At 42.0% G+C, this 126,312-nt stretch overlaps 2 protein-coding genes across 4 annotated transcripts; one reads left to right on the plus strand and one right to left on the minus strand.

The window, feature by feature from the left end:
• Positions 1-20,422: 20,422 nt before the first annotated feature.
• gabrb3 (gamma-aminobutyric acid type A receptor subunit beta3) lies at positions 20,423-67,423 on the minus strand. Its single transcript, XM_079574952.1, has 9 exons — positions 67,316-67,423; positions 67,122-67,213; positions 66,958-67,025; positions 50,229-50,449; positions 49,338-49,420; positions 46,061-46,198; positions 34,992-35,144; positions 24,150-24,394; positions 20,423-21,152 (listed from the first exon to the last, which is right to left on the minus strand). The coding sequence occupies exons 1-9, from the start codon at positions 67,405-67,407 to the stop codon at positions 20,802-20,804; spliced, it is 1,443 nt and encodes a 480-aa protein (XP_079431078.1). The 5' UTR covers positions 67,408-67,423; the 3' UTR covers positions 20,423-20,801.
• On the plus strand, positions 67,385-117,154 carry gabra5 (gamma-aminobutyric acid type A receptor subunit alpha5). 3 transcript variants are annotated; one of them, XM_079574948.1, is made up of 10 exons: positions 67,385-67,511; positions 75,018-75,099; positions 77,122-77,246; positions 84,438-84,505; positions 86,099-86,319; positions 95,978-96,060; positions 107,930-108,073; positions 114,419-114,571; positions 114,760-114,971; positions 115,522-116,053. In XM_079574948.1, exons 1-10 carry the CDS (start codon positions 67,406-67,408, stop codon positions 115,810-115,812), a joined length of 1,485 nt encoding a protein of 494 aa, XP_079431074.1. In that variant the 5' UTR covers positions 67,385-67,405; the 3' UTR covers positions 115,813-116,053. The 3 variants fall into 3 exon arrangements, with proteins under 3 accessions (XP_079431074.1, XP_079431075.1, XP_079431076.1); XM_079574949.1 differs by lacking the exon at positions 67,385-67,511 and adding an exon at positions 73,549-73,902 and having other exon boundaries at positions 115,522-117,154; XM_079574950.1 differs by lacking the exon at positions 67,385-67,511 and adding an exon at positions 74,019-74,090 and having other exon boundaries at positions 115,522-117,154.
• The last annotated feature ends 9,158 nt before the right edge of the window (positions 117,155-126,312 follow it).

Raw genomic sequence — 126,312 nt, forward strand, 5'->3', positions numbered from 1 at the left:
GTCCCCACTCGGAAACCGAGCACTTAGCGGCAACAGCGGCTCATGTTCAGAGTGCTTAAATGTGTCCCACTATCTCACCACGGGGCTGCAAATGTAATACACTTGAATGTTACACCTATTATTCATTCTCACAAGTATGAAAAATTGAAACGCAATATCCAGCGGTTTTTTACAGGTGCTTGACATTGTGGTTGGGAACAGGCTTTGTACAGACGAGGTGAAGAGGAGCGGAGCGATGGCGCAGTGAGGACGGATGATGTTGTTTTGTTCTGGGGATAAATGTGACAACAAGACGAGCACTGGACATGGAGCCAGGTTTCAGAAATGGCACACGACATGGGCAAGACACTTCTATCTGCTGATAACCGATATTTAGGCTACCGATACCACTTTCTTAAATGTGTCTTTCTCTGAGTGAAATTTTTTATTGACTCTCCATTTTAAAGGGACTCTATGGAGTTTAAAAATGTTAAAGAGGGGGTATTATGCTTTTTTCAATCACATAGCACCAGTCTATATCACACTACAATGATGACCAAACCTTCTTTTGGTCTGTAAATGCAGTAAATTAGAATAACTGCCTTGTATAAAATTGCTCTCTCAAAATGGCTGTAGTGAATGTCTTGAAATAGGCCTCTGTCTCTTTAAGAACCTCTGACTCTTTCTGACACGCCCCCTCCACACGCTGTCTGTGGCATCAGTGGGGAGGGGGTTCTGCTGAGGAGCAGTGGTTGGTTACTCGGCTGGTGACGAAAGCTCGGAGGCGTCTCCAGGAGGTGGGGGCGTTCCTAGGAGGACTCAGGCAAACCTATCCCTAAAATGGCCGCCGTCAGTTTTTACAGATTACTCAAAAATACGTGAATGTGCCAAGGCAACACTTCAGGCATGTTTTTAATGAGGGAATGACATGATAACATGACGTAAAGCTTGAAAAAGACGATTTTGCATAATACCCCCCCTTTAAAATGATGCATTTTCCTCCCCCTACATGTTCCAGCCATGTCCTAAGCCTAAGGTGTAGAATGAGTCTAGATTTATTCACCACTGCCTCTAAAATCCTACTTTGTTACTCAAAAAGTTGTTACTTCACGTCCGAATCATTACACGTATGACCTGAGGTGGCAGTAGTGAGTATAAAATGGCCAACGTGCATCTAGCCCCTTTAAGATCAATAAAGTCAAGATAGATCAATTATATGTATTGATAAACTCTTGGATAAACATTTATCAAGGACCACTGATCTTTTCTACACTAAATATCCTTGGGTATATGACAGGCTTTAGAATGCATTAATATAAACAACTCATATGAAGTGATCTGATTATAAATATGTTAGAAACTAAAATACAGACACTTGGCTTCAACAGTGGTCGATTTTATTTTATTAGGCCACTTTAGGTATTTCTATGTTAGCCTTGATTGTTTTCGTTAGCATGCTAGCTTTAGCATACTGACGCTAACCGTGGCAATCAAAATGCATTTGCGGAGGATGAAACTAACTTGGCGATTGCATTCCCCTGGTTCTTTACAATGATACACAGCATGCCCTTATTAATTTACATTTAAGTTGTTTTTTTTAAGGCGGTGAGAGACAAAACTGGTGTTGGTTCAGTATTGGATTTTTGTTGCCAATACCTGTTTTTGTTTTTTTGTTCCAGTATTGGCTCCGATATCCGATACCAGCATCGGATCAGTGCATTCCAACACTTTACCTCCAGTGTCTGCGCACATTACTGTATAAAAGAGAGTGAGAATGGGTGAGAGGTTCCTTGCTGTAAATCGCTTTGAATGTCAGCACTGCTTGTGGAAAAAGCGCTTATGTGCAGTGTTAGGCAAGTTACATTAAAATTGTCATACATTCTATATTTACAGCTTTAAAAAAAAAATATATGTTTGAAATTCAAATTAGATACATATTTCCAACATATCTGCCTTGAAATGACAAAAAACAAGACCTCATTTGCATACAACGTCAACATAAATAGCAACAGAGCAAAATAACTCGAGCATATGTTGATTAAGACACGCTGGAAAGGGGTGGGATGAAGTGTAGCCTTTTTCTATTTCCCAGCTCTTTCACTAATTATCGCTTACTATAACACAACAGCTTCCTGTATAGTCTCTACAACAAATAACATACAGTATCCAAGTGAATTGAATTTCCGCATCACAGAACCAAAATAGCACACTTTTCAAAGAACATGCATTCTTTAAGTAACTTCTTTCTTTTGTTGTAAAGCATATTAAAGTAATGAATGCCTCTATATTCCTTGAGATCTCTTTTCAGGTTATTCCATAGTTTAACTCCACATACCGATGCCGATAAAAATTGAGTTCGTAGCCTCATTCTCTATTATGGAACGTTTTTTTTTATTTTTTTTACATTAACTGGAAGTAAAAGTGTATTTGCTTTATATATAATTTGGGCAGTTTGAAGATAAAATGTAAGTATATTACATTGTAAGAATAAGACATTTGTATGTTCCCTGTTTCCTAACCTATGGATAATTCTAGCAGCTCTTTATTGAAGAATGAATACTGGATTTAATGCAGTTTTGCGATTGTTACCCCAAGTTTCAATACTATACAGTAATGTTTGTATTAGGTTTCAATAATGTAGCTGAGTTACACTTACTTTGAGTTACTTCTGACAAATAGGAATAACACCACCGAGCAAAAAGTGCAGTCAAAGATTTCCTTTTCCTTCACTTTCCCCATTCCTTTGTGTTTTGTTTTGACATTAACTAAACGCTACTGCAGATCTTATACACCAGTGTGCAGCTTCATTTGGTTCATTTAAATGCACTCGCAGCTTGAGTCAGTTAAATTGTCATGACTAATATATTCCCGTATTTTGTTGAAGTAATAGATACGAGATAACCTTTTCATAACAGTGAATAACCTGAAATGGTAATTGTCAAAGCAAACCTCGATCCCCTCTCTGTTACAACAGACTGTGTCGTTCTTCCCATTCATTCCGGCGCCTCAGCGTGTGGCTCCGATCCCTCTCCGGAGCGGGGAGAGGTGTAAATGAAGTCTCGGATCTAAAGGGGCAGAGAACGCTGTTTCGTTGGATCAGGTGAGCGCAGCATATGTACTTATCTCATTAATTTAAAAGGCTTTCCGGGCGCCGGGCCAAAAACTCCGGCGCATCCTGCCAAGTTCTCCACTGAAGCATCATCGGCCTAATATTATTTAAAGGCACGGCAATGATGTACAGTATGCCTCATTACATGGGGGGTTAAGGGAGGCGGCGGGACAGGGACAGCGCAGACAGAGTGGTTGGCTGACTTTAGCAAACAGAAAGGAGAGTCCAACATGGTGTAGTGCAGTGGAATCAAGTTCATAGACCATGGGAGACTCGTTGGCGGGGGTGTAAGCGGGAAATCTGTCTCTTAAAATATCTCGGTTGCCCTATGAACCGCAAATTATGCTTCTCTGAACCCAGTGGTTTAACTACTCCTGTATGACATCTGCATTGTGGAACATAGGAAGAAAATAATGAGCGTTTCCCCTTCCCCCTTTGCCTTTCTCTCAGCGTGTCCTTAATGGTGCGGCTTTAAAGCAGTACTAAGTAACTCTTCCCCCTAGAGGCCATAAGCGCAACTGCAGGTGTAGTAGCAAGTTACGATTTTTTAACTTTTTAATTGTCTTGGAGAGTAAATACTACGCTGACAGGAAAGGCGAAGGGAGAGAGGGTTACTGTGCATCCAATTATACAATGGAAATATTTTTGTTCACTCAAACTTGGCTGTAAATACTATTCAAAGTGACGTTTGCCCGCAGTTAGCTTTGCCCGTTAGCCTGTTAGCTTCTTCTTCGTGATTCCATTAGTGTAAGTTGCAAACATGGTTTTCTGGCCAGAGACACCAGGGGGAGATGAAAGACCGTCCGATCATCCCATAAACACTTGTATTACCCCCACAGGGACTACGGAAAGGATTTATTTAGGTAAACACGTTACTTAGTACTGCTTTAACCCTAAAAGTCAACTCATTGAAAACCAGCGCAGTGGAGTGATGCATCGTAGCAAGGCTGTCTATTTTTAAAGCGCTTTACCGGCCTTCCCCGCTCTATCCAAATGTGAATGAAGTTCATGTTTCAGTGAGTTTATGTAATTATTACCACTACAGTGACTGGGCTGAGGCGCTGACCTTGAACTAACGCTGGGAATTCTGGTGTGAGGGAACTGCTTCATCAGCTCTTTTCAGCATCACATCGCACACATACACGGACTCCACGCTGCGATTGCTTTTAATTTATGCAATGCCTTTTAGTGAATTTGGGATTGTGTACGCTTCGAATAATGGCACTGTAGCAAAGACTTCTTAACGTGTATGAGCAGGGTAGTCCTCGGCCAAGAACAGTGGGGATAGATAGGGGTTCAAATACTAAACTAAACTAGGCAAGTGTGCTTTTTTGGAGGGATGATTCATCACCAGGGGCTGAACCTTTCAACTGTTGCCCAAAGAAAGGCACCACTTTTCAAAGATTACAGTCATGGCTCTGATGTTGTGTTCTTAAACACAGACTATCGCATAACCTTTTTCCGCCTGGGAGGGGGCGCAATGTGAGATCTTGCTGTTCAACCGGAATCGGCGCATTATTCAGCAGGACAGTCTCCCGTGGCCACTGGCGATGTTATGTAGAAAAACCCTTTTTCCTTCAACCAGACTCGCAGGACCGACGAGGGGTTGTTGGGGAGTAGGGGTGAACATGTGCTTTTGTTTTTTTTTTGGTTGTATTTCACCATAATTATCGAGCCGCACTACAGCGGGACCGGCTCGGGACACGAACAAACACGGTGAGATACTTAAAGTTTTTAGTTTGACTGACAAAGCTTATAAAATCCTGTAATGCTGATTTTCTTTTGATGTGGAATCCGTTTCTGAAGTACCTGGACAATGTGTGAATATGGAGTAGGTAGCTCGATGAAATTTTTTTTTTTCCCCTTTTTTTCTTTGAATATATTTTTTGTATGATGTTCAAACCGTTAATAAATAATGTAATGCTGCAATGCTATAGGAAGAATTCGAGGCAGTGCAATATAAACAAAGCAAAGAATGTGAGGCTGCCATAGGAGAGCAGTGCACAGTGCATCCCAATGTACATCCTTTTTTTATAAGCGACTGGCGCCGTCCCTCCAGTGGTGCAAGCACATAGAATCAGAATCAGAATAGTTTTTTATTGCCATTGTTTGTAAACAGGTTCACAAACTAGGAATTTTTCTTGCTGAGACGTGCAAAATTAAACATAAAAACATATAACACAGATAACACAGAGTTTAGATAAAAATAAGCTATAAACCTGAAACTATAAGGCTCTGGGGCATGCATTAGAATATTCAAATAAATAAATAAGATCAAAATAGCGCAATAGCTGCACCACATGATGCATGTCTAACGTCCTCTTTGTAGCAACGTTGTTCTTGCGTCAGGCGGAGGATCTGGCCCCATATATGACAACATGACACATAATGGGATCAATAATAAATTCTCAAAACAATCTTAGGGACCAGAGGTTCTATGTTGGTAGCCTGGCATCCAGACTAATCTCCGATGTTTATTAATTAATAAACAGGAGACTAGTCTGGCGACCCTGTCGTAGAAAAGCTACTGCTTGAGGCGGGACTAATGTGGGACAACCGAAGCGCATAGCAGCCAATGAGAACATAGCAGATGTGACGACAGAAACAGCGACAAGAAAGTTGTCGTCATTCGGACATTAACAATGGCGCTCCTGCCACACGGAGTTCAGTAAATGACTTCTGTCGTTTATGTGAGAAAAACTTAAGAATACAAGCATACCGGAGCATTACGTGAAGTGGTTGCTTGTGTTGAAAAACTACAAAACAAAGGCGCAACAACGTGACGTTCAGGGAGCTGCTCTGATTGGTCGGTAGGCTCCATATCGCTGCGTCACTTCCTTTGAAAGCGAACAATGGAGTGTTGCCAGACCCTCTTCTGTAAAGAAGCGGAGTCTGGTTGGCGAGACTATTATGTTGGAGGATCGGATTATGCCCCTGGGAACAGATCAAGCTTAAATGGTTAATGGTCTCAATTTAAAAAAAAGGGGTTTACAGCAAGGAACCACTCACCCATTCCCACTCAATGCACGCAGACACTGGAGGCAAGGTGGGTGAAGTGTCTTGCCCAAGGACACAACGACAGTGTGCACCTGCCGGGATTTGAACCCCTGACCTTCAGATCAGTGGAGCTTAACCCAATGCGCCTCTGCGATTTGGATTTGGAGTCTCGCTGGCACTCCATATATGCAGACTACGGTGTCCTCACAGGGTCATAAAAACACACACAATCAGGAGGTGCATCAATAATCAAAGATATCAAGGTTTTAAAAATTGACTTTGGGATTTGTCCTGTCCGTGTGGGAGCCGCGGCCGCAACAAAAACAACAAATCACATTGAAAGATCTGAATTTTCCGGATAATTAGACGATAATGAACATGAATCTGTAATGAGGAAACACTCTGGTTCGCAGTCGGCTAAATGCGTGATATTAAAAATCGAAGGCGGACAAAGTGGAGGAGGAACAGAGACGAGCCAGGACTAATGTGATCCTGGCTCCATCACACTCTCTCCTCATCAGCAGCACAGCCAGAACTGGGTTTACCAAAGGACCAGCACAGAGGAGGGCAGGGAGAGAGTGTTCCCCTCAAAAGGACCACGTTAATCTTTCATGATGCCAAATTTTCTGTGGAGCTCTGCTTGAAATGGGAAACAACAAAGAAAAGATGTTACTTTTTTAAAGGACTGTTGAAAACTTGGCACACATCACTCGCCAAAAATATGAAAACGTAAAGTGTGAGTGACGTCACAGCATAGCAAAGCCTAGTGAGTGGCAACTGTGCATTGTCTTCATCAGATTTGACAAAACTTTGAGGGCTATATGAAAGTGGTGGTTCTGCGCATGTCCAGAAATAACAGTTCTAATCTAAGCGCTTAAAGTGATAGTCTGTAAGTTTGCAAAGTGAGGAGAGAAAAGCTCGTCTCATTGGTCAACGCGAGAGGATACAAGACTGAGTACTTGCTGAGATCCGGGAAGGAAGGACTTTACTGAACATAATATAGATTTATTATTAGTTAACAGCAAAATGCAAGACCAGGTGGTAGATTTTGCACTTTTTTATAAAATTTGTAATACATTTAGATCTCCAGAATATCCCTTTAAACTCACTTTACTCCATCATCGATTCACTCTTGCATGGCGAGCTTCAGCTGTAGCCAGAGCTGCCTGAAAGAGTTGCTATTTTGCCCCAATCGCCGCTCCAAACAGTAACAGACACTGATCTTGGGAACTACTTCCACCTCAATATCGGGGTATAGCTGGACTATAAGCTGGACTGTCCCGCTAGGGGCAAAGCTGAGCCTATTTTTTTAGGAGGCTGCGGTCATTGAACATCAACCCACCCTTGCTTCAGACTGTTTACCACACAGCAGTGGCCAGCGCTCTTTTCTTAGTTTGCTGCAGAGCTTTTGTGCTGCAAGAACAGGGTGAACACACTCATTAAAGGCTGGTTCTGTGGTTGGATCAGAACTCCCATCAGTCCAACAAGTGGCAGAGGGAAGAATGCTCTCAACACTGAAGGCCATCATGAGCACCTCCTCTCCCCCTCGCCCTGGAGGTGATGAACAGCAGTGGCATTAGTGATAGACTGATGGCCTCAAAGTGCAAGTCTGAGCGTTTCAGGAAATCCTTCATTGCAGCAGCTTTTAGACTGTCAAACTTTATTACTTTCATAATGTGTGTAAATGATAGATTAATGAATGTGCTGTTCTATGGAGTTGCTGCAACAGTGCAGTTTCCGTAAAGGATCAACAAAGTAGTCCTGGCTCAAGATATTGAGAAGAGTCCCCGGGTGCTGCTCTGTGATCATCCTCTTGAGAGGTTAAGTTCATTTATACTTTATTAATCCCCGTAGGGACTTTCGTTCTCTGCATTAGACTCATCCTTGATGCCGCTGGGGCGACCTGTAGGAGCAGTCGGGTCCCACCTCCAGATGTGGAGCCAAGCGAATGGTCAGAAACACCTGGCTGGAAGATCAACCTATTGTACATGCTTTTTGTGCAGGAAACCGGAGTGCCTACTGACATAGGGAGAACATGGAAACTCCACACAGAAAGGCACAAGTGCTAAGTGCTAACCGCTGTGCCATCGTGGTCGGCACAGTTCAGGAGTAAATGCTCTGCACAAAAAGAAAAGAAAAAGCAAGTGTATTGTTGTTGGAGCAGGAAGCAGTAGCCTCCAGCTTTGTGCAAATGAAACCCAGGACCTGCTTCACTGTACAATAATATCCACATTTGATTCAATCATTATCAGTCATTACAGCCTCCGAGTGCTGCAGCTCCGTCATTAATCTCCTCTGTCTCCAGCACAAAGCCTTTAATCAGGCTATTCAGGATCAAATCCATTACTTATTATGGACAATTCTAGTCAAAATCCTGCAAACAAGACGTACGTTTGAATGATAGGTGGAACTGGGAGGAAATGGTCTAATCAGCACTCAAAAAACTATTGTTACTCCAGTCGACTATTTAAGGTTAAGGTGCACTCCATTGTCTTCATAAAAATATTTAACTTCAGGGAAAAGCAGTTCACAAAATTGCTTGAATGAAAGAAATTCAACATCCTATTAGGGGTGTTCACTGTACATGGGGGTGGCCACTGGGAGCACAGGTCACCTTTACACAGAAGAGCTGAGGCAGCACCCATGGGGTCAAAAACATGCTCAAATCAATTGTACTGATATACACCGACTGACCAGAAAAGTCACCACCTGGATTTAAGGTCTAGTGCTGCCTTCATGTGGTCTCGTAGTAATGGTAAATATCACAAAAACGCCTTGTAATTTCCATTGGTAAATTGTGATATGATTTTGACATGAGGAGTGTCTGAGATGCAGAAAGCAGCGATAGTAAGTTTTCATGAACTGACTTGTTTGCAGTGTATTCTTGTGTGATTTTTTATGTCTATGATCTTTCCAAGAGCTCACAAAGGCCACATATCATCTGCCTGAACATCCTGAATTACCAGGTTATTCCATCAATTAATTTGTTCTTCCCTGATGAAGAACATTTCTAGGAATCATCGGGCTCACATTGTGAAAGAGGAGGAGCAGGAGACATCATTTTCACACATGGATTGGCCAGACCTTAACCTCATTGAGGATCTTTGGGATGTGCTGGAGAAGGCTTTGTGCAGTGGTCACACTCTCCCATCATCAATACAAAGACAATACAAGATCTTGGTGAAAAATGAATGCAACACTGGATTTTTTGACATTGCAGAAGCACATTCCAACAATGCCACAGAGAATGTGTGCTGTATTCAAAGTTAAAGGTGCTCCAATGAAATATATCACTCCCACGGGCAACAAAGGTTGTATCGAGACCAAACCCAATCTTTCCTTTATGATTTCCAGACATAGTTTTTTATGATTATGGCCAAAAGATGCAAATATCCTTCCCATTTCTCAGTTTTAAAGCAATTTTATTTTTCTCCAGTAAAAAAAAGAAAGCACGTTAAATGGAGTTGCTTTGCAATACGTTGCTTACTTGGTAATATTTCGGTGAAAATGCCCATCAGCAACAAAGAAAAAACAAACATATTATGACTAACATTTATCAAAATATAATTTGGCCCAGAATTGACCCAGGGCAATAACACTGGTGTGCTTCTGACTAATGAATGATTAACAAACATTTCTACAGGGAATACAACCTTCTAAACCAAGCTTCATCTCTACTTTAGTTGTTCTTGCTGACAGTGTGCCGGAGAGAAATGGCCTTTTCTTGTTTTACGAATGTGCTATAGGCCTATATCTATGCGATTATGATCTATGTGGCACATAATTTAAGCTCTTGTCTTATGGGGAATTTGTGGGAAAGCATGAATAAGCAGAAATTTGGAGCGAGCGTATAGGAAGTTAAATGGCAAAGCAGGTTCAAGTGGGGTTTGAAGCTGGAAATGTCATTATAGCTTCAATGTTTTATTCTGAATTGGACAGAGGGTGGAGAGAAATTTAATTTACAGCGCAAGAAAGGATATACACACCTAATATATACATAACTGATCGCAGCCATGGAGTGAAGCAACTATCTCTTTCTTTTTTTTTCTAAAGTCGTTGAAATGAAAAGGCCCTATATCAGATTTTTTCCCCTCCTGTTTTCCATTTCAAAAACTCACCCCTCCCCCGTTTTAGACACATCCTAACGCGATAACGAGCCTCTCTTCTTTGATGCACCTTCAGTCCGTGTGTTTCTGGAATGAAAACAGCCTGAGCACTACCTAAACTTTACCTCTAACATTGTCAACATTTTGTTTTTTTTTCTTCTTCCCTGATGGTGTGAGCATTTTCCAAGATGACAATGCTATTCCTCACATTGTGAAAGAGTGGTTCAGGTAGAATAAGACCGTGTTTTCACACACGGATTGGCCACAACATAGTCCAGATCTTAATCCTATTGAGAATCTTTAAGATATGCTGGAGAAGGCCATGCGCAGTGGTCGCACTCTCCCATCATCAAAACAAGATCTTGGAGAAAATTGATTGCGACACTGAATTTTTAGACATTGCAGAAGCTTTTTGAAATGACACAGCGAATGTGAGCTGCAAAGCTAAATGCAGTCCGAAGCAGAATGAAGTAACGCATGCCCCTAGAGGCCATAAGCGCAACTGCAGGTGTTGTAGCGCGTTACGGTTTGTTACTCATTAATTGTCCGTGAGAGTAAATACTACGCCGATAGAAAAGACGAAGGAACAGAGGGATATTGTACATCCAATTACACAGATCATTTTTTCAAACAAACTTGGCTGTAAATACTGTTTAAGTGGCGCTAGCCCGCAGTTAGCTTTGCCCATTTGCCTGTTAGCTTCTTCTTCATGATTCTTCTGTGTATTGGGCCTCCTCGTAGGCCGTGAAGTTGCAATTGTGATTTTCTAGCCAAAGACGGGAGAGGAGATGAAAGACCCCCCAATCATCCCATTAACACTTGTACCACCCAAGGGAGTACGAAAAGGATATAAGGTAAACAAGTTACTTAGTACTGCTTTAAAGAGGGGGTATTATGCTTTTTTCAATCACATAGCACCAGTCAACATCACACTACAATGATGACGAAACCTTCTGTTGGTCTGTAAATGCAGTAAATTAGAATAACTGCCTTGTATAAAATTGCTCTCTCAAAATGTCTGTAGTGAATGTCTTGAAATAGGCCTCTGTCTCTTTAAGAACCTCTGACCCTTTCCGACACGCCCCCTCCACACGCTGTCTGTGGCATCAGTGGGGAGGGGGTTCTGCTGAGGAGCAGTGATTGGTTACTTGGCTGGTGTCGAAAGCTCGGAGGCGTCTCCAGGAGGTGGGGGCGTTCCTAGGAGGACTCAGGCAAAGCTATCCCTAAAATGGCCGCCATCAGAGTTTTTACAGATTACTCAAAAATAAGTGAATGTGCCAAGGCAACACTTCAGGCATGTTTTTAATGAGGGAATGACATAATAACATGATATAAAGCTTGAAAAAGTCGAATACCCCCCTTTAAGATGAAGCACAAAATATACTAACTGAATTTTGAATAACTTTTTGAATAATTTTTTTTTCATAATCATGAATCGTCATGTTATTGTAAAAACAGACTGAGCTTTTTGTGCTGTGTATCTAACCACATATTTACTATGAAGTACAATCTCAGTATATCTGATTACTTCCCACTTTTTTCTCACCTATTCAGTTTTCGGTGCAGATGTCAGGGGGCCATGGACTTGTTGGAAGCCGAGATCTGCTTCTGTGTTAGTTTAGCGATTTATGCGTCGTGGGATTTTGGTCCTTGTCAAAGCGGTGGCACGTCTGACAGGTGGCGTCCCTCCTACGCGCTGCAAGTACCCGTGCGAGAGGAAGACACAGATGGTCCACAGCAACGGCTCTCCAGGATCAGACTTGTTTTTTTGACATATCACTCCATACACGGCCCCCCAAGAAGTCCCACTTCTACCGTGAAGCAGGGCTGAACAACTTTAGACACGTGTCTCATAAATTGCAATTGGTTTCGCGATTTATGTTTTAAAACATGTCAAAGATTCACTTCACTTTGTACATTAAAAAGTGCATTTACATCTGTGTGGCTTCATGTCGCTATTGTGGTTCATGTTTTAGTATTTTAAGTCAGTGGCTGCAGTAGGAGTGTTTTTTGTAGTCCAACACTATATGGGTGATGTCGTTTTTTATGAAACAGCTGTTGGTGATGTCACTTTCCCTGTTGTCTCCGACGCTGGGTGAGGACAGTCGGATTGGGCAAACAGCTCTGAAGCACCAGTTCCTAACTGCATAGGGATAAAACAATCACAAGGGTTAGGAGCTAGGTTCAGGACATAGGAGCTACGCATTTGAGGAATTCAGATGCAACCCAGGTTCTTCTTCTTCTTTGGTTGTTCAACGGCGGATGCAAACTCAATAGTGCACTATGGCCACCCAGCAGATGTCTTTTTTTTTTATCACCCTAATCGATTGTACAATTAAAATCATGAGAAACTCAAAAAGTGATCCCCAACAGTGCATTACATGTAATCCATGTAATGTAATACATGTAATTGACTATCTTTCTTCCCTCTGTTGAAGCAACACCTAACTCCTCTCCAGACACATGATCATCATCAGCCAAAAACTCATTTGCTGAACACCATATCCAATACAATACAATCTTTCCTGCTTTCTTCTGGGTGATCCTTTGACATCTCACTCACTTGTCCCACAGCCTCGACATTCGTAATCCCATCCACACTTCTTAAAACAGCCACACGCTTTCCTAAGATTCTCCGTGGACTCTGAGCAGAACCTACGAGATAATTTCCCATACAATGCAGACATATCAGCCCTTGACAGTTATTATCACACACCCTGCTACCACACTCAGCGCATCTGCTCTCCCTTCTGCAAACAGAAGCAACATGCCCATACTCTCGACAGGCAAAACAGCGCACAGGGGACCTCTCATAATTTCTTACATGATATACCGCATAATCCTGTATCACTTTTTCTGGAAGCTCTTCAAAAAAGTGGTGGATTTCCTTCACGAAACCGTTGAAATTTTTTAACTTCACAAACTCCGGGCACATCTAAAAAACACTTCTCATCCATATAAGGGAACACCACCTGTAACGCCCAGCTTCTTTGGTTTCCCATCGAGGGGAAAATACTTCACCCCATACTTTTCTCAGAATTTTGTGATACACAATGTTCTGTCCATCTGGAGTTTGGACTCAATGTAATCACAACCATTCGAGTGATCTTAACTCCTTTGTCCCAAATCCCAACTCTTGGTGGACAAATCGCTCCACCACATGAGGATCCTTGGAAATTCCATGAGAAACTGTACTTTGATCGATTGAGATCATACCGACATCAAAATCTTCCTCACACATAGAGTCACTAAAGCCACGGCAACATTTATCTTTCCATTTATCTTCTTATCTCGCATGTTTAAAGCCCAGGTCCTTGATCGCACCACTCGACTTGCCAAGAACAAAAATCCTCATTTCAGTGAACTGTCTCGTCCTGTGTTTGTCACTTACAATAGAAGTCTTTACTCCAATGTGATCCTGTGTTGTGCAAAGTTTTCCCCAGAACCACCTTTATTTTCATTCAGAAATGCTCCAAACCTTCAGAGACAAACTCATGCATTCATATCTTCCATCAGAGAATAAGCGCATGTGGTTTAAATGTATGAACTGCTCTCATTGTCATAACATCAACCAGACGAAGACCTTTTTGGGATGTTCATATTAAAGCGATTGTCCAACAAACTGGTTTCATTAATTGTAACACTACTTTTGTAATACACCACCTCTCTTGCCCCTATCCAGAAGGTTTTCTCTATGTTGGCCGTACAAAAAGGCGCCTGCGGGATCGCCTGGCAGAACACAAATATGCGATTGCAGTTAATTATAAGGACTACCCAATGGCTTGCTGAGTATTGAAGGTATTGAACATGTCAAACCACTGGAAAGGGGTGGTGATTGGTTATTAAAACTCAATCAAAGAGAGGCTTTTTGGATTCACAAATTGAAACCATGCAAACATCCGGGTTTGAATAATTGTTTTGTTTCTTGTAATAAGTTTTGCATTTGTATTTCCTTGCTATGGTGGTTTTGTCTTTTTGTAGTTCTGTTTTTGTAGTTTTATTTAGTTGTTTAATGAGTTATATTGTGTAAATCCTTCCCAGAGGTCTGCTGCACCCTTTTCCGAACATCTCTTGGGTAACTTCAATAAAGGTTCTTGCGTCATCTGCTGTACTCTATAGTTGAAGTCTTGAATGTTTCGCCACTCATCCAAAAGGCTTCGTCAGCGAACTAAGGTTCAGCTCAGGCTGCAGCCCAGATGAAGACCACAAGGAGGAGTTGAGCTTGGCCCGACCTCAACTACAGAGTACAGAAGACGACACAAGAACGTTCATTGAAGATGGACAACTCCTGTACGACTGAAAGCCTACACAGACATCTCTTTTCATTGTCCATTGTCTTTTCAAATGTATACAGAAATTACCAATATAAACAAGGCTTCAAACTTGATTTCTTTTTGCTTGTCTGAATTGTAGACCAGTGGTTCTCAACCTTTTGGAGCCGTGACCTCCATTATAACAATCTATGGGGTTTGTGACCCCGTCTGTTTGTATGTATCTTACTCATTCCCACTGTTGGGTCTCACTGTGGGAAATAAGACATTAGCCTACATAATTCTTTTTAAAAAAGGAAAAAAACAAAAAACAAATGGATAAATCAAATTTAGAACAAATAATGATCTGGCAACCCCCTGAATTTTTCCCACGACCTGCTTGAGGGTCCCGACCTCCAGGTTGAGAACCACTGGTGTAGACAACCTTCGATTGTGATTATTGGTACAGCCCTACCGTGAAGTAGATTGGTACGTACATTGTGGGAGGATGAAAGAAAATGTCTCCACAAATTGCAAGATATGAGGTTTTGTTTTTTAATATTTACAACACAAATAAGAAACGCGAAAACTAACAAACAAAATGGCGAGGCCTGAACCACTGAGCAAAAACAACAACACATCCGTGTAAGTAAAAGAGTATGTACAACCACTTTTCAGAAATGACAATGAGACGCCGGGGTGATGAACTTGAAAACAGAAAAGAAGTGCATTGATCAAGCCTAACATTACGACCACTTTCCTGTATGCAGTCATTGTAGCAAAGGTTTAAAAAGTGATCATCTGGACTGGGTTGGGAGTCAAATCATCTTCTTGTCTGGACATTCGATTTATGTATTGTGACGGCTTACCCGAGAGAGATGAAAAAGTACTAATAAAGCTGACACAGAAGACTGAAAAACAGCACCATCTTCTGACAAATCAACAGACAAAGAAAGCACTAAGTGAGAAGTTATAAAGTTCACTCTGAATGACACAAGATTTCAGAGAGTCTTCAGCTTTTGGTTGATTTATAAACATTATTTGCTGAGAACAGGGACGCAGAGACTCGTGCTTTGGAACAAAAACTAGCATCGGCTGTCTGTCCAGGCTAGTTACTGGAGACTGCGGATTGCTTGCACACCACAAAAGCTGCATTTTGAGATGCTCTGACCCATAGGAATAAAAAGAAGAAGCCGCGTTAGCATGTAGGCGAGTCTGCTAGCCTGCTCAATGCATTTTCCCCATAGCCGTTTGCATTGCTAACATCGCAAATCCAGATGTTTTTGAGCTGTTGTAGGTCTAGGTCTAGGTCAAAGCCCAGTTATAAATCATTAATGATAATCAGAGTTAGTGTCTCTGAGCTAAATGCTAACTCAAATCGGCTAACAACATGTGCGCATTTGTAGGAACAGGCTCAGACAGCTCAAGGCATTTCTGTGATTTCTATGCTCTGACCCATTCTGAATTGGCTTGTTGCACAATGTGGCACGCTAGTTCCTCTGAGCTGAAGTTGTGGCCGCTAGTACTTCCTGTTCGTATTAATTTCCATTAAGATGTTAGAATCATCGTATTTCCTAAAGATTCTGGTGATTCTGGTGAACAGTGAGTTCCTGGCAGATGATCACTTCCTGTAGGCTAACAAGTTGCTGTACAGTGTAAATATTTCCGTAGAGGAGACGTCTATGTTTATAAGGATCAGTGAGTTTGTCTTGAAGCTAAAGGCTAACATTAATTTCATACATTATACAATTTTAAATAGTGCCTTTTATTCAATTTTTTAAATATAGCATGTTAGCCTTTAGCTTCAAGACAAACTATCAATCCTTTATGATCACAGGTGTCTCCGATCTGAACTCGTTGCATCAAGATTTGAACACACAGTAAATGATCATCTACCGAGAACTCACTTCCCACAACATAATCTTTAGAAAATATGATTATTATTCCAGGAAAAGAATACAGACAGGAAGTACTGGCGCTCACAACTTCAGGTCAGAGGAACTAGCATAGCCATACCGTGCAACAAGCCAATACCCTCTTCCTTAATGTGTAAGAAAGCAGTAAACTAAAATGTCTGGTTGGTAAACAATGAAGATGGAAATACTGTTGTCTCATAATACTGCTAAAAATCAATGGGTATGGAGTTACCTCTTGTTCGGAAACACTGGTCTAAGTCTAACCATAACAATTTCGCCCACATTTGTCCTCCCCCGACACAGAAACTTCACAGATGAAATGTGGACTCGCTGCCTGAAACAAACCCAATCTGTCTCACTCAGTGGTCGTAATGTCACGGGTGATCAGTGTTAGCGATAGTCTCTGAAATACAGTGACAAAGTGTAAACTGAGCATAAACACAACTGTACATGTGTGAACCGGAGCCGTGGACGGACGGGCAAAAAATAGCGACACCAGAAATGTTAGCTTAGCGTAGCAGTAAGTCACTACAAACATCCAAGTGAAGCAGGTCTTGTGCCAGAGGTAATGCTAAGCGAGGCTGAACAAATCTTGCGTCAATCTTTTGTTCTTAGAGGGATAGATCAGTAGTTTCGTTGTTTTCTTTCATCTGTTCTAGGCCACAGCCAAATTCATGAACTCACTTGGATAATATTTCATAGTTGGCCGTGCGTTGCCCAGTTTAGAGACGTACACAGGAGAGGAGTTTTATGTGTGGTGGCACAGTGGTTAGGGCTCTAGTCTCGTAGCACAAATGTTCAGGGGGAGATTCCTGGACTGTGGCGTTTAAAGGGATATTTCAGGATTTTTGACATAGGGTCTCATTTCCTAGTGTTGTTGATTTCTGAAGATATATACATATTTTTTATTCATGCTGTCCTCATATTTGAAGAGTTTCGTGGCGCTAGGCTAGGCTAGTGCTAGGCTAGTGCAAGGCTAGCGCATTAGCCTGCATTAAAAACAACACACTCTACAGAGCACCTGAGGCAAATCACTTATAACGCCAGACTAGCGATATAAATGTCTGTGTCAATAGAGTAATTTTAACTATTTTGCCATTTAAAATAACTTATATTTTAGCAGCATCAGCTTCGTGGTTGTATAAGCTACGCAGCGGCGGAGCGATCTGCCAGAAAATAGTCCCTCAATTCATGTGTCAGTGATATTTCAAAAATTATTCTATCGACACAGACATTTATATCGTTGGTCTGGTGTTATAAGTGATTTGCCTCAGGTGCACTGTGGAGCGGGTCAGACTGTTTTAATGCAGGCTAATGCGCTAGCCTAGCACTAGCCTAGCGCCACTAAACTCTTCAAATATAAGGACTGCATGAATTAAAAAAACATATATATCTCCAGAATCAACAACACTCTGGATGACTAGGAAATGAGGCCCTATGTCAAAAATCCGGAAATATCCCCTTAAAGATTAAATGTTTCACTGGCCGCATTATTAGCCATGAAAACAAGAGGTGGGAGTAGACAAAATATTTATCTGACATTACTTTGAATTAAATTTACTAAAGTACTAAATTCCGGACTATTTAGCGCACCTGAATATAAACTGCACCAACAAAATTATCCAAGAGAACGGTGGCCTACAGGTCCATCATTAAAGCGCGTTAAGAACTTTGATCACATTATTCTTTAATCGCGTGTGTGTTCAGTGAAGCCAAAGCACTGCCCGCTCGGCGACTCCTCCTCGGGAGTGTGGCCGTGTTCAGAGCCGCCGCCCTCCTCAGGATGTTTGCGCACACAGCCTCGGGAGTTCCCTGGTGTTCAAAGCTGCTCTGCGCTGGGTCCGGGGTGACCGCTCGAGGCTGGCTTTTGATTCCCCGCGCAGTGAGAGAATTTATTTGTTTTGCACCCGAAGCCACATCCTCCAGCCCCCGCTCTGGTGTGCAGAAATCACCGCGGGCAGAGGTGGAGGACGACAGCGATAGGGCAACACATGACGCAATATTCAGTATGACCATAAAAATCTATAAATTAGCCGTTGTAAAAGCCGCAAGATTCAAGGCGTGGGAAAAAAAGTCTTATAGTCCGGGAATTACGGTAAATCAATTGATAAGCAAGATTCAAGGTCAGAATTAGGATTTAAAGCAGTACTAAGTAACTCTTCCCCCTAGAGGCCATAAGCGCAAATGCAGGTGTAGTAGCAAGTTACGATTTTTTAACGTATTAATTGTCTTGGAGAGTAAATACTACGCTGACAGGAAAGGCGAAGAGAGAGAGGGTTACTGTGCATCCAATTATAAAATGGAAATCATTTTTTTCACTCAAACTTTGCTGTAAATACTGTTTAAAGTGATGTTAGCCCGCAGTTAGCTTTGCCCGTTAGCATGTTAGCTCCTTCTTCGTGATTCCATTAGTGTGTATTGCTTTCTCCGGACCGGTGGCAGTCAAGTTGCAAACATGGTTTTCTGTCCAGCGACACCAGGGGGAGATGAAAGACCCTCCAATCATCCCATAAACACTTGTATCACCCCCACAGGGACAACGAAAAGGATTTATTAAGGTAAACACGTTACTTAGTACTGCTTTAAGTATATGTACTGGTGTAATGGATTATCCCCTGTTAAGTCCCGCTCCTGTGTGCCTCTCCAAATCATGCTAAAACTTTTATGAAAAGTCATACCTTCACTATCGGATCTAAGAAATGACACTGGACTATCCCTTTAAACTCTTGGCTTCAAATCCAAACAATCGGATAACTAACATTGATGGATTCTCGAGAATGACTGGACGTATCTTATAAAATGCTGGTTTAGACTCATTACAATAATAAAAACTGCCCTTGAACAAGCATCAGTAGCGACGTCCTGACACAGAGTAATTATCAAAGCGGGTCACACGGACTCAACAGTCTCTTTGCTCACTTCAAAACAAGTGAACTGCAGCGGCGTCAAGGCAAAATTACATGTTTAAAGTTTGGTCCATGCAAGTAAAAAGACGTGTGCACTACGGTGGCCCTGAAGGACAAATCACAGTAATTATTACATATTGAAGAAAGAAAAAGAGAGTTTGTGAACTGGAAAGACAAATTTGTAGCTGTATTTGGTGCATTCTAGTTTTTCGGACACCTACTTGCAAATTCAGGGATAATTAGAGCCAAAATTGAATAGTGACATATTAAAACAAGTATTATTGTATGGGTTTATTTAGCTGGAACTCTCTGACCTGGGGATTATATCCAAATGGGAAATAACAGACTTCCCAATTACCTTGAATTTAGCATTACTGATTTATTTGTTGGTTATAAACATTTCCGGTATAGTCCCTTTAAAAATAAAAATATCTTCTTTTAGCCTGAAGAAATAGTGGCATATGTCATTCTAGGCAGGTAGTTTGGCCTTTTATCTGTTGTTATTTCAGCAGGAGTTTCAGATAAAGTTGTCAGTGGAAATCTCAACAGTTTGGACCTAGAAGTAGTTAATTATTGTTTGTGATGTCACACTTAACAAACGTATATGTCTGTTAAAAGTATGACATCACACACTTTAATAAGCTTCTTCCTGGTTCCATCAAAAAACACAGCAAAAAACGTAACTTTATCGAATCTCCTCCTGAAATAACAACAGATGAAAAGCCAAAAACCTTTTAACACCTAATTAGAATAATATATGTCACTATTTCTTCAGGCAAAACTGAGATATTTCTTATATTTCAAATTATTTTCTAATAAATGCCAGAAAAGCATTACTAAAGAAACTCCAAAGAAAATGTAATATTTCGGTGTGATTTAAAAGCAGGTTAAAATGAAATTGGGCTAAAGTAAAGACCCGGAAGTGGAATAATGACATCATCACTTAACAAACGTATATTGCAATTTGTTCGACGTGAAATACTCTTAAAATAATAGCTTTTATGCTGTTAAATACTTGCTCATACTGTAGTTGGCGAAAATTAATCATCTTCAAACAAATGTGAGTAAATTCCGGGCTGACGTGAGTTTTCTTACAAATCGGAAAGCCTTCCAGATCAAACACAGGGACAAGGGGGGTTTGCCCTGAAACTGTAAGCTTGGTGGTGAATGACAGCCATGGTTCAGTCAGTTCACTACAGGACTTAAGAGACACATGGCTTATTCTGTATATTACATTCATGCTTCTGTTATTGTTGTCGTAGCTTGTCTGTCAGGGCCACCGTAGTCTGCTCACACACATACATTTGCCCGTGTGCATTGCCTGACCATATCACAAAAAAAAGCCCATTTTAAACAATATCAATAATGTCCCACCTCGGATCCCGTTCAGAGGCTTTAGCTCAACTCAAGAAATGCTTTCAAGCGAGTCCCAACAGTCACAAGTCACTTACACCAACGTCTTTGCAAAACACATGACATCCCCAACACAGTCTCCTCCACTGAAGTAAAAAAAAAGTCTTTAAAAGTTCAAGCTGTTTTTAGTTGACGTAGTACAGCCAGTAGATGAGGTTGAAGAACGAGAAGGTGAAGGGGAAGATTATCCGCGACCACCTGTCTATGGCGTTCACGTCGGTCAGGTCGGGGATTTTGATCTTGAGCTGGGACGAGCGTCTCCGCAGTCTCGTCCGCTTTAGGTGCGCGTTCCTGTCCAGACTGTGCCGCCCCGACTCCCGCGACGAGCTGGGCTTCCTGTACTGCACCCCGCCCGCGTTGTCGAAGACCATGGAAGAGTTGTGCGAGTCGCTGAGGGTGGTGGTCGTGATCTCGTTCGTGCCCACTTCGTTGTGAATCTCCAAAGTGGTGAGGAGGATGTTTCCCTGGGAGTCAACCTGCGGATTAAAGGCACAGGGAAGGTTAAACTTCACGGTTTGTCACACTAAAGGGATATTTCAGGATTTTTGACATAAGGCCTCATTTCCTAGTTATCCAGAGTGTTGCCGAGATATTTTTTTGGTAATTCAAGCAGTTCATATATTTGAAGAGTTTTGCGGCGCTAGGCTAGTGGAAGGCTAGCACATTTCTACGATATCAGCTAGCCTGCATTAAAAACAGTCTGACCCGCTCCACAGTGCACCTGAGGCAAATCACTTATAACACCAGTATAACGATATAAATGTCTGTGTCGATAGAGTAATTGCGAGACACTGCAGGTGAATAGGGAAAAAATGTATATTTACATATATCAATTTGAAGCTTTTGCTGTAGATCACTGGCATAAATGTGAGAAAAAAATACATTGCAAGTTTTCTGTCATTTTATCTTTTCATATAAGAACAAGGTGTTTTATGCCTAAAAATGCCCCAAATTTTCCATCTTTTCAGCGACGAAATCTGAATAATGGATAGAGCTACATTCAAATGTGTTGTTTCATTTTATTGATGAATGAGTTACCAAGACTTTCTCAGAGGGGATTTTGGATTTCTTGTTTAGTTTTAAAATAAGTTGTTTTTAGTGGAAACATTTGTAAAAAATGTAATTTTCGCCTTATTTTTTGACATTCAAAACTCAATAAATGGGGCTAGGGATTAGATAATAAAAAATCCCTCTGAAAAAATCTTCCAAATATTGTTCAGTCCAAGGCTGGAAAATTTGAAGTCTTCACGTCCTACTGACGTGGACATAGTGTCGCCACAATGACAGAAAAATGTGTTTTGAGAAAAAGGCCCTTGAAATTGCATTGTCCCATATAAGTCTATGGGGGAACATTGAATCAGCGCAATATTTAAACATATTATTGTGAAGATTAGGCATATTTTTGGTTTCCAGGTGAAAGTTTATATGTTCAGAGACCAATTTGGCCCAAAGTTTTGCCTGTAGTGTCTCCCCTTAAAAGGACTTATATTTGAGCAGCATCAACTTTGTGGATGTATAAGCTACGCAGCGGCGGAGTGATCTGCTAGAAAATAGTCCCTCAAAATGCGATCATTCATGTTATGCAAGGTCAGTTACATTCCAAAAAATATTCTATTCTATTTAAATTGACATGTTTAATTTTCTATAACTATACTTGGATCGTGTAAAGGCTCACGTAACTATACTTAAATAGGGAAAATGTGGAACAACTTGGTCCCTTCTAACTTCACCCCGGTTTGGAGCTATACCTTTGCTGGGGGAGGCTAATGCTAACAACATTTGTGTGACTGAGCGCACACACAAAGACCAGACAGTTACGCATCAACTCTTCTAAGCTCAGGTAAGAACATATCTTTAAGGCATCGAAGTGATCATCATTTTGAGCAAAGAGATTTCCAACACTGATAAACGGCATTTTTAAGTTTCTTCATTTTGGCGTCACAAGAAAGTCACACCCACACACATCTTCCAGACAATCGACAATAACAGGTTCAAGATGTTGTAAATGCTGTTCGCTGGTGTTAATTGGAGAAGCACACACAAAGTGACGCTGCAGGTGAAGAACACGAGGAGAGGAGGTGTTAGCTTTAACAGGAAGCAGGGCTCGGCTCAGGGAGAGATTACGCAGGTTTCATGGAGCTTTGCAGCAGAGAGCAAAGTTTTAGCAGAGGTTGACACATCTGGACTCACCCCTCGAGAGTGACGCCGGCCCTCGAACTGATTGGACTGTTTCCTGCAGTTACCTGAATCCACAGACGACTGGCCAGAGGAGAAGACATGCAATGAAGCTTTTGGTATTGATTTTTACAATAATATTCTAAAACATTATTATTACATTGTTTTACATTCATTTCCTATGAAACAGTTTTCTGGCACACTGTGAAATAATGGCTTTAACACTGACTGGTGATGCTTCATTAGTTAACCCCTAAAAGTAGATCTATATTCCATGTTTGTGTGAGCTCTCATTGTACAGGCATCCACAGACAAAGGCTCTCAATATGTCATCTGTACTGGGTTGTTTTAGTGTTCTGCTTCTTCATCAGCAACTAACAGTCTTTTACCAGAAGGCTGTATATAGAGATTTAGTAGGGAAAGGAAGCATCAATAAGTGTGATGTCTGTGAATAGGTAGGAAACATTAACCTCTTAACCCCCACCTTAACAGAGTACATTTTTTCCAGTTGAGCTTTACCCAAATCTAAAAGCTTATTGAAATAATCAAAATAGTGGCGAAAATGAGACGTAAACAAGGATAAAAAAGCTTGATGAGATAGCAACAAAATGTGCCAAAAAAAAGTTAAAAAGTTACCAAAACATAACAAAAAACAGGCAACAAAAACATGGCAAAACAGGGGACAAAAAAGTGATGAAAAACTTTTCAAGAATTTGACAAAAAAGCGTCAACAATACAACAGAATAGTGACAAAAGCATGGTAACAGGAAGGAAAAATCTTAGCTCAGTTTTGTGGGTCTTAGCTTTCAAATGAGCCGTGACTCTGGCCTATAGGCTGTAAGCTCCAGTCGTGAAGCTTTTAGGTTTGGGTTAAACCAAACCGGAGAAAGTGTGTTCGGCTAAAGTGGGGGTTAAGAAGAAGTGACAGCACTCAATCATTTTACAGAAACAATGTGTAAACGATTCTGCTGTCTTATAACCATTATTGTTTTGTTTTTTCTATGTGTTTCCCTGCGTTTTTTTCCTCCACAAATCAAAAGCCTTTCATCTAATTGTGTGGGTATTGACACTATTATGGCGCTGCTTATTACATTGTCATCCCTGCTGTTTGCTTCATATAGAATAACAACTTTACAGTCAGTTGAATAGGGACCACCTCCTCCTCAACCTGTCATTAGTAAATGATGATTTTCCGCTCTCTTTCCCCTAAACCATGTAGGCACATCTCCGGGACTTTACTACCCCATATATTGCCTGTCACGGCGCCTCCCTGCGTTTGTATTAAATATGAGTCTCACCTTGGGTCTGTCGAATTTATTGCGGTCATTATTGGCCTTTTGCGCCTTCTCAGCCAGTTTCTTCTGCATCTGGGGGCCGCGGCCGAAGAAGATGTAGTTGACAAATGCATATTCGAGCAGCGCCAGGAAGACGAACACGAAGCAGCCCATCAGGTACATGTCTATGGCTTTGACGTACGGGATCTTGGGCAGAGTTTCCCTCAAGTGTGTGTTGATGGTGGTCATGGTCAGCACGGTGGTGATCCCTGCGAAGGAAGAGAAAAAAAAAAACTTCAATGGTGTGAATGTCGTGCACTGTTTTGCTCGTGTGGCTGTATCTTTAAACTGCCCAACCACAAGGACAGATCGTCTTCTATGGAGCAAAGCCCAGAGATATTGATAAATGTGAGAATGAATGGTGTCTTAGACAACATAAACAAGACACACACATACTGTATCTGGCTATTGACTGTGGCAGCGGATCCCACAGTGGGATCGCAGGCCACCATACATAATTATGGTCTTATAGACAGTAGGACAACACAGGGAGTAAAGTGACAGAGACATGCAGCAAATTGTCAGAGTTGGCACTTGAACTCAAGAACAGTGTTGCGTGTACATGTGCAGCAGCCTGACCCAGTAGACTATCAGGGTGTGGAGCCATGAGTCTTGTCAACACATCAAACACACAACAGGAATTCACACAATATTTTTCTGTATTTTATGAATATAGTAAAACATAAAATCAATATAACACTGTGAATCCTTTTTTTAGTTAGGGCCAGGCACAAGTCATAACCATGTTTTTTGTCTTTAAAGTTGCACCATGTAACTTTTTATGTGGAAAAAAAAACAGACTTGATATTTGCCTGTATTTGACCTTTCAGTGACTCTGTGTGTTTATGGGTGCAGCGTGGCACCTTTGCTTTCCCTCACAGTGGCCTTTATGACACTTTCTGGCCCGTTTCTGGTACAAACCCTTAAAAACAATTGATCCTGGAGCGTCATAGAGGCCACTGTGAGCGAAAGCAAAGGTGCCATGCTGCACCCATAACGCCACCCTTTTTCATCTAAAAAGTTGCATAGTGCACCTTTAATGTCAAGATACATAAATGATTAACCCAATTCCATAAAGTGAGCAAATCTTTTCACTGCTTTTCACTGAGATAGCTGCAGGATAAGTAGCCTACAAAAAATGACCATGATGTAGAGCGAATGCAGATAATAATAATTATTTGCTGTAATGTGTTAAACCACTTCTCTTTGGTCCTCATGGTGGAATGCTGACATTTCTCTAATACCACCCTAGTGGCAAGGGGCGACTCCAGAAGGAGGCCCAAAGCGCTTTACAGAAGGGAACCCATTCACCCTCTCATTCATACACCGATGTACGCAGACACTGGAGGCAAGGTGGTTGTCTTGCCCAAAGACACAACAACAGTGTGCACCTTCTGGAGCTGGGAGCAATGGCCGCTGGCTGCTCTGCTTTGTGACGACGACACTAGGGGCCACCATTGCTCCGCCATTGCTGTGGTACCGCCATATAGCTGCTAGTCTCCCATTGGAACGCATTGCACTTTAGACACGTTAAAAACAACTACAACTATAGTGAAGATCCCACCCTTAAGCCCTTTTTAGGAACAGGCTTCGTCAGTCCTGGGGAGGGGGAGTCTGTAAATCTGCCATGATTTCCCCCTTGAACGTGGTCATTGTGGTAAACTTGGAGGAATGAGGAATGACGGTCTATAAATAACATGTCTATGGCTGGGAGTTGAACCCCTGACCTTCTGATCATGAGACGACCCGCTCTACCAACTGCACCACTGTCAGCACTCCAACATCTCTCAAAAATAACTTAAAAGCCTCAGTCTAAAGAGCTTTATTTTTTCTATATTTCCTCCTGTGTCAGCTCTGAGGGGAGAATCATATTTTTAACCACGTTGATTTTTTTTCTTATCTAGATGTTTTTTAAGTTTGAGGTTTTGACTGACAGGCCCTGGAGAACTGTGAAGGTTCGCGCTGCCTGCCCTGCGACAAAAGAGCTTCCCGCCATTTTGCCCTTTTTGGGAACATGCTTTGTAGGAAGAGCAAGGTGCGGCGTCTTAATCACACCACCATCCACCACATGGGCCCACTGACATGAATGGGGGAGGGCGGCCAGTGTTTATTTCCTGTAAGATAAATCACTAGCTGTGACACACGGAGCGTTTTGTTTGAAATGAAACCCTCTTTAAGTTTTGAGTTGAGACAAGAAGGCAAGCGGTCCCTCCCTGTGTGAAGAGCAAAGTGTTGAAAAATAAACCTATAAACTCCACGCCACGGGGTCGCTCGGGCCAATAATAGCAATGGTCATTTTTCTTCCTGAGCACAGTCTGGTTCTATATGAAGCCTGACATGAAGAAACACATGGAGGTTTAGTGCAGTCTGTGTCAACACGAATCCAAGGTCGCGGCGGTGATATGTGGAAGTGTCAGCTATGAGCGGACCCCAGTCGCTCTGATATAAACCCCTGTTATTTACTGACCAGCGACACGGCCGTTTCAAGGTCTGCGTGTGCTGCATGGAGAGAGTAAAGGAGCAAAGGAAAGGAATTCATCACATTCATCATTTAACGAAAAGGGCAAAACGGTACACTCTGCCATGACAAATTCTATAAAATGCCAAAGAATAAAAAGCAATGGTAAACTATCAAAAAGGTTGACCGACGTGCCCCTCCCTTGCAATATCCATAACAGAGGAAGTCACTAAATATCAGAATAACAAATCTGTTGGGAACTCAGCCTATGAGAGAATACATGCACTGCAAAAAGTGAATATCAAGCATTGGCTTAAATGACTTGAATTGAGGAAATGTATCTTGTTTTGAGCGGTTTTCACTCATTTAGACACTTTTCCTGATCGGACCAAGTTTACTTTGCTTGTTTGAGGGCATTTCAGACCAGTTCTAGGGTAAATCTCGCTTGAAATAAGAAAGTAAAATTGCCAATGAGATAAGACCAATTTTCTTACCCCATTGGCAAAGAAAATGACCTGAAATAAGGACGAAATGTATCGAAACGAGTCAGAAACATCTCAGAACAAGTGAAATAATCTAGGACAAATGCCCAAGAACTTCTTAACTAGTCAAAACAGCTAAAATTTGAATTATTATGCTCAAATTGAGATGTTTGTACTGATCTAGTTAATTACTTTTTGCAGTGTGTTATTGTCATTAACCAAAATACAAATAATCGGTTTGTAAACTTCAACAGACACCACATTTTATGCTCATTTGCACTTCGATTACACTGTATTCTCTCTTAACATGCAGCATATTAATTGTTCACATCAATGAAGCCCAAGATGACTGATAACGGATTAATCATGAACAACCCTATACGTTTAATTATACTTTTCCTCTCAGGGTCACTTGGACATGTACTTTTCTTTACTTTGTCGCACATACAGTATTTTGATTTACTGTATGATGAACTACTGCAGTGCCGCGCCCCCCCCTTATCAATCCAAATACCTTGCGGGGACAAAGAGAATTCATTCAATATACGCCATGTTTTACTCATACATTTAAATTGCAAATGGAAGTAACTGCAGGGTGAAATACTGATTGAATGTAGTCAATTTAAATAAATGCAATTAAAGATTCACTGTAAATAGATCGTTTAACTTCAGATAAAGCACAGGTTAGTTGGTAAGTCTGTCACAATAACAAACATTGAAGTTCAATGTATTGAGGCAGGAAAAGATCCCGATAAACGATAATATTCTAGGCTGGTTCCCAACCTTTTTTGTCTGACATACCCCTCAGACCCTTTAGTGGCCCTCTGTGCACCCCCTCCCTCACCAGTTGTTTCAGCTTATTTAGAAAGCAGTCACTTAACCCTTAACCCCACTTTAACCGAGCACATTTTCTCCAGTTTGGCATTACCCAAATCTAAAAGCTGATTGACAACAGTCCGGTGTAATGGGTCATTTTAAAGCTTCTTCTTGCGTTTTTGTCACGTTTTCATTGCTTTTGTAGCATTTTGGCCACATTTCTTTTTTTGTGTGTGTGTAATGTAACTGATCAAGCCACAAAAGTATAACCAAAACATGTCAAAAAAGCAACAAAAATGGGATAAAATAACAACCAAACAGGACGAAAACATGACAATCATAACAGGGACGAAGCTTAGATCAGTTTTGCATCACAACCTGTATATAATGATCTATGTTTTTTATCCATTACAATTAATGTATGGATAATCTCCTTATTGGAGTTGGATGTTTTCACTTTCTCCTGTAAATATGAATGGTCTCTGTAAATACTTTCAGTAAATATTTTGCAATGTCACGTGATCCCAATCATGTGAGCACCCTCACTTCAAATGGGATCTCTCACCTGTGTCATCCACTTACCCTGAAGAAGACTCTGACGCGGCAATAAATGGCAATTTGCTTAATCCAGAGTGCCGCAGCTCCCTCTCTTCCTCCTCTAAAGCTTGGATCAGTTTTGTAGGTCTTAGCTTTCAAATGAGGCGTTACACTGGCATGTAGGCTGTGAACTCCAGTCAAGAAGCTTTTAGAAAAATAATGTTCCGTTTAAGTTTCTTTTTAAATGTGAAATAATCCCAAGCACCCCCTACTATGTCCTGGAATACCCCCTGTTTGAGAACCACTGCTGTAGACCACTTGGTGCCACTGAAACCAACTTAAAAAATACTGTAGTACAAAAATAGACTATTCATTGTAGGATGTGTCGATAAAGTAATTATTGTGACCTAAGTTCAGTCTTGATTGGATCTTAAATCTAGACCTGAGGTGGTCCTTGGAAGGAACTTGAACTTGAAAACCACTGTATTAGAAAACGATTGATCCCTTTGAAATGCCTCTGAGGCCCCCAGGCGGCCCCAGACCCCACTTTGCGAACCCCATTGGAAAAGAAAAATACAGCTCATCACATATTTCTGCAATCACATTCAAAATGAGCAATTATGTTTAATGAAAGTATAAAAAATGTCCAATTCAACACTTGATGGATGGTCAGATGAATATTTTCGATTGGCATTTTGCAGACTATTACAATCCATTTTGATTTAGGATTTTCCTCCGTCCCGACTTCTCTCGAATCGGCTTTAGATTTCCGAATGCGTCGCCGTTTGAGAATAATAATTCAGGGGGATGGCGGCGCCCTGAATGAGTTGTATTTTTCAATCACGAGTAAACAAGTCAAATCCTTCAGAAATAGATGGATCTCTCACAGCGGTGGCATTCTCAAATTTACTCCGCTTTGCTAAGCAGAAAACGGGGCCGTGGTTTACAGCTCCTCTTGTAGCGCGGGGCGAGACGAGGCGAACGCACTCAGCATATATCGCAAATAAATAAACGAGACTGAAGTAATTCCCTCAGTAATATGCGACATCGACAATAACGGCGGTCTGCTGGTGGTGCGCTTTATACCCGATCCGCATCTGGTTTACAGTATATCTGTCGGCACAGGCTTACATAATTAATGCAAAACGTGTACAGCAGAAAGAGATGGGAGGGGGGGTTAAAGGGGGGACAGAGAGGGGGCTAAAACGAGAGAGACAGGGAGGAGATAGCAGGAGAAATGGGGCAAGAAAAGAGAGAGGGGGAAGATATACGCCTACACAAAAAATAGTCGCCACCTGGTTTTAACTATCTGTTATGATGTGGGGTTGCTGCAGTCGGTTAGGTCTTGGTTCAGTTGCACAATGTGCCCAAAGAGTGAGATCAGCTGAACATCCTGAATGACCTGGTTATTCCATCAATAGATTTCTTCTTTCCTGATGACGAGGTTATATTCCAAGATGATAATGCCAGGATTCATTGACTCACATTGTGAAAGAGTGGTTCAAGGAGCAGGAGATGGATTAGCCGAGTCCAGATCTGAACCCCATGGAGAATCTTTGGGATGTGCTGGAGAAGGCTTTGCGCAGTGGCCACACTCTCCCATCATCAATACAAGATCTTGGTGAAAATGTAATGCAACAGAAGCTTATTAAAGGGATATTTCAGGATTTTTGCCATAGGGCCTCATTTCCTAGTTGTCCAGAGTGTTGCTGATACCTGGAGATATGTTTTTTGTAATTCATGCAGAGTTTTGTGGCGCTAGGCTAATTCAAGGCTAGCGCATTTCTACGATATCAGCTAGCCTGCATTAAAAACAGTCTGACCCGCTCCACAGAGCACCTGAGGCAAATCATTTAGAACACCAGACTAACCATATAAATGTCTGTGTCCATAGAATATTTTTTGGAATATAACTGACCTTGCATCACATGAATGATCGCATTTTGAGGGACTATTTTATAGCAGATCACTCCGCCGCTGCACCTTATTCCGGAGGTTCGCGTGGGCGCCGCCATTAATTGTGCCCGCCCCTTTTCTCCTATCAGTTAACATGGGGCTGGAGAAGTCCACATAAAATCAGTCACTACACGAAAACAAAGCTGTTTTTCGGCCGCGCAGAGAAAAGTGCAGTGTTGACATGTTGGTGCAAATGAACATTGAACATTTTACACAAATCAATCGACTAAACATCAGATTTGAGCAGATAATATTTTCCCTCGTTCTCCGTTTAAATGAACAGGCTTCGCGCTCGACCGGAAGTGTCTGGACAACGGAAGTGCCGAGACAACGCAAAAAGTGGCAAAAGTGGGCGGGGCGGAATAAGGTGAATACAAGCACGAAGCTGATGCTGCTCAAATATAAGGTATTTTAAATGCAAAATGATTCAAATTATTCTATCGACACAGACATTTTTATCGTTCTGGTGTTATAAGTGATTTGCCTCAGGTGCGCTGTGGAGTGCGTAAGACTGTTTTTAATGCAGGCTAGCTGATATTGTAGAAATGCGCTAGCCTTGCATTAGCCTAGCGCCACGAAACTCTTCAAACGTAAGAACTGCATGAATTACAAAAAAAATATCTCCAGGTATTAGCAACTCTCTGGATAACTAGGAAATGAGGCCCTATGTCAAAAATCCTGAAATATCCCTTTAAAACACTGCCACAGCAAATGTGTGCTGTAATCAAAGCTAACGCTAACAAAATATTAGCATGTGACCATTTTGGTCAGGCAAAGAGAGACCTGTCGCTTCTTTTCATTTTCATTTTGTTTTCATTAGTCAACAAATGTGGAGATTTTAGTCATATGGTTTTAGTCTCATGAACTACTTTTAATTTGGTCTTGGTCTAATTCAGCGGTGCTCAAATTGCTAGTTCCCACAGTGCTACATACGCAAGCAAACAGGAAGCGGAGTCAACCAATCAGTGAAGGGCTGGCGTCTGCTGTTGATGCAGTGTTATTAGCGGTTTTGCGTTAAAGCAGTACTAAGTAACTTGTTTACCTTAATAAATCCTGTCCCTCTGGGGGTAACGCAAGTGTTAATGGGATGATTGGAGGGTCTTTTATCTCCCCCTGGTGTCTCTGGCCAGAAAGCCACAATTGCAACATTGACTGCCACCGGACCAGAGCCACCAATACACACTAATGGAATCACGAAGAAGAAGCTAGCAGGCAAAGCTAACTGCGGGCTAGCGCCACTTTAAACAAATATAAAACAATAATCTGATTGCACTGAATCGGTTCGATCATGCCGCCAACAGGGGCAGGGGTTCCAGACTGATCCTCCTCGGTATAAAACAATATAGGGGGGAATCATTCCGGTCTCACCAGGTTTGCTAAATCCGGCCTTCAAACCCACTTTTGGTGGCCCTCAGGCTCCTTGCTGAATTGGCACACATTGTGACAGATGGTACTTTTTATGTCAAGTTTCATAATTCTCCACACTTGTACCTAAAAAGCTTACATAGAGCTGGTTTGAAGGTTCCTAGCCTCAATAAAGGTGTGGGGCACGGGTTAAAACTCTGCTGAAACACACTCAGTTGAAATGTTCACTGCATTGATCTGTGGCCCTCTCAATACACACTACAATGTGGCTCTCATTGAAAAAAGTTTGGACACCCTTGGTCAGCCAAAAATATTACTTTCATTAGAATTATGAGTTTTTTTGTTGAAGGAATTAACGCCGCAGTAGAGACGCAGGGAAATGGGGTTGCAGACAAAAAGAGAAACAGGAGCGAGAGTTTAAAAGAGAAGAGAGACAGAGAGGAGAAAGAGGGAGAGAAAATGAGGGGGAGTCAGAAGAGCTGTGGTAACATGGCATCGATTTCTACAGAGCAAAGGCATGTGCAAGTGCTTCTCAAAATAGTTGCAGTAAAGTGCAACTGACAGAGGTAGTGCACATGTTGTGTGAACAGATTTAAGGCAGACAAATAAGATCAGATTTGTTGGATGAATATCTATGTATCTTTTCCTATAAGATATTTCTCATAGAAAAAGGAAAACAGGTACATAGGGTCCTGCTTGTGTTCTCAAATCCAACCCACTGCATCCATACTGTATTACGTCTACTCTTCTCCCACAAATTTCCTCCAGGACTCCTGTTTCCCGGCAGCTCCAACCTCCGCATGTTCCCATACCTACGTACTCACCGTCCCTCCTCTGTACAGCTTGACTTTATCCCAAAACATCTAACGTACAATGTCCCTCTGCTATCAGAATTCGTCACGCATTCATTTATTATTGTGCATGTTTTAGTGGCAGAGGAAAACGGAGTACCCGGAGGAAACCTGCACACCTTGGTCACCTATGCCTGAGCTCTGCCTCCCATGTTATCCTTGCTGTCTCTGAAGTCCAAACCAAGTCATCCCATCAATCTACGTGCATACTTTTCCTTAATATATAATGTAATTCTCCATAAGGCCAGATCTGTGCAAATGCAGTTAGGATCCTCTTTTACCTCTTTTGCCCAAGGAAACCAACAGTGATTTATCAAAGCGGCGGTTATTGACAGTGCATTTAAAGACCGTGAATGCTTTTAAATTAAATTGAGTCTCTGAGATTCACTTTTCTCACCTTTGTCTAAGTTACATAAATGAGATTTGGCTGATGCACTGTCTTTAAAATAGTCAAGGTTCATTCACAGAGTATATACGATAGACAGAATGCGCTGTAGCTATTTCACTCTGTAGTTAAGTTAGAAAGCATGTCTGTGATAAAGTAGAGGTCAGGTCAAGGGTTTAATAAACAAGACGATCACAAAGAATATTCATCTTATGTGGTATATTGATTGATTCAAATCCGCATAAAAGCGTACAGGGTTTTAAAGCATAGCCTGGAGCAGGCGGAGAGGCAAAAGATTAGCAGAGGGTCCTTGTCCTTGATTTATTTCAGATAAAAAATAAACGTTTTTTTGTAAGAAAAGTTGATTTTAATGATATTTTGGTTTAAAGGGTTTACATTTATGACTGTTTTAGCTTTAATCTGAAGACAACACACAACCAAATACTAATAAATTTGAGTTTAGCTTAGTTGTTTTCTTTGTAAGGGGTACTTTGAGAGGAAATGAAAGACTCAAGGGGTATACGCGAGACAAAAAATGTTGGGAACCGCTAGTTTTAAGCACTGGCAGCGCTTGTGCTTCACAGCAAGAAGGTCCCGGGTTCGAGTCCCACCTGGACGGGGCCTTTTTGTGTGGAGTTTGCATGTTCTCCCCGTGTCTGAGTAGATTTCCTCTGGATACTCCGGTTTCCCCTACCACTAAAAACATGTGCAATAGGTGAATCTTTCAGCCAGGTGATTCTGACCATCAGCCTGGCTCCATCTAGAGATGAGTCCCTGGCCGTCACCCGCAGCTCCTTACGATGGGTTAAATTCAGAGAACAAATTTCCCTACGGGGACAATAAAGTTCAACCTCAATCTGAATCTGAATCTGAATCCACGGGCCAGTTCCAGTCGACTGAAGAACAGTTTCATTCAAAAGGCTATCCGAAATCTGACCGACCTCCCTCCCTTCCCTGCCCTCCCTGTGCTTCCACACCTTACTCCCCACCCCCTGCTCCACAACAAGGACGAGAGAATGAACTATTTCGATTCATTATGAAATTAACTGACAAATAAAATCTTTGAATCTTGAATAAAAAACAGCATCTCCTCACAGTTGACTGTTTATCATGAAGTGGACTATCGATAAATTGTAAATAGCTGCAGAAAAATTTGCTACGATATTTTTGCTAAATCTCTCAGCTCTACAATATATATCGGGCATTTAGAAAACAATGCACTGATCTTCATAAATATAACACATTGTCTTTCTTTATTTCCTCTTCCACACTATATGAAAACTATAAGGCATCCATTCCAGCACTGCTAATAGACTGATCAGATTCATTCTGGTCCATATCCCGGTGTTAATCCGCTCCCAAAGGCCAGCATGAAATGACATTATCGAGAACTCACCTCGTAACTAACACCTCTGCCTCACTAAACAGACAGCAGGTCCTCGCCCTCTGCCAAAATAATCCAATATCTATCCACTCACATGTTATTGGATTGTGTACAGGAATTCCCCTAATGCCCCGCCCCCAGCTGGCTATTTTTAGCCTGTAATTGGTGCTCACGAGCAGATTGATTGAAGGAAGATATTACGAACATCTTCACTGACCCACAAGACGATGCACTCTGGGTTGTGTTTGCTCGTAGTGCGCCTTTATGAATTTGGTGAAAACCTGAGCATATCCTCTGAAACAAGAACAAAAAGGCCAGATTTGGTGTTCTTGCCTTCAGTTTTTGTCCAGGAGAAACAGCTCGATCTTCCAATGCTCTTAGTCTTTGATATCGTTTCTGGTGATAAGAAAGGTGAGACTTGATGTCTATTGTCTAATATAATAGCTAGGTTTTAGTCCGCAGTCCTATTTCGGAACCAAAAGAAATGTCAACGCAGCGCCGTCAGTTGTTTCTTTGTGCACAGGGTGTGTATTTAGGGAGTAATGTTGCAGCATTGTCAATAAGTATCATACCTAATGCAACTCTGGCGGCCGAGGCGTCATAGTTGATCCAGAAGGAAACCCAGGACAGGATGGTGATGAGGATGGAGGGCATGTATGTCTGAAGGATGAAGTATCCGATGTTTCGTTTCAGTTTGAAGCTCAGAGACAGACGAGGGTAGGCACCTGCAACACAGAGGAGAAGTGTAAGATATCCCAAACCAGGATCCGTTCAATGCCTCATCCTTGTACAGTTTAATAGAGGCTTGAAACCATAATGCCAGCTCTGTTTCACAATCAGTCGAGGTTTTAACCTTGTAGAATTATTAAACTTGCAGTAAAAATGATCATCTCTGGCGATCTTAACAAGGAGCCAAAGGGCCACTAAAAACTGGTCTGAGGGCTGCATTTGGTGCCCGGGCCAGACTTTGGGCACCTCTGATTTAGATCATGGATGCAAAAAGTGGGGCTCGCCGGAAAAAGTGGGCCATTCATGGGGTTTGATTCTGCCTGCAAGTGGGTGAGTAAGAGGTGTCTTCTTAGATTCATGTGCTGACAGGGTTTGTACAGGCAGGAGCAAATGTAATGCCCTTTGATGTCATTTTTAAAGCCCAAATACAAAATTGTAATGCTACAAACTCAGGAAAACATAAGTGCATATTTTATTTCTTAAGACTTGCAAACATTTCATCAAACGGAGCAAAGAGAATTTATACAGAACTTTTAATTTTTCCCCCAATTTCAGCCACTTGTGAGAGGGCATCTCAAGAGGAGGTGACCGCTCTCATGGGAGCACCATTGACATTCATTTCCTTTTTTACATCGGGCTGCCTTGTGTTCTTCCTTAAGCATTAGGCTCTCGCAGGTCAAACTAAAAACAATGTTCATGTCTCGAGAGAAAAAGAGCTACTATGGCCCGGATTGGCTTGGCCGCAAATGCGAAACAAAACAAATGCACATGTTCACCCCCCACTCCCCCACAACCCCTCTCCCGGCCGTGGAGCCGATCTGGTTGGACGAAAAAGTGTGTCTCCAACCCCACGTACTACCCACTTAAAAGAGTGGCAGGATCACAAAGTGCGCTTCTACTAAGTGCAAGGTGCTAGTCTATCAATAATATGGGTATTTTCGATTAACTTAAACAGTAAAACTTATTTTAGTAACATTTAACCCCAACCTGAACTCAGTACATTTTCTCCAGTTTGGCTTTACCCAAATCTAAAAGCTTCTTGAACAAAAGTCCCAAAATCGAGGATGAAAATAAAACAAATAAAGACCCAAAAGGGCAACAAAATAACGTCAAAAACACACTAAACGAGCAACAAAAACGTGTCGGAAAAGCAGCAATGACACAATTAATAAGCGACAAAAACACGATAGAAACGCGGCAACGCAAAAAAAATGTCATGATCAGTTTTGTAGGTCTTGGCTTTCAAATGAGGCGTCACACTGGCCTATAGGGTGTGAGCCCCTGTCAAGAAGTGTTGGATGCGCCAAAGTTTAGACACGCCTCAAACAGTCGACTTCTTAACCTTGTTTTCGGACTGATTACTGTCACTGGGAACAAAACAAATGAACAAAAACCCTTTACCTTTCAGTTAAAGCTGATTCCATCTTGGACACAATCAATTTTGAGACCAAATAATGAAAAATAATTTCAAACAGTGCTTCTGACTTTGTGGCTGCATGAATACATTTTGAAAAACACATTAAAATAAGCCTTTTGTTGTTGAATGGCGCAGAGGGGAACTGAGTGTGCATTTAGTCTTTTTTTTTTTGTCCCAAAAGAAACAGCCTGCACTGATTCGGTCTCCATGGAAACAAGCCGGCGTGGGTCAGATCGAAACCGTCTGGTGAAGTCTGTCCTTGAGCTCGTCGGCCGTTTACCAGAGCACTACAGAGTCAAAGCACCGCTCAAACCGCATTAGAAAAGCCGGCATGTAAATTCGTCGCTCTGCCTCTGGAGTCGGCGGCGTCTGACAATGTTTGGTCACATGAATAAAACATGTTAATGTGCTGATGTAACTGTGTCTTCAACCACTGTCTGTTTGGGTATCTGTTTACAAAATGATGAACTTTAGTTATTAATTTAGCTTAAAGGAACAGGCCACTGTTTTTCCATACTGAGATATGTTCTTACCTGAGCTTAGACGAGTTGATGTGTACCTGTTTGGTCTTTGTGCATGTGCTCAGTCACGCAAAAGGTTGTCAAGTTAAGATATTACTGCGCAGACGTCGAAGTGCTCCTAAGGTGTTATTACGCCTTACAATATAGTACCACTTTATATACGCTTTTGTGTTACCATACTTGTATCGTGTAAAAACTCCCATAACCGTATTTAAACAGGGAAAACATGGAAGAGCTTGGTCGCTTCTAACTTCACCCCCGTTTGGCCCCATAGCGGAGAGGAGGAGAGGCTAAATGCTAACAACGTCTTTGGTCTATTTGTGTGCACGCGTAAAGACCAGACAGTTAAGCATCAACTCGTCTAAGCTCAGGTAAGAACATATCTCAGTATGTAAAAACAGTGGCTTGTTGTTAGCATTTAGCATCTCCTCCTCTCCACTATGGGGCCAAACGGGGGTGAAGTTAGAAGCGACCAAGCTCTTCCACGTTTTTCCTGTTTAAATACGGTTCTGTGAGCAGTTACACGATACAAGTATAGTTACACAAAATGAAACATGTCAATTTTGTAAGCGGATATAATATATTGTAAGGCGTAAAAACATCTTAGGAGCACTTCGACGTCCGCGCAGTAATATCTGGAGTAATATCTCCGCGATGAGAACAAATGTGGACATACTGCCTTCTGGTGGGACTTATGGAATCATTCAGAGGAGCCAAGCTGTATTAAAACAGAAAAGAACCCGCTAAATACAACTATGAAGGCAAGCTACATGCAAATGCTACGCTAAAGCTGCGCAAACATCGGCTAAATGCTAATATTGGCAAAATCCCCTTTTAGTACAGGCGTATGATGTTGTGAAATACTAAATCCTATGACTTGTGTGTCAATAGTGAGGGCTGTTTATTCTCTCGTTGCCAATCAGAGGCCAGCAGTCTGTTCACGTCACATCAGACACGGGCCAGCGTGCTTTGGCCACAGCCCGAGGTCGCTCCCAAAACCTATACCTGGTCACCCCAGTTTGGCCCTGGCCTTTGTTATGGAAAAGCCTGACAAAGCGGGTGAAAGAGCCATTCGGCCGACACACGCCGGTATATGGAAAAGGAGCTTATGGGGCCAAACGTGGAAGTTAGAAGCGACCAAGCTCTTCCACGTTTTTAGTTACACAAAATTCAACATGTCGATTTTCTAAACGGATATAAAGGGGTACTATATTGTAAGGGGTAATAACACCTTAGTAGCACTTCGACGTCTGTCTTTGGTCTTTTTACACATCAACTCATCTAAGCTCAGGTAAGAACATATCTCAGTATGGAAAAACGGTGGCCTGTTCCTTTAACTCAATGCAACTTTCCAAACCGTATAAGTCCTTATTAGAATGCATGGTGCTTAAGCTCCCAAAGGCGCCACAGTATTCCATACGCACAAATTAGTTTATCTGAAATGCAGTGCTTTGTGGCTTCCAATGCCAGCTGTATAATTATCATTTGAACGATTTAAGCTCCAATCTGCACAGATTTGCACTTAATTAACAATAGAGGGGATTGCCAAAGGGCGCCTTTTCACGCCGTTTGCTATAAGATACAGTATGAAGACACCCACACAAGAAATAGTTCTGTAACATTCTTGGAGATTGAAACGCAAGATAACGCTTGCCTAGAAGGCTAACAGGGTAACGGTCCTGCACTGCCTGAAGCACTGTTTGCTCAAGTTAACAAAAGTGTGGGCTTTGTTTTAGAAATTCTCATTAGCAAAGACTGACTCGGAAATACAAGAAGTGAACTAATGTGTTGATTTGAATAAGTGATCAAAGCTAGTGTTGACTCGTTGTTGTTGGGACATGCAATGTAATCGCATTTTTTATGAAAAACAAAAGAACAAACACGCAGAGAATGGTATAAAACACAATTCACACAAACATTTTGCTTAAATGGAGTTGTCAAGCATCTAAAATCATTGGCTCTCAAACCTTTGACACAACCTCATACACTGTATAAAGCAATGACAATGAAATTACTGGAATTAAGAATATTTTACCCTAATTTGAGTAAATTTGACTTGCAAAGTAGACAAACTTGCCAATGGAATTAGTAGTTTTGCACTCAACTCAAGGGCAAATATACTTATTTCAAGCAAAATGTACCTATTTTTAGATGACGTTTGTAGTGTAAGATACACAAGTACCACCAAGTTAAGATTAAAAAAAAAGGGGAGTCCAAAAGCAATGCATTTACTGAAACATACATTTTGTGATTAAAATGAAAGAAGTCACCAGTGGTACACGGACCTCGGTGTGAGAACTACAGTGCTAAAAGTAGGAGAAGGATCTGGCTGCAGCTCTAAAGCTCACAGGAAATCACGTCCACTGTCTTTATTCATTTTATTTAAGGTGTTTGAAAAACTCATATAGTTTGGGGCGACAGTGGCACAGTTGGTAGAGCAGGTCGTTTCATGATCGGAAGGTCAGGGGTTCGAATTCCGCCTCCCGAAGATGCCCACTGTTGTTCTGTCCTTGGGCAAGACACTTCACCCACCTTGCGTACATTGATGTGTGAATGTGAGTGTGAATGGGTAACTGGTTCCTTTCCTGTAAAGCGCTTTGAGGGCCTAATGTTGGTGGAAAAGCGCTATATATGTTGATACCATTCACCATGATAAACTTTCCGACCTCTCCCTGCTCCTAATCTAAACCCAGTTCTTAACCTTTGCTCCAAAATTTACCCATTACCATGTTTAATTGTTTAAAGCAGTACTAAGTAATTTGTTTACTTTATCCTTTCTGTAGTCCCTCTGGGAGTAATACAAATGTTTCATCACCCCCTCTGGCCAGAAAACCACACTTGCAGCTTTCCCGGAGGCCCCAATACACACTAATGGAATCACAAAGAAGAAGCTTATGTTTATGGGATGATTGGAGGGTCTTTCATCTCCCCCTGGTGTCTCTGACCAGAAAACCATGTTTGCAACTTGACTGCCACCGGTCCGGAGAAAGCAATACACACTAATGAAATCACGAAGAAGAAGCTAACAGGCTAACGGGCAAAGCTAACTGCAGGCTAGCGCCACTTAAACAGTATTTACAGCCAAGTTTGACTGAAAAATCTCCATTGTGTAATTGGATGTACAATATCCCTCTCTCCCTTTGTCTTTTCTTTGTATTTACTCTCACGGACATTTAAAGCAGTACTAAGTAACTCTTCCCCCTAGAGGCCATAAGCGCAACTGCAGGTGTCGTAGCAAGTTAGGTTTTTTTAACTTATTAATTGTCTTGGAGAGTAAATACTACCCGCCCGAAGGGACGACGTGGGCCCGCCCTCCTGTGGACCCACCACCCGCAGAGGGATCCGTAGGGGTCGGGTGCGGAGAGGACTGGGTGGCAGTCAGAGGCAGGTGCCTCGACGACCTGGTCCGCATGCACAGCTTCTGGCGTTCGGGACATGGAACGTCACCTCGCTGGGGGGGAAGGAGCCTGAGCTTGTGCGGGAGGTTGAGAGATACCGACTAGATATAGTCGGGCTCACCTCCACGCACAGCTTGGGTTCCGGATCCCAACTCCTGGAGAGAGGCTGGACTCTCCATTTTTCTGGAGTTGCCCGCGGGGAGAGGCGGCGGGCTGGGGTGGGTTTGCTCATATCCCCCCAGCTCAGCCGCCACGTGTTGGAGTTCACCCCGGTGGACGAGAGGGTCGCGTCCCTACGCCTTCGGGTCGGGGACAGGTCTCTCACCGTTGTTTCGGCCTACGGGCCCAACATCGGTGCAGAGTACCCGGCCTTCTTGGAGTCCCTGGGAGGGGTACTAGATAGTGCTCCGACTGGGGACTCCATTGTTCTGCTGGGGGACTTCAACGCCCACGTGGGTAACGACAGTGAGACCTGGGAGGGAGTGATTGGGAAGAACGGCCTCCCCGATCTGAACCCGAGTGGTGTTCTGTTATTGGACTTCTGTGCTAGTCACAGTTTGTCCATAACGAACACCATGTTCGAGCACAAGGGTGTCCATAAGTGCACGTGGCACCAGGACACTCTAGGCAGGAGGTCGATGATCGACTTTGTAGTTGTGTCATCTGACCTCCGGCCGCGTGTCTCGGACACTCGGGTGAAGAGAGGGGCTGAGCTGTCAACTGATCACCACCTGGTGGTGAGCTGGATCCGCTGGCAGGGGAGGAAGCCGGTCAGACCTGGCAGGCCCAAGCGTGTTGTGAGGGTCTGCTGGGAACGTCTGGCGGATCCCTCTGTCAGTGGGGTCTTCAACTCCCACCTCCGGAAGAGCTTCTCCCAGATTCCGGGGGAGGCGGGGGACATGGAGTCAGAGTGGACTCTGTTCTCCTCCTCTATTGTCGATGCGGCTGCTCGTAGTTGTGGCCGTAAGGTCTCTGGTGCCTGTCGCGGCGGCAATCCCCGAACCCGGTGGTGGCGCCCGGAAGTAAGGGATGCCGTCAAGCTGAAGAAGGAGTCCTACCTGGCCTTGTTGGCTTGTGGGACTCCTGAGGCAGCTGAGAGGTACCGGCAGGCCAAGCGTGCTGCAGCTCGTGCGGTCGCGGAGGCTAAAACTCGGGTCTGGGAGGAGTTCGGGGAGGCCATGGAGGAAGACTATCGGTCGGCCTCGAAGAGATTCTGGCAAACCATCCGGCGCCTCAGGAGGGGGAAGCAGTGGTTCACCAACACTGTTTACAGTGCGGGTGGGGAGCTGCTGACCTCGACTGGGGATGTCGTCGGGCGGTGGAAGGAGTACTTCGAGGACCTCCTCAACCCCGTCGTCACGTCTTCCAATGAGGAAGCAGAGGCTGGGGACTCGGAGGTGGGCTCGCCCATCACCGGGGCTGAAGTCACCAAGGTGGTGAGAAAGCTCCTTGGTGGCAAGGCTCCGGGGGTGGATGAGATTCGCCCTGAGTACCTTAAGTCTCTGGATGTTGTAGGACTGTCTTGGCTGACACGTCTCTGCAACATCGCGTGGCGGTCGGGGACAGTGCCCCTGGATTGGCAGACCGGGGTGGTGGTCCCTCTCTTTAAAAAGGGGGATCGGAGGGTGTGTTCCAATTACAGAGGAATCACCCTCCTTAGCCTCCCCGGTAAGGTCTACTCCTGGGTGCTGGAGAGGAGGATCCGGCCGATGGTTGAACCTCGGATCCAGGAGGAACAATGCGGTTTTCGTCCTGGTCGTGGCACACTGGACCAACTCTATACCCTTCATCGGGTACTCGAGGGTTCGTGGGAGTTCGCCCAACCAGTCCACATGTGTTTTGTGGATCTGGAGAAAGCGTTCGACCGCGTCCCTCGTGGTGCCCTGTGGGAGGTGCTCCGGGAGTATGGGGTCCGGGGCCCTCTGCTAAGGGCTGTCCGTTCCCTGTATGACCGCAGCAGGAGCTTGGTTCGCATTGCCGGCAGTAAGTCAGACCTGTTCCCGGTGCGTGTTGGTCTCCGCCAGGGCTGCCCTTTGTCACCGGTTCTGTTCATTACTTTTATGGACAGAATTTCTAGGCGCAGCCAGGGGCCGGAGGGTGTCCGGTTTGGGAGCCTCAGAGTCTCATCTCTGCTGTTTGCGGACGATGTTGTTCTGATGGCTTCAACGAACCAGGACCTTCAGCACGCACTGGGGCGGTTTGCAGCCGAGTGTGTAGCGGCCGGGATGAGGATCAGCACCTCCAAATCCGAGGCCATGGTTCTCCACCGGAAAAAGGTGGTTTCCCCTCTTCAGGTCGGTGGGGAGTCCTTGCCTCAAGTGGAGGAGTTCAAGTATCTCGGGGTCTTGTTCACGAGTGAGGGACGGATGGAGCGTGAGATCGATAGACGGATCGGTGCGGCGTCAGCAGTGATGCGGTCGCTGTATCGGTCTGTCGTGGTGAAGAGGGAGCTGAGTCGGAGGGCAAAGCTCTCGATTTACCGATCGATCTACGTTCCCACCCTCACCTATGGTCATGAGATTTGGGTAATGACCGAAAGGACAAGATCGCGAATACAAGCGGCCGAAATGAGTTTCCTTCGCAGGGTGGCTGGGCGCACCCTCCGAGATCGGGTGAGGAGCTCAGTTACCCGGGAGGAGCTCGGAGTAGAGTCGCTGCTCCTTCACGTCGAAAGGAGCCAGCTGAGGTGGCTCGGGCATCTGTTTCGGATGCCTCCTGGTCGCCTCCCGCGGGAGGTGTTCCAGGCATGTCCTAGTGGGACAAGGCCTCGTGGAAGGCCCAGGACACGGTGGTGGGACTATGTCTCCGAGCTGGCCTGGTGTCGCCTCGGGGTCCCCCCAGAACAGCTGGAGGAGGTGTGTGAGGATCGGGAAGTTTGGGCATCTCTGCTGAGACTGCTGCCCCCGCGACCCGGCCCCGGATAAAGCGGAAGAAAATGGATGGATGGATGGAGTAAATACTACGCTGACAGAAAAGGCGAAGGGAGAGAGGGTTACTGTGCATCCAATTATACAATGGAAATATTATTTTTTCACTCAAACTTGGCTGTAAATACTGTTTAAAGTGACGTTAGCCCGCAGTTAGCTTTGCCCGTTAGCATGTTAGCTTCTTCTTCGTGATTTCATTAGTGTGTATTGCTTTCTCCGGACCGGTGGCAGTCAAGTTGCAAACATGGTTTTCTGGTCAGAGACACCAGGGGGAGATGAAAGACCCTCCAATCATCCCATAAACACTTGTATTACCCCCACAGGGACAACGGAAAGGATTTATTAAGGTAAACACGTTACTTAGTACTGCTTTAATGAGTAAAAAAACGTAACATGCTACGACACCTGCAGTGGCGCGTATGGCCTCTAGGGGCACGAGCTACTTAGTACTGCTTTAATCCCTTTGTTTTAATTTTGTGACTCTCCATCGGGACAGAAGGATCCTCTTGAAAAGTCACGTGGCTGCGATGTTTACAGTGTATCACCATGGTTACTGCCAACGGATGAAAACTGCCTATTCTCACTTCCCAACTTTACTTTGCCGCTGCTTCATCGTATTATTCAGCCCTTTTCTGCTGCTCTCTCTGGCAGAGCTCCAGCTGCGGCCTCCTCTGACTGCATTTGAATCAACATTTGACCCTGACAGTAATGAGCAGTAAGCGCCTCTCCGTGGACCCCTGTCTATCGGACATTAATTCAGCAGTGGGAATATCAACCATTGTTTTCAGCCCAGTGTAATGTATGCGGCTTTATGTTGATGCCCCAGGAACGGCACGGACGACCCCGCTCTTTTATTTATGCTCAGAAAAACACAGGGTAATTGTGGCTTTGTTATGTTCCTGACATCGCAGAGCAGCGGAGCGCAGAGGGAGGAGTGTGATGCAAAATCCTGTAATTATAAAAGACTAATGTGAGCATGGAGACTGTGGGGAAAACAGCCGCAGTAACTGGAGAGCGGAGCTTCTTTGTTGATGCTTTACTGAGCTCGCGTTGGCTCAGGGAAACTTCGACAAACAAATCTGCTACAATTCATTAAACAACTGTACTATAATTATGTTGACAAGAAAGCTGGAGTCAGGAGAGTCATTTGGCTTCGAAACAAAGGCAAAAGACGATGTGATTTTGGCGGTGGTCAAAGAGGCCATTGTGTTAAAGGCACGTCTTTATCAATCTCAGCAAGAGCATAATTTTTGCTGACTGGGCCTAATACATAAACATAATGGTACTTAAAATTAGGGCGGGGTATCGTTAAAATATGTTAAAAATCAAGTAAAAATGTTAAAATCAAGTATTTTCCTAATGTCCTAATGTGTAGAATGAGCCCAGACTTATTCACCACAACTGCATCTAAAATCCAGCACTGTCACTCACAAAGGTGTTAATTCGGGTCAAGTTGGTCATTTTTATACTCACTACTGCCACCTCAGGTCTTAGGCGCAACTGCAGGTTCTATATTAAGCTCGTGCATGACAGCACTTCGGACCCGAAAGAGCAAAGTTAGGGCTTTAAAACGAGTCCTCCCACAACTCCCTAGGTCTCAGGGGAGGTGAGAAATATCGCAATGAAAATTGGTTAGCTTCAAGTTTGTTTAACACAAGTTTCAGTAAACCTCCGCCAATATGGACATGCTGCGTGTCATTTTGAAGTGCAGAATCTGGAGAATTCAATCGCTGAGTTCGTTTTAAGCTCCACCATTGTATTTTTGATCACTGTGCAAAATGCCGTGGCTAGTAACAATATGCTAATGCTAACGACAACGAATCAAAGCTGGGACAGAAACTATGATCACTTGAAGTAATAAAATAAAATCGGCCAGTGCTGGAGCGGCCAAGCAAAAATATTTGTCAAAGATATCAAGCGAGCATATCGGCCAATTAACATCCCAAAATATCGGCCTCTACTTAAAATGCCTGAAAGTTCAGTTTTACGCATGTCTTTCCGGATTTAGTTCAACTTCAACCCTGTTTTGACCCTGATGGTGCTTTCAGATGGTTCTCGGGAACTCGAGCGAACGACTTTCCCAGTTGGGGGGCGCAAGTGAACGCTCGCTCAGCTGGGGAAAACGACTGGGGAACTCGGGTCAAAACGAGCTTCCCGACCTCCGCAACTGACAGCGGAAAAATCAGCTGCTTTGTTCATTTATCGTCTAATGTGAGCTTTTTAGTCAAACACTGCTTTCTTTAGTTTATTGTTTTAGCTGTCGTCATCCTCATAGTAACAAAATTGCGAGTGAAATGACTGACATCAAATTTAAATGATGAGCTCAGCTAAGCACTAATCAGTGATAAAAAAACTTTTTTATTTGATCACATCTAAATCTCCACTTTCCCACATAAAAACCACATGAACACAAACCAGCTGGGGACAATGACGTCACATCTCAGGAAAACGAGCGCCCCAGTCCACATGAATGCATAAGTATTGCTTTGGCATAATTTTATGAAAAAACAAATGTTGCAAAATAACATTACTGTTAAATATCATTGCTGCGCAGCCTTATTCTCCGTTTTGAAAAGGAGTGAGACTGCAATAAAGCAACATAAAATGCCGGAGCTTGTTCAGATGATAAAAAAAGCTGTGGTGAGTTACCTGTAGAGAACACCACGTTCCTGGACACCAGTTTGTAGTCGACGATGGAAAACTGCGGCAGCTCGATCCTGGTCACTCCGGTCACTGCGCTCTCTCCCCCTTTCCAGTAAAACTCAATGTCATCTGTGGTGTATCCATCTGCAAACACACAACTCAGTGAGGACCCGAGAAACTCTGAGAGTCAAAACAGCTGAGATGCACTTTAAACCTCTTAAAACCCACCAACTGAGCACATTTTCTCCAGCCATTACCCAAATCTAAAAGCTTCTTGAAATAAGCGGCAAAATAGCAACAGAATGAGATGAAAACGAGGATGAAAACGGACAAAAAGTGTCAAAAAAGTGACCAAAAGAGCGATGGAAAAGTGGCAAAAATGTGATGAAAACAGTGACGAAAATGTAATGAGAAAGTAGCAGAAATGTGACAGAAAAAATGGCAAAAATGTGATGAAAACAGTGACGAAAATGTAATGAGAAAGTAGCAGAAATGTGACAGAAAAAATGGCAAAATTTGATGAAAATCTGATTGAAAAGTGACAAAGATGTGATTAAAAAGTGGCAAAAATGTGATGAAAAAGTGGCAAAAATGTGATTGAAAAGTGGCAAAAATGTGATGAAAAAGTGGCAAAAATGTGACATAAAAAGTGGCAAAAAATTTATGAAAAAGTGGCAAGAATGTGCTTGAAAAGTGACAAAGATGTAATTAAAAAGTGGCAAAAATGTGATTAAAAAGTGGCAAAAATATGATGTAAAAGTGGCAAAAAAGTGATAAAAAGTTGCAAAAATGTGATTAAAAAGTGGCAAAAATGATGTCACTGATGATTCCATTATCTGTGTGAGCTTTTTGATTTGAAGTCGACTTTTCTGTGAGCTGTCAATATCCTTAGAGTGACATGATTGAAAAAGAAATCCCAGAGAAACACTGACGTTGATTCATTAACTCAGACTGCTGTAATGCTAAGAATTCATTAATGCGATAATTCATGACACCGAGACCATAAATGTTCGAGAAGGCGAACACCTCATCTTAGTTTTATTAAATGCTAATCAGTAATAAAAAGCACTGACATCTTATTTCAGAAGATAAGACAGAATCAGCACCAAAAAGCCTCAGTCAAGACTTTACTGTATGAAGAACTTAACATGATTATTTTGATTATCATGACGTACATATGCGTATGACAAACAGAATTGTATTTGCCTGAGAGAAATCTCCGCTCCGTTAACAGCCACACGTAACTGATTTACAGTACGCCCCGTGAATCATTGTTAAGTGCTGATTGCGTGGGGCGTAAATTGTGCGAGTCGGGTGCCGCTGTATCCAGTGAGACCGGGACCACGTGGATCCATAAGCGCTGATGGTTTTATGGAGGGGCCTGAGCCGCGGAGCCAAGAGACTGATGAAGGAGCACTGATCGTTACTGCTGCTGAGGGAGACACTGTCTACTCCCAACAGGGCAGAGACACTGGCTGCTAACGGCAAGCAATCTCATCCGGCCCGACAGCTTAATAAATCGCCGTGCAGTAGGAGCGCTTTCCGTCCCGGAGACGTGAGGGGAGTGAGAACTTTTTTTTTTATGACGATCACGTTTCTTGTTTAACTGATGAAAGAGAGAGATGAGAGCAGTATGTTTTAATAAAGCTCAAGACAGGGTGCAATGTGGTCATGGGGATTAAGATGTACTGTCCGTGCCTTGGAAGATTTAAGTGGGAAATAGGCAACTATTTACAAAAAAGTTGCAGTCAATTGCAAAATGCATGTTTTTTATTGACAAATCCTAGATCCTTTGCTGAACTTTGAGGTGTTGGACTGTTTTATTGTCCAGTAGAGCTCAACAGTCCCACCCACTCCCGGTCACGTGTCGGGGTCCAACATAAAAAAATCCCATACATTAATAGCATTGACTTTTCGAAAAAGTCAACTATTAAGAGTTTAACATCACGGTGCCGGCTAATCAGCTATGTGCTAACTCACGAACATGAAACATACAAGGTCAAATTGAAGATTTGTCTAAAACGTTCTAAACTGCAAAATTATAAAAGGAATTTTGTTGTATTTTCAAGTATTGTTTGTTTTTTTCTTGTAAAAGTGTCGGTAGTTAGCGCATAGCTGATTAGCCGGCGTCGTGCCATTAAACTCTTAGTAATTGACTTTTTTGAAAAGTCAATACTAAAAATACCTGGGATTTTTTGTGAGACGTGACTGGGAGTGGGCGGGACTGTGGAGCTCTATGTCTAATTGAAGAGTTCATTTGCAAAAACAGTTAAGTGGCATTGAAAAAAGTAGTTGTGTCCTTGCAAGGACACAATTAATAATAAGTCACTAGTTCTTAATCAAATTTGCTGGAGTTATCTGTAGAGTGCAGTAACAAATATTCAAAACGATTCAAAATGAAGATATCTGCTTTTGCATATGAACTCTTCAATTGTCCATATGTTTCTGAATGACTAAGTTAGTTGTTGATGTTGTTCATGTCCTCAGAGATGTTTACCCCTAGGTGGTTATAATAGGGAACTCTCTCTACTGTGGCCCCGTGGATGTTTAGAGGAGCGTGATTGTGCGGCCTCTCCTCATATCCACCACCATCTCCTTAATTTTGGAGATGTTGATGACCAGGTTGTTTTCCTTACACCAGTTTGCCAGCAGAGCCACCTCCTCGTGGTCGGCTGCTTCGTTGTTGTTAGAAATAAGTCCTACCACCACCACTGTGTCATCTGTGCATTTCACAATGGTATTTGAGGTGTGCTTGGCTGGGCAGTCCTGTGTGTAAAGGCTGTAGAGGAGGGGGCTCAGGACGCATCCTTGGGGGGATCCAATGTTTAGAGTCCTGCTACTGGAGGTATGCTCCCCCATTCGCACCACTTGGGGCCTATTTTTCAAAAAGTCCTGGACCCAGGAGCACAGGGCAGGGTTCTCAGTTAGCTTCTGTGGGACAATTGTGATTATAATATTGAAGTCCTAAATCTTTGGTTGAAATGTCTATTTCTGTGTAATCTTGCAACACACAAGATTTGTTTTGCTTATAATCGAAGTCAATAATTCGATAATACACGACCATGAGCTTTTGTAATTGTTATAACTCCAAAAAGATCAGATAAAACAACCTCAGTAGGACTTTCTGTCTGTTGTGCTTTGTGTGTGAGTAAAACCACTGATAGTTTTCTATCTGCATAAGCAAAATGCACTGTATAAAACTGCATGCAATCCCACAACAGCAGAGAAGCTCTAATAACAAAAGTACTTTGTAGAAACTCAGTAATGAAAGGGTTCAACTTACAGCTTTCAATTTCCAGAGTGCAGTTCTGTTCGTCCAGGGGGTATCTCCGCAGGTCCATCATGCAGGCTGCAGTCGTCGTGATCCTAAAGTAACATAAAAGTTATACTGTTTTACTCCTGCTACACAGAAGAAAACAAATACAAAGAAAAGAGAAATATCTAAAACACAATCACATTATTATAAGCCCTGAAAGCATTCTCTCTGTTCTCAGTAATAGCTCTCAGAATGTGGAGAGGCTGCTTTTATTGAAAAGAGAGTCCAAAATAAACATTAGAGAAACTGAAATGAGATGCACTGTTCCAGCTTTCAGACAACAGACTTTTTTTTATTTTTTTTTATGAATATTTACCATAAATACTTCAAAACTGGCTCTGACACCGTGCAGATAACAGACTGCCAATTGCTGGAACTTGTTGGAAATGTCAATGACCTTGATTTGTCCTGTTTAGGTTTAGAATGGCTTCAGCCTGTACCCAGTGTTTGGTGCACTTTCTCATTCCCATTGTGAAATTAAGGCTCTATATTTGCCCCATCCTTCAATGGAGCTGGTGTTTAACCTGTCAATGAATGGAGAGTGCAAACCTTTGCCCCTGAAGCAGATTAACAAGGATTTGGCACCTAAACCTCAAAGATAATAACCCACCGGAATCACTAAATAATCATTATTGCAACATGTGAAATGATACCCGTATTTTCCAGAAGGCACAGCATGTTGCAAAATCCCAGAGAACTTCAATCTGTCTGAGATTTAGGGGAAAAACCTCCCCTTAAAAATGTGTTAAAGTAAATGTATTCATGCTGTGTTCCACATTAGTCTTGTCTTTCGTTATAATACTGTTATCTATTCAAGTCAGTTATCGGAAATCGCGCTTCCTCAGAGTCGGCCCTTACCTGAGCCCGTACAGGACGGTCCCATCGGGGTGCAGGCGGATCATGCGGTTCTTCACAGTGACTCCGTGGACAAAGGACTTCTTATCGTTGAGGAAATACGTGTCTGGAACCCAAAGCTGATCGGCCACTCTGTTGTCCAGGGTCAGGTTCAGAGGGATCCCGGCGTAAGCCAGCCTCTTATCTCTCCAGTACTGCTGGAAGTACATGGTCAGGGTGTAGTCCTGGGGGAGACAGCACATGACAGGCAGATATATGAGACTCAAGCAGGAAGTAAAGACCATGGGAAAATACAAGGGGGGGTTCAGTGTTCAGATATAGAAGCAATAACATAAAATAGCAATAAATAAATGAGTAAAAAGAGGACCGTGCTAAGAGCCAAAGAAAAAAAGTGGCAAAAACTTATAACACTGTGTGGGCTGTTTGGACATGGAGGGGAAGTGCGTTCCAGAGTTTGGGGCTGGCAACCACAGAGAAGGCCCTGTCCCGCCTGGTTTTAAAGGAACAGGCCACCGTTTTTACATACTGAGATATGTTCTTACCTGAGCTTAGACGAGTTGATGCGTAACTGTCTGGTCTTTACGCGTGAGCTCAGTCTTGCACAAAGACCAAAGACGTTGTTAGCATTTAGCCTCTCCCAGCATATTCCTATAGCTCCAAACTGGGGTGAAGAAAAGATACACGATCCATGTACTTACACAAAAGTAAACAATTTTCTAAGCCGATAAAAAGGGGTACTATATTGCAAGGCGTAATGACACCTTAGGAGCACTTCGACTTTACTGTGCAGACGTCGAAGTGCTCCTATGGTGTTATTACGCCTTACAGTATAGTACGTCATTCTATCGGCTTATACTTGGATCGTGTAAACGCTCACAGAACCGTATTTAAATAGGGAAAACATGGAAGAGCTTGATCGCTTCTAACTTCACCCCAGTTTGGAGCTATAGGAATATGCTGGGAGAGGCTGACAACATCTTTGGTCTATTTGCATGACTCAGCGGACGCACAAAACCAGACAGGTACGCATCAACTCGTCTAAGCTCAGGTAAGAACATATCTCAGTATGTAAAAACGGTGGCCTGTTTAGAGCATTCAAAACAAACAATAAAATATTCAACTCTATGATAAAATTTGAGTAAAGTCAAACTGGAGAAAATGTGCTTGGTTCAGGTGGGGGTTGAGGTTAATGCAATTTTCAATGCAGAAATACTATATTGTATATGTATATATATATATATATATATATATATATATATATATATATATATAATGCCAGATACATTCACACATTCATTCAAGACATGCAAACATTTCATCTAACAGAGGAAAGAGAATCATCCTCGTCTCACGCTTTCAGAAAAGGTTATTGTCACAAAAAGAGAGAATGACAAGAAGAGAGAATGTCAAAAAAAATATGATAAACTATTTTAAAAGAAAGTTACCATTTTGTCCTATTAATTATAAACCTAATTACTGCTGTTAAATGGCTGGTAAGGTTTGAAAAACACTTTCCTTAGTGGGCAGTGGGCAACAAAAAGGTTAATGTCGAGCCTGACCTAAAAAACACTGAACACTTTTCACTCCAAAAATCCCTTGAAGCCAAAGCTGCTCTATTCCGGAGGTCACCCGGCTCTGTCTGCAGCCCGCAGCAGAGTAGATATATTTTAAAGTTGATATTTATAGAATTGTCAAACATCAGTGATCTCCATCAGTCTGCCAGAGCCGCTGTATTTCAGGAGCTTCTGCCGACAAGACTGGCACTGGCATCAAGGATATAGATTTCCTTTACAGCCGGCACAGCTTCGAAACCATGCATCACTTTGGGCGTAAATCACTACGAGAAAAATAAAGGAGTCTTGTTCATTTGATTTGGCAACAAGTAAAACACTGCTTCTAATAGACTTTCTTTCTTTTCTTTTTTTTACTTTTACACGACTGTTTCATTACCCTGTGTTAAAAAGAGCACAGTACGTTTTATCAACTACTGAAACTAATTCAAGAAACTGTTTCACTTCTGTCAAAGCTTGTTTGCAAAAGAGTCGCAAGCGTATTTATTCACCCTTGCCAGTTTATTCAGCGCAGTAATTATTATAGGCTGTAAGAGGGCATATAAACAGCAAAAAGGATAGAAGTTACTCTCATCAGGTGAAGCAAGAAAGGGAAAAATACCTTTTCCAGCATATTTGTTTTCAGTGTAAATTTATAATGAATAATTTAACAGCAATTATCTCTCAATCGTTATAGGAAGGCATTTTTTTTTGTATCACAATAACAGTCGCCACAGTCGGGCTTAAACATTCATTCATTCATAGATTTCAGACCCACAACTTGTTCCTGGTCTGGGCATCATTCCAAGGACTTTATACCATTCAAAATGTGGAATAACTTAAAAGTTGCCACAGAGTCCAGATCTTAACCCCATTGAGAATCTTTGGGATGAGCTGAAGGAGGCTTTAAACTGCGGTCACACTCTCCCATCATCAATACAAGATCCTTTCAAATAATGCAAGACTGGAGCTTTTGACCCCGCAGAAGCTTAGTGAGACAAAACCAAAGCGAATGCTGTCATCAAAGCTAACACTAAAAGTGGTGCAACAAAATATTAACCTTTTTTTTGTGTGGCAAGGTTCAGCAGGTCGGGGGAGAGTCCTTGCCTCAAGTGGAGGAGTTCAAGTATCTCAGGGTCTTGTTCAAGAGTGAGGGATGGATGGAGCGTGAGGTCGATAGATGGATCATTGCAGCGTATCGAAGGGAGCTGAGTCGGGGGGCAACGCTCTCGATTTACCGATCGATCTACGTTCCTGTCCTCACCGATGGTCATGAGATCTGAGTAATGACCGAAAGGACAAGATCGCAGATACAGGTGGCCGAAGTGAGTTTCCTGATTAAACTCGTATAGAACAAAATGGCTAATGCTATAACAGTTAGCTCTGTAAAAACATGCGTCATAACGTTATGTTGAAAACTGTGACGTCACTGATGCAGTTCACAGTTCCATCATTAGCGGCGCTCCTCCACTGGGGGCCGCCATTACTGTCTTCATCTTGCATTCGAACTTCTAGCTCTCTGGATTTCACAGAGTTTACAAGTTGTAATTACCACTTCGAGCGGCGTTCTGAGGCATTTTTACAATGGGATGCACCATCAGTCACCCGGGAGGAGCTCGGAGCAGAGCCGCTGCTCCTTGATGTCAAAAGGAGCCAGCGGAGGTGGCTCGGGCATCTGTTCCAGGCATGTCCTATTGAGAGGAGGCCTCGCGTATAAGACCCAGGACATGCTGGAGGGACTATGTCTGGCCAGTCGCCTCGGGGTCCCCCCAGAACAGCTGGAGGAGGTGTGCGTGGATAAAGCGGAAGAGAATAGATGGACTGATGGATTATTGCTATTATTTGTAGTTGAATAATTTTGCATTGGCCCATGACCTCCTTCTCTGACTCTTTGAACCCAACATGAACCCAGCTTTCTTTCTACTCGCTTAAAGTCAACATCCATACTCTTGCCTCCAAAGTTTGTTAAACACATCCCTTGTTAAGCGTCTATTGACACACAGCACCCTCCTATCATGGTCTTGTCAATAATTCATTCATAGTGACTTTGAGTGGCCCCAGTCCATCACGGGAACACAAAAGCTTTTCCTCTCTATAATGGCTTTTACAGGCTCGTCGTTCTGCTGACTAATGCTCTCTTAAATAAATAAACAGGAAATAAACACAAACTTGGCCTGTGCTGAAAATGCCTACATTCGAGTCCTCCGGTGGCGCGATCGCATATTCATTATAAAGCGCTCAAAAAAGAAGGGCCGAGGGATTAGACGCAAAATCAATACGTACTGTTTCGAACACCAAACTAATTGTCACCACGGATCCCCCTGGGCCCTTCCTGTACAAACTGCTGACTTGATCAAGAGTAGAAAGTGGTTTTATTTTATCGCACCTGACACCTCGCATGTTGGTGGTATTGTGGCGAACGAGAGAAAGAGCTTGTTTTTGCGTTTTAATGCATGATAGCAATTGATATGTATAAATAATTCAGGCCAAATGCAGACTTCCCATTGTGCTAAAACTGCCTTCTGTAAAATGCACTGTACTCTTTAGTAACAGACTGTAGCATAAAAGGCCCAAATCTTCCATATATTTCAGGTCATAATGGATGCAACATATTGATTAAATTATGGTAAGAACATTTTTTAAGTCAATGTCCATGTCAGTAAGACTATTGCATAAATACAACTGAGAAAGACGACTCTAGTGCCTCTAGATGTTGGTAAAAAGCCCAACACTTAAAAAAAACAAAACTAAAACATGTTTTATATTTATTCTGTATCTATTTATACTTTCATAAAATCTTTAGCCTGAATTCTCTTCAAAGGGAATGAAGCCCAGAGCAGCAGCACCAGTGTGGGCTGCGTGAATCAGCCTCTCCACTTCAGAGATCCATCGCAGTCCTTGTCTGGTCTGCTTAGACCTGGATGCTTCAGACCTTCAGATCCTATTTCAGAAATAGTCTTGAGTCACGTCAAACCATCCACAGCTTTAGAACATGTTTACTGTATTATTGATCATCTCACTGTACGTGCGGTATTGCAGAATTTAGAGGTTTTTTGAGACTTTCTGTGGCTGGAAAAAAGTGTCTGTAGGCTTTGTGATGTTTATAGACAGACAGACAGACAGACAGACAGACAGACAGACAGACAGACAGACAGACAGACAGACAGACAGACAGACAGACAGACAGACAGAGTTTACATACCCTGGCAGAACTTTTGATTTTTTGACTATTTTTCTAAGAATATGAAAGTTGTGTGAAGCCATGTATGATGAAACAACTGACTTTGCTATGTTTAAATCATAATGAAAAACAGAAAGTACTAAAATTACTCTGATCAAAACTCATGTGTCCAGCAGAGGCCTCTGACATAGATGGATAGTTTTATATAAAAACAAATGTAAATATTTAATTATATCAAAAATCCCTATATCAAATGAATGACAAATCCTCAAAACAAAACCATCAGAGATGTTCTCTGTGCGAGAGAAGCGATCATGTCCAGGTCATCCAATAAAGCTATATAATTTATAGATAAATCGATAAAATACATTGGAAAATATAGCTGCAGGTTGTCGGCAGGTTTTGAACTGGTTTTTGGGAGATTTGGCTGCTTATACCTGGCAACCCCACTGTACGTCCCAGGCCCAGTGAATCTCGAGTAGCATTTATGCCATGACAGGACCCAGATAAATGTTGGATTCACACTCCGTATATCAGAGCTTTGGACAAAGCTGTGGCTGAATTTAGCAACAATCTTTTCTCCAAGTTGAAACCACATGGTGCAATACCGCCAGGAAATAAAGCATATTTTCTCTAAATATGTTGTGTAAATGTTCCACTATGGCAAGTTTCAGTATGAAATGGATCACATGCGGCAGACCACACACTAGCAACGTAAAAAAAGAAAGTCCAGAAATGTCCAAATGAGTGATTCAGGGGCGATTGCTCATGAAGTTCGTGATGGGCCTCAGCTGGTGACTTAACGTCCTGTCAGTCTCAATTTAGACTCACTCGTTTGTGACATTGACAGACAATAGTCACGAAGGTTCTGGGGGTTTGCACTGAATTTCTGAGCAGAAAACCACCATTTCAGACTTTATGTATTGGCATCAATACAATCTTTTTAAAGTTAAACAATGGCAACTTATTTATTTATTTATTTATATAATATATTTGAAAATAAAACCTTGTAGTTTAGACCTCCACATGTTTTAAAGTGCATGCAATTTAATAATGATTTAATTTAATATTGACTTAAACCATGTTGGCGGTACACGGCCCAAAACACACTTTTATCTTCCTCTTTTGTCCCGTCAAAATAAAGGCTATGGTCCTGTTTAAAATGGAGAAATGTTAATGTATTCATGTTAGGTTATTCTCTTCTGAATCCACTGAAGCCAGTCCAAAATCTTGCCAAATAAACTCTCTGCCTCTCGCCGTCCCAGGTGGAGGCGCTGGGTGCTGTTGTTGTCGCCTGGTCCCACGCGCTTCACTTGGGACAGAGGCAGTGTAAAGCAAATGAGCCCCAGTGGGACCCCTGTCATCTTCAGTGTCTCCCGCTCTGAGACGTGTTTTAACTGTGTGCCACTCACAAACTGCCAACGTCAACACAAAGCTCCCACCTCAGCGGGGAATACCAGAATAGCACTTTGAGAGGCCGCTCCGTGGAACAAAACGCCTTTTCATCGCTGCATCAGACAGATAAGTGTTCCCCCGGGATTTCAAAAGCCGACTTTTTACAAACCAAGCATTTAATAACTTCAGTCGAGGGATCCGCCCACATAACCTTTGACAGGTTTCACTTTTTCTCACAATGGAGCTGTCAATGACATTATCAAAGAAGGTACACGGGAAAGTATTAAATCAAATTGATGTATAGCAGACCTGTTACTAATTAGCCGTAATGTAAGTGTTTCGGGTTATTTCATCAACACTGAGGTAAACTGGAACAGATACAGCTACGTTAAAGTGGAAATATCATGCAAGACTTTCTTGAGGTTTAAACAATGTTTTAACGTTGTCCCCTCGAAGAAGATATACCTGGAGTAGTATTTCACAACATTCACACAGTTTTGAGTAGTTCTCGGACAAAGCTGTCAAATGTAGCTGTTTCTTCTTCTATGGCGTCAGTGCCTCGTTTTGTACTTTCCTGGTTACATCTACCTAATTGCTAAAACCCCAAAACTGTCCTGCACATTTTTAATGCTCATAATCCAACATGATAGATTTTGAGCAGCTCTGTGTGTGTCTATCAAGCACTGCTGGAGGTGCTCACCCGGTATCCAACCTGGAAGATACTTTTTAAGAATATTATTCCTATACCTGCCAGCAGGAGGAGCCCCAGTCAAGATTTTCACCAGCTCTTGCCTGCATTTCATTGTTACCATTTAATTCTTACAGAGACATACTTTCAAAAAAACAAAAAAAAACAAACGTAAAATATCAAAGCTGAGACACCAAAAAATGTTTGTAAGTCTGAACTCCATATGCATGGCATGTCCACTTTAAGTAAGATACTCCAATGTCATGTTTTATCTTGGCTTTTACAACTAGACACTGCAACCCTGATACGTTTAGTGTAACTTAATGTATGTTTAAAAAAAATTAAAAAATAGCCTGAGTCCTACAAATGTAGAATATGTAGTTATACAAAAAGCCAGCAGATGGTGCACTGTTTCCCTTTATGCTCCATTTGACAGGACTTCTACAATTGAATTGATTGAGATTAAGCACACAGTTAATGTATTTGATGACGAATGATGATTCAGTGAGATCACTGATTAAAATCCCTTTCCAGACGTAGCACATGTGGCACCATGGATTACCTATACCTTTACAATTGATGCCTGATCATTACAGCCCCCAAAGAACCCCTTCTTATTTCCACTAAACCTGTTATTGCAGCGATTGTTGAATTACCCAGCACTCTTTTTCTAGAGTGAAGTGGCCACTGCAGCTAAATGCACTATTTTTCCATCCCAGTGTGAAACCTATACTGCTGCGTATAGAGAATTGCAGTAATATCCTGGTTAAGTTCTCCTTACCTTGTAAATAGAGGGGGCCTGAGGTGACTGGGTTTATAAAATGGCTGACGTTTTAGCTGCTCCTCGGTGTAAACCCGGGAGAACATCTGTAGTAAGAGGTTTTTTAGGTCCTCAGTGGCTCCGGGCTGGAGCAGGGTAGTGTTAAAATGTCAAAACCAATGGGTCTTTTAGCACAAGACGGATATGTCTTCAAGCGGAGTCCGACTGCGAGAAGTGAATAAATGTCAAGACCGATTTTTAAGGGAAGATTCTGAACCTCTCCATAAATCTATGCAGGTCATGTTACACTGAAAAAAGTGTGTCTTATTTCACTTTTTCCACCTAGTTCTTTAATATTAACTGCAGTCACGATAGCGAATTTGGCCTGGAGCGCCCTCTGCAGGAAATACAGCAACACAATGTAGTTTCATATTCAAGACCAACTCAGTGTGCCTTAAACACAAATACATACAACGTTCAAAGCAGAACTAAGTAACTTTTGCTCCTAGAGGCCACAAGCGCCACTGCAGCTGTCGTGGCATGGTGTGTATTTTATTGTATTTTTTTAACAAATTTTCCATCCGTGAGAGTAAATACTACGCTGAGAAAAGACAAAGGGAGAGAGGGATATTGTACATTGTGCCACAACCCAATTACACAATGGAGATATTTCTTCGCCGCTAAAACTTGGCTGTAAATACTGCTAAAGTGGCGCTGGCCCACAGTTAGCTTAGCCTGTTAGCTTCCTCTGATCGTGAAGAACAAATAACGTTTCGCAAAATGTTCATCAACAAACCGAAAGCTGCAGACAGAATACAGTCAGGACTTACCAGTACCATGTCACAAACCTCAGAAATGCAAGCCAAAAGTGATTCTGTAGACAACTGGGCGGCAGGGTCGGAGGCAGGGGAAGTTGCAAGTGTGGTTTTCTGGCCAGAGACACCAGGGGGAGATGAAAGACCCCTCAATCATCCCATTCACACTTGCATTACCCCCAGAGGGACTACGGAAAGGATTTATTAAGGTAAAAAAGTTACTTAGTTTTGCTTTAACACTGGTGCGGATCACATTTAATAAAACACTGAATTTCTTTCATTTTCAGCTAACGAGCACATTATGAGCTTTTGAGCGTAGAACTGCCCAGGACGAGTGATGGATTATGAGCTTTGAAAATGGGTAGAACAGCGTTTCATCTATATCACAGTAAAATCCACGAAATACAGATCCTTTTTTTGGGAGTAGAAGAAGAAATTACCAAACTGAACAGGATTTCTCAAAACCGCAAAAACGAGGCAAAATACTACGCCGTGTATGTTTTGTTGATTTTGCATGGTACCTCCTTTACATGGCTTTAACTCTTTTTGCAGAATTTGTCAACCTGCCCACAGATCAGCACTCATATTGAGAAAACCTTGCAAATTCAACGACTCAACAGCTAAACCCCCACAGTCGATACAGTCGGCTAATTCGGGCTCTTTACACATCAGCTGTAACTGTAACAAGTCCATCTGTTTTGCCGAGCGGCTTATAACGCCGTATAAACAGCGCGCACATGGATTGTCGTCGCGGAGCTAAAAAGAAAGACTATCCTGAAATATATTAATACTCCCATCTCCTTGACAACAGCAGAGCGCGCCCACACAGCCTGCATCGGGCCCGCACCTGAGCGACTGTGGCACTTTTTTAAAAAGCAGACACCTCAATGCTCTCCACTTCTCACAAAGCACCGATTCTGAGCGGGGAGAGTGCGGCAGCAGCCAAACGCAATTCAACAAGGTCTTTCAACTCAAATGTTTTACTGTAAACAGAAAACTGGCGGCGTTTGAAGACTGCACACTGCACCACACTGTAATGTATTGTGTAGGTTTATCGGAGCTGTTTGCAGACCTAACCAAGGTAGAATCCACTATATAAAATTGTTAATAGGAATACTGTACGTAAACAATTGTACACAGCAGCAGATGGGGGGTCAAGCGGAGTTGCCGACAGAGTGCGCCACCAATATGGGCCAAGCATGTTTGTAGAGATAGAGGAGGATACTGAGACCTTCTTGTTGAGAGGCGACAGTGCCACATGTCTGACAAGTCCTACACTTTATGATGGAAGATCTTGCTTGGAGCCAGGCTGCCCTACTTTTTTAGGGAAGTCTGGGCACAACGACCACAGGGGAACCTTCTCCAGATCTTGGGCCAGCATCTTCGTCGGGGGTATCTAGCTAAAGGTTTTAGCCAACTGCACATGTTTAGGGTTGGTGAGGGAAGCATGAGTGCCCTAAGGAGACCCATTAAGTAGGGCTGTGCAATTAACAAAATTAGCATAATCACAAAAAATCGATTATAATTATTTATTTATTTTTACTTTTTTTTAACTTATTTTTTGGAAAGCAGACTTGCGTTATTTCAGGCCACTGGGATTATTTTCCCTTCGCTTTTCATGTGCCATGGCTCATGCTTTTGCCTGACATAAAAACAAACAGCGCTGTGTGATGATGTCATCAGGCCGCACTGCTTAGTTTACTTGCGCAGGTGTGAGGGCTGGCCAGCAGGGGGCAGGTGTGAAACAGGGACCTCTCTTTAATCAAGGCAAACTTGAAATCATTTGTACTTTTATGACTGTCCAGAAAACGTAAAATATCATCATAGTGTTTTGATTAATAAATAAATAAAATAAAGATAGACTTTTTTTTAAAGGCAACAAATAATCGTTTGAATAATCGTGATTTCAATTATGACAAAAATAATCGTGATTATTATTTTTTAAATAATCGAGCAGCCCTGCCATTAAGACAAAACTTGCAAAAGTCACAAAGAAAGGCCCGGGAATTGAGCCCGGGAACTTTAAAGGAGCAGGCCACTGTTTTTCCATACTGAGATATGTTCTTACCTGAGCTTAGACGAGTTGATAAGTACCTGTCTGGTCTTTGTGCGTGTGCTCAGTCACGCACAATGACCAAAGATGTTGTTAGCATTTGGCCTCTCCCAGCATATTCCTATAGCTCAAACAGGGGGGGAGTTGGAAGCTACCACGCTCCTCCACGGGCACGCGCAAAGACTAGGCAGGTACGTATCAACTCGTCAAAGCTCAGGTAAGAACATCTCAGTATGTAAAAACGGTGGCCTGTTCCTTTAAGTGGTGAGACAAGAGCTAGTCATTCACGGTACCTCCAGATCGAGCATTCTTTTTATAGCCTGTAAACTAAAAGTACATTATGTTCTGGTTAACATTATTTTATTTCATGAACTATTCTGTCCTTTGAGAACACATTACAGCGACGTGGTAAATGGTCAGTCTGCCCCAGGGCGGCTGTGGCTACAATAGTGTGGAGTGAATAAGTAATGACTATGTAGCGATTGAGAAATGTTTTGACACAGGCTGGTAACACAAGGATATAACATTATTATTTATTAGGCTAGAGTCCTGTCGGGGGTCAGGAAAATTTAAGAACAGATAATGTGCAATTAAAAGGGCTAAATGCAAGTTGGTCATTTTATACTCACTACTGCCACCTCAGGCCATGTGTGTTACTGCACCTTCTATATTAAGCTCGTGCATGGCGACAATTCTGACCCGAAAGAACAACTTTTTGAGTGACAGTGCAGGATTTTAGAGGCTGTTGTGGCGGATAGGTCTGGGCTCATTCTTCACATCAGGACATGGCTGGAACATTTAGGGGGAGGAAAACAATTAATTTGAATTTTTTAAAACTCCGTATAGTCCCTTTAAGTAATAGTAAATAGGGGTATCTTATATGCAATGAATAGAGACATTTAAAGGGGACAAAATATAAACAATTAAAGAAAATAGGACAATATAAAAATATCAAAATGTCAACATTCGTAGCCCAGACCTAGTCCTTGTTTACTGAGTCAGTTTCACTTTTTAAACTAACCATTGTCCTGCACTGGGGCAACACCCAGAGTATAGAGGAGAAAAGTTGTGTCTAAATCCACAAACACAGCCTCCCTATCTCCTCTCTTCATAGCTTATAATCTGGCCATACTGTCTCCAAAGGTGTGGCCCATGGTTTATACTACTGTACAATAAAGCACATTTGAGACGGCATTGCACTTCCTGTAAAGACTCCAGTTTATAGAACAATGCTGAATCGTGTTCAGGATATGCGAGTGGAAAAACGTCCGCCTTTAAAACTCAGAGAGATCAATTTGATTCTGGGCCAAGGCTCTTCACTCTTTACATCCTGCCAGTGTCGGCGAATAAGAGACACCAGCATTAAACCACAACCACGTGACCCTCTCCAGCTGCTTCAACGCTTTTGGACTGACGCTGATGCCGAGCCTCTAATGAAGACGTATAGAAACAGATTTTAAGATGTGATAGTTAAGTACTGGGCCGCGTGCCAAGGGAAATTGATCACACATCGATCGTGTGAAAAGTGCAACTGGACACTAAATAAATTCCATCTCTCGGGTCAAAATCTGATAAGAGAAGAGCCGGAGGAGGATAATCGTTCTCAAGCTGTGGTTTGCGGACGACTCTGCAGCTAAAATCCCGATTCAGCTGCATTAGATTTGGAATTGTCCATTTCTGATTTGGCCATGTTTTAGTCCTGTATTGATCCTGCTTTTAGGGCTATCACGATAATTACTATATCGACAAATCGTTCAATAAATAACAGATAAACAACATATTTTTGGGCTTGATATTTATCGTCTGTACATTTATGAGCATTTACCCCCTATTTTTTCCTTGCAAAACTTTGATTTTGAAAGCAGTACTAAGTAACTCAAGCCCCTCGAGGCCATGAGTGCAACTGCAGGTGTCGTAGCAAGTTGCGATTTTTTTAAACTTATTAATTGTCCGTGAGAGTAAACACTACGCTGACAGAAAAGGCGAAGGGAGAGATTGATATTGAACATCCAATTACACAATGGAAATCATTTTTTTCACTCTCCAGTTAGCTCTGCAGTTAGCTTTGCCCGTTAGCCTGTTAGCTTCTTCTTCGTGATTCCATTAGTGTGTATTGGTGGCTCCGGTCCGGTGGCAGTCAAGTTGCAATTGTGATTTTCTGGCCAGAGACACCAGGGGGAGATAAAAGACCCCCCATCCATCCCATTAACACTTGTATTACCCCTGGAGGGACTACAAAAAGGATTTATAAAGGTAAACAAGTTACTTAGAACAGCTTTTTAACTGAAGCAAATTGAGTTACATTATATTTCATGTTTATTGCAGCTTGTGTGGTATTTTAGGAGATGATGATGCACTTTTAGAACAAAGGTTTACTGTCATTTTTATGCCTGAGAGTTGACCGTATCTAGTATCGTTAGATTCAATAATATCCTGCCTCAGTATATCGAACCTCAAATTTGTTATCGTGACAGGCCCACCTGGTTTCGACCTCATGTAGTTCAGTTCTGGGTTCAACCAAATAATTAAGTAAATAAGTAAAATTGAAACTTTAGGCTTGGTTGTGCGCATTATATCACTTAGTAGCCGAGTTGGTGCCTCTTTGACAAACCTGCTCTTCAGTAGAATCTGCTTCACACTCCTCCTCCAGCCTAGGCATGTGCACACAACAACTCCACCAAAAGTCCTCGCTGACCCCCTCAACTTACTAGAAGCCGTCGCAAATACACGCGCGCCGTTAGGAGCGACTAAACCGAGCGGTCAATGAGGGAGCTGAGCATTAACAGAGAACAGCAATCATTTAAACTGGAGTAGTTTGCGACGCCGCTAAGTTCAGCCGCCTCCCGTGGGTGCAAAGAGCCTGGTTTGGAGATTGGAGGAGGGACGGAGGATGATTGACGGGTCTCATCTTCTCACAGACACGGGGAGGGAGAGTGGAGGAAAGCGACTGGACACAGGAAACAGCACTCACTCAGCTGTCAGCCATGTTTGCGTTATAGGCTTTCAAACTGGCAGCCAAGAGTCAAATGTCAAGGCTTTGCGATGGGCGATTATAGTGCACTGTTATATGGTATCATTATATTATTTACAGTATGTGGTGAAAAATAGGGGGTTGAGTCGGAAAAGGCATCCGACTTGACCTATAGAGAGTCATAGAGGGAAGTAAATGTTGTTTTTTCTCTCAGAACTGATGCCGCAATGCTAGAATTTTAAACTTAAGTGTGATGATTTGTTCCTATTTCCGGTGCATTGAACCCCAGTCCATTGAAGCCCAGTTGGTCATCCAATACAATACTTTGTCTCTGGGACAGTTGTGTCTGATTACTGAGGCTGGAGATGTTTCCTCTGACTGCTCTGCATGCACGAGACAGTAAAAGATATGATCACCACTTAAGAGCCTTTTATACGGCTGTAGAGACAGTCACTCTAGTTAAAAGCATGTAGTAACCTCCAATAAAATCGCTCTGATCGATAGATTAGTCTGACGAGATCGGCATAGCGCGAGCCTAGTTAGAGCAGCACAACAACAGAGAAGCACAGAATATCCCGTACAAAAAGGTGAAGTACCCAACGATGACACAAGACGAGTAAAGCAAGTCTTTCCAATATCAAAGTATAGCTTTCATTTATCTTTGTAGAGTCGTTACAGTAAATGTGTCCATACAGCAATGAGAGAGATTACAACTTCACCAGTTCTCCTCAAATTGTCTATAAAAAGCATCTCTTGGGCCTAAAATAGGGAGGAGGCCAGTGTCGATTCAATACCAAATACTATAGGGCTCATATCCCAAGATCGATCCAACACCACTTCACATTAAAATGCATATTGAAGCTCGGGAAATTAAGGCTATTCTCTTGTGCCGCTCACCTGGTCAAACTGAATGGACTGAAATAAGAAAAAAGCACTGATTTGACCATTAAAAAGCAGTTCAATTTCAATTATTCAACTCACTTATGCGACTGTGTTACTGACTGTGGCTCCTATGGGTGTTTTTTTATGTGTTTATGTATGTATTTGTATTCACTGTATGTTTGCAACTGACTCTACTCCAAGACAAACAATACATGAATCCTGAATATTTAGACCTACGGACACTTGATTGTATTTTGGTATCGATCCATCCATCAGTTGTTCTGTGGTGTTTGTGTTATGATGTTGATGTCACCTGACACCTAAACGCTTCTTTTGTGTAGGCTATTCTAGCAGATCTATACTCTCCGTGGTTCACAACCATTTGGAGCCGCGACCCCCATTAAAACAGTTAATAGGGTTCTTGACCCCCATCCAGGTCGCACTGTGGGAAACGGGGACTTTAGCCTATATAATTCTTAAAAAGCAAATGGCTTCCTCAAATAAATCACATTAAGAACAAATGAAGACACTCTGGCAAAACAGCACACACAGGCTACCATAAAATAATAATAAAGTGTAGATTTTGTGACATGATCTGGCACCCCCGAAATTTTCCTCGCGACCACAACGGGGGGCCCGACCTCCAGGTTGAGAACCACTGCTCTAGGCTTCCAGAGACTGTTCTGTATAAATGAATGAAAATTACAGTCGACAACAGAACAACTGGGGTTAATAGCAATAGATTGGATTAGCATTTAGGGTCTGCAATGTAATGCTCATAATACAAAATGTTTCCATCTTTAAAAAAAAAATCTAATCTTTATTTGTTATCAAAGGGTAAAGCTGTTACCAATAGAAGACAAATTGAGTTACAAATGAATTATGTACAAACAGATAACTTTACATAATTATATTGAAATAATTGAAAACTTCCTGACGCTATTGTACATACACACAATGTCTATGCACAAACAAAAGTCTAAAATCGGACTTGCACACTATGGGGGCTGACAGAGCGCCTAATTTACTCATGCGGCTCATTATTAAATATGAATACCAGACGCCAGCAGCGGAGCGAGCGTGTGAGCTACGATCCGATGAGGAGAGGAGCATTAGAATTCACCGCGGGTACACTTCATCACATATACTTGTCAGGACAACGTGTCAGGGGCTATCTCCTCCTGCTCGCATGCAACTGGCCAGCTTCGCTCAGCACTTTATCCCAATGATAGATGCCGAACAGACATTAAGCTGCACAAGAGCCCGCGGTGTGCCAGCTCGCCCCTGGGTGCCATAGACGATTGGATTCGGCCCACATTCAACAGAATTGAACATGGCAGCAGGGGGGGGGATAGCTCGGTGACCCCATATTTTAGCAGGATCATTTGGCATCGCAAATCAGCAGCGGGCAGCGGACCAGAGGCGTAAAGTCACACAAGCCGCAGTTATGTGGAAGTAGCAGGAGTGCAGGCAAAGTGATGAGGAAGAAGAGTTTCAAAGATGGTGGATTACGTTTGACCCAGAGTGATGACTGTTTAGGAATGGTGACTCCAGGGTTGCATGATTTTGTGTTAGTGGGAGATTCAAGATTAATCTCACAGGGCACAATCAGTTGCATTTTGAAACATATTTGTAAAGGTCTAAAAATTGATTGAAATTATTTGATTGATTGATTTTTAATATTGTTTTATCCTTCTGTGAAGCACTTTGGTCTTCCTTGTGTTGTTGTAAGGTGCTATATAAATAAACTTTGATTGAAAATTGAGGCTATATGTAAAAATGGCAACAATAGAGCATCTCTCTATTGTTCCTCTGATGAAGACTGAAAGGCAGGACCGACACTGACCATAAAGACTACAAAAATGTAAAGCATTTTAAATAAAGTGACTTGGATTTTTGTTATTAAATAGGTTTCTTGAAAAGTGCAAGCCAAAACTGTGTGCAATATTACTACTATTCATAGCCTATATAACATAACATATTATTTTAAAAAGTGAATCTTCAAAGGAGATCCTTTCAAACGTGTGGTTCAGTTTCTTGTTATAATTATTACGCAAAGTTCATGAAAATACAAAATGCCTTTACATATGTTGTCTAATCACAACTACAACAATGTGAAGTTAAAATAATGAGTTGTGATTCGGAGCCAAAGAGCTGGCACCACCTGCAGAGGCCCACATTTAGTGCCTCCGAGTTATCCTAAATTTTACAGGATCACTTGGCAACACAAAGCCAGTGACCCATAGGTGTAAAAACACCCACGCGGCAGTAACATGCCCAAGAGACATGGCAAAGTCGCTTAGAAAATAATAAATCAGTGATTCTATTTATATCCAAAACATTACAAAAAAACAGGTTTGTAAAAGTATAAAGTCAAGAAGAGACAATCACGTCACCCGCATTAAGAATAATGAATAATTCAGAGCATATAACTTACCATATTGACTTCTGACACCATGTCTATACTCGCCACGTCTATGCTCATGCCGACTGCAACTGGCGGACCTAAAATCCGCACATAAAATACAATTTCAGACGATTAGAAACTTTACGGGGGACACTTTTGGGGTGGCACACATGTGAAGAGGAACCTTCGCTCACCTCCAAAGTCTGGCCGAAGTCTGATATCGTAGCCCTTCAGTAATTTATCCACCGTCTCCTTGACAAACGACATGTTTCCGGGCTCGTTCACGCTGCAAAAACAACAATAATAATGACGACAAGAAAGAATAATTAATAATCCCACTTTTGCGCTTTGGCAAACTCCCCAGACGCGAGACCCCGTCACCTCTCACCTCTGCGCGCAACATATCACCGCCACAACCAGCGCCAAAGAAAGTACGTCCCACAGCCCCGATCCCCGCCGGTGCGTCCTGCCCTCCTTCATGCCCCCCAGTCTGTGCCTCCGCGGACGACGAGGGCGCCGCTATCCAGAGTTCAACAAATGCGCAAATGGAGAAGCCGGGCTCCCGACGCGCTCCGCTAAATCAGGTGAGGCGACTCCTTCCACATTGTGCCTCGCTCTGGCGCAGCGGCGGCAGAGACTCTGTGCACGCTTCATCAGGCGGAGACGACAGAGCGTTTACTTGTGTTGTATGGCAGGAGGGGAGACGGGCTCAGGGGCTGCCAGGGAAACCCGAGCGAGGAGGACGAGCGGCGCGCCGGGTATCCACATCCCACAGTTCGCTTTTAATGGGTGTGTCAGCTCGCACTTTTCAGTATGAGTTGCGTTTGTTTTGTTTGTCTCCTGTTTTAGTTTGTGTACAGCAGCACTTTGGCGGCAAAGGAAGACAAATCCACAGGTCTGGAGACAGGTGTATGCGCATGCGTAAAAACGTCTGTCCAGAGGTGTGCAACAGCAGCAACGTAGCTTTTTGTATATGGACTATAATAGCTTGCGTTGTATCGTGTTCACGCGAGTTTGCGCTCGTTTTTATAACCGCTCAGGTGAACTGGTGAACTCAGCAGCCTAACAGATCATTGTCGAAAGCGTTTCCCTCTTAACCTCTTACCCCCCGCCTGAACCGAGCACATTTTCTCCAGTTCGGCTTTAGCCAAATTTGAAAACTTCTGGAAAAAGGTGAAAAGTGGCAGAAATCTGTGATGAAAACGCAACAAAAAAGTAACAAAAAGTGATGATAATGTGTTACGGATGTGTGACAATAACGCAATAGAAAAGCAATGGGGAAAAAAGTGATATGATAGATGACGACAACGCAAGGAAAAGGATTTGTTTAGATGAGTTTTGTAGGTCGTAGCTTTTTAAAGGGGGGATATTGTGCAAAATCGAAGCTTCACATCATGTTATTGTGTCATTTCCCTCATTAAAAACATGCCTGAAGTGTTACCTCGGCACATTCACGTATTTTTGAGTAATCTGTAAAAACTTTGATGGCGGCCATTTTAGGGATAAGTTTGCCTGAGTCCTCCTAGGAACGCCCCCACCTCCTGGAGACGCCTCCGAGCTTTCGTCACCAGCCGAGTAACCAACCACTGCTCCTCAGCACAACCCCCTCCCCATTGATGCCACAGACAGCGTGGGGATGGGGCGTGTCGGAAAGGCTCTGAGGTTCTTAAAGAGACAGAGGCCTATTTCAAGACATTCACTACAGCCATTTTGAGAGAGCAATTTTATACAAGGCAGTTATTCTAATTTACTGCATTTACAGACCAACAGAAGGTTTCGTCATCATTGTAGTGTGCTATAGACTGGTGCTATGTGATTGAAAAAAGCATAATACCCCCTCTTTAAATGAGGCGTCACACTGGCCCTCTAGCCTGTAAGCTCCAGTCAAGAAGCTTTTCGATTTGGTTAAAGCAGAACTGGAGAAAATAAAGTTGTTGCGTTTCAGGCCTACTCCACCCACCCTTTACAGCAAATGCAGTAACCTCATTAACGTCAACCTAATTTCCATTCTCTGTATTTTCCGAACCATCTGCATCTGGCCTCACTAACATTTATCTCCCGAAACATTTCACCAGAGCCGTCGTCCCTCTGCTGTTGTGCTCATTCTCGACCCGCCCCACCGCGATCGCTCTCAATATCTTCACGTTTTGTTGTAGGCTACCTCCCTTTTTCTCCTCCGGCAAAGAGGTACAAGTTTAGCATTTGGAGGAGGGCATGACATATTGAAACCCTGATCCCCTTTCCTTGTATATTCCATTTTCTGGTAGATTTAGGTCCCGCCTGTCAGGAGTGCGCGAGTTCAGCTGGTTATCCCGGTGGTAGGAGGACACGGTGTGGTCTGAGGTCACACAGGAGCATATTGAGTGACACTTGAGTTGGAGCCGGAGGGAGAGACCGTCACGTCGCGTTTGGCCCCTGTCAGGCCGGAGGCATTCCCGTGTCACTTGCAATCCCGCTCTGCCGCCGCTGCTCCGCTCTGATAGATGCTTCCTGCTGCATGTTAAACGCCGCGTTTTGTTCAGGTCGGTTTCGCACGGGTGACTGAAAAATGCCAGGTGCTTTCCATACGCTGCGAATAGTACAGTGAATGTTGGGAATCAGCAAATCTCGAGGTGGGAAATTAATTGTACGGTAGATGGTTATATTTAAATGGGGTGTTTGTACCCCCGCTGGGTACACAAAGCACTTTGAATAAGAAAACCACTTACCCATAAACACAATCATACACCTGCACATAGACACCGGGGCAAGGCTTCATTTGACCCTTTCCACCACACCATTTCAAAGGCACCCACTCTTCCGTAAATGAACTACTGCACTATAGGAGCAAGAGTTAAAGAGGGGGTATTATGCTTTTTTCAATCACATAGCACCAGTCTATAGCACAATACAATGATGACGAAACCTTCTGTTGGTCTGTAAATGCAGTAAATTAGAATAACTGCCTTGTATAAAATTGCTCTCTCAAAATGGCTGTAGTGAATGTCTTGAAATAGGCCTCTGTCTCTTTAAGAACCTCTGACTCTTTCCGACACGCCCCCTCCACACTCTGTCTGTGGCATCAGTGGGGAGGGGGTTCTGCTGAGGAGCAGTGGTTGGTTACTCGGCTGGTGATGAAAGCTCGGAGGCGTCTCCAGGAGGTGGGGGCGTTCCTAGGAGGACTCAGGCAAACCTATCCCTAAAATGGCCGCCATCAGAGTTTTTACAGATTACTCAAAAATACGTGAATGTGCCAAGGCAACACTTCAGGCATGTTTTTAATGAGGGAATGACATAATAACATGATGTAAAGCTTGAAAAAGTCGATTTTGCATAATACCCCCCCTTTAAGTGTTGTATTTAACTGTAAAAGGTAGAAATGATGGTCCTTTGTTTGAAATCTGTTTTTTGTGAACTCATTTGGTGTTGCAAAATCACAGAGAAATGCCTGGGGACCTCACCAGATTTTGAACCAGGACCTAGATTGGGATTTTGGGTTCATGGAGAAAAACCTGACCATATGTGAATTAAAACTAGACCATTTTGCTTTGAGGCACTACTTATCTGAATTGCCTACAGGAGCAAACTGTCAACTGGCGGGACGGGACCAAAAGTGGGTCACAGAACCATTTGAAGTGGGTCGCGACATATCTTTAAAGGAACAGGCCACCGTTTTTCCATACTGAGATATGTTCTTACCTGAGTTTGGACGAGTTGATGGGTACCTGTCTGGTCTTTGTGCGTGCCCTCAGTCACGCAAAACGACCAAAGATGTTGTTAGCATTTGGCTTCTCCCAATGTATGTCTATAGCTCCAAACAGGTCAACTCGTCTAAGCTCAGGTAAGAACATATCTTGGTATGGAAAAACGGTGGCATGTTCCTTTAACTATTTTCCTTCTGAAAAAGCATAGAAACACCAGCTGCGTATGTTGAAATTAATCAAGTTTTAACCATAATTTGAGCTTTAAAGGCTTATATAATGCTTGTTCAATAAAATAAAAAAACAGTATTTTACATTCTATATAACAGGTTGCATTTTTATTTGGGTCATGGCTTGTTATCCTTGCGTGAGTCCTCAAGCCTCAAGTTGAGAAACACTGGCCAATATCGTCTGCACAATTTAATATCTAAATAGAAATAGAACTTTCAACATTGCAAAGTGACAAACATTGATGCACCGGCTGTTGGGCTGGCGATACACTCTCACACTGTGGCTTTAGATAAACCAGACATTTCATATTTGGGGGTTTATCGGTCTATTCTTTTATTAATATGTCTTAAATAAGTCATGGTGTGTGGATAAACTCAAAGCAACAACAACAAAGAAAGTCTTACCTCGTGTCATATATGGCGTACAGCTTTTTATTCCCGTCAACAGCATTCCTGCAAGAAAACAGAGCAAACACCTTCAGTTTGTATGACTCGATTTAGACGTTTTCTTTGCATTACCGCTAAAACTCATAAAGACGCTGCAACGGACAGGACTTTGAACAAGATTAATGGCGGTGAGAGCGGAGTGACCCTAATAGTTTTGCGCTGAATGATGAAAAGTGCTGTGTTTGTGCTTCTGTGACGGCGTTCCTGGACGCTCAGTGAAGAGTAAAGAGCTAAGATTTTGGGGGCTACTGTCCCACTTAAGTCTCTACTCAATAACCCCCCCACACTTTTCTTAAACCCATACACTAGAGCCGAACAATATTGAAGTAACTTGTGATATGCGATATGGCTGTGCAATATCGTGATAATATTATCGCGATACTATTTCAATACAATATGTTTCATCCTAATTAAACACAAACCGTAAGTAAGCAAGACTTGCAGAAACATCAGGACCAAAACAAGACAAAATGTAGCTAAATTAGGACATGTTTAACTAAAACCGAACTTCCACACATAAGTTCAACGCATTGTTTTCTATTGCCTGAGTTTGAGAAAAAAAAAACACGTGTCAATCTCAGTCAGATGAAGACTTAAAGAGACTAGATGCAAGTTGGTCAGTTTATACTCACTACTGCCACCTCAGGTCGTATGTGTAACTGCAGCTTCTATATTAAGCTTGTGCATGACAGCTTTTTGAGTGACAGTGCAGGATTTTAGAGACAGTTGTGGTGAACAGGTCTGGGCTCATTCTACACCATAGGACATGGCTGGAACATTGTAGGGCAGGGGTGTCGAAGTTGTTTGGGTCGTGGGCCGAATATATTGTGAAGGACTGTGGCCTCATAAATAACGGCTTACGATTATTGTGCTTCCTCAGCCTGTGTCCCACGTTTCTCAAAGTGTTACATGAAGTCATTATTCATTCACTCCACGTTCGATGGCAGTAAGTTACTCTTGTAGCCGCAGCCGCCTATCACGTGGCTTTAATGTGCTGTTTATATCCTGATCTCCCAGTGCCCTCTGCTGGACACGTGTGGAATTATTTCCTTTTTTTAAATTTTAAGCTGCCCCCTAGTGGCTGGAGTGAGAAAACTGGTTACTTGACCTTGGCACATGTAATGCAGGGGGAGGAAGATACTTCATTTTAACATGTGTAAACACTGTATAGTCCAGGGGTGTCTAAACTTTTTTCATGGGGGGGGGCGCATATTGAAGCGTACATGGGGTGAAGGGCCATAGATCAGTAGTTAGTGCCGCAAAACCTTCGACTAGCAGAGATTTAAATTGTGCCCCATACCTCTATATAAGCTTAAAACCTTCATGCCAGCTCTGTCTCACAATAAAATGTTAGTTGTTCGGTTAGAATCGTATAGAATTATTACATTTCAAATAAAAAGGTCCATCTCTGGCGATGTGTACCGATACAGCAAGAGGCCGAGGGCCACCATAAATCGGTCTGAGGGCCACATTTGGCCCCCGGGCCGCACTTCGGACACCCCTGGTATAGTCCCTTTAAGTGGTGTTGCGATATATTGTGGCTTCTTGCAATACAATATCACCATATCGCCTAATATTGCGTTATATTGCGCAGCCCTACCATACACACACATTTATAGACCCTGAAAGAACCGGATTTGATCTTGATCTTGACCAGGTTGAATTTGGAAGGACGGATATTTAATGAGTTGGTACTTGGTGTAAAAACATTTGAGAACCATTGCGTTTGGCCAAAAAAAGTAATTACGTCTTCAATTGCACTACATTGTTTGGGGGGGAAATGATCAAGTAAGTTTTCCAGTAACAATAGGTGCTCAACTTCCTCTACTGCCCCCTTTCGGCTGAACTTTTCTTTGGCCCTATCCCACAACAGCACAAATCCTTTTCCACTCCGCAGCTTCAAGGAACAACCCGCACTTTCTTCCCCTCCTTCTATCCTAGGTTTCACCGCATTGTGATACCTTGATTCGCTTGTTGTGGAGATCCCTCTCACGGTCTCTCTACTGTGTGTGGACCACTTTTCTGCTCTCCTCTCCTCCCCCGGCCCCCTCCCATCTGTGCGCCTCTCTCCATCGCTCCATCGCTTTCTTGTATCTTCTTGGCTGCGTGACCACAAAGCCGCGCGCCCGCTCCGCTAGGACAGAATCCGCACTATTTGCATTGCACTTATAGCCCCACGGGATACTCCATCGGATCTCCCCCACCTTTTCACCCAATTTTGATTTCTTTGCTAAGCTCGCTGCCTTGCCGGTTTTTACCCCCCCCTCTGAGACGTGCTTAAATAGGATGTTCGGTCATCACAAGTGTGGACTCGCTCCTCTTCTTCTCTCCCCTCGCCAATCGCTCACACGCTCTGGGCCACAAAAATAAAAAAAGCTCGCTGGCAGTAAATGACCGGTTTCCTCTGCGTCTATGTTCTCTTTTTTTTTGTTTCCCCCCCACGACCGACACGCAGCCGCTGATGGAGAAGCCGTCCTTCACGTTTGATGCCAGGAACTAGCTTTTTCCACCAGAGCAAGAAGAAGAAGGAGAAGAAGAAGGAGAAAGCGGAGGAGGAGGAGAGGCGAGAACCCGGGAGAGATCGGAGGAGAGAAGTTAGCGCATCGTCTTCTTGTGTGGTAAGCTCGTGCAGGCTTGTGCAGCAGAGCGCTATGACACGGTACAGTGGAGAAACGCGCCGGGACGTGTGGGCACGCCGGGGGTAGCGCGGCGGCGGATCGCGCGGAGCTATCAGCGTTTGTTTGGGGAGATAGAGAAAGACCGCGCCGCATTGAGGAGACGAGGCGAGAAGGAGGAGACGCGAGAGGTATAGCCTATACACGCGCTTTTTTTTTTCTTCTCCTGACGGGAATAGATGGGGATCTGAGTCATGAGCGCGAGGGGGATGCGGCGCAGGGTGCGTTCAATTACAGCGAGGCACAGCGGGGGGATTTACAGTACCGCCGCTGGTAGGGGGCACATGTGGACTTGGGGGGCTGTTATATTCCAGGGGCGCGCGGTGATGTAGACTGATGCAGGTGGAGAGTTTGCGTGGTCGGTCCGTGGAAGCTCAAGTCTGGGAGCCATGTTCTTGAGGGGTAAACTTGAGCAGAGGGGCGCGCGGTTTTGCCAGTGTTTGAAGCCTAATAGCCTTCTGTCTTTTGTTTTACAAGTTAGACAAGTGTGAATGGGTCAATTGTGTGTTTTCTGCAGTGTAATGGGCAAGGGTTCCTAATTTGGATCATTTACTTGTCTATTTTGTTTATGGGTAAAGCCTTGAAAATGTATCCGTTTATGTGTCTTATGTGTGTGTTGGTTGGATTGAATCAGCTGGCCTACACTTGAACATTGCAGCCTTTTATTTCATATAGTGGAAATGCTAAGTTTGGAGTAGTTGAAATGTCAGTCTTCTTTGCAAAGGGGTCTTTCCTGATTCCATATATTTACTTTTGTCATGTAAATTCTGTGGCCTGTGCAAGTGTGGAACTTTTTTCTTTATTTCCAAAGTGATGTAGTTTGTATATGAGTGTATTTATCACTACAGTAGGCTACACATGCCAAATTATGTGATATCATGTGGTGCTCATCTCTGATTCATGGTTTATGCGTACTTACAATGAGTCTATGGGAACGACTATAGCTCCGACTGCGTGTTTTAATAGCAGCGGTTAATTTCATGCACAGATAGCCAGTGTAATTTGATAAGAGAGGGTTCTTGTATTAGATTTTTCAAAGTGCTGGTGTCTGCTTTCAGGGATGGACAATGGAAAGAGCCTCGGTACAATGAGCCGCGTGTGGATCTGTGCGCTGCTTCTGAGCATCACCTGCCGACCAAGGTAAGAACTGACCGGAGTGCACCACAAAGAGACTGGGCTTGGAAGCAAGACTGGATCTGGGTTAGATCGGGACTGAACCAGGACAAAGCAAGAATTAAGCCGTGTCTAAATCTGGACTAAATCAGGAATTAACTCGGGTTGAACCTACACGAAATCAGGGCTTAACAAGGACTTAACTTGGGGTGCAGTGGCCTTCACTAAATCATGGAAAACTAGGGCTAAATCAGAAGTGTTGATGATTAAAAGGGTTAGCGTTCGAAATCTCCACATATGTTTAATGACAAACAAAAACGTATTAACTTTCAGTGACACATTGTCAAAGGGTTGCATATCATTAGTTTGTCCATTTGGGACATTAATATGTTTACATTTGATAAATAAAAGTAAAAGTACTTGTTCAAACCCAATACTTAGTACATTTTTGTCAAAAGACTCAAACTACAATAAATTAAAATATGTCCAAATCAATATTGAAAATCAGGACTGGACCAGAATGAAGGATTTAACAAGGTCTAATCCAGGACGTAATGAGGTCTGAACCTAGACTTTAAGACAAGGCAAGACTTAACCACAGATGAACCAGGACCAAATAGCACTAAACAGGTTTTAAGTAAGGATTAAACAACGAGGAGCCGTGCATTATACAGTTTTAATGCACGACGTGGAGGCAAGGACACCACGACGCAAAGTGCATTAAAACTGTGTAATGCACACACGGCTCCTCGTTGTTTAATCCGCTTATATCACAGTCACACAAACTGAAACGGTTCATTGTGGACTTTTTTTTAAGCCCTGGGCAGGAGTTATTTTTTATGTTTTAAGCTGTTTAATCTGAAACTAGTTCCAACTCAAATGTTTGTTGTTACTTTGGAAACAGCTGCAGTGAAGTTACAGTATATACATTTGTTAAGTGGTGACGTCACAGCTCTACTTCCGGGTCCGCATATGTGCGAGAAACTACAAAAAACTCTTTAATACCACAATCAATATTTCTGAAACTCAACGGAGAGTTTCTGAACATACTTATTTATCAGGCCCATTAGCCAAAAATGCTGAATCTACTGCTATAAAAGTAATATTTACCTAAATCGGTACTTCTGATTTAGCAGAGAAAAATGGTAATGGCGCAGTAGCTACGCTAACCCCGGAAGTACCGACTTTAGTAAATAATACTTTTTTAGCAGTAGGTGCGGCATTTTTGGCGAATGAGTCTGAGAAATAAGTAGGTTCAGTAACTCTCCGTTGAGTTTCCGAAATATTGATGGTTGTTTTTAAGAGTTTTTAATGTTTTTTTCTCGCATATTGGCTGGTCTGCTCGTACCCGGACGCGGAAGTTGTGACATCACACTAAACAAACGTATAGAACATGAACTGTTGCCGGACTAACTGTGCGTTATACAGTTTTAACGCACAGCATGCAGTTAGCCAATCAGAATTGAGTATTCATCCAGACCATGGTATAAATTAGATTAAATCAGGATTAAGCCATTCCTAAACCAAGACTAAATCACGTCTCCTGCCACCAGCCATCACAATCCACTATAGGCAAGGACTAGATAAGAATTGAACCCAGATTGATGCAGGACTAAAACAGGGCCTATAATGATCTATTTCAAGCCTATTCACAAGATGAAATAGTCTGAACCAGTTCCAAACCGGGGTTAATCCAAAATTCAAACTTTCCATCTAAACAAGAAGGAAATCTGTCTCTGAATCTGAATCAATCTCAATTGAGCCGTCTCAAAAGAGTAAAGTGAACCACGAATGGGCCTCGTGCCACCGTTTGAGAACCACCGTTGTTCACACTTGACGGGCCGTCTTTTAAAACACAAACACAATTTCGTTATTGCACCGTAGCTTTTATTATATACAGTTTATGGCTTTGTCCTTGAGTCCAAAGTCGTAATTGTTGCCAATCCCCCCCCCCCCCCCCCCCTCACCTCCTCCTCCTCCACCCCCACCCCCCCCCCCCCCCCCCGTCCCATCTCTGTCTCTTTCTCTGTGTCTGTACATCTTATGCAGCCTCTCGCAGGAACTAGCAGGAAGTGCCAGCGAGGCCGAGCTCAACAACAACATTACCATTTTCACCCGCATCCTGGACGGGCTGCTGGATGGGTACGACAACAGACTCCGCCCCGGACTGGGAGGTACAGTCAATGCTCTCCACGAAAAGAGAAAATGGATAATGTTTGTTTGTCATATTCTAGGAGAGGGAGGCAGAGGGCAGAATCCATGAGAAAGGGGTTTTGATATAGTGTAATATTTGCGACTACCTTCCTAGATTTGCAAAAAGGTTGATAATATTGGCATCATTGTGCATTGGAATAAGCTTTCCCGACTAAAACTAAAAAGAACAACAATGAAATCTCGCTACAGTAGGCGACTCATTCACTCCCCAGACTTTCACAGGGGCTGACTGACAGAGGCGTCATGGCAGCCTCTTTACAACAGTGATTTTTATGTCCCGAATCTCAATAAAAGCTTTTATATAACGAACACTAAACTCCCCCAAAATGCTAAACCAAAGCATGCATTGTTAATTTGTTGCAAGGCTTAAAAAAAACAGTTTCTGGTGAGGCACAAAGGCTTTGACATCTACAGAACCATATTATAAGTCATTTTTGCTGCTTCCCTCTCGCTATCGAACATCAGACAATAAAGCGGTTTGATGTGGAAGCCCAGCCATATAGAGGTACATCTAAAACAGCATGATAATTAGCCGTGCTCCATTTATGCACAGAGGTGAGAGAACGCATTGTGCTGGGCTAAAAATGTAAAATACTCAGAGGGAAAGGTTGTATGTCGAGTTTTAGGTGAAATAACCCGGAGAATCGGGAGAGCTGGATCAGAAAAGGCATCTGGATTTAACTTGGGGGAGTTTGTTGGTTTCTCTATGTACGGCTAAGTGGTGGATAGAGTTTTGATTCTGTGTTTTAATTTCCAAAGTGTCACATTTATGTTGCTGGGAATAGAAATATCACGAAGTTCTTAAAGGTGCACTATGCAACTTTTTAGGTGAAAAAAGAAATCGTAATATTTGCGCGCATTTGACCTTTTATTGACTCGGTGGCGTTATGGGTTCAGCGTGGCACCTTTGCTTTCGCTCACAGTGGCCTCTATGACGCTCCAGGATCTATTGTTTTTAGGGTTTCGTACAAGAGACGGGCCAGAAACCCCAAAACAATTGATTCTGGAGCGTCATAAAGGCCACTGTGAGGGAAAGCAAAGGTGCCACGCTGCAACCATAACGCCACTGAGTCACTAAAAGGTCAAATACACACAAATATCAAGTCCTCTTTTTCCACATAAAAAGTTACATAGCGCACCTTTAAAAGTTAGTACTTTGGTGTGTTTTTTTTACAAGCATTAAGTGCAATTCTACAACAGTTATACAACAACGGAGAAAGAAGGAGGGTTGTGCGTAGATGGAGTGCGTGGGTACATGGACGGTTGACTGCTTTGTTATATTGATTATTAATTTTTCCTCAATAGTTATGCTTGAGTTGGTCGGAGATGGCGCAGATGACTTCATAAGTGGCTTATTATTATCATTGGGGCGAATAATTGCAATAATAATGAATAAGTGTCCCATAGGAAGTCATTCGAGTGGCCTGTGTCCATAGAGTGCTGAAGGGCTCGAGCTGCACCCACCCGTGAATCACAAAATGATTCAATGAATATAACTTGTAAATAACGCGAGCCGTCTCTCTCCCTCTCCTCTCAGAGCCGAGCGCGGGTCAGTCCATCACATCAGGAGTGCGGTGCCTTGACTGGGCACCCCCTGGGGAAAAGCATAAATCAGCGCTGATGCTTATGGATGCAAAAAGCGCTTTTCAAATAAATATCCCTTCCCTTTATTTGCTTGGTATCAGTCTGTTTTGCATCGTTATCAGGGAGCATAGAAATGTGGGAAATGTGGATTGAACAGTTAGAGCGGAGTCGTATGAAATTACCACCTGATTTTTTTATATTTATTATAGAGGTTGATTTTTTTTTAGGGATTTTGATAACCACCCCCGTTTATTTGTGGCCGAATTTTTAAAGCAATACTAAGTAACTTGTTTACCTTAATAGATCCTTTCCGTAGTCCCTCTGGGGGTAATACAAGTGTTAATGGGATGATTGGGTTTTTTTTCATCTCCCCCTGGTGTCTCTGGCCAGGAAACCACAATTGCAACTTGACTGCCACCGGACCGGAGCCACCAATACACACTAATGGGATCATGAAGAAGAAGCTAACATGCTAACGGGCAAAGCTAACTGTGGGCTAGCACCACTTAAAACAGTATTTACAGCCAAGTTTGAGTGAAAAAAATGATCTCCATTGTGTAATTGGATGAACAATATCCCTCTCTCCCTTTGTCATTTCTGTCAGCGTAGTGTTTACTCTCACGGACCATTAATAAGTAAAAAATCGCAACATGCTACGACACCTGCAGTGGCGCTTATACCTCTTGGGGCATGAGTTACTTAGTACTGCTTTAAGTCTGCAACATAAAATGATCAGAGGTTTACAAACTTGTGACCGATTTTCACCGCAATGTTTCTCAGCTCCTCTGAGGCCTGGGAAGTTGTGGGAGGGCTCAGCATGATATCAGCCCAAAGCCAATATTGTAAAATACCCACATATCGGCCCTATATATCGGTCGACGTCTAATTGATTAATTGAAAAACAAACAAACCAACCCTGATAGGTCATTTTGAGCACTGATACACAGACACAGGTTTGAATTGATAATAACAATGGATTATATTGTGCTTTACAAGCCTGTGTCACAAGTTTTTCAAAGCGCTACACACTGCATTCATACAGGCGGTGGTGGATGAAGTGTTTGCTCAAGGACACGACCACAATCGGCATCTACAGGGGCTGGGATGCAATCCTAAACGTTTGCAAATAAACGTCGGTGCCACATCGAAAGAAAAGGCTGCAACTGCAAACTGTTTTCGTTTTTGTTCACTCATGATGTTTGCTCTGCAGTTTATGCTGTTTCTTGAGTTCCTTTGTGTACAATTGTGTAAAATGACATCAAAACAAAGATCAGGCACTTTTCCCAAACGAGATTCATTCTGCAGTACTGGTGTTCCCGCCCTTAGCCTTCTGTAAAACCGGTTCCAAAACCCTCCCACAAAAAAAGAAAAAGAAGAATGTTCCCTGATATAATGTAATACATGTCAGACTTAAATAGCATCCCGCATGTCCATATGTAGAACAATGCTCCCTGCCCTCATTCATTTAGGCGAGGGTCTAAATTTATCCGGCCCGTGACAGAGACATGATCACCTGTCGGGACCTCCTAAAGATGATTTACCACGAACCACATCTGCAGCCCCGCGACCTTGGACGAGCCATTTCTCCTCTTCATTTAACACCGGATCAAACTGTTCTCCGTGTGGAAAGGGCACAAACTCCTCGGCCCTTCCACATAAAGACGGATACTGCTTTGTAATGCCCGTAATGTTGACAGGGCGGGGGGTGAGGAGGGACATTAGAGTTAGTTTTTAGCTTGACATTTTGCCGTACAGAGCGGTGTGGGTGCATTGCTTGTGCTGCAGATGCTTGTCCTTTGGGCCCTGACAGCTCTCTCTGGTGCAGGACGTTAGGAATGAGCTATGAATGCAAAACACATTTACAGCGGACTGAGGGCTTCTCCGGCCCGGGACAGAGCGTAAATAACTCACTGTATACTGCGACTGAAAGGAGAGGTGCGAAGTAAGAACAAAGCGTACAGAGGGGGGTGCAATTACATTGTTTCCATTCTCTATAGAGAACCACAAGCGCCCAGATTAAGTGCCCACAACAATGTCAAATGAACACTGATTTTCGGTTGCTATGTCGTTGCTATGCTGTGAATTCACCTGCATACCCTCTACAATCTGCTGTTTACCTTTTTCTTTTACTTCTGAGATATACTTTGAACGACACAAGAAGTGAAGAAGAAAGATCATTACATTTTTCAATTATTAATTAAAAAACTCACAATTATTCACACACATTCACAAACATTTAAGGTTTTTTGTTTTTGTATAACATTACTACATGAAGTGCAAAATAGAGCTGTTTTAGTCTCATAAACGACTAAACAACAGTAGCAAATATATGGCCAATAAAATTATTCCTTATTTTAAAATGTGTTATTCTTCATTGTTTGATTTTTGTGATCGTTTGGAATAAAAACATTAACTCCACAGCAATGATTAATGACTCTTCACTCAGACAAATGTGGCTGTGACTGTCTGACTTTGTCCCGCCCACTCCTTCTATTGGTCCTCTGCTCTGACAAAGTGACAGGCCGATTCAGCCAATCACAGTGAAATGTGACCATCTCAGAAGAAGAAAATTGCTTTAGTTTCGGCAATTTAAAGCTACTGAGGGCACAAGAATTATGACAGAGGCGCCACCCATAAGTGAATGTACAATGTCTAGATGAGAAGCATTTTCTCTTCCTCAAAAATAAAACTTCTGACATTAGGGCTGTCGCGATAATTACTATATCGACTGATTGTTCAATAAATGACAGAGTTAGTTTCTGTGGCCTTATAACAGGGTTTCCGCGACATTAACAAGCATTAAGAGTCATTAAATTAATTGTGTGAAGTTAAGTTAGGCAAGGCAAGGCAACTTTATTAATACCCCGCATTTCGTACACAAGGCAACTCAATGCGCAAGTTATGCTTATGATTCATGGGAAATACCCAAATCATGGTCAAAAACATTATGGCCCCGATCTTGGGTTTCTAAATGCTATAGAAACCCAACTATAGTGTAACATTTTGCACTTAGTAGGAGCACACTTTGAGATCTTGCCACTTCAAACTTAGCACATTTTAGTGGGAAGTACGTGGGGTGGAGAAACACCCATGGCCAATGGCGATGTTATGTACAACAAAGGAGGGGTGAGAGAGAGGGGTTGTGGGGATGAACATGTGCTTTTGTTTTGGTCACGTTAACACAATTACGGCCAAGTGAGTGCCGACCCGCATCACAGCGGGACCGGCTGTAGCTACATCTCTTTCTCTCGGGACACGAACATCGTTTAGCTCATGATGGGGTTGATACATTTTTTACCTGTGAGAGCATATAATGCTTAAAGGGACTAGATGCAAGTTGGCCATTTTAGGCTCACTACTGCCACCTCAAGTCTTACGTGTAACTGCAGCTTCTATATTAAGCTCGTGCATGACGGCACCTCGGACACGAAGTAACAACTTTTTGAGTGACAGTGCAGGATTTTAGAGGCAGTTGTGAACAGGGCTGGGCTGATTCTACACATTAGGACATTGCTGGAACATGTAGGGGGAGGAAAATATATCATTTTATTATTCTGTAGAGTCCCTTTAAGGAAGAACACAAGGCAGCACGATGTTAACGATGAAATGAATGTGAGGGTCAAGCTGCCATCAGAACAGCGCTGTCACTGCTGCTTGTAATGAACCACACTTCACTCAACCTCAGAAGATAACCAGAGCATTTAGAGTTTGCACTGTCCTTGCGCCAAGCACAAGGTCTGGCCCAATATGTTGCAGTTTTGGCTGAAAATTACCACATTTGTTTTTTGTCCTGTTTTGTCCTGTTGTGTCCAATCCCCTTTCCTCTGTTTGATGAAATGTTTGCAAATCTTTTTCTTAGTTTGTGGCATTAAAATATAGCGTTTGGGCGTAGCATTGCATTAAAAAGCATTAGATTGGACTTGCATATGATCTGCCAGTATAAAGTCTCCAATAGTATCGTTTATCGCGATGTGACAAGGCTATTCTGAACTCTGCCAAATGCTTTCAGAAATAAAACAGGACAAACCATAATAATTCGACATGTACTTTCACTTATAACATCATGTTCCGTCTGTCTGCTCAATTGCCGTTGTAATATTTCCCTAAAAGCGTCCTTCGCTGAAACAATTGTCCAAAGCTCATATTTTTCTGGGCATTTTAAATAGCATCAGCCGCTGTACAGTGCAGGGTCATTAATCATGTGCACTCAGTATCTCCCTCATTTTCTTAAGAGCACTGCTTTGTATGCGATATTGTTCATCTCCTACAGAAGAAATGGTAATAACGTCGACATCACTTTTATCTTGCTTCCTTCATCTGCTCAGGTTCATTCAAGGCTCCTCTGCTTATTGCTTCTGAGGGAGATAAATGACTATATACAAAGACCTCTGAGAATATTAGATCTGAAAACTCTTGACAGCTTTGATGTTGCATGGTCAAATCTATACATTATGATAGTTCAATAAAGATGTCTCAATTATGAAAACTGCGTATACTAGTGTATTTAATCTAACCAGGGCTGTAAGGTTTACCGATATCGAATCGCAATCGAGGTTTTGACAATAACCTCGATTTCTTCTGTCTCTGGCATTTGAGTGATTGATGTTCACTGATAGGGAATTGTGGAGCTTTACAATCTCAGGTTCAGTTTCCATTAAGCAGATTCTAAAGTGTTTAGATACAATCTATGTGACTCCATCCCGGACTTATTTTAGTCACGTGGCTGTCCCCCAGAGGTACTCTCTGAATGCCGGGGAAAAGTGGAAGCTGAACTTCCCTAGAAGAGGGCGCGGTTCACATAAAAATAATATCTCCAGTCCATTGTGTAATTGGATGTACAATACCCCTCTCTCCCTTTGTCTCTGTCAGCTTAGTATTTACTCTCACGGACACAGTAAAAACCACAACATGCTACGACACCTGCAGTGGCGCCTATGGCCTCTCGGGGCATGAGTTACTTAGTTCTGCTTTAAAATGGATTATTGTGTATTGTTCTTCCTTCACTCATTTTTTTTAGCGGTTTATGCATTTAAATGTATCAAATATAAAAATAGCAAAACAAATTATATTCACAATATTTGTCTGAAAACATTTACAGTTAGGTTTTTTTGGCAAAATCATGCAACCCTAAATCACACCGTCGCATAAATAACTATACTGTAAACTGTTTATGTTGAGTGACCAGTTTTTGGGTAGCACTATTGTTTGCAACACAGTGTAGTAGCAGCAGAGTAATAGAATGGTTATAGCGTGGACAAAATTGATCAAAAATGGCACAAAAAAGTTCTGTCCCCCATTATCTCTGGTCACCTGCTATTCTCACTGTGCTGTAAAGCAAAAAGCAACACAATTTGGACTGAAATCACATTCAAATTTCCTGCAAAATGTAAAAAAAAAAAAAGTAGCTTGTGTTTTTAGATTTGTAGATTGTCTGTAAGGTAGAAGTAAGATGAAAGGAGATTTTAATTAGTCTGCTACTAACATTATGCCAACCCTTTTGTTTGTTGATGTCAAGTTTGGTTCTAAATGTTGACTTTTCCATTTATTTATTTATTCATATTTTACAGAAAAAGTGACGGAAATCAAGACCAACATCTTTGTCACCAGTTTTGGTCCAGTCTCTGACACTGAAATGGTAAGAGTTACTTTTAATCAATCGTGTTTTTTTTATATCTGAAAAGGCGCATTATTCCACTACATTACCTGCAGTTGTTTAGGCAGCACAATGTCCTAAGCAAACAACCAATTAACGATAAATGTGCATCTGGATGCGTCTCAAACCTAAACCTCCTCATTAGTAGAGGAGAATTGGAATAAAACGCAGCCTTATTATCCACTGATATTTTTGGTTGTTCCCATCGAAGCTTTTAATCAACCGTGGTGTCACATTTCCAAAATATATTTAGTGAGTCAACATTAGCTTATATAGCAATATTTTCTGCTCCTTCTTATTAACGTTTATGTCAATAATGCAAAACTTTTCGTCATTGTGATCTCGACTACTCTATATTCTTAGTACAAAGACAACAGCAAATAGTCTTTAAAGGAATAGGCCACCGTTTTTACATACTAAGATATGTTCTTACCTAACCTTAGACGAGTTAATATCTACTCGTCTGGTCTTTGTCCGTGCGCTCTGTCACGCAAACGGAGCACATACGCAGCCTCTCCCACATGTCATATAGCTCCAAAAAAGCTCACGATAGAAGCTACCAAGCTCTTCCACGTGTTCCCTATTTAAATAAAGTTACGTGAAGTGTTTTCAAGCGAAGTATATTTACACAGAAATGTAACATGTCGATTTTATAAGCAGATAAAAAGGGGTACTATATTGTGAGGCGTAATGATACGAGGAGTACAACGTCCGCGCAGTAACTCCTAAAGGTTATTGACGGAAGTGAGCGGGGGAAGTCTTTTAAACTTTATTTAAATAGGGAACACGTGGAAGTGCTTGTTAGCTTCTATTGTGAGCTTTTTTGGAGCTATGTGACATGTGGGAGAGGCTGCGTATGTGCTCCGTTTGCGTGACAGAGCGCACGGACAAAGACCAGACGGGGATATTAACCCGTCTAAGGTTAGGTAACAACATATCTCAGTATGTAAAGACGGTGGCCTATTCCTTTAAATCAAGCCCTTACAAACATGCACATTTAGTGGGACTACAGATGAGAGAAGCACACAAGCCCTGCACTTTCCCCACCCAGAGGGAATACTCCAGGGTCTTATGTGCTGAGTGCAACTCCATCAGCTGGCTATGATGGAAGGAAGCGAGGGTTTGGTTTGCTTCACTTCCTTTAGTTAAGGTGCATGTTATACTGGGAACATACAATGATAATATCAGCGGGTGCAATATTGTTAATAAATTTGCTAATTTCTCTGTTAGCTTCAAGATGTTAGCCGTCGCCCTAAAAAGTTGTAATTTCCCGCTCTGCTTACTCCCCCGCAGTGCAGAGACGCTCCTCTCGTGTAAATATTTTAAAACAAACACAAATGTGGCGACGTGTAAAGGCTTATATACAAATGTGAATAATGCAACAAATTATAAAGCGACTTTGAGGGTCTTGGAAATGTTATGTAAGTCCATTTGTGTTCTTTCGCTCTACCCGGGCTTGGGTTGTGGAAGTGGCAGCCCGAGCGGAGCGTTTTCCCACTTTTCAACTCCTCTCCTTCGCCATCATTGTGCATGAGTCTATTTGTGATTATTTTCTATTATTATTCGCCCCCGTAGGAGTACACCATCGACGTGTTCTTCCGTCAGAGCTGGAAAGATGAGCGTCTGTGCTTCAAGGGTCCCATGAAGCAGCTGGCTCTCAACAACCTCCTGGCCAGCAACATCTGGACCCCGGACACCTTCTTTCTGAACGGGAAAAAGTCCATCGCCCACAACATGACCACGCCCAACAAGCTCCTGCGGCTGAACGAGGACGGGACGCTCCTGTACACCATGAGGTACCTGAGCTTTTCGAATGGGGCGAAAGTTTAGAATAGAGACGGAAGGATATTTTTGCATTGTTCATAGTGTTCATAAATACGTGGTCACATGAAACAAAAAGTGGTGGCATTAATCAGTCATACAAGCATGAGAGTTGTGAGCCAACATGATTTGAAACTGCTAAATTATAGTGATTTTGCAGAACCAGCTACAAAAATGATTAGGAGCAACGTTTGTGGATTTTCTGTTTAGTTATTTTGCCTTTGCATCCTGGCCTCTGCCCCCTACCCTCGCAGAAAATGATTATACTCACATTAGAGGAGGAGAGTTCTTTCAGCCTGTAATTTTGTCGGCTAATGGTTTTTAAGGCTGGGGCACGAACACACACACACACACACACACACACACACACACACACACACACACACACACACACACACACACGCACACACAGCCCACGCACACTCGTACAACTGTCTCATCCAAGCCTGCATTTAGTTCCCAGGAAAGGATCTCTACTTGCTCCTGCCAAACGGGCTATTTTTTTGTGATAAATGCATGTTTTTCTTTTTGGGGGTTATTGTGCTGTTCGGCTAATGTAGTTGCTCTTGTACAAGCAGGAAAAAGCACAGAGAAAACATCTTAAATTACATCTATTAAAATGTTTAAAAAGTTTCCTGGAGAAATATTTTCAGAGTAATTGTGAATATTTATATAAACCTCAGTGGATAGATTTCATTTTAAACTCAAACATTGTCAAATGTACAGTTCTGAAAAGAAGGCGGTTCTGTTACAAAGTGCTATTGTCGTGCTCTCTCAAATGAAGGGAGTGGCCTGGATGCCTAATTCAAGAATCATCCATATCGGCTAGACCGATGTCTCTGGAGCCGAAATTGACAGAGAAAGACTGGAAAGAGCTCAGTCAGGGCCTCAAAATGAGCTCTCCCATAACTTCCTAACTAACCCATAACTTCCTAGGCCTCAAGGAAGTGGAGAGACATCGTGGTGAAAATCGGTCACAAGTTTGTGGACTTTTGTGGACAATTTCAAAACCACAAAATATTAGCCTGGCATAAAGCGAGACTGACTTTATCTATGTATTTATTAAATACATATAAGAGGCGGGGCTAACGAGTTTGAAAGAGCCCGAATCAATCAGACACAAAGCGACCTACATTTTGTGTTCACGTCCTCCACCATGATTGTTTGTCGTCCACACGTGCAGTCGAGTAAATATTCCAGTCAAAGCCCTCAGAGCAGCTTCATGCTGTGGCTTAAGGACAAGTCCAGCTCATTTAAAACAGACGAAAGGGCACTGGTAAAAGATCGCTGTGTCGTGGCCGCCATCTTCACTGTTTTGGTAACGGCCTGGAGGAGCACTGGTGTGTTTTATGGGAAACCCTGGTGCGGAAGATGACGCACCGTTAACTCCCGCCTCCCGGGCTATGATTGGCTCTGCTTGGTTTTTCCAGAGTCAGCGAAATTTAAATCGCACACTACCAGACTGTATCGCCATGTATCTCTTAACATGGAGGATCAATCTGGCTAATAAAAGACAGAGACTTATCCTTTTTTTGTTTGTTTTGGAATCTGCTTATTTTGTCTTTAAACAAGCTAATCTGAAGTATTTACTAAACATGAATGTCCTGTATAAATCAGCCTGATGCCCCTTATACAGCATCAAACTTTCAACACTGATACGTTTAGACGCATTACAAAAATATCAGTGGTGCATAACGGCATTGGCCAATCAAAATCCCCTATAATCGGCATCAGCCTTAGAAAAACCTGCATTGGTCGACCTCTTATTGATATATTTCTATATATTTCTACGATTGAAACCTTTACTATAATAATAAACGTTTAAAGAGGGGGTATTATGCTTTTTTCAGTCACATAGCACCAGTCCATATCACACTACAATAATGACGAAACCTTCTGTTGGTCTGTAAATGCAGTAAATTAGAATAACTGCCTTGTATAAAATTGCTCTTTCAAAATGGCTGTAGTGAATGTCTTGAAATAGGCCTCTGTCTCTTTAAGAACCTCTGACCCTTGGTTACTCGGTTGGTGATGAAAGCTCGGAGGCGTCTCCAGGAGGTGGGGGCGTTCCTAGGAGGACTCAGGCAAACCTATCCCTAAAATGTCTGCCATCAGAGTTTTTACAGATTACTCAAAAATACGTGAATGTGCCAAGGCAACACTTCAGGCATGTTTTTAATGAGGGAATGACATAATAACATGATGTAAAGCTTGAAAAAGTCGATTTTGCATAACACCCCCCCCCCCCCTTTAACTATAGGCTATTTGAGAGTAAAAAAAAAAAATGACATCAAATTAAATTACTTAAAATATCAGTCTATACAGGCTATCGGCCCTACCCCCTTCGGTATGGGCCTCTTTTTTTTTTATATCTGAAAAAGCACATTATTCCACTACATTACCTGCAGTTGTTTAGGCAGCACAATGTCCTAAATAAATGTGTATCTGGATGCGTCTCACACCTAAGCCTCCTCATTAGTAGAAGAATTGCACTAAAACGCAGCCTTATTATCCACTGATATTTTTGGTCGCTGAACATTTGAGGTAAAACGACGTCACCCGAGACCCAGCCGCCTTGTTGTTGATACAGTCGCGCACATGCTTTGACACGGCGCTTCGCAAAATGGAGGGTTGAGCGTTTCACATCGACATCCCTCACCATTAAACATGTCTGTGCGTCACCGAAACCTTTACTTTGCTCCGTGGGTGCGTGACCTTTTCCTGCTTATTACCGCGTCGGCCCTCAATCACACTCCTGTTTAACGTGTCGCCAGCGCAGCTCCAGCGGCGCGCTCAAGTCACTGCTGCTCTCGTCCATTGTCCAATAAGATCTGGACTAGGGCTGCAATAATAACGCAAACAAACCTGCTGGTTGCATAATGTTCTCTGCTTAGGAATGAGTGTCCATGTGTTGCCTTATTATACTCTCTCATATGTTGCAGTTCCTGGACATGTTAAATATCAGCTATAGTTTCAAATGTGCGATCGTAATTAGATATTTTTCCACACTCTGAGCTCAAATTCAAACAGATCCAAGTTTTGTAGACAAAGCAGAAGTAGGCGCTTTATCTTAGCCTCCTGGTGTGAATGTAATGAACAAATCGAGGATCAAAACTGTAATTATGTCAATACGAGCGATCGCTGTTGTTGTTTTCTCCCGAGATGATCACGTGATGTTTTGGTGAATGGTAAGAAAACAGCTGAGTGATCCAGGCTTGGAGCGCTGTTCGTTTCCAGTGCAAGGAAAAGCAGCCACGCATCTGTTAGTGTACCTCAGGGCGGCTGTGGCTATTATTTCTCATGACCTCTGAGTTTGAAAATCAAGTTCTAATCCAAGGCGACTTCAAGCTTTTGGATATTATGCGCTAAGGCTGCTCGATTATTGAAAAAATAATAATCACGTTTATTTTTGTCATAATTGAAATCACGATTATTCAAACGATTATTTGTTGCCTTTAAAAAAAATATTTAAAATATTATTTATTTTATTTATATATTTATTAATAAAAAAAACTATGCTGAATATTTTCTGTTTTCTGAACAGTCATAAAAGTACAAATGATTTCAAGTTTGCCTCGATTAAGGAGAGGTCTGTGTGCAATGCCTCATTTGAAAGCTAAGACCTCATAGTTTCTGAAAATATGTGTAAGATTTGCGTGAGTGAAACACAACTTTACAGGTGGTGGATGGCAGTTAAGTGGTTAAATTGCCACATACAATCAACAAAATTACACACGTAAATGAGTTAAAGGAAACAATTTCTAAGCTTCATTAAAAAGAAGAGTCGTTAAAGGTGCATTATGCAACTTTTTATGCGGAAAAAAAAAGTTGATGTTAATGCTTATTGACCCAGCGGCTGAATGAGAGGTCAGCATGACACCTTTACTTTCGATCACGGTGGTCTCTACAAAGCTCCGGTTTCAATTGTTTTGTTTGTTTTCTGGTGAGAGGCTCCATCAGCAGTGAAAACCTTCCAAACAATCGATCCTGGAGCATCTTAGGGACCACTGTGATGGAAAGTAAAGGCGCCATGCTGACCACTCACACAGCCACTGGGTCAAATACGAGGTCAAATACGCACAAATATCAACTTTTTTATCCCACATTAAAAGTTACATAATGCACCTTTAATATTGACCTAAAACACCAATTGAAACCAACCTTGTCACTGGCACCACCTTATTTAATATTGAATCAATCAGCTACACCCATGTAAACACTGACTGTAGGTTTGGGCTCACTAAATCTGCATTAGACTGTATTAAACTGCAATTTCAGTGTTTGGCAAAGCCTCCGTTGTGAAAGGTGAATTACTTTAAGACCTCAGTGCAGAAGTCGACTTGAACAAACCTTCTCTACAGAAATATATTGAAGCAAGTTACGTAATCTGACTGACTAAAACAAGGGCAAACTAGTGAAATATTCTATGGCATTATGCATTCCCTTTCTGCTGCTCGGTGCAGCGCGGCCGCCTGTTCTCTCCTGCGCCGAGCGTGAAACGAACAACTCATTTACATCCCTGTTATTTCAGTGCTGTGTCATCATCTCATCAGCTCTTTCTAAATCAAATATTCACACTCGAGGACGCCAAAGGAAAAGGCGCCGTCAAAAAATGTCTATTGATCGCTTGATTGTTACAAATCCACCGCACTACACAGGCCATTAAAGCTGCGTGGCACACAATGGTCTGCTAATGGGAATGGAGTTATTAGAGAGACATTTTCTGCATGCATTACTTTGCCACTGAGGGACTTTCACTGTACAGGCTCTGGCTACTGCAGCGTGGAGTGGAAAGAATGAGTTTCGATCCGTGGCACTTTTATATACTTGATTTTGTAAGCAATTGGACGTGCAGCCGGTGTAATTTGCTGAAACATGCCGAGGCTCGTATCTATGTAAAACGACCGCGCGATTTCAGTTTTAGCGGGTCGTTTGTCTTGTTGTCTTTTCTCTGTCCTTATTGGCGCCTATGATTTATTAAAGCGCTCGTATGAAACGCACACCTTCACTAATTAAAGCCGTGCAGTTACTGCCCGTTTACTCCCAGGCCCCGAGCGGATCCTCCCACAAACATCTGCTGATTCCAAACGAATATTGTGCTGATATGAACAAAGACGCTGAGCAGAGGAGTAAGGTGTGGCTGCTACTACTGTCATAATGACCACCACTATTACTACTACTGTGTTACTCAGCCTGCTACAAAAACATGTACAATAGATAGATACAATATAGGAGATTAATATATAATAATTTGTCGGTTCTTGTCCAGTATCGAGACTGTTGTTTGCACAAACAGTACTAATTTACAGAGAATTTGAACGCTACAAAAAGTAAATATCAAGCATTGGCCTAAATGACTTGAATTGAGGAAATATATCTTGTTTTGAGGGGTTTTCACTCATTTAGACCTTTTTCCTGATCTGACCGAGATTATTTTGCTAGTTTGAGGACATTTCAGACTGGTTCTATGGTAAATCTCGCTTGAAATAAGAAAGTAAAACTGCCGATGTGACAAGACCATTTTTCTTACCCCATTGGCAAAGAAACTGATTTGAAATAACGGTGAGATGTATTGAAACCTCTCAGAACAAGTGAAATAATCCAGGTCAAATGCCCAACTAAATCTTAACTAGTCAAAAGAACTAGAATTTGGATTATTATGCTCAAATTGAGACTAAACTAATCTAGTAACTGACTTTTTGCAGTGAAGAAAATGTCGTTGTTGTTGCTCTGAACAGTTGTCATTCTATTGCTCAAAATTGCAAGCAGAGAATTAGGTCCGGCGAGCTATGGATCTGTTGAGAGGGACCCTCCCGACGGGCTCATAAACCTGGTCTTTTGACGCACCACACAGTAAAGGAACATCATCTACAAAATCAGCTAGTTCGGGCAGCTGGGTGGGGGTTTGTTTATGGGGAGCTACTGCCCTCTTCAACTGGCCAGATCCTCATCCCACTACATAGCACTGCACTATGTACGGCTTATACTGCACTCTGTACATGAAGAAGAAGAAAAAGTAAAATTGTACACAAATTCATTATTAAAAAATATTAATTAATATCATACTGAGGATGGTAGTGACAACTGGGAAGTAGTAAGATCATTGAGTATAATATGGACATTATTGTGCCTTTTTTTTTTACTTAAAACTAGTGATTTTTGGTAATGTTACTAATGTTTGGGATTAGTTATAAGAATTTAAAAAAATATGTATTAATGATCACCTTTTGTTACTTGCTCAATACTAGAAGTCGTACACGTTTCTATTTATTGCTGGATCAGTTCAGATAGTGCCTCGTAGGTTTGGTTTGTGTTAAAATAGCCTATTTGGTGTGAAGTTTTGTAATTGACTAGATATAGATAGATATAGATATAGATATAGACTGGATATTGTGAGTGTTGTAGTCCATTCTTTTGCTGATGTTTCTTTATTCTGCTGTTTTTTTCTTAATTATTGTTTTGTTGCCTTTGCGCTATGTTCCTTTGTTTCTGATTTGTTTCTGATTTACGTTGCACTATGTTCCTTTGTTTTGATTGTTAAATGAAGATGTATTGGGTTTTTTTTGGGTGTGAGCGCTTATGAGCCCTTTGCTTCAGCCCACTCCCTTTGAGCAGACTGACTCCTCAAATAAACAAATAATAATAAAATAGACGCCCCTAAATTTACCCAAGAAAACGTTCAGCTCTGAAGCATCATTGTCTCTTATTTATTTACCCTTATCTTCACATAGTCAGACTCACATGATTCTGGGAAAAATACCTAATTGACTTTATGCTTTAAAACCCCAAACCCTATTTCAAACTGCCCTCAGGAAAGAGGTGTCGATGCACAATTGTGGACGTTTTTTTCCCCTCATGCTGATTATGCGGCTGATCATTTGATTTATAATGCATTACAGACATTTGCACATGTTGTCTTGGATTTACAATTGCACTTTTTTCTATTTGTTGCCAATATTTGCGACTCCAAATACATCTGAATAACAAATAAATCTGCTCGTCTCTCTCTATCTCTTTAAGATTCGAGAGAAGACAAAGAAATACAAGAATCACAGAACATGTTTGTCGATGTAAAAAGAAAGAAACAGGGTTAGCAGCTTTTAATCTCACTAAGATGTTTTGTTTTCTGTTGTAGATGTTGTTGGAGATGCCTCTATATTTGCAGTCGTAGCTGATTATAAATTCAATCCACATTTGTGCCAGTGCAGGAGATTAATACAGCTCATACAGGAATGTTTGCTCATCCACATTTGAAAGTGTGATATTTTTGCTTTCTGTGATTAAAACAAAAACACATATATCCATATCATGAGCATTATACAGAAACCAGCACCTGATTTGGTCATGACACTGACAGTCCACAAGAGGGAGCAGTCGACTCTAATCAGCCTCCAGCACTAAAAGGCCGATGATTCTCGTGCGTAAACTGTGCACATCATGTTCAGTTCAGTCCTGCGTCGTGAATATACAGCCGCCGCATGTGTCTATATTTACCCGGGGTGTAATCCCACTCTCTGAATGTGCGATGGTGAGTGGGACAGTGACGGGGCTGAGGGGCAGATGGCCTCGCGCTCAAATCCCTCTCAAGAGCTATACCCCCAGTCTTATCTGCACATTCTCCGATCACTGAACGGGAACGCGGTGCAGTTAAAACTATGGAGAAGTAGTTTATGCTTTTGTTTTGTGATGAAACGAGTGATAATCCAGTCACCCATGTGTTTTATAGCATAGTGATATTACAGCCATTAAAAGAGAAGAATGTGTTGGCCCCTCTGTAATCTCATTCTCTCTCACATATAGTCTTAAAACAACAAGCTAAGCGATACATTTGGATCAAGAAAATCATGCTTTTAGCTTCTTGTATATTGTCATAAGCAAATAATATAACTTCACTGTTACATATTAAAGGTACTATACCTGATATTATGTTTGCTTGTAATGGAACGAAATTAGTTGTGTTCCCCTTCAGTATATGTAAGCTTAAACATTTGTGGGGGAAACACTACTTATAAAGCATTGTATCAATTTCATGAACTTGCAGGAGAGTTTTCTGGCATTTCTGTGAGAGTGTCCATTCAGGTTGTGCAATGTGCCTTTAACCTCTTAACTCCCACCTGAACCGAGAGGATCTTTTTCCTCATGTCATCAGATTTTTTTTCCATCATTTTTTTGTTGGGTGTCCAACTCATTTTTGTAACTTTTTTGTCATTTTTTGTCACATTTTTGTCATTTTTTGTCACATTTTTATCATTTTTTGGTACATTTTTTATCACATTTTTGGAACTTTTTTGTCATTTTTTGTCACATTCTTGTCGTTTTTTTGTCCATTTTTTGTCACATTTTTGTCATTTTTTCGTAAATTTTTTATCACATTTTTGTCATTTTTTGGTAAATTTTTTATCACATTTTTGTAACTTTTTTGTCATTTTTTGTCACATTTTTGTCGTTTTTTTTGTCCAATTTTTGTCCAATTTTTGTCATTTTTTCGTAAATTTTTAATCACATTTTTGTCATTTTTTTGTCATTTTTTATCAAATTTTTGTCACATTTTTGTATTTTTTGTCACATTTTTGTCATTTTTTCGTCATTGTTTTGTCAATTCCTTGTGACATCTTTGCCACTTTTTCATCAATTTTTCATCACTTTTTTGTCAATGTTTTCACACTTTTTTCTCGCATTTCCGTCATTGTTTTTGTCTCAGTTTTGTTGCTATTTTCACAGCTTTTTTCCCCTGAAGCTTTTGGACTGGGGTAAAGCCAAACTGGAGAAAATGTGCTCAGTTCAGGTGGGAGTTAAGGGGTTAAACTCGTCCCTGTGGAGAATTTGGATACGCTGCCTCAGACACTGTAAGAGTATTATATGTGCACTTTGATCCCGATGTTGATTTTAGCACCTGCTTTCGGCCATCAGCAGGCTTCTTGTCAATTGGTTGTAATTTTTCTTATGTTTTTGAACAACAATATAGCCAAAGATAATGTAAGTTTTCCAGATTTCTAAGCCTTGTCGCTATTGTCCTATAAATAAAGTAGTAAAAATCCCTCCCTCAATAACTGCAATTCAAAAACAGCACAGGGTGGTGCAAAAGGATGTGTGTGTGGATGCTGCCAGCAGAGGGCGCCCTTGTACAAGCCTACAAGCCTCCCTCTGCTGTCCCACAAAAGGATCCATTTATTTTGTATCCCTCCCCAAATAAATCTCATCGCTATGTCACAGTGCCGCAAGTAGAGGGCGGCATTACCCCACCAAACATGTGCGCACTTCCTCAAAACCCTCTCTCAATTACATTATTTCTCTAGAGATCCCACTGCCGGTCCCTCTTGTGGTTCAGTTGCTTATTGCTCACTTTTGGGGGGGAATTGCACTTTAGCCCGTCGCCGCCGTAATGAAGATGAACGGCTGAACGCGCTGCTCCGTGGCTGTATGCTAAATTGAGCACGTGTAAATGAAACAAATTAGTTATAACCGGAGGAGGCGGCGGTTTGTGAAGCGGTGATCATGTCGCTAATGGAGACGATGATGACGCCTCATTGAGCTCCTACAGGACAGTTTGCGTCGCACCTTATGCTGTGGTTTATCTGACAGTGTTTCAGGGTGACGATGCCTAATGCTGGGATTTACGTTGTTTTCTTCCAGGCTGACAATTTCTGCAGAGTGCCCCATGCAGCTGGAGGATTTCCCTATGGACGCCCACGCCTGTCCTCTCAAGTTTGGAAGCTGTGAGTGGAAACAAACCTTTTTAACAACTTTAAAAAAAAAAAAAAATGCTTTATTCAAGGCCTTTATTAATGTTTTATGTATTGTTGCACTCGACAACTATTTATATTGTTTTAAATCCAAGCACATTTCATAAACAAAAAGCAACTTCTCTAGTCACACATGCCCTGGGTATAGGCTGCATGCACAACATCACAACATTCTGAAGAGCCTGTTGTTTAAAAACTGGAAGCGGAGGGTGCATGCTGGTAACTATGGCAACAGTCAATATGCTGAAACCAGTCTTAGTTTATTGCTAGTTTCTCTGTAATTCCTATGCAAATTCACGTGAAACAAAAACTGTCGCAAAGTTCAAAGTCCTCTCTTCCAGCTCATGTGAACTGCGGTCTAATTGTTTCCTCATAAAGGCGCGATGTTAAAAGTAGTGACAATATTCAATAACATGTGCCTGATGTTGGTCAGTAGGAAGGACTTTCAGCCATAAGAATAATGTGACAGGTTTGTGAAAGAAAGTATTTAAAACAAACGCCATGAGATTTTGTATTTCCATTAAAGGGGTCGATCTCTGGAATGACTGTGCAGAGGATCTCAAATATTGTCCCTCTCTCTTCCACCTAAAGAGAATGTATAAAAGTATTATACTTGAAAAATACCTTAATTCTGTTTACTAGTTTGTTTAAGACTGTCAACCTACTTTAAAAAAAAGAAAAAAAAACAATAATAATAATAAAATAAAATCCTTTTGAATGTCTGATGTTATGTTAGAAAGTTTAACAAAAACACGTGCTGTAAGTTTAAAAAACAAACAAAACAAAACAAAAACAAGGGTAGGCAAAATAAGCATTAGCTTCAGCCTATACCTTTTCGGCCATTTTGTATGTTATGTTATGAAGAAGTATACTTAACTGAATGTAAATCTTTTGTCATAATTTTGACCGAATAAACTGAACTGAAACTGAATCCAATCACTGTCAAATAATACGAGCGATCGCGATGTCGTGGTAGGCATTTTATGTTTTCAACAAATGATAAGAATCCTATGATCGGCAAAAAACAATGTAAATAAACAGGGCATTGCTTCTCTTGCTCTGTAACACATCAATCATTTTCTAAGAGGCCTGGATATATCTGGCGAAAATGAAGGAAGTAAACAATAACAGCGACCGCTCGTATGATCAGGGAAAACATTTGGGCATTTTCTTTATGGAAATTTCTTTCAAAAACGGCTTCTCTCCCGTAGAGTTGTTTTGGCACCTGCCCTGTAATTGAAGTAGAATTCTATAATGTGAACGCAACCTATTATTGGATGGATGCATGGCTACCATTTTGTGTCAGTGTTCCCTCTGACTGTAAGCGACGACAGTCACACCTTCACATCCACCCACACAATCACTCAGTTAGTGAGTGAACATGTTTATTGCTGACAGAGCAAGAGGCTGAGTGATCTAATAAAAATCAGTCCGTTTTCAATCATGTGCTTCACCCAAAAACGTTGGTCAAGACTTAAATATGATCCTTGTAGTGGCTCCCTTTGGCCTTGACAAAACAACAACATTATTATTATTAAAGCAGTACTAAGTAACGTGTTTACCTTAATAAATCCTTTCCGTAGTCCCTGTGGGGGTAATACAAGTGTTTATGGGATGATTGGAGGGTCTTTCATCTCCCCCTGGTGTCTCTGACCAGAAAACCATGTTTGCAACTTGACTGCCACCGGTGCGGAGAAAGCAATACACACTAATGGAATCACGAAGAAGAAGCTAACATGCTAACGGGCAAAGCTAACTGCGGGCTAACGTCACTTTAAACAGTATTTACAGCCAAGTTTGAGTGAAAAAAAATATTTCCATTGTATAATTGGATGCACAGTAACCCTCTCTCCCTTCGCCTTTCCTGTCAGCGTAGTATTTACTCTCCAAGACAATTAATAAGTTAAAAAATCGCAACTTGCTACTACACCTGCAGTTGCGCTTATGGCCTCTAGGGGGAAGAGTTACTTAGTACTGCTTTAATTATTACATATCTATTTATCTTAGACCCCGAGCTGGTGTAGGTTTTTGTCGTATGTTACGGTGCTTCATTTGATTGAAAACAAACCCCAGAGGACGAGAGCTTTACTGAAATAAACTTCTCACTAACGTTCCTAATATTATGTTTACTTTTGAAAAGCTGCAAAGCTGTAGTACATGTTTTATTTAGATTTAAGTTTACACAAATATAGGAAGGACACAAACAGGCCTGCATAAGTTCACTGTTTAATTTAGGCTGTTTCAAATAGGGATGGGGCGATCATGAAATTTGGGGCCACGATTATCTTGGCCAGAATCATTGCGATTAACAATAATATCACGATATTTGCCTATGGTTTAAAAGATCACTGAAACTGCAGAAATGATGGGGATTGGGCAATTATTAAATATTCCTCGTCATTGTCAGCTGTAAATGTCACATTGAGTGAGACATAAATTAATTGTTTAAAGGCACATTTTGGACTACACTGATGTCATCAAACAAAACATGCAGCTCATGAGCGGCTCCACACAGAAAATGGTACTTCTGAAGTGGGTGATCAAAGAATGGATTTGGATGAGGAACTAACCTACTGAAATCTTAAATACTGCTGACTTTAGTCACATCTCCGTGAAGCCTGGTCTAAAGTACAGCTTTAATGCAAAACCTCCTATAGAGACACATGTTTGTGCTTGTAAGAGGACATCACTGTTCATCACCTAAATCACAGTGATCTTTGGAATTAGCTAATTTGCTCAGTAGAATTGAGATAGTGATTCAGTTGCGATTAATCGTGGCGCCCTACATGACCGCATTCTTCACTTCTACGTCCATTGTTGCAAACACAATGAAAGTCGAGTCAAAGAGATTATCCTGCACGGCTCCCCTTCACACGGTTGTGGTTCACCTTGTCCCGTGAAGCGCCTATAGGATGGATGGTGCGTTTTGGCGGCGCGGGTCCCTCAGGTGCAGAGGCAGCGGGAGGAGACACATCCATGAAGCCTGTGACACAGCTCCACTGATTAAACTATTAATCATCATGTCAGGATCGCTCTGCTGTATCCTCCTCTGCACCAAGTAACACAGGGAACACATCAACACACACACCTATAGGACGCCAAGGTAACAGCAGCTTTATATAGGGCCTTGTAGTGTTTGTAAACTACACTGACTCTATAAAAAAACATCGCCTGGACTTAACCAAGCAAAGAGAAACAGGATAAGAGACACACCTCGGATCATTACCTCGGCGTTATGTGTTGACTACTCGATTATAGATAGAGTTCCCTTTAAGGCAACAACAGCAATACTGACGTGTTTGGTATCCACGTGTAGAACGAAATGCCGGCGAGATGAGCCTGTGGTCTAAATATGGTCTTGTATGGGAGACGCTGAAAGGCAGGAGGAGTATAAACATGTACATGCACATTACAAAACGTTCAGGACCGTTTTCATAAAATTATTTTCCTTCATCATCACCTTCTCCACTTTAGTAGCTCTTACAGACTCTGGGTGACACGGTGGCGCAGTGGTTAGTGCTTGTGCTTCACAGTAAGAAGGTCCCGGGCTTGATTCCCACCTGGACGGGCCTTTCTGTGTGGAGTTTGCATGTTCTCCCCGTGTCTGCGTAGGTTTCCTCCGGGTACTCCGGTTTCCCCTGCCACTAAAAACATGTACAATAGACCAGGTGTTTGACAGTGCGAGTGTGGGACATCGGGGGAAAATTAACTTAAGGCTACAATCCGGTTGTTCATTAACATGTTAATGAACATAGATTTTGTATGTTCATGTTGTATGTGCCTTATTGAGCTCTGAGCCACAGAAACAATGCAACAAAATAAACCATGTATTTAAAGATGATACGGTGACTCAGTGGTTAGCGTTAGTCCCAACCCCTATAAACATGTACAATAGCATGAGTGCGAGTGGGAGACAACGGCTGCAAATTCACCCATGGCTACAATCTGATGTAGCATGTTTACGTGCATGTGTCACATGTGTGTTATTATTAAAATGCACTGTCCCGACAAAATTAACACAAATGAATAAAAAAAAATATTTCGTTCCTGAAAATATAGGTCATTTTTGCAATTTTTTTTGCAGGAAGTGCTCTCCTTATTTTAATATAAAAACATAAAATGGCAGAACGTTTGCAAAACATTTTTTCCACACATTTATGTCAGTAATCTATGCAAAGCAAAGTTTCAAATGAATAACTCTAAAAAAGGTCAGTAACCATGGCGACGCACTGTAACAATTGCCACTTAAAAATCTATATGGAATAAACTGCAGTAGTAATTTTAGGTCCATGACCATTTTTAGCTCCTTTTTGGGTCGTATATAATGCGGCTGTATGCACAAAGTTACAATGCAGAAGAATTAGTGTTTCAGTCTAGGTAAATTGTCATGAATGAATGAATACATAGGTGTTTAGCTTGGGAGCTAACAGGAGCACACAATGAAAAGCAGGGGGGAGTATAGAAAAATATACACTTGTATGCAAGACCACACTTTTGTTATATCCACTTATCAGCCACCCATGCAGTACAAAATCAGCCAAGGAAGCATATATGTTTTGATGTTTCCAAAGATTGAAGAACTGAACAATTTCTCAAAGTATTCATTACTACAACACAAGGCTACATGCTAACAGAATTAGAGAAGCATGGCAGCTACAGAAGTTCAATGTTGTGCCTTTCTTTTGGCACAACATTTTGGCCGTCTGAAACTGACACTTGGATTCATGGGCTTTTGGCACAATCTGCTCAAATGAAGTTTTATGTTTCCATGAGTCGCACCACACAGACTGTCAACTTCTTACTTTGTGCCAGAGCTGCACAATACACAGGACTGCTGTGTAGTGGATATTGTGACACATCTTGTGCACAGCCGTAACAATATCACATTGCAAAGTCCACATCTTTGCACTTCCCTCTAAATCGAGCACATTCACAGTTTACTGCTCATGAGATGTGAAAAGAAATGGACTAAAGTAAGTTTGCCTCATTTGCCTAATTCTGGGTTTACTGCCACATGCAGCCTGTCTACGGCCGGTGTCCAGGCTTCCCTCTGACGCTAAGCTGTCAGCTCGCTGTGACCGCAGGACTAAAATATCTGGGGAGCTCCTGCAGCACCGGCTTAAGATTAGCGCGAGGTCCTCCCCGTGTGACGTACTGATGCTATCTCTGACTGAGCCGGAGATGGCAGTGCGGCGGGCGGAGCGGCCATGCGGGGATATCACCGAGAGGCCTGAGAATCAAGAGAATCAAGTCATTTTAAAGGAGAGGCTTAAGCCATTCACTGTTCGAACTAGGGCTCGGAAATATGATGATAAATCCAGCATCGCGAGCGGATCACTGACAATCTGCTTTTATAGTGATATCGTCATATTCACAGATCTTTTTTAATGCTCAAATGGCAAGGCAAGTTTATTTGTATGGCACATTTCATGTACATGACAACTCAATGTGTCTCACAGCAACACCAAACAAAATACAATAAAAAGCACTGAAAACACAATCAAAATCAATAAAACTATTAATTCGATACAGTTACATAAAAATAAAAATAAAAATCTCGATTGCCAGCAGTTAAAAGGTGTCCTGTCAGCCTGAACTTAAAATAATCAGGGTTGACGCCTGTCTCACTGAGGCTGTTCCAGACCTTTGCTGCATGAACCTGAACCGCAGCCTCACCGGGTTTGGTGGTGACTCTAGGAACCACCAGGAGACCCCTCCCTGAGAATCTCAGGGCCCGAGGTGGTTCATACGGCTGTAGCATGTCAGAGATGGACTTTGGTGCTTGACAATGAAGGGACTTATGCACAAGCAGGGCTGTTTTAAACTTACGTGATCATATTTCCTGGTTTTGGCAAGTGAACAGGCCGTTACAATAGTCTAACTAGCACAAGACAAAAGCATGAATTAGTCTCTCCAAGTCTGGTTTGGACACTGCATTTATTATTTTAGCGATGCAGAAACATTAGTTATACTCCGAGTACCCCCTGTCTCAAGGGTAGTGCTGATTAGTTAGAAAGTGAATGACTAATATCCTATTTGCTTTGACCATAATTTGGAAATATAGAATTCAGTTTTCTCATTTCTATACTAGGCTTTCACATACCCTCATGGGGTCCTTGTACCCTTGGGTGGGAAACACAATAACTGTGGCAAGTCTTTTTCAAATGTAGTTGTCAAATAGTTTTGTAAGTTGAGTCATTTGAAATGTTTTTTTTTCTTCCTTATGATTAAATATCACACACTTGAAAAACTTTTTTGTGTGGAAATACAGGCAGGTGCTCTTCATGGAAAGACCGAAGGTGAAGGACTTGCTGAACACATTCATCACTGAAAGTGTGAGGAATGTGTGGCAAGAGGAGATCCAAGGCCTAATGTTTATTCATCGTTTTCTACAATGACGCCCTGACAAAGACCTTATGCAGATGAAACGCGTAGGCATGTCCATGTGAGAATAAAACACATTCAGATAGTACAGCTTTGGATTTCTTCTTGCTGCATGTGTCAACGTCAATGTCAACTTTATTTCTATAGCACATTTTCAATGCGAAGAGCCCAACGTGCTGTACTAGTTTACAAGAAAAACACAGTAAAAAAACACATGAGCACAAATGTATATGTGCAATAGGGAAAATATCAAAACAATAGTAAATAATAAGTGTTCAGCTGAACTCATGTTAAAAAGCCAGTGAGAAAAGGTACGTCTTAAGGAGAGAAAGTTCTGACTCAGCAGCTCTGACCCACAGAGGTCCAGAAGTCCAGCTGCTCATCTACTGTATCTTTTCTCCGAATGAACTACGAGATCCATAAATGTGCAGATCTCCTTTGAAAATGTCACTTGTTATATTTTCTTCATATATAGCGTGTATAGTTAAGTCGAACGGCAGGAATTTCAGACAGGTTTGCATGAAGTTCAACTTGCGAATAAGGTTTGTGGGAATATACAAAGTGTAATAAGTTGCCCTCCAGAGCAGAAACCTGCATTTGAATAGTTGGCTTAACCCTTAACATCTTATATATAGCGCTTTTCTGGACACTCAAAGACGCTTTACATTGCACTATTCGTTCACTCCATACTCGGTGGTGGTAAGCTACTATTGTATTGGAAGCGAGGCAACCAGTCTGCACCATCGGCCCCTCCGACCACCACCAACCACTCACTAGATTCCCTGGTGTTTCCCAAACGGTCTCCCATCCAGGTCCTGCCAGGCCCTTCCCTGCTTAGCTTCCGAGGTCTGACGGGATTGGGCAGAGCAAAGGCGGTATGGCCATTTTCACAAATGGTTTGGCCGCCACAGAGTTCAGATCTCAACCTCTTAACCCCCACATTAACGGAGTGCATTTTCTCCGGTCCGGCTTTACTCAAATCGAAAAGCTTTTGGACAGGAGCTTCCAGCCTATAGGCCAGAGTAATGCCTCATTTGAAAGCGAAGCCCCACAAAACTGATCAAAGATTTTCCCTTGCGCTGTCGCCGTGTTATCGTCACTTGTTGCTCTTTTGATGCTTTCTTTGGTGCGTGTTCACATTCATCCTCATTTACGTCTCGTCACTATTGTGATGCCTTTTTTCAAGAAGCTTTTAGATTTGGGTAAAGTCGAACTGGACAAAATGTGCTTGGTTAAGGTGGGGGTTAAGAGTCCCTATGTGCTGTTGTGTACCATGAATCAAAGCTAAAATACTGTTTTGTTATAGATAATTGTAACGCATAGGAGTGACATGGCAATATTCAGTCATTTATTGTTTGACAATTATTTTGTGACATGATCTGTTGTGCATTTAGACAAATTGGGCAAAACCAAAACCAAATGAATAAAAGACTTTTGTTTGTCATCCAATTAGTTGATGAATTAGCTCTTCCACAAAGACTCAAGACTAAACGACCACTTTCTGTTGACCACCTGTTCTTATTTACAAGGACTGCTTCACTAAACACATTGTAAAGACAAACTATGCCATATTAAATGTATTGCTTGGGTCGTTTTGGTACAAAACAGAGTCCTGACCTTTGCCCAACTATCATCACAAACCTTCTTGTGTGTTTTAGTTGTTATTTGGAGAAAAGGTTTGAACACACTTGAGTAAGTTGCTTCCACTTTTCTTGACCACAGTTTAAAAAATGATCCCTGAGTGTTACTAGTCTGTTAGTTGTGAGCGAGCTTGGGCCGTATCCTGTTTGCTGCGCCTGCATTAACCCTGCCTAATCCGTTGACCTAATGGACAGCACTCAGCACGAGCTCGGGCTTTAGGCTCCGTCAGGCCGCGGCGTGTTAATCACCTCTGTGATCTTCAGCCGCAACAAACGTCTCCCTGCTCTGTCACAGGGTCTGCGGCAGATTAGGACACAAGTGTTTAACATGCAAATGCTCATGTGACAGGATGCAAAGTATAACCTATGTTGTTGGCATGCAAAGTCTTCAGTTTCTTTAAGAAGACTGGACTTTAATTGTATTCTGTACATTATCTAACAGCAAATATACTGTATTCTAGCACCTACAACCTCAAAACCATCAGTGCGATGTAGCATAAGCAACCATGGTGTTGTTAAGTCTGAGGTAGTGACTAAATCAACAAGTGCTCTGTAAAGCAGGTTTCCTCTCTCTGTAAGGACTGTTTGTCACAGAGTAATAGGCATCTAAATAAAACTGTCCTGTTAGTGTAAATCAGTTACTTCAAGAGCCACAGCTGCCCAGAGGCAGAGTGATGAATGTGTGCCTGGCAGTATGGCAGAGCATTGAGTTGCCTCGGTGTAAATAAAGTTGCCTTGCCTGTTTGTCTCTGGCCTGCAATCACATAGAACACGCGTATACAATATGGTGAAGAAATAATTTGTCATGTGTGGCACATTCCTGATTCATTCATTATTTATTATTATGAACAGAATCCCTCACACTACTTTGTACTTTGTATTTTAAACATAGCTTCATTCAGTGCAACTTTCATATAAACATAATAATTAAGAATTATTTTTTACATTTACCTTTTTGATCATATGAGATAACACTGTAGGCAGCACATAGAGATACAGAATATGATTCACGTCATCATTCTTTTATCAGCGTTGCTGCGGTCAGCTGTTCAAAGTGCCGTGAGACAATATTTGAGTATAATCCAGACTAGTGACAGGGGTCACTCTAAATTGCAGTGCAGCCTCTAACACTGGATTAACGCTGTTGATTGGACAACCACACTCTTCTACAATGGATCAAAACTAGTCACTTATTGTCAACGTCACACCAATACAGCACTCAAAGAAATACATGAAGGTATTACATTTACATTGCCACTAACTAATCCTAAATCTTCCATACGCAGCACAGTAATCTGCCAAAGCCTTTTCCGCGACAGTGTTAGCATTCACACATGCCGCGCCTGGTTAGCAACATCTGTATATTGTGATTACACAAGGCCCAAACAGCAGCGCTCTTAACACTGACACTAACTTAATCTGAGAGTAATGAAGCAAAGTGGGGGAAAGGTCAAGTGTTGTGTCACCGCTGACGCAAACGCTATTAGCTTTAGCACAAGGGGCCCAAAATTTGGCTACAGACAGAATTGGAGTAACTACATTTATACTATAATTATTAAATCACAACAGAAATTTAAATAGTAGTAGTAATTACATTGCAATGGCTGTCCATCCAACAAAATGATATTTGTGTTTGTCCTTTTATAATGACATAATAATAAAGGCATTTTAACTTCACCGGAGAGTAATATTTCTGTTGGGATTTAGTGTTACACTCTCTACCCTATAGTCTGGACCTTTACAAACACTAAAATACATGGATTCTTGAATTAGCAGTTCAATTTTCTGCTTTTTTCTCATCAGCGATGCTTCTGAACTTGTTTAAAATGTGCAACAGCATAATCTATTGCAAACACTGCAAACCCTAAAAAGTCTTAAACCATGATTAAACTAATGGAGAAATGTCGCTTTAAAAATAAAATAAACAAACAACCTCTGGACTGTATTCTACATAATATTTTGGGTCATGTTTTGTGTTTCTGTCAGTTGTCATGGACTAATCTCCCTTGGTCAACACAAAATGTCTATGGTGGTTTAAAAGAAATCATAGTTACATAATCGCACTGACCTGCAGTTGACCATACTCCCATGTACTTCCACCAAAGTAACACTCAAAATTACACTCATGAGGTGCATTGTTATTTCTGCTAACTTATTGACTCTGATACAGAAATGTATGCTCAGCTTTGTGCTGTCACATGAACCACAGCACTATCCACCCGATCAACCGAAGGCTTATGTACCGTTGTTACAACATTTGCTTACAATACATGACACAGTATAAGAGATATTAAGTAGGAGCTCACTTTGTGCTCTTGCAGCTCCTAGACTTAGTGCATTTATGTGGAAAGTATGTTGGGTGGAGAAACACCTTTTCCTCCAACCAGACTCCGGTGCCGGGAAGGGGCGAGGCAGAGGGGTTGTGGGGGCGTGGGGGTTGAACATGTGCATTTGTTTTGTTTCGCACTTACGGCCAAGCGAGTGCCGATCCGCACCACAGCGAGAATGGCGTAGCTCACGATGTGGATAATGAAGTTAATAGTTTTACCTGCGAGAGCCTATGATGCTTAATGGAGAACACAAGGCAGCGCGATGAAAACAAGGAAATGAATGTGAGGCTCAAGCTGCTCTCAGTGCTGCTTGTAAACGACGCCTCAGTCGACCTAGAAGCAACGCCCTGTGGTGCAGGCACATAATGCAATGCAGTGCCACTCACAAGATTTGGTGCGTTCCTTTTGTAAGTTAGAGTTTGCGCACTCCTTCCACCAGGCACAAGATCTGGCCCAAAGTTTTAGTTTGGTAGAGAGTCCTTATCTCAAATGGAGGAGTTCAAATGTTGTGGGGTCTTGTTCGCGAGTGAGGGGAGGATTGAGCGTGGGATAAACGGATGGATCGGGTGCAATGTCTACAAAGATGCAGTCACTGTATCAGACTGTTGTGGTGAGAAGGGAGCCGAGTCGGGGGCAAAGCTCTCAATTTACTTGTCGCGCCCACCCTCACCTATGGTCATAAGATCTGGGTAATGACTGAAGGGGTGAGGAGCCGAGTAACCCGAGAGAAAATCAGAGTAGAGCCGCTGCTCCATCATGTCGAAAGGCGCGTCCAATTGAAAGAAGGTGATGGGGAAGATCAAGCATGCGCTGAAGCAACGTCGAGCAATGTCGCTGAGCTGGCCTGCGAACACCTGGTTTGATTATGTTGTCCAAGTGTCATGTTCATACACAATGCCTGGCCCAAAAAATGTCATATACTCATATGGCTTTAACTTTGATTATGGCTGATTGTTCAGCAAGCTTTTGCATTGTTGACGGGAGAGTCAGACCACTGCGCAAGTCTTCTCCAGCACATACCAAAGATTCTCAATGGGGTTATGTCTGGACTTTGTGGTGGCCAATTCATGGTGACCCACTCTTTCATAATTTGAGCCCAATGAGTCCATAGTAGTCATGATTGAGTGCTGGGAATCACGCCAGAAGAGTTGGAGGAAGCATGCACCGATAGCAAAGTCTGAGCGTCTCTGCTCAGACTGTGGCCTCCATGACCCGGCCCCGGATAAAGCAGAAGAAAATAGATGGAAGGAGTTACAGAGTTCTTCTTTATTTAACCTAAACAAATTAGTAAATATATTGAGGTTTTCTTATTTATTGCAGCTATTATTCCTTCTCTATGTCCTATGTACTTCCTCACAACAGCAGATAACGGCCTCAGTATTGGACCATTTGTCTGCAAAACATTTACTGGCATTTTAAAGTTTAGATATTGATTTAGCAGAGCACAGCAAAGTATCTCTCTAACAACGATATCCTCTCTCCTCACAGATGCGTACCCAGTGTCTGAGGTGGTCTACATTTGGACTGAAGGGGCGGCGAAGTCTGTGGTGGTGGCAGAGGAGGGGTCCCGGCTGAACCAGTACCATCTGATCGGACAGACGGCCGGGACAGAGGACATCTACACCAGCAGAGGTACAGGACTCACCATCAGATGTAGATTGAGTGAAGCAGAGTCGACTAAAATTCAATAGTCTCACACGGGGCTTTGTTGGTGCTTATCCACTCCTTGTATGTAAGCGCTGTAAACTACTACAGTTGCCATAGCTGCCCTGGGGTCGACTTACTGAAGCGTCTAAAAATCTGCACCTACAGCTCCGCAGGCCACGCACGGACACCACGTTCATTCTTTGAGAAGGCAGGGGAAGTGTCTTGCTCAATGACAGTGCACTGGTTGGAGGCTGGAGCTTGGATGAATGCTCACTGAGACACTGTCACTATGGGAGAAGTACAGTTTTTGTAAGAAATCTTCAAAACGAAAATCGGCAAATGTTCCTCATCAGTATTTGACAGTGATTGGATTCAGAAACCTGACACATTATTCTTATGGCTGAAAGTCCTTTCCACAGGACAACATCACGCTCATGTTTTTGAACATTGTCTTCACTTTTGGACGCCTTTCAGAGGAAATAATTGGACATTAGTTTATATGATCTGACAGAGGAGACAATGAACTTTGATACAGTTTTTGTTACATGTGGATTCTTCCAGTAATGATCAAAAAAGAAATCTGCTGTTTGTCATAGTTACAGCTTCTTTAGAATGTTGTGATGTTAAGCGAACACAGCCTATTAAGCCATACTTCATGTTAACCCTTCCCATGATTGAAAATAATCATGTTTATTAATTGTTGTTCTGTCAAAAAGACACTGAAATGAGCACGTGAGATGACTAAATCACACATTCATGATTAAAAGTGATTTGAACTAACAATTAAAGCTAGAGGTGCTTCTCTTTCATGGTGTTCCTTTTTTTTTCAGTAGAGAAAAAGTCAAATATTAAGTTTATAGTATTTGCCAAATACTCTAGTTTTGTCCCATGCTGGAGCCTTGCCCTGTCCTGCTCCACCCCCTCCCTGTCTATGTCCCGCCCGGAGACTCTTTGTGAAGGAAGTGTTTTCAAATCAAGCTGGATAGAGACAATGAGCGGGGATTTGAGAAGGCCTCCCACACATGGCCAGCTGTCTAGAGACGAGATGGAAGAGAGGGGAAAAAATTCACTTATCCTCCGCGGTCTGAACCACTGGGCCTTAATCCCACCATAGGAGTTGTGCTTTTACCAAGTGACGTCAGCGCGCTCTGATTGGTCGGCTGGTGGTGACACGTGGGGCCAGGGCGGCATCTGCTTAATTCTGTTATGTAAAGAACTATGGTAATACATTTGCACTGGGACTTTGAGACGGGGGAGACCCTCCATATCTGTAATGTATACTGAGATAGATGGAATTACCCCATATCAGCCAGGAATAGACTGGATAATGTACAAGAACGAAACATTATAGCAGGCGGCTTTTAACCCTCAGCTGACCACAGTAAATCCACTCGTGTGGCACATTCAGCCAAATACAAATACTCAACAAGTAGCACGAGCATTCAGAGTGGTATGTTAATGAATATGTGTACGGTAACTGTAATGGCTTAGAGCCACTGGCTTTCCAATATAGCACAAGCAAGTATAATAGCAGAGGATATATTGATACAATTAATAAATATTGATGTAAATAAAAATTATGAATTATTGATTTTACAAAGTCATTTAAACATAGTACTTACACAACAATTGTCAGCAATGTGTTTATGTTTTTGTTTGAGGTTGTGCTTGCAACAAAAAAGTAAAATGTCAGTCAGATGGAAAACCTCATTTATTATGGCTTCTTACAATATGGATATTGTGTCATCTAATATTCCATAACTATAGTATGGTCAGACATTTTTAAGACCTATTCTAAAGCATGTTTACGATTTGTTGTTGAGTTGTAGTTTAATATTTATTCAATATTGCAGTTGTATTATACAATAAGTGGTGTTTATTACATATATTTAGATTAAATGGGCCTTTTGCTCCAATTATGCCCAGTCTCTTTGTTGCTCAGAATTTGCAAGGTCCATTTTAAAGTTGTTTCTTTATATTAGAGGTTGACAACCTAAGGCCTGGGGTCCTCGAGTAATATCTTCTGGCCTCAAGATGATTTTTCACCCTCAACAAATAGCATTCCAAAAACATGGAAATATGGTCAATTCCTTTAAAATTGCCTTTGGAAAACACCCAGACCTCTTTTAGATCTGTATAATTAAGTAAAAGATTAGGTAAAAACTTGTCACCATGGTGATTCATTGGTCCCGGCAAACTAACCAACCCTTGCTCTAAAGGTCTGTGTGATCTGTTTAGTTTATTTATTTTCGTGGTGTACAATACAAAATGCAAAAATGCAAATTTGAAGCACTGATGAAGTTCACACATTTTCTAAACCATCCATGAGGAGCATCGCCATTAGATTTTCATATGTGCAAATGTCATGGTTAACATAAGTGACTGCGTTACTGGATGGTAAACAATGCCATGTTTTTCATTAATAACTGAGGCACCAGTGTAAATAATGGGGAACCACTTCAAAACATTGTACAAGCTGTGTGATGTGGTGGGACATGGAGGGAAGAACTTGAGAAATTATATTAAATAAAGGCCACCATTGCCCCATAACACACAGTCATCGCAATATATTCTAACCAAGTTAGGACACCGAATGAAAAGCAACAAGTATAGACATGATCTAGTTCTACAGTAAATCTAACATGTTGGTATAATTCACTTGGCAACATTGAAAAGGGAACATGATCTAAATTGGTGGGACAGATGCATAAATGGCTGTGCCGGGCAACAGAAAAGATCTATGTAAAATGTGCCTGTTTCTTTTTTTATTTTATTCTACAGAACTGTCCACAGCAGGGTCCATGTCTCACTGCTGTAGGTGCTGTGGACACATCATGCTAACATGGCCTTAATTAGCATTGCTAATCTGAGGCACAAACCCTCTTTAAAAAGCCAGGAATAGATCAGGCTGGCGCTCACACCGGCTATACCTGGCCTCTGACCCCTGCAGGTTAAGCCCCAGCGAATGACTATATAGACGTAGGAAGTTAACACAAAGACTAAGCTAAGAGCTGTCGATACATTACAATACGGATAAAGAATCAACAGATGGTCAAAGTACATAGACTCACCAGTTGACCAGCATAGCAGCGTTGTTCTCTGCTATGAAGGGAAGCTCCCCGCACACGCTCCAAAAGCCCATCAATAAAATCCACCACAACCGCCGCATCTTTCCTCAGGACAGTCCCAAGAGTCCCATCCAGGTCCGGGGCAGGCGCTCAGAAGTGGCACCGCAGGAGAAGGCAGCAGCCGACCACTCGTCCCGAGAGCTCTGCTGTCCCTCGCTGTAAGGACATGTTGCTTCGGTCGCAAACAGAAAATCCCAAATAAAGTTTCCCCCCCTCCGTGCTGTCCGCACTCAGCCCCCCTCCGCTCCGGTCATCTGTGCACCTGTAATCAGCGCGGGGTCTGCTCCTGTTTTTAGTGTTTCCAGCAAAAGTATGTGTGCCCCCAATCAAACGTGCCCTGGCCTGACATAATGGGAAGAGGAAAGAGGCAGAGAGAGAGAGAGAGAGAGAGATACAGGATGCAGATTGTGACAAGGGATTAGTGAGACAGAAAAATCGGATTTTGCCAGGAGAAAGCAGCAGTCATCTGTGGATTTTCTATAGTTTATCAGGACTCTGCGGCTCGACAGGATTTTTGAGTAAAAATCCTTCAAATGCAATCTTCACTCGGTTAACAAGATATTTCCCACATAAACCTCTTTTTAGATTTTTTTAGGCTGTCATTATGTGAACGGATGTGTCAATGAGGTCGCTGAGTTCACCGCATGTGGAGAGTCACAACAAAAAGCAATTATCACCAAAATGTAGGCTAGGTAGCTTTGTAATTCTGCACATACTTAATATCTTTGCTTTTCAATCTGTGGCCCATGTGCGAGGTGTGGTACAGCAGCTCCCTCACATGGTGCACTTACATTACTGTACACATTTTCTTGTTCAGTACCATTAGACGTTAATGCTGTTTATTTTGAGGAAGAACTCCTGAAGCAATGTGGATCCTCATTCATCCAATCTTCTAATTTAATACGGACTTACGTTTAACCGAGAGGCAGATGTTTCACTCCACATCTTCTTGTTTAGATGTGAGTCCAGTTCGTCTTACTTCAGAAGATTGAATATCTCAAGTGTAAAAACAGCAACTCATCTTTTTTAATGCTAAATAATGCAAGCTGTTGTCTTCAGTCCCCATTACAGTCATATTCAATACAGCTTGATGCAAATTCACCACATTTGTTTTATGAGCTTTATCTGCTAAATCAGCCCAAAATGTAAATATTAACCTCATCTTGTGATAAAAATAATTTGAGGTTTTTCCATGTTTTGGTATTTAAAGAGGGGGTATTATGCTTTTTTCAATCACATAGCACCAGTCTATATCACACTGCAATGATGACCAAACCTTCTGTTGGTCTGTAAATGCAGTAATTTAGAATAACTGCCTTTAAAATTGCTCTCTCAAAAGGGCTGTAGCGAATGTCTTGAAATAGGCCTCTGTCTCTTTAACCTCTTAACTCCCGCTTGAGCCGAGAGGATCTTTTTCCTCACGTCATCAGATTTTTTTTCCAGCATTTTTTTGTTGGGTATTCAACTCATTTTTGTCACATTTTTGTCATTTTTTCATAAAAACAATTTGTCACGTTTTTGTTATTTTTTTGTCCTTTTTTTCAAATTTTTGTCCTTTTTTTTGTCCTTTTTTGGTCACATTTTTGTCCTTTTTTTGTCTATTTTTTTTGTCAATGTTTTCATTAATTTTTCGTCACTTTTTTTGTCACATTTCCATCATTGTTTTCATCTCAGTTTTGTTGCTATTTTCACAGCTTTTTTCCAGAAGCTTTTGGACTGGGGTAAAGCCAAACTGGAGAAAATGTGCTCGGGTCAGGTGGGAGTTAAGGGGTTGAGAACCTCTGACTCTTTCAGACACGCCCTCCACACGCTGTCTGTGGCATCAGTGGGGAGGGGGTTCTGCTGAGGAGCAGTGGTTGGTTACTCGGCTGGTGACGAAAGCTCGGAGGCGTCTCCAGGAGGTGGGGGCGTTCCTAGGAGGACTCAGGCAAACCTATCCCTAAAATGGCTGCCATCAGAGTTTTTACAGATTACTCAAAAATACGTGAATGTGCCAAGGCAACACTTCAGGCATGTTTTTAATGAGGGATTGACATAATAACATGATGTAAAGCTTGAAAAAGTCCATTTTGCATAACACCCCCCCCCCCCCCCTTTAATATCAGTGACACTTTTTGGTCCCGATCATACACAGCCTCACCAAAACAAGATGGCTCACCCTCTTTAGCTTCGATTACAGCACACATTTTTTGCAGCATTGTTTCATTGTGCGTCTGCCTTGTCAAAACATCCAGTGTTGCATTCATATTTCACTGAGAGCTTGTATTGATGATGGGAGAGTGTGACCACTGTGCAAAGCCTTCTCCAGCACGTCCCAAAGATTCTCAATGGGGTTGAGCTCCAAACCCCCAATTGAACCAAGCAAGCAATCAAAACTACGACAAAAACAAGGATGAAAATAAAACAAACAAGGTGGGGGGAAAAAAACAACAAAAGAGCGACAAAACCACAATAAAATAAGAGTTCATTTTTGAATTTTTTTCAAAATCGTTTTGGATATTTGTTATTGCACGCAACAGAACAGATGCCACTTATGAAGATAAAGTTGTGTGAATTTAGTTAAGAGCAAGTGACTTCATATTTTTATGGCACTGAAACAAATCTGGTAATGAAAAACACTGCCATGTAAAGAGAAATGTTGAAGCATACGTTGAGTTTTTTCAATGGCACTTATCTGTTTTTGCAAATGAACTCTTCAAGTGATGAAAAAGCAAAAAAAGAGCAACAAAAAACAACACAATAAAGTGTCAAAAACATGCCGGAAATGACGAAAACATGATTTTAAAAAAAACTACAAAAAAAGAGTCAAAAAAGAGACGAAAACATGAAAAAGTCATAATCAGTTTTTTAGGTCTTAGCTTTCAAATGAGGCATTACATTGGCCTACAGACTGTGCGCTCCAGTCGAGAAGCTTTTCGATTTGAGTAAAGCCGAACTGGAGAAAGTGGTTAGCGGTTAAGGTGGGGGTTAAGAGGTTAAGATCTGAACTCTGTGTGAAAATGATGTCTCGCGCTCCTGAACATTGTCATCTTGGAATACGCCTGTGTCATCAGGGAAGAGGAAACCCATTGATGGAAGAACCTGGTCATTCAGGATGTTCAGTTAGTCAGCTGATCTTGGTGGAAGATATATGTATTCCCCATTTCCTAAAATGTCGTAAATGCTTGAACTTAAACACATGTTCTCGTGCGTGTCTCTCCAGGGCAGTATACAGTGATGATGGCGCACTTCTATCTGAAGAGGAAGATTGGTTACTTTGTGATCCAGACGTACATGCCCTGCTTCATGACCGTGATCCTGTCCCAGGTCTCCTTCTGGCTCAACCGCGAGTCCGTCCCGGCGCGGACTGTTTTCGGTCAGTCCGCTACCGCACATGTCTTTAAACAGGATTTTATGAATGCGCCTGAGTGTTCCTAGAAGCAGTGCTGAGTGGATCGCCGCTAATGCATGCATGTATATCCCTATGTTGTAATGCGCCGTAAAGTGTAGGGCTTTAATCTGTCAGAGTGGACACAGGAGTCTGACCCAGTTGCTCTGCCGTAGGTGTGACCACAGTCCTGACCATGACCACTCTGAGCATCAGCGCACGCAACTCCCTCCCCAAAGTGGCCTACGCTACAGCCATGGACTGGTTCATCGCTGTGTGTTACGCGTTTGTTTTCTCCGCGCTCATCGAGTTCGCCACCGTCAACTACTTCACCAAAAGGAGCTGGGCCTGGGACGGCAAGAAGGCCATGGAGGCACAGCAGCCCAAGGTATAATCACCCATGGAGTTAAAATAATCGCACAATCATGTCTTCAGTTCACGCTGCAGGAATGTAAGGCCAGGCAGGGTTATTTGAAGAGCACATTTGTACCCATTGCACTTCAGGTTCATTACAGAGCAAGAAAAGTCCAGTTAAAATGGGAATAAAGTCTATAAACATATATGAATATTTTTCAACCCAATTAAAAGCGAAGACTGCAGATAAAATACTTTTAGTTATATTCACAGCTTAATATTATATTTTTTAATGCACTTCTAAATTTTAGCAGCCTCACTGTATTTAGTCCTGACTCTGGGTTCTAGTGGGAGACCCTTCCCTGAGGTTCGTGAAGCCTCATCTGACTAGACATGGCTTTACCCACTATAATAATAACACAAATCCAACTTTTGGAGCACAGTTACAAATTTGTCCACTACTTGATGATGGTTTAATACTAACCGGAGCGTATACAGTAGTTTACGTACGAGGATGATTGAGAGGAATGGGTCCACTGTATATACAGAAAGTTCCTTCTAAATCTATGTTCTTCCTTCCACAGAAAAAGGATCATCTGGCATTATCTAAGAAACCGAATAACACGTGTTCGACCGGAGTGAACTACACGGCCAACCTGACGAAGGACGCCTCGATATCCACCATCTCCAACAGCACCGCGGTGCAGCTCAAACCCTCCGAATCCAAGGCCCCCGATCCCAAAAAGACTTACAACAGCGTCAGCAAGATCGACAAGATGTCCCGGATAGTGTTCCCTGTCCTGTTTGGGACCTTTAACCTAGTCTACTGGGCCACGTATCTGAACAGGGAGCCCGTCGTCAAAGGGGCAGTGTAAAACTGCAGCTAAAACAACAAGTTCAATCTGGTGCCAAGCACTTACAGTAGTCCTGTAACATAGTGGTTTTATAGGAACTGTTTGCTTCATTGCATGTGTAACGCGCTGAGAAATGTCGCCATGTTTGCCTTGAGTTTGTACATTTAATTAATTTAGTTTTATGTCATAGGAAAATAAGTTGAGCCGATTTCATGTTCATCTCCATTTCAAAACAGCTGGGACTGACTTTACTGTAAAAGAGGATGCAACGATTTGCAAATCTGCAACTAACTTTTCCTGTTGGTGTTTCTGTTGTTTAAGATGCCAACGAACTGAAAAATGAAGATAAGTTTTCATGAGACTTCATCACCTGTTACTGTTGTCTGTTGTCTATATTCTAGTGTGAGTAGCATGTACATCAGAAATGCTCAAATCAGTGCATCTTTTTTTTATGAATCCCATGTTTGGTTTTATCGTTGTGCCATCTTAGCATTTGGCAATGACTTTTCTTAATATATTCAGATTGTACAGCAAGGCCAAATGCTATGCAAGACACTTTCTGCTTGAACTCAAACTCGCTTCGATCTTTATACCATGTACTTGTGTGTGTTTTGTACAAATCGGAGGCTGGGAGTCCGGATGTGCTGGGGCCGTGGCATGTGGACTTGGCTTCCTCGTCAAAAGCAGCAGAAATAATGAAATAGCCATGCTTAAAATGTGTTGCCTTCAGAGTGTGAGAACTCATTACGAATGCACTGAAATCTCCAGCAATTCCTTCTTCTTTTTTTCTGAAGCTAATTCTGCAGCTGTAATGAACTGTATTCCCTTTTTATTGTACAACAGAAGAGATACCATGTTATTACTTTCTACTGGTGGATAATAAGGGACTGTTGTATGTATGTACTTTAGTGTATATAGCCCATCTCTTAGACACGCACCATAAGGCCAGTAAGTTTTGCTTCTGTAATGCTAACGCAGCCGCACAGTGTTACTCAGTCTAGTGTTTAACTAAACAGTGTTGGTACAAGAGTAAAATCGCTTGAGCTTTTGCAAATTTGATGGAAAACTTTTTTTTTTACTAGCTGTCTGATATTTATTTGTTAGAGCTTAGAGGACTATAGAGATTTATTTATTTATCTATTTGTTTGAGCGAGACTGCTTTTTTTGTCATAAGACTCAGAAAGCCACATTTCCATCCATGTATTAATCTGAAAATCTGCATGTATGATTTTTGACATGCAAAAAAAAAAACACACACACCGTGTGACTCCATTCTGCAGTTTTGCTACTTTAGCTTAGCATAAACTAACTGTCCGTGTGAGTGGAACATACTTAGTGTTGTGTGAAGTTGCAAAATAACCATTAGCCTTGTGTGTGTGTGTGTGTGTGCGTGCGTGCGTGCGTGCGTGCGTGCGTGCGTGCGTGCGTGCGTGCGTGCGTGCATGCGTGTGTGTCTTGTACTTACAACTTTGTGAGGACCAGTTTGGGTTTTTAACCAACAGAGTGAGGACATTTTTGTAAAGTGAGGACATTTTTGGTGGTCCTCACTTATTTGAAGGACCGTTTGAGGGTCAAGATGTGGTTTTAGGGTTAGGGTTAGAATTGGGTTTAGGTTAGGTTTAGGGTTACGGTGAGGGTAAGGGTTAGGTTTGGGGTTCGGGTTCGGGGCGCTAACCTTAGGGTTAGGGTCTGAGTAATACATTATGCCTATGAGTGTCCTCACTAAGATAGAAGTACAAGATTGTGTGTGTGTGTGTGTGTGTGTGTGTGTGTGTGTGTGTGTGTTCTTGTACTTACAACTTTGTGAGGACCAGTGTGAGTTTTCAACCAACACAGTGAGGACATTTTTGTGAAGTGAGGACATTTTGGGTGCTCCTCACTTATTTGAAGGACTGTTTGAGGGTCAACATGTGAGTTTAGGGTTAGTGTTAGAATTGGGTTAAGATTAGGGTTAAGGGGTTAGGGGCTTATGGTTCAGGGTTAGGGTCTGGGTAATACATTATGTCTAAGAGTGTCCTCACTAAGTTTACAAGCGTGTGTTTGTGCGTGCGTGCGTGTGTGTGCATGCGTGTGTGTTGTCAGTGGATGCATAGAAAACTTACGAATTTGCTCCTACAGCGTTTTGTTTCTGTTTAATTTCTCATTTGTTTATTTTATCAAGGGAAATAGACAATAGCTTAGCGACTAAAGAGTTCGCCTGGGGGTTCGTATTAGGTGATTGTGAGTTATTAAAGGCCCTATACCTGATTTTTCTCAAAAACAATAAAAGAGGGAGGGTCACACAGTTCTAACATCCAAATTCTACACAGGGATGAGTCCATAAGCTCGTTTCACAAATTTCAGAGTACAAGCCTGTCACGGTAATGTAAATAATAACTGGCTGCTTGCACGTGGTCGATAAAAAGGCTTTACAGTTACAGTAGATGTACAAATGTTTGCTTGCACAATATAAATCTGGTATAGAGCCTTTAAGTTTAGCTTCAATAAAATGTGTGTTTTGTTGAATAGCTCAAATTTATTTAGAAAAGGGAGTAAAAATACTGTATGTTTGTATGAAACTTGGTTTACAATGGGACCAGTTGGTCTGTTACTTCTTCGTCTGCTCCCTTGTAGAAATTAATGGGAAAGAGGGCTACTTTTGTACACCTTATTGTCATGCTAAGCTAAAGTAACATCCTGTAGCTTTTGCTATTGTGGAGGCTACTGAAAAAAACTCCCGACCTGCATGTTGATTATCAGATAAACAGATAACCATGATCATAAACACCTCTCTCTATCTCCATTAGTGTACAGTGTTATACTTTTGCTTTGATTATTGGTATGACCGGTCTTAAATGCAAATATCTAAAGCAATAAATAATGCTCATTTGATTGAAAGCTATGTTTAGGATCATAACAGTATGGTTTCAAACAATGATTGTCCTTTTCTATCTGTGGCATTAAATATACATGGGTATTGACTTTTGCTTTCTTATTGTTTACGTTATGGGTTGGACTCTTCAAACCTTTGGGTTTCTTTCTAAGGCTAGTGTTTTGGTTCAGCCAGTATTGAAATCTTATAACTCTTCAATGTTTTCTGCATACCTGACGAATAAAGCTTCACCAACTTCACTTCCTCATTGTCTTCTGCTAAGCTTTATTGCAAACTTTGGAGAATAGCAACAAGAGTCTTAAAGGGATATTTCAGGATTCTTGACATAGGGCCTCATTTCCTAGTTTTCCAGAGTGTTGTTGGAGATATTTATATATATTCAATTCATGCAGTCCTTATATTTGAAGAGCTTAGTGGTGCTAGGCTAGTGCTAGGCTAGTGCATGTCTATGGTAACTAGTAGCCTGCATTAAAAACAGTCTGACCCAAGCACAGTGCACCTGAGGCAAATCACTTGTAACACCAGACTACCAATATAAATGTCTGTGTTGACTGAATTTTTTAAATATAACCATTTTGCATTTAAAATATCTTATATTTGAGCAGCATAGGCTTCCTGGTTGTAGCTACGCAGCAGCGGAGTGATCTGCTCGGTTACCGGATCTACAGTCGTTTGTTTACCTGCAGTGGCATTTTTTTTATGCAGGCTACTAGATACCATAGACATGCACTAGCCTAGCACTAGCCTAGCACCACTCAACTCTTCAAATATAAGGACTACATGAATTTAAAAAAAAATGTATCTCCAGTAATCAACAACACTCTGGATAATTAGGAAATATGTCCCTATGTCAAAAATCCTGAAATATCTCTTTATCTCGTGTAATGTTTTCCACTGGATTAAAATTGGTCTAAACCTTAGAACTGAAGGGGAAATAGGAGTTTTGCCTGCGATGTCTCCTCTTAAAGCTATACTGTGTGACATTTCACCCAATATACAAAATAAAATGTTTATTAAAGTTATTTTATTGGGGAAGAATTTCTCAAAGCAGTTTTCTGTGAATGGGCTCACTGCTCCCCAAAACTTGACCCGTCTCCATGGAGATGTTGCTGCTTTACTTTAACCAAAGATAGCCAAGTTTATGAGGCTCCGAAAGCTGTATTTTGACAAACCATTGCAAAATGTATCTTGAATCTAGTCGACCAGGAGCAGTGTTGGTGTCACTGCTGTTGGTAATGTCTCAGTTTAGTCGCCTTTATGACATTGTAACATGTAATAATGTTAAGTTAAAGCCACACCATGTGGGATTTTACCCAATAAATAACATTGAAATAAACATTTATTTTATGACAGATATTTTCATCATTGAAAGATACCTCATAAATGTACGGCTCACCTCTTAAGACATGACAGTAACTTTACCGGGAGAGGGTACGTCTACAGCTCGTTGCCAGAAATTTGAGATTTAAATAGATTAGGTCCTAATCCAAATCCATTCTTTGATCACCCACTGCAGTAATAGCATTTTTTTCTGGTTGAGCTGGTCATTAGCTGCATGTTTTAACTGTATAGTCCAAAATGTTACCTTTAAAGCATAAACACTAATATCATTTAAACACTAATGTTGAGGTGTCCAATACCATTTAAATTAAAAGCATAAACTTCAGATCTTCTTTTGATTGAGAGAGATTGCCCGGTGTGTGTCCTGTACAAGCCGGGCGGATGTAGTGGGGCATATCTGGTTGTGATAAAACTCAAAAGCCTTAATCTGGGTTGATGGTTCAGAGGACGGCCTCTCGTGCTGCTGCTGTTTGATTACACACACACGCACAATGCAAATGCACTCTCTCCCCTCCCCTGCTTCAGCTCGGGATCCTCTGCAGCCCTGACATCTGGCTCACATCTGCTTGGAAGGATTTAGCTCCATTTAAGTTGCTTTTTCCATTGAGCGGCTCCATATACTCTACACTAAATTAAGCTGACACTGAAGCCTCCAAATGACATCAATCACAGAGGAGTAAGAAGTGCAGACAAGTACTAAAGTACTGTAGTATATGCGGCATGTGCAGGGGACAGGGGGTAGTGGACATACTGTGGAGGGGCAGTGCCCTCTGCCAGACCATCAGAGAACAGTCACACTATCCATTGAGGTTTTGGTTCATTTTCATACTGTTTGTAGAATAAAATATGTTTTGTCCTTCATATTGTAAAAACTGTAATATATGGAAAAAATACCTTTGTGTACATCTACTTATAAAGCCTTTCTGACCCTCAATCACACTTTTAGAAAAGTTGTGGGCTCTTCGACACATGAGGAGAGTCGACCTCAAAAAGACAACGCGATAGATCTTTCCTTCATTGAGTTTTATGAGCACATGTTTGTGTCTAAGGGCCCACAACGCTAGAGCTTCCCTGAAGTTGCCACTACATAAGCACAACTTAACTTTAAGGAACCCTGCAGGTCGTCTTTCAGAGACATCTGGCTACAACCAGAACAGAAACAGTAACACAACCCCAGCGCATACACAACAGTGAATTCCAGGTGATTCGGACTGTTTGCTCCACATCTGAAGATGGATCCCGAGTGCTCCATGTAGCCCACTGGTTTTTACAGGTTGCCCCAGTGGCATCGAAGGATGGGTCGATTGCCAAGGACAAATTTCATGGTCCAGTTCTTATAATGACAAATGAAGCACCTTAACCTTCAACAGAACATAGTGAACACAATTGCATTCAAGATTTTGCACAAAATATTATCAGTGTTGGGGTCACGTATTACCAAAGTAATGAGTTACAGAAATGTATTACTTTTTCAGTAACTAAGGAATAAAACATTAAATAAAATACGGTAATATTAGTCATTAAGTAACTCGAGTTACTCGAGTGCATTTAAATGGTTTGTATTGATGTACAAAAAATGCCAAACTCCCCCCAAATAAAATGCAGCACCAAATCAAGTTGGACTCTGGTGTATGAGATCTACAGTCGCAAAGCGTCGTCAAAACAAAACACCAGAGAATGGGGGAAAGCGAAGGAAAAGGAAATCTGACTGCCTGTTTGCTCGGTGGCATTATTACTATTTTCAGTAACTCAGAAGTAACTCAAAGTAGTGTAACTCAGTTACATGTTTGAAACAGTAATATGTAATACAGACATGTTACAATTATAAAGCTGTTACTACGAATATAGAAAATATTACAATTTTACAGTAACTTGCCCACCTAGTTTCCATTTGACGCTTTGGTCTTAGTATTTTACTTCCATAATGGAAATGACACAGGATGTGACCATAACTATCACCATGAAACAATACTGTGTGTGAGGGCCATGTTCATTTTACTATTTATTTGTTTACTGTTTTACATGTTTCTAGTGAAAGGGGAAACAGTAGCACCTACATGTATAACATTATGTTTGAGCATTGCTTCATATAATCACATTGCTTTATATGAAACTGGGAGACTCAAAGTCAGTGTCATTTATATCTCGGAAACATCACAACCAAAACTCTTTTAAAGGTTTTACTGTATTTACCTATAACTTTACATGTCTTAAATGTGTATTGTTTGTTTTCTGTTAAAAAGTCCTTTTCTCTGCTGTGTTCAGCACTTCTAACTTTGTACTTTGAAAGTGCTCTACATATAAAGTGTGATTGGATTTGTGTCATAATTGCATAAATGTGTATTCTGTAGTTTTCTTACATCAATATGTTGTGTACGGTACGTTTGCTCCTCAATGATAGGAATTTCCAAATACTGTGCAAGCAATTGGAGAGAAAAAATATTGCAGTCGTGTGGAATAACGGCATTGAGTCAGTATAAAAGATGAATCATCATGAGCTTTATTCATTATGTCTGTTCTCTGTGGTGAAAAGTGCTGAGTCATGTTTAGTGAGGAACAGAAATCATATAAATCTCGCTCACGATCCATGTACTGTCTGCGGGCTTTAACTTTTTACTGTCGACGGTGCTGAGTTTGTGCTTTCACTGTTTGTGCAACACATCGATTTATACATGACTTCTGCTGTAAATAACTTCTCTGCATTGCACCTATTGCCTCTTAATCTGGAAAAGATTTGCCATGTTTTAATTTACCTTTGTGTTGATGCATTTAAAAACTTTTTTTTGTTTTCTCACAAATTGGTTGACCCACACGTAAAAAAAATGAAAGGAGACCAAACAAACAATCAAGACATATAACATAACATTTAACTAACAATAAAAAAAAAAATTAAATGTTTTTTTCAACACTGCCTCCGCTGTGCGTGACCGGTACTTACGTCTCCCACCAGCAGAGGGCGACTCCGGGTCAGCTACAAACAGTGAATGCTATATGTCTATTTTTAGCACAGAGCAACCACCTGTGTCCCAGCACTTTCATTAAAACACTAGAGGCAAAAACACAAGGGAGAAATGTATGTTCATTTTAATTTATGCAACAGATTAGCAATGTATTCTATTTGCTAGCAATAAAATGTGTATTAAATGGTGTATTGTGTAATCAAATATGCTGATCTATATTTCAAAATGGCACTCAACTTCACTCAAAATACATTGGTAATGTTGTTGTTGTCGAATCTACAGTTCTTGGTATAATTTCCACCTCCTCCCAATAAAACATGACACAAACTGTATAAGACGTGCATGTTTGATGGTAGAAAGCAAGATATGGGGGAGAGTGTCGAGTGGAGTGTCGAGCCTCGAGTTCAATTCACTTGGAATTGAACTCGAGGCTGTGAGACAAGAATAGTTATAGTAGTAGTAGCAGTAGCAGTAGTAGTAGTAGTGGTAGTAGTGGCAGTAGTAGTAGTAGTAGTAGTAGTAGTAGTAGTAGTAGTAATAGTAGTAGTAGCAGTAGCAGTAGTAGTAGTAGTAGTTGTAGTAGCTGCAGTAGTAGTAGTAATAGTAGTAGTAGCAGTAGCAGTAGTAGTAGTAGCAGAAGTAGTAGAAGCAGCAGCAGTTGTAGTAGTTGTAGTAGCTGCAGTAGTAGTCGTAGTAGTAGTAATAGTAGTAGTAGCAGTAGTTGTAGTAGTAGTAGTAGTAGCAGTAGTAGTAGTAACAGTAGTAGTAGTAGCAGAAGTAGTAGAAGCAGCAGCAGTAGTAGTAGTTGTAGTAGCTGCAGTAGTAGTCGTAGTAGTAGTAATAGTAGTAGTAGCAGTAGTAGTAGTAGTAGTAGTAGTAACAGTAGTAGCAGAAGTAGTAGAAGCTGTAGTAGCAGTAGCAGTAGTCGTAGAAGTAAAATATCAGAAAATTGTTCTGTTTTCTCAATATTAAAGCGACACCGCGTACATTTCACCCAATAAATCGAATAAAAAACAAGCATTTATTTTATTACAAATACATTTATAGTTGAACAATTCTTGAACTCCGCAGACACTGACCGTGACTTCACGTCTCCAGCTCGTCTCCATGGAGATGTCGATGAAGGCAACCAAATACAACATTCAAATCTTCATCCAAATCTGTTCTTTGATTGCGCCTCCCGAAGTAGCATTTTCTGCTTCTTGCTGGTCATTAGGAGCATGTTTGCATAGTCCAAAATGTTACACAGTGCGCCTTTAAAGACCGTTATCAGACATCATTGTTTCCTCATATTGTGTAGCCCTAGCGTCAATGCATCAGGTCATCTTTCCATCCCATTCTTTTTTTGTCAGTCTTTGTGCTTGGTTTGATTCTTCTTCCCTCTGCAGAGCTCCAGCTGAAGCCGGTCGGGGTCAAGGAGAGGCCGCATTAGTGCCCACCTCCCCGTGACCCTCCGCCGGACGTGCTCTGATTCTTGTCGGCTCGACTTAATATATTTTCACACCTCTCTCCAAACGGTGCCTTCTTTTAAAAAACACACAATCCTCATCTTTTCTGCGACCGCTCACCTGTGAGTGACCCCACTGATGGTTGTGACTGTGTGAGGCAAATGCTGAACAGCAGCAAGTTCCCTATCCAGTTGCATTATGGGAGATTTGAGCTTGACACAGGGATGACCCGCTAACATTTGAGCCTTTCATGTGGTGAATGTTGCGGTTCACCTTTGATAGTGCACGCTATGGCCATGGTGTACATTGGTTACATACCACATGGTGACTCATATAGTTTCTAAAGGACATCAACAAAAGCCAGAGCTACAAAGAGCTTCAAATATGACAGAGAATGAACAGATTCACGTCGTTCTGCATGTTCACATCAATACAATCATGGCACGATCTTGCAACTGTGACTGAAGTCTTTCACATTGCACTAGATACATTACAATTATAGTATATTTGCCATGTTTTCTCATACATTATTTATAAGAGCTCCTTTTATATTATGGAGATTATATGACCCAGGCTGTGTTCAAATCTTCAGCATTGAAGATTTGTGTACAGAAAAAAGTCGTAATGCTCACTATATACAAATTCATGTGCAGGCATGTACTGGTCTATCTCCCCATTCTCTCTGCTCTGAACTAAAGTGAATGTACAAACTAATTGTTGCAGGCAGAGGTGGGCAGAGAAGCAATATTTACTTATGTAAAAGTATTGTTCAATATAAGTTAAAAACAGTGGCCCAGATAATAATGGCAATGGTCTCAAATTATGTTCAAGATTTTATGTTTGTCAAACCATGTGAATGATTTGAAATGATCTTTCTCTCATCCTTGATTGTGGAGCGGGGAGTGGGGGAAGAGGGGAGGGCAGGTAGTTCAGCTTCCCGATGGCCTTGTGTATGAAACTGTTCTTCAGTCGACTGGACCTGGCCCGTAGATTCCGCAGTCTCTTCCGTGAAGGCGTTACCTTGAAGAGACTGTGTGATGGGTGCGAAGGGTCCGTGGTGATTCTGACGGCTTTGCGGGTGAGACGGGTGGAGTACATGTCCTTAATGGCGGGGAGAGGGGCTCCGCAGATCTTCTCCACTGCTCTCACGATGCGCTGGAGGCTCCTTTGGCAGGAGGCAGTGCTGGCGCCGTGCCACGCTGGTCAGGAAGCTCTCTATCGTCTCTCTGTAGAAGTTGCACATAACAGAGGCTGGGACAAGGCCAGACTACTGAAGTTTGACTGAGACCCAACACTGTTGTGTCATCTGCAAACTTGATCAACAGGTTTGAGTCGTACTTTGGAGTGCAGTCATGGGTCAGCAGAGTGAACAGGAGGGGGATCAGCACACAGCCTTGGGGAGCCCCCGTGTTCAGTGTGATGGTTCTGGAGGACTTGCCGCCGACACGTAGCAGTCTGTGGTCTCCTCATCAGAAAGTCCAGCAGCCAGTTGCACAGTGATGTGTTGATCCCCAGGTGGAGCAGTTTGTGTATTAGCTGCTGCGGGATTATAGTGTTGAATGCTGAGCTAAAGTCTAAAAACAGCATTCGAACATAGGAGTCCTTTGTTTCAAGGTAAGTGAGGGCTGCATGAAGCGCAGAGGAGACGGTGGTGGAGATTATATAGCGCTTTTCCACCTGCTTTATGCACTCAAAGCACTTTACAGTAAGGAACCAGTCACCCATTCATACACCAGTGTACGCAGACACTGAAGGCAAGGAGCGTCTTGCCCAAGGACACAACGATAACGTGCATGTGACAGTGGGGTGACAGTAGCGCAGTTGGTAGAGCGGGTCGTCTCGTCTTCAAATCCCAGCTCCTGCAAATGCACACTGTCGGTGTGTCCTTGGGCAAGACACT

This window comes from Gobius niger (genome assembly GCF_951799975.1).
Source record: "Gobius niger genome assembly, chromosome: 17".
Lineage (NCBI taxonomy): Eukaryota > Metazoa > Chordata > Actinopteri > Gobiiformes > Gobiidae > Gobius > Gobius niger.

Excerpts from the sequence above, each read along its gene's own strand:
- gabra5 (XM_079574948.1), top strand. The coding sequence starts at position 67,406 with ATGCCCCCCAGTCTGTGCCTCCGCGGACGACGAGGGCGCCGCTATCCA. Across the intron at positions 67,512-75,017 it reads GACGCGCTCCGCTAAATCAG|GGATGGACAATGGAAAGAGC; the intron begins GTGAGGCGACTC and ends GTCTGCTTTCAG. Across the intron at positions 86,320-95,977 it reads ACGCTCCTGTACACCATGAG|GCTGACAATTTCTGCAGAGT; the intron begins GTACCTGAGCTT and ends GTTTTCTTCCAG.
- gabrb3 (XM_079574952.1), bottom strand. The coding sequence starts at position 67,407 with ATGAAGGAGGGCAGGACGCACCGGCGGGGATCGGGGCTGTGGGACGTA. Across the intron at positions 46,199-49,337 it reads CACTCTGGAAATTGAAAGCT|ATGGATACACCACAGATGAC; the intron begins GTAAGTTGAACC and ends GTGTGTTTGCAG. Across the intron at positions 21,153-24,149 it reads ATAAATTCGACAGACCCAAG|GTTGACTCCCAGGGAAACAT; the intron begins GTGAGACTCATA and ends TTTAATCCGCAG.